The sequence below is a fragment of the Phaseolus vulgaris genome, unplaced genomic scaffold (assembly GCF_000499845.2).
Source record: "Phaseolus vulgaris cultivar G19833 unplaced genomic scaffold, P. vulgaris v2.0 scaffold_23, whole genome shotgun sequence".
NCBI lineage: Eukaryota > Viridiplantae > Streptophyta > Magnoliopsida > Fabales > Fabaceae > Phaseolus > Phaseolus vulgaris.
The window spans coordinates 250,461-394,639 of record NW_027174092.1 but is presented as its reverse complement, the minus strand read 5'-3'; the positions used below and the strand labels follow the sequence as shown (position 1 = coordinate 394,639).

General features: G+C 40.2%; 4 protein-coding genes across 12 annotated transcripts; 1 reads left to right on the top strand and 3 right to left on the bottom strand.

The window, feature by feature from the left end:
* The first annotated feature begins 43,673 nt into the window (after positions 1-43,673).
* On the top strand, positions 43,674-47,523 carry LOC137817240 (leucine-rich repeat receptor-like protein kinase PXL1). Its single transcript, XM_068620486.1, has 2 exons — positions 43,674-46,670; positions 46,908-47,523. The coding sequence occupies exons 1-2, from the start codon at positions 43,982-43,984 to the stop codon at positions 47,318-47,320; spliced, it is 3,102 nt and encodes a 1,033-aa protein (XP_068476587.1). The 5' UTR covers positions 43,674-43,981; the 3' UTR covers positions 47,321-47,523.
* Positions 47,524-47,959: 436 nt separating this feature from the next.
* On the bottom strand, positions 47,960-89,071 carry LOC137817239 (probable inactive ATP-dependent zinc metalloprotease FTSHI 5, chloroplastic). The gene is made up of 19 exons (XM_068620485.1): positions 87,996-89,071; positions 84,599-85,070; positions 82,368-82,568; positions 81,981-82,274; positions 81,608-81,889; positions 75,374-75,463; positions 75,153-75,284; positions 71,068-71,241; positions 69,995-70,116; positions 69,700-69,901; positions 68,731-68,859; positions 61,929-62,111; positions 61,622-61,741; positions 60,506-60,691; positions 60,300-60,374; positions 49,499-49,558; positions 49,320-49,427; positions 48,540-48,620; positions 47,960-48,265 (listed from the first exon to the last, which is right to left on the bottom strand). The coding sequence occupies exons 1-19, from the start codon at positions 88,874-88,876 to the stop codon at positions 48,203-48,205; spliced, it is 3,855 nt and encodes a 1,284-aa protein (XP_068476586.1). The 5' UTR covers positions 88,877-89,071; the 3' UTR covers positions 47,960-48,202.
* A 36,241-nt stretch (positions 89,072-125,312) lies between these two features.
* LOC137817241 (uncharacterized) lies at positions 125,313-129,725 on the bottom strand. 9 transcript variants are annotated; one of them, XR_011081945.1, is made up of 12 exons: positions 129,549-129,725; positions 129,128-129,456; positions 128,957-129,031; positions 128,336-128,441; positions 128,135-128,253; positions 127,197-127,520; positions 126,596-126,716; positions 126,090-126,187; positions 125,924-125,997; positions 125,746-125,839; positions 125,631-125,662; positions 125,313-125,524 (listed from the first exon to the last, which is right to left on the bottom strand). XR_011081945.1 is itself a non-coding variant. In XM_068620488.1 (12 exons), exons 2-5 carry the CDS (start codon positions 129,238-129,240, stop codon positions 128,171-128,173), a joined length of 399 nt encoding a protein of 132 aa, XP_068476589.1. In that variant the 5' UTR covers positions 129,241-129,456; positions 129,549-129,725; the 3' UTR covers positions 125,313-125,524; positions 125,631-125,662; positions 125,746-125,839; positions 125,924-125,997; positions 126,090-126,187; positions 126,596-126,716; positions 127,193-127,520; positions 128,135-128,170. The 9 variants fall into 9 exon arrangements, 8 of the variants coding, with proteins under 8 accessions (XP_068476589.1, XP_068476588.1, XP_068476591.1 ...); XM_068620488.1 differs by having other exon boundaries at positions 127,193-127,520; positions 129,106-129,456; XM_068620487.1 differs by having other exon boundaries at positions 129,106-129,456.
* Positions 129,726-138,977: 9,252 nt separating this feature from the next.
* Positions 138,978-141,034, bottom strand: LOC137817255 (uncharacterized). The gene is made up of 3 exons (XM_068620508.1): positions 140,796-141,034; positions 139,830-140,702; positions 138,978-139,071 (listed from the first exon to the last, which is right to left on the bottom strand). Exons 1-3 carry the CDS (start codon positions 141,032-141,034, stop codon positions 138,978-138,980), a joined length of 1,206 nt encoding a protein of 401 aa, XP_068476609.1.
* Between the last annotated feature and the right edge of the window lie 3,145 nt (positions 141,035-144,179).

The window sequence follows — 144,179 nt, the reverse complement described above, 5'->3', positions numbered from 1 at the left end:
ACCTCCCATTACATATTGGAATGACCTTAGGGGAGCCCTAAGACATCGCCACATACCTTCCTACTACCATAGGGAGTTAATGGACAAGCTCCAAAGACTCCAACAAAAGAACATGAGTGTGGAAGAGTATAGGCAGAAAATGGAGCTCTACATGATGAGAGCATCCATTAGGGAAGAGGAGGACACCACCATAGCTAGGTTCCTTAGTGGCCTATCACTTGAGATAAGAGATAGGGTAGAACTCCTTCCCTACAAAGACTTGAATGACTTGGTTCAACTTTGCATTAAAGTTGAACAACAAATCTTGCGCAAAACTTTAAGTCAAAGGGTGAGTTCCTACTCTAGCTTTTATCCCAAGAAAGAGTATAGAAGGGAGGGTAGCACATCAAAAGAAAAAAAAAAGAACCTACCAAACCCTTAACCAAAGAAACCTCCACCCCACCCATCCGAGCTAGAGATGTTAAGTGTTTTAAGTGCTATGGTAGAGGGCATGTGCAAGCACAATGCCCAAACCAAAGGACTTTGTTTCTAAAGGGTGTAGTTGAATACACTAGTGGCGAGGATGAGCCTAGTGAGAGAGAGGAAGGGGGAGAGGATGAGAGCGTAGCTCCACTAGAGGGAGAACTGCTTATGATTAGGAGAACCCTCAACAATCACCCTAGCACATCCATAGAAACACAAAGAGAGAACATATTCCATACAAGATGCAATGTTTTAGAAAACATATGTTCCCTCATTATGGATAGTGGATCTAGTTGTAATTGTTGTAGTGCTAGAATGGTGGAAAAGCTTAATCTACAAGTAGTTCCTCACCCAAAACCTTACAAACTACAATGGCTTAATGAAAATGGGGAACTAAGTGTAGATAAGCAAGTGGAAATCAAGTTTTCCATAGGGAACTACAAAGACAAAGTTTTATGTGATGTAGTGCCTATGGAAGCTTCCCAAATCTTATTAGGGAGACCATGGCAATTTGACAAGAAAACCTTGCATGATGGTCTCACTAACGAGATTTCCTTCACCCACAAGCATAAGAAATTTGTACTTAGTCCTTTACCAGATTCTCAAGTGGTGAAAGACCAAATACAAATGAAACATAAGAGGGATGAGGAAAAAAAAAAAAAAAAAGCGCTAGAAAAAGAGAAAATCCTTAGGGATAGGAAGGCGTGGGAGAAGAGTGTTCCTTCCCACAAGGTTGCTTAACAAGAAAAGCCTTTTGAAAATGTTTTGGAAAATTTGCTTCTTGTTGAACAACCAAGCCTAGTCTTTTGTAAAGGAACACTTACATGCACTGCCAGAAGTAATGAACTCGTGAATCTACCTCCTCAAATAGAAACACTTTTAAGTGAATTTGAAGATATATTCTCTAATGAGGGACCCATTGGACTCCCTCCCATTAGAGGTATAGAACATCAAATTGACTTTATTCCGGGGGCAAGCCTACCAAATAAGGCCGTTTATAGAACAAACCCCGAGGATACCAAGGAGATAGAATCACAAGTCAAGACTTGTTGGAGAAGGGTTGGGTTCAAAAGAGCCTAAGCCCTTGTGTTGTACCTGTCTTGTTGGTGCCCAAAAAGGATGGAAAATGGCGCATGTGTTGTGATTGTCGAGCAATCAACAACATCACCATCAAGTATAGGCATTCAATCCCAAGGCTTGATGATATGCTTGATGAACTACATGGGTCAATCATATTCTCTAAAATTGACCTTAAAAGTGGATATCACCAAATTAGAATCAAAGAGGGTGATTAATGGAAAACCGCTTTTAAGACCAAATTTGGATTATATGAGTGGTTGGTGATGCCCTTTGGGCTCACTAATGCCCCTAGTACATTCATGAGGCTCATGAATCATACCTTGAGAGATTGCATAGGTAAATATGTAGTAGTTTATTTTGATGATATCCTAGTGTATAGTAAAACCCTAGAAGACCATCTAAGTCACCTTAGGGAAGTTCTTCTAGTGCTTAGAAAAAATAGTCTTTTTGCCAATAGGGATAAGTGCACCTTTTGTGTAGATAGTGTAGTTTTCTTAGGGTTCATAGTCAACAAAAGGGGGGTGCATGTTGACCCCGAGAAAATCAAAGCCATCCGAGAGTGGCCCACTCCACAAAATGTAAGTGATGTAAGGAGTTTTCATGGGTTAGCTAGCTTCTATAGAAGGTTTGTGCCTAATTTTTCAAGTCTAGCTTCTCCTTTGAATGAACTTGTAAAAAAAGATGTTGCATTTTGTTGGAATGATAAGCATGAGAAAGCCTTCCAAAGGCTAAAGGCTCAACTCACCAATGCACCAATTCTAGCTCTCCCAAATTTTTCCAAAACTTTTGAGATAGAATGTGATGCATCGGGAGTAGGCATAGGTGCGGTATTGTTGCAAGGTGGACACCCCATTGCATATTTTAGTGAAAAACTCCATGGTGCCACCCTCAACTATCCCACCTATGACAAAGAGCTTTATGCTCTTGTGCGAGCCCTAAAGACTTGGGAACACTACCTTGTGTCCAAAGAATTTGTCATCCATAGTGATCACGAGTCTTTAAAATATTTAAAGGGCCAACACAAGCTCAACAAGAGACATGCTAAATGGATCGAGTTTCTTGAACAATTTTCTTATGTAATCACATACAAAAAAGGAAGCACTAATATAGTGGTCGATGCTCTTTCAAGACGGCATACACTCTTTTCAAAATTGGGTGCCCAAATTCTTGGATTTGATCACATAAGAGAGCTTTACCTAGAGGATCAAGAACTTTCATCCATCTATGCCCAATGTCAACATAGAGCGCAAGGAGGGTACTATGTGGCCGAGGGATATCTTTTTAAAGAAGGAAAACTTTGCATTCCCCAAGGTACACATAGGAAACTCCTTGTCAAGGAATCACATGAGGGGGGACTCATGGGCCATTTTGGAGTTGATAAAACTCTAGACCTTTTGAAAGCAATATTTTGTTGGTCACACATGAGAAAAGATGTCCAAAGACATTGTTCTAGATGCATATCATGTTTAAAAGCAAAGTCTAGAACAATGCCTCATGGACTTTACACCCCTTTGCCGATTGCAAATGCTCCTTGGGAAGACATTAGCATGGATTTCATTTTAGGACTCCCTAGTGTTGGGTTTAATAGTGCCAAAGTTCAAGAGGGGGGGTGAATTGACCTTTCAAAACTTTCTCGCAGAAACAGTGTTTAACACAGTTTTACAGAAAATAAATCGATTTATGTGAAAATGAACAGATTTATTTCAGCACTGTTTTTGTTTGAAACGCGTTTATACAGCAAGGTTAATCACAAGATTATGAAGATAGATTTTCCATATGCACACACACAGATATCAGATTAAAAACCAGTGAAACACAAAACAGCAAACTTCAATTTCAAGCAAGTGATTAAGGTTCAATTGATAGCATGCCAATTAATTGAGTAACCTTTACAATCAACCTGTTCCAGTGGCTTTTAACAAACTGTGAGTGTTCTTCTTGATATCAAACCGTTTTTCAGAAATTAAGAACAATGAATCACAGTACAGCAAGCTTCAATTTTTAAGCAATTGTTTAAGGTTCAATTAATAGCTTTGACAATTTCTTGAGCAACCTATAACAGTCAATCTGTTCCAGCGGCTTTTAGCAGATTTTATATGTTCTTATCAGAATCAAGCAACTTTTTCAGAAATTAAGAACAGTATGTACAGTGCCCAGAGAGAACAGATTTATTTTCAATTGAACAGATTTATTTCTTTGTTGTTTTATCAATTATGCAGAAACGAAATTGCAGAGAGTGAGAGAGAATGAACACAAGCAGTTATACTGGTTCACTCAACTGAGCTACATCCAGTCTTCACCAAAACCAGGTGGAAATCACTAAAACACAGTACAACCAAGTACAATTCCCACTGTTCTTGAAACCTACAAGAACTTAGGTACCCTTGCTGAAAAAACCTATTTCAGCACACACCCACTCTTCAAGAAAACCTATCAAGAAGAGTGTTCAACCAAACTATTACAGGAGATGAGAAGTGAAACGACTACACCTGATTGAGGATACAAAGATCTGCCTTAAACCAGTAGGCAAGATTGCTAGAACAGTAGCTGCACCTCGCACCAAGCTTTTGGAACCAAACCAAGAACAAGCACTTTTTGATTTTTGAAATCTTTGAAGAACAAATGCTAATCCTTTGTAAACTTTTCAATCCTCTGCTGTCAAAACTTGTTTTTGCAAATGTATGAATGATTATTAAACTCAGAAACAAGTTTTCATTTTATAGAAAACCAACTTATAACAGACTTTTGAAAAACAGTTAAAGCTGTTATAAAATGAACAGATTGAAAATAAAATGAACAGATTTATTTTCAAAAGCAGTTAGAGAATTTGTTAAGTGAGGAGACTTAGTCAACCATTCTGGTGCTGAGATAAAACTGAAAATTGTTTAAGCTTGACATGGCACCAGAGACAAAAGGAATCTATTCATTTACAGATGAACAAATTTATTTTTCAAAACGAAAACAGAGAAAGTTTAACTATTTAAAACTCAGTCGTTTTGAAAAGAAGAAGACTTAGTCAAAATACCTGATGCACAAAATCTAATTTCCACAAGACTTAGCCAAGGCATCAGTTTAAAAATGAATCTGTTTATTTAGAAAAGAACAGATTTATTTTTATGCAGTAAACGTGTTTTTTGTAAAACATGTGAAAAACAGTTTAAGAAAACTTATGCTTGTTCTTATCACATGGTCAGTGGTTATGAGGTGAGTTACTCAGCAAAAAGCCCACTCTTAGACAACCTCTAAGCACTCTAACCACTTGTGCTCCAAAGCGGTTAAGGTAGTCCTTCAGCGACTTACCTTGGTACTGTCGTACATCGAACAAATCGTATGACACCACCGCGGGTGCTTTGTTGACGATGTACTGCTCAGTGAAAAGCTTTGAAAACTGGGGGAAGGACGTGATATGTCCTTCTGGTAGGCTCACGAACCATTCCATGGCGATTCCGCTTAGTGTGCTCATGAACATTTTGCAGTACACAGCGTCTGAGCCCCCAGACAACATCATCTGGGTGTGGAACGCCGTCAGATACGCCTCCGGGTCTTCTACCCCTGTGAACGACGCCTTCACTCCCACCAGGTTGGGAGGCACCATGGTTCCCATGACTTCAGGGGAGAATGGCATGGGGAACGCTCTTGGAGGCGACGGTTGCCTCGACACCCTTTCGTCAACCGCGTGTTCCCTCTTTGCCTGCAACGTCCTCCTCAGCTCTTCATTGACGCGATTCAGCTCGTCGTTCCTACTCTGCGATGCAGCCAACTCCGTCTGCATCCTCTCTTGTTCAACTCTCGACGCTGCGGCGTTATCCTGCAGCGTGCGCACCATCTCCAGGACCTGCGCCATCGTCACAGCTCCTTCGTCAGCAGATGGCGCAGGTGATGGTTGTCTGTTTCTTGGCATCTTTCCCTAGCGAAGAACTTGGTAAAACTTTGGTAAGCTTAAAAAACTGTGGTGTATATGGGACCACGATTCACTCGAGCCCCACGGTGGGCGCCAAATGATCCTGCCGACAACTCGAACGTGGAGGAATCGCTTTGTAGCACTCTCTGTCCCGTCTACGCGACTGTGTTCTCTGCAAAATCACCCTCAGAACCTTCTCTTGGATCTCCAAACGCGACCTGCAAAACACACAGACGGCGCCTCTAGCGGCCATTTGCACTCCGACGATCAAGTTAGACCACAGAACCACCAAATGCGAAAAACTAGTAGTGTGTGTGAAAAACTCTTGCTCTCTCTCTGTTCTATGTCCTCGTGTGTCCCTCTTACTCTCACCCTGATTTTGTTTTATGCCACTCTCTGTATCTGGGCCTAACAGAATTCTGTTATGCTTTCTGGCATGTGTCAGAACCCTCTTATGCTTTTCTGCGACAACGTACCTCCAGAATCAGTAGAGTGTGAGTGTCTGTGCGTGTCTGCGCGTCTCTGCGCTTGGCTGCTGTACCTTTAGTGGTACGGAGTACACCTTTATCTGGGTCGCGCCCCTCTCAGATGGTGACACGTGGAGGTATGCAACTCACATCTAACCATACACGTGTCACTACTTGAAGGGCTCTAGCGCTTCTCTTTGTGCGCTAAGTTATTCCCTTGCGGAGTAACTTAGCATATTTCTTCCACCTGGGTAAATCGCCTACTCTCAGGAGAACACTAGGTGTGGCTAGTCTAGGCACACTCACCAAGCGTTGCTCTCTGCGTAGACGGCTTACCCTTCACGCTATCGCGCACGTAACGGGTTGAGGGAATCACCAATCACTGACTGGTTTACTAGTTCCCTCAGGCCACTCTCGTGCACGATTCCCTGAGATGTGCTCATGCGAGGTCCATGCGTAACGCTCTCGCCGGGAACCTCAGTCCCATTTTAACTGCGTGTAACACGAGACCCCGATGACCATGCACCCGATGACTGATCGGTGCTCTATTGCTTCCCGCGTTCTGCCCCCAGGCGTTCATTTGGGAAATGGTCTGTTGGTGGCCACTTGATTACTGACCACCGATCACCGTTCTGGGTGATCTATCCCCTGACTTTGCTGCCGCCTGATCTGTCGGTGGTCATTTGGTTAGTGACAACCGATCACGTTCACCCCGATCTACCTGTCACCTGGTCCGCGTGTCACCTCGCAAGTGGTCCACGTGGTTCTCTGCTGCTGACGTCATCGACTACCGATGACCGATCGGATCAGTTGCCATGCTATGATGTAGGCAACTAGGCGTGGAGTGAGGTTTAAGTGCCCTGCATGGAACCTGTTTATACTCTCTGTAGGATTCCTCGTGCAGCTTTTATAGTATTGCAGCTTGTTGAATTCTTGGATTCCACTGGTGTTTCCCTTTCCTACTTTCAATCCAGCATATTTTATTCCAGCCACAAAATTCCAACCCTCACTTTTGATCTTCATCTTGGTCCCTTTCACATAAGAGACAACATTCTTTCCATCCAATGTGAGGTTAGTGTAAAACACCTTAACCAAGTCAGGATATACATTACCCGTTAATTCCAACATCTTTTTCAGTTTTTGGTGCTTCAACACAACCCTTGTTTCTACCAGTTTTTCAGATTTCAGCCTGTTGAAATCCAGCACTTTGGGTATGTTGATCTGCTTTCTGCTTGTCTCGTGAATGTAGGCATTGATGCCTTCTTCATTTCCAGCGAACCATCCTTCTAGCACACCTTGAAAGGTGGTTTGCTTCCCCTTATTTTTCTGTTTCTTGGAAGAAGAAGCCATGGTTGAACCTGAATTCTTTTCTTGGTTTCAAATGGTGAGAACAGAAAAAGAATAGCCAATGTGGGTAGCAAGTATTCACACAGATTTATATAGAAATGAATGTGTTGATATGGTAGTTATGAGTGGATATGCATGAAGATTTTATGCTCTGAATTTGTGTAGAGAATCTTTGAAAATATGCAACAAATATTTAGGGTCACGATGCATATACTCATGCCTTTATTGAGCACCCAAACCATCAAATCGGTTACATAACCATGACCAAAACCGTCAAAGGTACAGAGGTTAATGCCCACTAGGTCAGTCAAGCAGTCAAAGATCAAAATTTCTCTTTCCTAGTCATCAATGCATATCAGTGCAGAAAATAAACACATTCAATTGCGAATAAACAGATTTAATTTTTCACTGCTAGGCACAATTGACATTTATAATACCCAATTCATTAAGCAGAAAATTAAACCTATCTTTGGCTAATGGTTTTGTGAACAAATCAGCAAGTTGTAAATCAATACCAATGAACTTAATATCACATGTTCCATTAGATATGTGTTCCCTTAGAAAATGATGCCTAATTTCAATGTGTTTGGTTCTTGAATGCATGACAGGATTTTTGGTTAAGTTGATTGCACTTGTATTATCACACAGCAGAGGTATATGGTTAAGTAAGATACCAAAATCATTCAATTGTTGTCTTAGCCATATAGTTTGAGCACAGCAACTCCCTGCTGCAATGTATTCTGCTTCAGCAGTGGAAAGAGCTACACAAGCCTGCTTTTTGCATTGCCATGAGATCAAGCTTGATCCAAGCAAATGACAGGTTCCACTTGTGCTCTTCCTATCAATTTTGCAACCTGCAAAATCTGAATCAGAATATCCAGTTAAACTTAATGAAATATGATCCTGCCTGTAGACCGGAACGCTAGAAACTGCCTCGTCAAAGGATCGACGTGTGCACCGCTTCACACCTCCGTTCCTCTTCGAGATCCACCTCAAGAACCTGCAAAGAAAACAGAGCGGCGCCGCTGCGGCCGATCGCACTCCAACGCCCAAGTCAGTGACGGTATCACCAAATACTAAGAGAACAAGAACCGTGCAAATCCTCTCTCACAGTAAGCTCTATAACTCGCAAGCGTAAAGAGTATAATCTGAACGTGTGTACCTCAGAAAGTTCGTTGAGAACTCTTATATACCTGGTTGTTTTCTCTCTCCTGGCAGTTACAGACCTGGACACGTGGCTCGCATCCAGTCGTACACGTGCCATCATCTGGAGCCTCCTTGACTTGGCGCTGCTTCTACTCTCATTTTGGCTAAGTTACTTATGCATGGTACTGCCCAGTGCATAGCTAACTTAGGAGTGCGATCTCTACTGGAACTGGCGAGTTAGGGGCCTTCATACACCTTCCCTGTGGTCTCGCCGGCCGCCTTCATAATCTGCTTCTCCTTCATCTTTGGCGATGTGCTTGCTCTGGCGATCTCCAATGACTAGGTCGCCTGAATCTACATCTGGCGACTTCATCTTTAACCTGGTGATCGCCGATTCTGGTAAGCTGGAGATCGGAACACGCCAATTTAACAACTGGTGACTACACGAGCCCCCCGACTTCCTTCCCTTCTGCCAACCTGGCGCCTTGTCAACACGCCTATACTGTAGCAGGATGCCACGTCATCACTCCCGACTACCAGGGCGGTACAAAATATTACCTGGATACCACAAGCCAACTTCTTTAGTTCCTTGTAAATACTTCAAAATCCTTTTGACGGCATTGTAGTGTGATTCTTTAGGAGCAGATTGAAACCTTGCACACATGCACACTGCAAACATTATATCTGGCCTGCTGGCAGTGAGATACAGTAATGATCCTATGAGTCCTCTGTATTTGGTTTCATCAACAGAAATTCCAGCTTCATCATGATCCAAATGACTGCTTGTTGAGAAGGGTGTGCTGATTGGTTTACACTTGTCCATTTCAAATTTCTTCAGCAGATCCTTGCAATACTTAGCTTGACTTAAGAAAATGCCATCCTTGAGTTGTTTGACCTGCAAGCCTAGAAAATAGTTCAACTCACCCATCATTGACATTTCAAACTCACTCTTCATGACTTGCACGAAAGCTTCACACAATTCTCCATTGTTTGATCCAAAAATGATGTCATCCACATATACTTATACTAGAATTGAGTCATCTCCTTTCTTTTTAATGAACAAGGTCTTATCTGATGTGCCTCTGTCATAGCCTTGTGAGGTGAGAAAATCACTTAGCCTCTCATACCATTGCCTATGAGCTTGCTTGAGTCCAAAGAGAGCCTTTTGGAGTTTGAACACATATTCTGGATGTTGATGGTCTTCAAAACCTGGTGGTTGTGAAACAAATACCTCTTCATTTATATAGCCATTTAGAAAGGCACTTTTCACATCCATTTGAAATAGCTTGAACCCTTTGATGCAGGAAAAGGCAAGCAGCAGTCTAACAGCTTCTAACCGAGCCACTGGTGCATATGTCTCATCATAGTCTATTCCTTCTTCTTGATTGTACCCTTTAGCTACAAGCCTAGCCTTGTTTCTGGTGATCACTCCATGCTCATCCATCTTGTTTCTAAATACCCATTTTGTTCCAATTACATTCCTCTCAAGTATTCAAGGAACAAGAGTCCAGACCTCATTAAAAGCAAACTGATTTAGTTCCTCTTGCATAGCTAAAATCCAGTTGCTGTCCTTGAGAGCTTCATTCAAATTCTTGGGTTCAACTTGAGATACAAAGGCCATTGCTTCACAGAAATTGTTCAAGGATTTTCTAGTTGACACTCCTTTCTCAATGTTCCCAATGACATTATCAAGTGTTAAATCTCTTGGGGTTTTCCACTCTTTTGGCAAACCTGCAGCTGCAGTAGATTCTTGTATAGCATGTGTATCAGCAGTATCAAAATGAATCGATTCATTTTGATTTAAAACAAATTTAAATTCATTACTGTCAAGGTCATCAGCATTTTTAGATAGGCTATGATCAGTTTCATCAAAAACAACATGCATTGATTCTTCTACTATAAGCAACCTTTTATTGAAGACTCTATATGCATGACCATTCAAAGCATAACCAATGTGCACACCTTCATCAGATTTAGCATCAAACTTACCAAGATTTTCTTTGCCATTATTCAGTACAAAACATTTACACCCAAATACTCTAAGGTGGCTCACACTAGGTTTTCTGCCCTTATACAATTCATATGGGGTTTTCTTAAGAATTGGTCTTATTAAGGTCCTATTTAAGACATAACCTGCAGTATAAACTGCATCAGCCCAAAAATACTTAGGAAGCTTAGATTCATTTAACATAGTTCTAGCTAGTTCCTCTAATGATCTATTTTTCCTTTCAACTACACCATTTTGTTGGAGTGTCCTAGGGGCTGAAAAGGTATGTGTTATCCCATGCTTCTCACAGAACCTGTCAAACTTAGCATTTTGAAACTCTCCCCCATGATCACTTCGAATTGATTTAATGCAGCAACCATTTTCATTTTGCAGAATTTTTGCTAATTTCTTAAAGGCAGTGTAAGCATCATGTTTATGTGCAAGAAATAAAGTCCATGTAAATCTAGAGTAATCATCCACAACAACTAAAGCATACAAATTTCCAGCCAAGCTAGCAACTCTAGATGGTCCAAATAAATCCATGTGCAGTACATCCAAAGGCTTTTTTGTAGAGACAATATCCTTTAACTTGAAAGAGGATTTGATTTGTTTACCTTTCGCACAAGCATCACAAAGCCTGTTGTCCTTAAATTTAATGTTAGGCAAACCAGAAACTAAATCTTTAGATTTCAATTTATTCAAGTGATTTGTGTGTATGTGAGCTAACCTCCTGTGCCACAGCCAAGACTCATCACTTCTGGACAGCAAACACTCATTTGAAGAGTTAGTTTCCATGATATTCAGTAGATATATGTTATTCACTCTCTTACCAGTAAACAATACCTTACTAGATGAATTACTTGAGATTGTGCAGCCATTTGACTCAAAATTCACTTTGTATCCTTTGTCACAAAGCTGACTTATGCTGAGAAGACTGTGCTTGAGTCCTTCTACATACAGCACGTTCTCAATGGTTGTTAAGTTCCCTGTTTCAACAGTGCCTCTGCCCAAGATCCTCCCTCGGTTATTATCACCATAGGTTACATGTCCTTCTGCTTTGAGCTTCAAGCTGGTAAACTTTGTAAGATCTCCAGTCATGTGCTTGGAACAGCCACTATCCAAGTACCACTGATTTTTCTTGCTGCCAATCTACAAAACAGAATAAAAATGATACAAATGGTACCCTTTTCAGTATAGGGTCCAGCACAGATTAAAACCTTCTCTTTGGTAGCCACTTTGCTAAGTTCTTAGGCACAAGATGTTTTCTAGCAATGCAAGACCTAGATGTATGACCAGATTTCATGCAGTAAAAACAGGTTACATGAGATGCCTTTTTGCCACTGTTAAAAGCTGAAAAAACTGATTTTGCTGGAACAAAAAAACTTGAAAGCTTTTTGACATTGGTTACATTTCCAGGGGTATAACCAAGTCCATTCTTATTGAAAACAGCATTCTGTGATCCAAGGAGAGACTCAAGATTTTCTCTTCCCTTGGTGAAATTGGAAAGGGTTTTCAGCAAATACTCCACTTGTTTTTCCAATTTTTTGCAGTTTTCACAGGTTTTAATAGAGGCATGCAAGCAAGATAGTTCAAGGCTAACCAAATTTGTTTTGGCCTTATGCAATTCTTCCTCAAGTGTTTTTACTTTAGGTGCCAACACATTATTTACCTTTTGCATATTACAGCTAGCCTATTTGCTTCATCATGTGTTTCCTTGAAGGCAGCAAGCAAATCATCATAGTTATCAGAATCAGCAGAAAAATTACTTACTGAATCAGAGCTTGACTCCTCATCCTTCATCATGAAGCATAGATTGCTTTCCTCATTCTCAGTTGAAGAGCTGCTGGTTGAAGACACTTCATTTTCCTCCCATGAGATGTAAGCTCTTCTTCCCTTGTTCCTTTCAAATTTCTTGCTGGCAGATTTGTCCTTTGTTTGATTGTCTGGACAATCTGTTTTGATATGCCCTGTTTTGCCACAGCCAAAGCAAGTATATTTAGAGGAATTTGAATCATTGGGTTTGGGATACCTTCTTTTCTGCTGGTTCCTATTTTTGCTTTTCTTCCTCAGGAATTTGCTGAATCTTTTTGTAAGAAGGCTGATTGTATCATCATCTTCAGCATCTTCTTTTTCTTCCTTGATCTCATCCAGTTCAGTAGCTTTCAGTGCAAGACCTTTGGGTTTTCTCTCTGTTGTTTCCTGCTCTTTGAGTCTTTTGAGCTCTAGCTCATGCTCCATCAGCTTTCCAAACAGTGCAGCAGTTCCCAACTTTGACAGATCACGGCTTTCAGATATGGCAGTCACCTTTGGTTGCCAGCTTCTGTCGAGGCACTTCAATATCTTTATGTTGAGTTCCTCTCTGTCAAATTCTTTTCCTAAGCCAGTGAGGTGATTCACAATGTGGGTGAATCTTTTCCGCACATCAGCAATGCTCTCCTCGGGTTGCATTCTGAACAGTTCATATTCTTGGATGAGAGCATGTTTCCTTGACCTCTTCACATCTTCAGTACCCTCATGAGTCACTTCTAAGACTTCCCACATCTCCTTAGCTGACTTACATTGGGATATCCTGAAGAACTCATCCATTGTCAATGCAGAGGTTATGATGTTCTTGGCCACAAGATCATGTTGAGCCTTCCTCCTTTCGGTCTCATTCCATTCTGATCTTGGCTTTACCACTTCTTCATCCTTGACAACCTGCATTGGCACATAAGGTCCATTGACCACAGCTTCCCAAATTAATGCATCAATGGTGATCCTGCCTGTTGACCGGAACGCTGGAGAATGCCTCGTCAAAGGATCGACGTGCGCACCGCTTCTCACCTCCGTTCCTCTTCGGGATCTATCTCAAGAACCTGCAAAGAAACGATACGACGCCGCTGCGGCCGATCGCACTCCGACGCTCAAGTCAATGACGGTATCACCAAATACTAAGAACGAGAACCGTGCAAATCCTCTCTCACTCGCAAGCGTAAAGTGTATGAACTGAACGTGCGTACCTCAGAAAGTTTGTTAAGAGCTCTTATATACCTGGTGACTTTCTCTCTCCTGGCAGTTGCAGACTTGGACACGTGGCCCGCATCCAACCATACACGTGCCATCATCTGGAGGCTCCCTGACTTGGCGCTGCTTCTACTCTCATTTTGGCTAAGTTACGTATGCATGGTACTGCCCAGTGCATAGCAAACTTAGGAGTGCGATCTCTACTGGAACTGGCGAGTTAGGGCCTTCATACACCCTCCCTGTGGTCTCGCCGGCCGCCTTCATAATCTGCTTCTCCTTCACCTTCGGCGATGTGCTTGTTCTGGCGATCTCCGACTGCTTGGTCGCCTGAGTCTACATCTGGCGACTTCATCTTCAACCTGGCGATCGCCTATTCTGGTAAGCAGGAAATCAGAACACGCCAACTTAACAACTGGCGACTACACGTACTTCCCGACTTCCTTCCTATCTGCCAACCTGGCGCCTTGTCAACACGCCTACACTGTAGCAGGATGCCACGTCATCACACCCGACCACCAGGGCGGTACACAAGCCCCCCAGTCTTAAGCGAAGACTTGTCTAGCGAAAAGACTGAAAGAGCCTTCGTTAACACCGATCTACGTGGCACTGACGCAGAATTCCAAGCGATTGTACTTTCTGCTGCTCTGACGCTCCACCAAACCCTTCACCCATCGTTCGACACGTGGCTTCATCAACTACTCTCTTCATCTGCCGTTAGCGCTTCCTAACTTATTTCGAAAACCCTTAAACCCATTACGCTCCACTGTTCCATCACCTTCCTTCGTGCTTGCAAACGCTCTTACTTCTTTCTGCGAAAGCTCTCGACGTTCCTCGACGCTCTAGATCACCATCTCCCTTCACCGTTTTCCTGATCATCGAAAGGTAACTACTTTCCTTCATCTGCTGGGTTTCTTTGCATTTTCACCGATTTGCATCATCCTGTAACTGCCTGGTGCATACGCTGTGGGTTGTTTTTCCATTTCTCCTTCTGCGTAACTTAGGGCTTTGTCGATCGTCGCGACGAACATACATTCGTTCGTTTTTTTCACCTTCCTTCTGTGATCGAGTCAGCCTCTGTAATCCCCTGATCGTTTTTTCTTTCTTCTTCCTTTGCAGTTGCTATCATGACTCGCACAAAGATCACCCCGAACCCCCCTCCTTCAGCACGAAACCCTTCTTCACAAGCACACGACCCAACACAAGTTCGTGGTGCTTCCTATTCGCAGGCTGAGAGGCCTGCATCTTCCCAAACTGCCCTGGCCCAGGCGACTCCATCTAACGCTGGAGGAGCCCCCGTCCCTCTGCCAGACTTCAAAACGCTATACCCCTGGGATAACCCAACCCTTCTGAAGGAGACCTCGTCGGTGAACACTGCGGGAGCAGTTTTGCGGTTGACTAAGGGGGACGAGGCCTATCAATCGTTTCACAAGGAGCACGACGAGAGGATGATGGTGCTGCCTTGCCCCGCCGCTCTGCCAGTGTGTGCCGATGACAAAGTAAGCGCCGACGTGCCCTTCTGCTTTGTCTACACAACTTTCTTCAAGAAGGTCAAACTCAGGTTCCCTCTCACCCGATTCGAGAGGGAACTCTTGACCGAGCTCAACATCGCTGCCGCCCAGCTTCACCCCAACAGCTGGGCGTTTGTTCGAGCCTTTGAAATAACGTGCGCCCACCTGGGGTTGCCCGCGTCGGTGGACGTGTTTTTGTTCTTGTTTGAGGCCAAACACCCAGGAGACCGCCTGTGGGTCAGCCTGAACGCCATTGCTGGGAGATCCATTTTTACCATCTTTCAGCAATCGTACAAAGACTGGAAGGGGAAGTTCATCCAAGTATGCGCAAACGATAAAGACACTTCCCTTCTCGACGGCTTCCCCTTGTACTGGGTGGACAAGGGGAAAAAGGAGTCCAAGAGCTGCTTCAGGAGGCCCAGAAGTCCTGATAGCATGGGAGCTTTGGACCGAGACCTCTGTCTATTCTGGAAGAGGGTGGCAGATGCCAACATAACATTCCTGACCCCCACCCTGATCTCCTTCGAATTCTTTGAGGACCAGTTAGAATTCCAAATAGGTTAGGACGCTACACTCTTGTTTTGATATTGCTTCTGATACTGCTTCTGGGCGTCTTGTGCGATACGCACAAGACTTTGGTTTTACCTTTTTTGCATATACCTGTTTTGCTGTTTCATTACCTCATACACTTATCCTTTTCTTCTCTGAGCTAACTCATGCACTTTCGTTTCATGCAGACACCATGTTGGGTAAAAACATGCTCGCCGACTTAAAGGCGCTCGCCCGAAACCACGGGTTGGCGACCGGTTCCCAGACGGTGCCCAACTCGGCGGTCGAGAAGGCTATCGTTCATGGGCGATCACCGCCCAAGGAACCCACCCAGCGCAAGAAACTGGTCCTTAAGAGGCCTAAGCGAAAAGCCCCCCAAATCGTCCAAGAGGAGGAAGAAGAGGACGACGAGGTCACAGAGGATGGCCTTGTCACGAAAAGGAAGAGGGTGGCACCATCTTCTCCACCTGCTCAACCTCCTCTTCCAACCTCACCACCACCATCAACGCCTGCTCCTCCTCCCTCATCGCCAACACCACAAGCCCCTTCATCACCAGTCCAAGCAGTTCCATTGGCCACTGCGCCACCTGCAGCTGAGGCCCAAGAGCCAAATTTCTTGGAGGACCCCCCAAGCGCCTCTACGCCACATATGTCAGCAGGAGGGGGCCCCCCTTCAAACACTTCAGCTGCAGGAAACGTTCCAATCGGGGATGAGGTTGCTCATACCTCTCCAATCCTAATTACCGAATCCCCGATTGCGTCGCCACGCCAGGAAGCAACCACTGAAAATATTGCTAAGGAAGGTGGCGGCGAGAACCCTCAGCAAGCCCCCCTGGCGCCTCTCCAAGCAGCAAACCTTTCCCTCGAAGTCACAAGGATGTGGGAACCTCTGACTGCCAAACTAAAAACCATAGCAGAGGATATCCCATCGATTATAACGAGGGCTGTGTTGAGCTCCACCAGGAGGCTTCAAGATGATCTCTTCAACCTCAGGACTGACAACAGCACCATGAGGCTCGAGGTGGAGAAATTGTCTGCCAATCTGACGCTCGCGGAGATGGAACACTCCCGAGTAGAAGACGCGATGAGCACCGAGCTCAGATTGGCGCGCCAAGAGGCCACTGACCTTCGCCGCAAAATTCATGATCTTGCCCAAGAGAAAGTCGAGCTAGAAAGCAAGATCGTGCCTCTTCGCGCCAAGACGATCGACCTGGAGGCTCACATTCAGGCTGACGCCGACAAGGTAAAAAAACTGGAGCAAAGGTCGATCGATCGCGAGAAGCTACTTGGGCAAGTAGAAAAAGCGAGGGACGACGCCATGGCTGATCTCACCGAGGCAAACAAGGAAAAAGGGAAGATGGCTGCCGAGTTGACCCAAGCTCAAACGGAATCCAAGAAGGTTGCTGACGACCTTCTCCATGCTTAAGAGACCAACGAACAACTCCGAAAACAGGTCGAAGAGCTGGAGCAGCAGAACAAGGAGCTCAAGAAACAGGTTGAAGAACTTCAAGGGCAAATTGAAGAACTTAAGCTAAGCTCTGCTCAGATTCTGGTTGCTGGATTCGAAGCCGCTCGGGAACAATTCGCATGCCTATTCCCTGATCTCGACCTCAGCATGGTGTCGTTAAACAACGAAGTGGTAGATGGAAAGGTCGTTCCCGCCGAAGACTCAACCAATTCCACCTCATCTGCTACTTTATAATTTTGCTTGTATATACCTTGTAACAAAAACTCGTGCATATGTGTTTTGAACAGATACTTATTTCAATCGCAAAACTTGGATATTCTCTCCCCTGACTCCTTTTGAGCGCTTTAGCCTTCTTTGTATGTTTAACTTTGTCGAGTTTAACTTAACAACTTTGCGAATACGACTTTTGACGTAACTGCCTCGAGCCAATTCAAACTTTAAGCAATAACCACTTTAAACAACTTGTACTCTTGAGGTACTAACCTTATCATAAGAATACCTCCCAAGCAACGAACTGTAACTCAATCATTGGCTCAAACAACGTCCCACTCGACCTGCTTTATCAAACAAGTCTTTCAATCTTCTCGCCGTGTTTGAACTTTTCCCGATCGCCAAGACCTCTTGGTTACCAGCTTTTCCTAGCCTCATGCTTTGGCAACCGTTTCTTTATCTGGGGTAGAAACGCCCTTTGGGATCTTCCTTTGCCCCCCTGAACTTCAGAGCAAAAGACCGGCTGACTAGGCGTTCTCTCCGAACCTACCTTAGCCACCTTTCAAGCTTCTTCCACCCTCTTCGCCATACCTGAACTCGTCCGAGACGAGAAGGATTTTATCTTGCCTATGCTCGCACATAAGCGAGAAGGTCTTTAAATGGCCTTAACTCGCTCGACGGCGAGAAGGACTTTAACTGGTGCCTCAACTTGCCCAGGGTGTACATCTCCTCCCCCCTGGATGCACTGAGGACCTTTCTCTTTTTCGCCTGCACTCGCTCGACGGCGAGGAGGTCTTTAACTGGCCTTAGCTCGCACAACGGCGATAAGGACTTTATCTGGTGCCTCAACTTGCCCAGGGTGTACATCTCCTCCCCCCTGGATGCACTCGCTCGACGGCGAGGAGGTCTTTAACTTGCCTCTACGTTGCCCCAGGAGTTACATCTTCTCACTCCCAGAAACACGGAGGACTTTTTCTCTTTCTCGCCTGCACTCGCTCGACGGCGAGGAGGTCTTTTACTTGCCTCAGGACGCGCGAGAGCGTTGAGGTCTTTCATCTGGTGCCTCCGATCGCCGAAAGACGATGAGGACTTTGAAAACTTAACTGGTGCCTCCAATCGCCGAAAAACGATGAGGACTTAAACTTAATTGGTGCCTCTAATCGCCGGAAAACGATGAGGACTTAAAACCTTTTAGAAAGCACGCGATATATCTTTTCTTGCCTTAAATCATGTACAAATGACAAGGTCTTTCTTCAAAACTTTTGAAAATAGCACACATGCAATCTGAAAACACCTTATACTTCGAAAACTCTTCTTTTATTGGGTGGCCTCATTAAAAACCCTCCTTAGGGAAAAAAGAGTGCCCCCTTCAAACCGTTTTAACAGAGACATCGTAATATAACATTGTGTTTGTCTTTACTTACAAAGCTCTTAACTATAGTACAACTTCAGGTGTGTGGCGTTCCAGGTGCGAGGAATCGCCCCTCCTTCCAGCGTCTCTAAGCGGTAGGCCCCGTTCCCGAGCGCCTCGGTTATTCTGAACGGTCCAGTCCACTTGGGTGATAGTTTATTCTCCATCTCGTACTGGTGGGCCTTCCTCATCACCAGATCGCCTTCTCTAAACTGTCTTGGCATCACCTTTGAGTTGTATCTTCGCTCGATCCTCCTCTTCACCGCCTCAGCCTTCAGCCTCGCCTCTTCCCTGACTTCATCCAGCAGATCCAGGTTCAGCCTTCTCTCTTCATTCGAGTCTTCCTCTACAAAGTTCTGGAATCTCGGCGAGCTTTCCTGGATCTCTACCGGAATCATGGCGTCACACCCATAGACCAAGCTAAACGGGGTCTCATGGGTTCCTGACTGCTCGGTGGTGTGGTACGCCCAGACTATGCGGGGCACCTCCTCAGCCCAACCTCCCTTGGCTTTCTCAAGCCTTCTCTTCAAACCTCTCAACAACACCCGATTAGCTGATTCCACCTGGCCATTTGTTTGAGGGTGCTCGACGGATGCAAACACTTGTTGAATTCCCACCCCTTCGCAAAGCTTCTTCAACAGGTGGCTTGCAAACTGCGTCCCATTGTCTGATACCAGGCGCTTAGGCACTCCAAACCGGCACACGATGTTCTTCCATACAAAACCTTCGATCTTGTGTGCGGTGATCTGGGCCACTGGTTCTGCTTCAATCCACTTGGTGAAATACTCAATCGCCACCACCAAGTACTTCATTTGCCTGATCGCCAGCGGGAAAGGTCCCAGGATGTCGATTCCCCAAGTATGAAACGGCCAAGGGCTATAGATCGACTTCAACTCCTCGGGAGGTGCCTTATGCCAATCGGCGTGCTGCTGGCATTGTTTACAACATTGGGCATATTTCTTGCAATCTTCTCTCATGGATGGCCAGTAGTAACCTGCACGGAGAGTCCTCGCGGCCAGAGCTCGACCCCCGACGTGGCTTCCACATATACCTTCGTGGAGCTCTGCCATAATTCTCGTGCACTTCTCGCCGTGTATACATTCTAGGAGTGGGTGAGTGAACCCAAACCTGTACAGATCGCCATCAATCAATGTATACTTGCTGGAATTTTTCTTTACCTTCCTAGCTTCTGTTGGATCTAGCGGGAGGAGGCCATCTGCCAAGCACCGCTTGTACTGTGTTATCCAAGTGTCTGGCTCATGGGCGGCGCAGACCTGCATCACGTCCACCTTCTCTCCTCGACATGCTCTAATTCTCGGCGATCTCAGAGTTTCTTGCGTCAAAGACTTATGGCTTCTCGCTGCTCTCTCCGTCGACCTGCTTATCTGAAGGACCAGGTGATCTGCTACAAATGCCCTCGGCGTCTTCAGAGTTTCTTGAATCACCGTCCTCTGCCTACCCCCCTTGCCTGAGCTGGCGAGCTTAGCAAGCAAGTCAGCTCGGGCATTCTGCTCTCGGGGCACATGCACTACTTCAAAAGAGGCAAAGGAACTCTTCAATTCCTGCACATACGCCAAGTAAGCCGCCATTTGTGGATCTTTAGCCTAGAACTCGCCTGTTACTTGCCCTGTGACTAGCAGCGAGTCACTCTTAGCCATCAGCACCCTAGCTCCCATTTCCTTGGCCAGCAAAATCCCGGCGATCAGCGCCTCATACTCTGCTTGATTGTTGCTGGCTTTAAAGGCAAACCTCAAGGATTGCTCAATCAGCACGCCGTTGGGCCCTTCCAATATGACTCCAGCACCGCTACCCTGCTGGTTCGACGATCCATGCACCGAGAGTACCCAACGGAAACCGTCTCCTTCAACCCGCGTCGCCTCTGATGAGAGCTCGACCACAAAATCCGCAAAGATTTGCCCTTTGATCGGGCCTCGGGGCTCATATTTAATGTCAAACTCTGACAACTCCACTGCCCACTTCACCATTCTTCCCGCAACGTCAGGTTTCTTCAAGACCTTCTGAATGGGCAGGTCAGTCATCACCAGTATTGTGAAACTGTGGAAGTAGTGGCGCAACCTCCTCGCCAAAAACACCACAGCCAGCGCAGCCTTCTCCAGGGCCTGATATCTCGTTTCTGGGCCCTGCAACACCTTGCTCACAAAATAAATAGGCTTCTGAGCCTGATCTTGATCCTGGGCGAGCACCGCACTCACCGCCCTCTCAGTCACAGCTAAATACAACCTGAGAGGGATTCCCGCCAGCGGTTTGCACAGAACCGGCGGGCTCGCCAGATACTCTTTTAGCTTGACGAAAGCTTCCTCGCATTCTTTCGTCCAAGCGAACTTGTTATTGCGCCGCAGACATTGAAAATAGGGATGCCCCTTTTCTCCGCTAGCTGACACGAAGCGAGATAGGGCTGCCATCCGACCTGTCAGCTGCTGAACCTCTTTCACTGTAGCCGGGCTTCTCATCGCCAAGATGGCGGCGCACTTGTCTGGGTTAGCTTCTATCCCCCTTTCAGTCAAGAGAAAACCCAAAAACTTTCCAGCCTCCACGCCGAAAATGCATTTCTCCGGGTTGAGCTTTAACTTGAACTTGGCGATCGTCGTGAACAATTCTTCCAAGTCCGCAACGTGCTTGCTTTTCTCCTGCGAGGTCACGACCATGTCATCGACGTAGGCTTGCACGTTCCTTCCCAGCATTGGTGCAAGTACTCGATCCATCAACCTCTGGTACGTGGCCCCCGCGTTCTTCAGCCCAAACGGCATCACCTTATAGCAGTAGCACGACCTCTCCGTCATGAAGGCTGTTTTTTCTTCATCCATGGGATGCATCTTGATCTGATTATAGCCCGAGAAGGCATCCAGGAAACTCAGCAGCTTGCACCCTGCAGCACTATCAACCAGGGCATCAATGCTTGGTAAAGGATACGAATCCTTTGGGCAAGCTTTGTTCAGATCGGTGAAATCGACGCACATGCGCCATTTCCCGTTACTCTTCTTCACCAGTACGACATTTGCCAACCATTCAGGGTACTGGACTTCCCTGATGTGGCCTGCAGCGAGGAGTTTCTGTGTTTCGTCCCTAATCGCCTGCCTCCTCTCTTCATTGAATTTTCTTCTCCTTTGTCGCACCGGTCTCACCATGTTGTCCATCGCCAGATGATGGCACAAGAAGTCGGGATCGATCCCGGGCATGTCCGAAGCGAACCAAGCAAACGCGTCCAGATGCCGCTCAATCACCTTGGCGATCTGGTCCTGGAGATCGACCTCCAGAGATCTTCCGAGCTTGAAAACTTTCCCTCCGATCTCCTTCTCGAGCCACTGCTCGACAGGTTTGGGCCTGGATTCTCTAGCGATCACCGCCTTGGCGATTCCCAGTTCCCTCGCTTCCTCGGGGCGATTCCGCGCCTCTTCCTCCTCCAGGCCAGCGTTTCTCTCCCCCAGCTCAGCGTCTATCATCTCTACATCCCTTCCGGCGGCCTCCTCTGATACCGGCGGTCTGGGCTTCACACCGGGAGGTGGGGTTGTTGTTACATAGCTCACTGATCTTTTGTTTTTCAGGCTATTCTCATAGCACCTTTTCGCTTCTTTCTGATCAGACTTGATCGTGATCACCACCCCTTCCATGGACGGCAACTTCACCTTCATGTGCCGTGTCGACGGAATGGCGCCTATCCTGTTAAGAGTGGGCCTTCCCAACAGGATGTTATATGCTGAAGGGGCGTTTACGATGAGGTACTTGATTTTCTCCGTCCTCGACCCAGCCTCATCTGTAAACGTGGTTCTCAGCTCAATGTACCCCCTGACCTCCACCTGGTCACCAGCGAACCCGTATAAGCACCCTCCATAGGGCCTTAGCTGGTCAAGGGGCAATTCCAGCTGCGTGAAAGTCGGCCAGAACATCACGTCTGCCGAGCTTCCTTGATCCACCAGGACTCGGTTGACCTTCCTCCCTGCTGTTATCAGCGAAATAACTATGGGATCGTTGTCATGAGGCACAACGTCCCGAAGATCCTGCTTTGTGAACGTAATGTCCACCTCCGACGAGTGATCTTCAAACATGTCCACTGCCATCACCGATCGCGCATACTTTTTCCTCTGCGATGCGGTGCATCCACCACCTGAGAAACCCCCTGCAATGGTGTGGATCTCCCCGAGGATTGGCATCTCGTGTTGCTGGGCTTCTCCACCTGCTGGCTGGGAACTCAATGCTCCCCCCGTCCTCCTGTCCAGCAGATAGTCATTTAGGAACCCGCTCTTAACCAGATCGTCGAGTTGGTATCCTAAAGACAAACACGAGTCCAGGTTGTGGCCAAAACACTGGTGGAACTCGCACCAGGCGTCCGGCTTTGACCCCAACACCTTGTCGCCCACCTTCTCAGGCGCCTTCAACCTAGCAGATATGTTAGGGATAGCGATCAGGTCCGCTAGTCCCATGACAAATTTGTGCTTAGGCGGGCGATTGTATTCCCGGCGTGCTGGTTGTTGGCGCACTTGGCTTCTTCCCTTATTTCTCCTATCGTAAGGATAGCGAGTCCTTTGGTCTTTTCTGGCCGCCGCCGCCGTTTCCAGCACCCTCTGCGGCTGGATCCTGGTATGGGCGCGTGGCCTGGCGGGAGCCACGCTGCCTCTCTTCTCGGCGACTTCACTCTCGTCGGCGATGTGGGCCACCGCAAGTCGCCTGCCTTCAGCAAACGTCGCTGGATGAGCCCTGATCAAGGCCTCGCAGAATGGCCCTGGCTGCACGCCCTTCTTGAAGGCATAGACCAGCATTTCTTCATCCTTGGCCGGCGATCTGACCATCTGCGCTCCGAAGCGATTGAGGTAGTCTCTGAGGGACTCCCCATGGTACTGCCTTATATCAAACAGATCATAGGACACCCTAGGTGGTGCCTTATTCACAATGTACTGCTCGACAAAGATTTTCGAGAATTGTTGAAAATTGGTTATGTGGCCATTAGGCAGGCTCACAAACCACTCCATCGCCGTTCCCTAGAGCGTGCTCACGAACATCTTGCAGTAGACAGCGTCTGACCCTCCCGACAGCATCATCTGCGTGTGGAACGTGGTCAGATGAGCCTCTGGATCCTCCACGCCGGTAAAAACAGCTTTAACCGGAACCACGCTCGTGGGAATAGGCGTGTCGGTAATCGCCTGAACAAAAGGCATTGGGAAAACACGAGGTGGCGTAGACGGCGCCACCTCTTCAGCAGAAGAACGTCCTTGCTGCTCCTGAAGAGCTCGACGCAGCTCCTCAGTCACCTTGCTGAGCTCCTCGTTCCTGGCGCGAGAGGCGACCAGGTCCTCATGTATCCTTGCCTGCTCTACGCGCGAGGCTTCCACAGTTGCCTGCAACGAGCGCATCATCTCTGCCATCTGCGCCATGGTCATGGCGGCGTCACCTTCAGCAGCGACAGGCGCCACGGGACTGAAGCGATTGCTTCTCATTTTTCTCATTAACTTCAGCGAACCACAGAAAAACAGCAAACAACACTTCAACCACGATCGAATCAGCGATCAATCGGAGAAAACTCAAGAAACTGCGCAAGAACCCAAGAACACCGCAAACCTTCGAAGAAAACCACAACTTCACCAAAAACCACCGTTTCCCCGCGAACAACCAAACAAACGAAAGAACTCGAATCCACCGAACAGATTGCGCGCAAGCAACAAAAGACCTCACTCCACCGATCGAAAAGCCAAGCGAACGGTTCAAAACGCAGATTCACCGAACGAAACTCAAAGAAACTACGAACGACGGTTGCACCAGCACACAACCACGCCAAAAACCTCGAAAACTTCCACGAACCCACGCTGTGGATGGGAGCAAGCTTTACACGGCCCCACAGTGGGCGCCTGATGATCCTGCCTGTTGACCGGAACGCTGGAGAATGCCTCGTCAAAGGATCGACGTGCGCACCGCTTCTCACCTCCGTTCCTCTTCGGGATCTATCTCAAGAACCTGCAAAGAAACGATACGGCGCCGCTGCGGCCGATCGCACTCCGACGCTCAAGTCAATGACGGTATCACCAAATACTAAGAACGAGAATCGTGCAAATCCTCTCTCACTCGCAAGCGTAAAGTGTATGAACTGAACGTGCGTACCTCAGAAAGTTTGTTAAGAGCTCTTATATACCTGGTGACTTTCTCTCTCCTGGCAATTGCAGACTTGGACACGTGGCCCGCATCCAACCATACACGTGCCATCATCTGGAGGCTCCCTGACTTGGCGCTGCTTCTACTCTCATTTTGGCTAAGTTACGTATGCATGGTACTGCCCAGTGCATAGCAAACTTTGGAGTGCGATCTCTACTGGAACTGGCGAGTTAGGGCCTTCATACACCCTCCCTGTGGTCTCGCCGGCCGCCTTCATAATCTGCTTCTCCTTCACCTTCGGCGATGTGCTTGTTCTGGCGATCTACGACTGCTTGGTCGCCTGAGTCTACATCTGGCGACTTCATCTTCAACCTGGCGATCGCCTATTCTGGTAAGCAGGAAATCGGAACATGCCAACTTAACAACTGGCGACTACACGTGCTTCCCGACTTCCTTCCTATCTGCCAACCTGGCGCCTTGTCAACACGCCTACACTGTAGCAGGATGCCACGTCATCACACCCGACCACCAGGGCGGTACAAATGGATTCCATGAAAATTCTCATTCTAACTTTCCAAAATGCATAATTCATTCCATTGAACATAGGTGGTCTATTAACAACAGATCCTTCAGCAAAAAGCACATTAAACTCAGACATTATTCCAAACAAACTTGATTAAAATACAAGTCCTAGCTCTTGATACCAATTTTTGGGTTTAATAGTGCCAAAGTTCAAGAGGGGGGGGGGGGTGAATTGACCTTTCAAAACTTTCTCGCAGTGTTTAACACAGTTTTACAGAAAATAAATCGATTTATGTGAAAATGAACAGATTTATTTCAGCACTGTTTTTGTTTGAAACGCGTTTATACAGCAAGGTTAATCACAAGATTATGCAGATAGATTTTCCAGATGCACACACATAGATATCAGATTAAAAACCAGTGAAACAAAAAACAGCAAACTTCAATTTCAAGCAAGTGATTAAGGTTCAATTGATAGCATGCCAATTAATTGAGTAACCTTTACAATCAACCTGTTCCAGTGGCTTTTAACAAACTGTGAGTGTTCTTTTTTATATCAAACCGTTTTTCAAAAATTAAGAACAATGAATCACAGAACAGCAAGCTTCAATTTTTAAGCAATTGTTTAAGGTTCAATTAATAGCTTTGACAATTTCTTGAGCAACCTATAATAGTCAATCTGTTCCAGTGGCTTTTAGCAGATTTTATATGTTCTTATCAGAATCAAGCAACTTTTTCAGAAATTAAGAACAGTATGTACAGTGCCCAGAGAGAACAGATTTATTTTCAATTGAATAGATTTATTTCTTTGCTGTTTTATCAATTATGCAGAAACGAAATTGCAGAGAGTGAGAGAGAATGAACACAAGCAGTTATACTGGTTCACTCAACTGAGCTACATCCAGTCTTCACCAAAACCAGGTGGAAATCACTAAAACACAGTACAACCAAGTACAATTCCCACTATTCTTGAAACCTACAAGAACTTAGGTACTCTTGCTGAAAAAACTTATTTCAGCACACACCCACTCATCAAGAAAACCTATCAAGAAGAGTGTTCAACCAAACTATTACAGGAGATGAGAAGTGAAACGACTACACCTGATTGAGGATACAAAGATATGCCTTAAACCAGTAGGCAAGATTGCTAGAACAGTAGCTGCACCTCCCACCAAGCTTTTGGAACCAAACCAAGAACAAGCACTTTTTGATTTTTGAAATCTTTGAAGAACAAATGCTAATCCTTTGTAAACTTTTCAATCCTCTGCTGTCAAAACTTGTTTTTGAAAATGTATGAACGATTATTAAAATCAGAAACAAGTTTTCATTTTATAGAAAACCAACTTATAACAGACTTTTGAAAAACAGTTAAAGCTGTTATAAAATGAACAGATTGAAAATAAAATGAACAAATTTATTTTCAAAAGCAGTTAGAGAATTTGTTAAGTGAGGAGACTTATTCAACCATTCTGGTGCTGAGATAAAACTGAAAATCGTTTAAGCTTGACATGGCACCAGAGACAAAAGGAATCTATTCATTTACAGATGAACAGATTTATTTTTCAAAACGAAAACAGAGAAAGTTTAACTTTTTAAAACTCAGTCGTTTTGAAAAGAAGAAGACTTAGTCAAAATACCTGATGCACAAAATCTAATTTCCACAAGACTTAGCCAAGGCATCAGTTTAAAAATGAATCTGTGTATTTAGAAAAGAACAGATTTATTTTTATGCAGTAAACGTGTTTTTGTAAAACATGTGAAAAACAGTTTAAGAAAACTTATGCTTGTTCTTATCACATGGTCAGTGGTTTTGAGGTGAGTTACTCAGCAAAAAGCCCACTCTTAGACAACCTCTAAGCACTACCTAAGACACACTTAAAGCAAAGCAAAAAACATATGAAATGTACATAGAAGTCTTCATCAAACACAATCTTCAAGGGGCAGCCACCATCTTCAACACCTAGGACTGCAAGAGGCCATGACTCTATCTTTGTGGTAGTGGACCGTTTTAGCAAAATGTCCCATTTTATTCCTTGCCACAAGGTAGATGATGCTCAAAATATTTCTAGACTCTTCTTTAGAGAAGTGGTGAGACTTCATGGTCTCCCTAGAAGTATAGTATCCGATAGAGATCCCAAGTTCATAAGCCACTTTTGGAAAACTCTTTGGGGCAAACTTGGAACAAGACTACAATTTTCAACTTCTTGCCATCCTCAAACAAATGGCCAAACTGAAGTAGTCAACCGATCTCTTGGGACTATGCTTAGGGCTATCATGAAGGGAAACCATAAATCTTGGGATGAGTATCTTCCCCACATCGGGTTTGCTTATAACCGAGTAGTCCACAAGACTACTAATGCTTCTCCTTTTGAAGTAGTATATGGTTTTAATCCTCTCACACCTATGGATTTGTTACCTCTCCCTAATCCACAAGAATTTGTGCATAAGGAAGGAGTAATCAAAGCCGATTTTATAAAGAAAATGCATGAGAAGATTAAAATCCAAATACAACAACAAAATGAGAAGCACACCAAATACAACAATAAAGGGAAGAAAGAAATAATTTTTGAGGAAGGAGACTTAGTTTGGCTTCACCTTCGCAAAGATAGATTTCCAACTCAAAGGAAGTCCAAACTAAGTCCCCGAGGTGATGGACCCTTTCAAGTCCTCAAGCGAGTCAATAACAATGCATACAAATTGGACCTACCTCTTGAATATGGAGTACATGACACTTTTAATGTAATTGACCGTTCTCCATTTGTAGGTACCAATGACGACGAGGACGAGCTGGATTTGAGGACAAATCCTTTCCAAGGGGGAGGGGATGATGGAGGAGGGCCAAGCTCACCACACTATGAAAGCCAAGTTCCAAGTCTAGACCGTCTAGAACCATGTGGGGAGTGTCTAGACTCAAGAGGAGAGCGTCTAGCACAAGATAAGGGGCAGCTACAAGAGCAGCGTCTAAGAGGAAGCCTATACCGTCTAGGACCTATCACTAGGTCCATGACCAAGCACCTTCACGCACAAATGGTTCAAGCCACGGATTGGAGGGAGAAGAACTTATACATGCTACATGGAGGCCCATTAGGGGTGGCTTAGTAGTTAGTGTAGTGGTAGAAAGCATAAACTTGTCTTACATGTGATTTACCCTAGATTTTGTGCACATTCTAGAACATTGCCTCACATGGCCGGCCATGTGCCCATGTGCTCCATGTGGAGGAATTTCCATTTCATTTGGGAAGCATTTCATCTTCTCTTAGCTTTGGATTTACGGCCTCCTTAGCTTATAAAAGGAGAAGCCCATCACTTGTATTTTCAAGATTAATGAGAGTAATGTTATGCTGCCAACATTGTGCCATACATTGCTTTTGCCTAGTTTCTAGGACCTAATCTTCATCTTCATCACCTATCATAGGGCTGGCCGAACCTCCCTTATTCCATACTAATCATGCACCTTCAAGATCACCACAACTCCTAGGAGGATCTTGCACATCTCAATCCATAGCTTCCGCACCATTGATCACAAATCCGAGAAGAGCTCCATGAGAATGCCATCATCCAAGGCTACCACAACTCTTAGGAGAGCCTTGTTCCACCTACAATCCATTGAAGCTTCCGCAAACCACCATAAAAACTGTAAAAGAGAAGAGCTCAATGCCATCAATTGCAATCCAAGGAAGAAATTCATTTCTCCCAACATTGACATCTCAAATTCACTTTTCATTGCTTCTACAAAAGCTTCACACATTTCTTCATTTGTGGATCCAAAGATGATATCATCCACATAGACTTGCACAAGTATAATATCTTCTTTTTTCTTCTTTATGAACAAGGTTTTATCAGAGGTGCCACGGTCATAACCTTGAGAAAAAAGAAACTCACTTAGCGTCTCATACAATTGTCTAGGTGCATACTTTAATCCATACATTGCCTTCTTGAGCTTGTACACATGCTCTGGATTTTTGTAGTCTTCAAATCCTGGAGGCTGAGAGACAAACACCTTATTCATTAATATATCCATTTAAGAATTCACTCTTAACATCATCCATTTGGAATAACCTGAATCCTTTTATGCTAGAAAATGCTAAGAGTAGTCTGACAGCTTCTAGTTGTGCTACTGGTGCATAGGTTTCACCAAAATCTATTCCCTCTTCTTGGTTGTAGCCTTTAGGAACCAGCCTTGCTTTATTTCTAGTGATAGCCCCATGTTCATCCATCTTGTTCTTGTACACCCATTTTGTTCCTATGATATACATCTCATGTGTTCTTGGAACTAAGGACCATACTTCATTGTATTCAAACTGATTTAGCTCTTCTTGCATAGCTGCTATCCAGTTGTTGTCTTGTAGTGCTTCCTCCAGAATTTTAGGCTCTACGTGTGAAACAAAGGCCATTTTCTTGCAAAAATTGTTAAGAGAATTCCTTGTTGAGACACCTTTCTCAATTTTCCCAATCACATTGTCAAGTGTGAGATCCTTGGGAGTTTTCCACTCTTTAGGCAATCCTGCATTCGCAACAAATTCTTTGACAACACTTGAATTAGTTGCATCAAGATCAATGGATTGATTCTTTTGAAGAATCGTTCTTAAATCATCCACACCAGGTTCATCCAGAACAGATTTAGGCACAATACAATCAGATTCATCAAACACCACATGCATAGATTCTTCCACAGTAAGCAATCTTTTGTTATACACCCTATAAGCATGACCATTAATAGCATAACCAATATGTATCCCTTCATCAGATTTAGGATCAAATTTACCTAGATTATCTTTGCCATTATTCAGAATAAAGCATTTGCAACCAAAGATCCTAAGATGACTAATACTAGGCTTCCTACCTTTATACAGTTCATAAGGATTTTTCTTAAGAATAGGTCTTATCAAAGTTCTATTAAGCACATAAGAAGCATTGTATACTGCATCTGCCCAGAAATACTTAGGTAGATTAGATTCATTTTGTTAGAATGTATGGCTTTAAACTAGAGGGGGGTGAATGGTTTAAAGAGGGTTTTCACAAACTTTTTAGTCTATAATGAAATTCCTTGCAGAAAACTTGATTCAGAATTCAGTTTGCCAAAAACACAAAGAAATTTAGCACAGCACCAGAAAAACAATCGGTTGTTTCGTAGAAACAATCGGTTGTTTATACCAATTAACAAATATAAACTGAAATTAAAGAGTTTAAGGAATAGAGAGATTGCACACACAGGTTTATACTGGTTCACTCTTAAACCAAGAGCTACATCCAGTCTTCCCGGAAAACACTTGGGAATCCACTAAGTAACCAAACCTAGATTACTTACAACACCACCAAAGAAGTGACCTTGATCCCCTCAAGACACACACTTCCTTTGTTTTTGGTGCCTTGACAACCTCAAGAGCACACAACACTTCTCGGCTTCACACACCAGAGTTTACACAAAGTACAAAAGGATTACACTTGTTACAAAATGATCTGAAATCAATACAAATTAAAATCCTATTCCACTCTCTCTTGATCAAAGCAATCTTCAACTCTTGAAAAGCAAAATTAGTGAAAAACTCAAATCTGTTTTTCTATTATTAAATCTCAGTTCTTGTTTGTTACATAATTTGAACAAACTATTTATTGCTTTCAAAGAATGGTCAAAGCATTTAAAACTGGGACGCATTCAGTTATAAAATCATTTAAAGCTTAGTCAAAGCACAAAACAGTTTTTTGTTATGGTTCCAAAACAAACAATCGATTGAATGCTCGAATCAATCGGTTGTTTTGGTTTGACAGCAAGTCAACCACCAAAAACAATTTTCAACTTTTCTTAAAACACCAAAGTATAAATTTGTACCGTCCCGTCCCCGGGCATTGACTAAAGTCAAAGTCAAAGTCAAAGATACGGTGGGACCCTGTGAGGGGCCCGAGGAAGGAGGACGAGGCGTCGCCAAGAGGAGCCGCCGCCAAGATGAGGTGTCGCCAGTATAAGGCACTGATGGCGTCGCCAGTATAAGGCACTGATGGCGTCGCCAGTATAAGGCGCTGATGGCGTCGCCCCCCAATACCCACAGGTAGGAAAGACTGTGGAGGGGCCGAAATCGCCAGAAGCCAAGTTAGGGAGAAGAGAAAGATGGCTTTAAGACCATAGTTATAATACTAATAAAGGTGGCTTCAAGGCCATAGTTCCAGTACCAGTGGGGAGTATCCTGACTCGTGAAGCCCATGCCACCTTAGGGTGATCCCTGGGATAGTTATGACCCAAGAGAGGGTCGTGCCCAGGGACGAACCAAGTGCGTGGTGCGAGAGGAAGGTAGATACACTCCCAGGGTGAGTGGCTGAAACCTGGGGAGCATGAGTTGGCACCCAAAATGTCACCCCCTACGCCAGCGGCACTTCGAGAAGGAGGGAACTCACGCGACAGAATGTCCCTAAGATTGGGATACAACGCCGTGAGGCCCTCCACATGTGATAGTAATCAAGTCAGCGAAAAGTTAGTGAGTCAGCGAAAAGTTAGCAAAGGCAGTAAATAAGGGAACATTAATATTTCCTCATCAGGTATGTTTTTATTCCAGTTAACGTTTCAAACGCTTTAAAAACACTTTAAATGCCTCCATTAAAGGTTTTAAGGAAACGTGTTAAATGCGCCTTAAATGCACTTTAAGACGTGTTTAATGCAGGGTGGCATTAAAAGGGTTTTGAACGTTCGAAGCAAGGATCGAACTTTTGGCAAATTTTCCCCAGAACACACTCTAGTTGCTTGCACGAGCCCTCAGGCTAAGGACAAGGGACTAGGGAAGGATTGTTTGCCAAAACCTGAAAACAGCACCCAATATACAGTTCTTTACCACCATCAGAATGCCTTTCACGGTGCTTCGATACGAAGGTGTAGAGTTTTGGTGTTTCTTGTTAGCTGACTTGAGTGTCGGAGTGCAAACGGCCGCTAGGGCGCCCATTTGTTCACTTCTTTGCAGGTGTTCGTGGATTACCAGAAAAAGGTGTCCCTAGCAGACGGGCAAGGTCGCACAGAAAGACGTACCCAGGTCAACCGGCACGAACAAAAACAATCGGTTGTTTCGACAAAACAACAGGTTGTTTTTCACTTAGTTTGAAAAACACTTTCAATTAAAAAGGTTTGACAATACTTAAGCTTTGGATTCAATCAAGAGTGGATTAACACAGATAATCTACCCCAGATCCTATTCTAAAACACCTCAGCAACAACAAGCACATACAGCCTTCCATCAAACTCAAAGGATTTGGATTCTTCAAAGCTTGAACACACTTGATTCAACAATCTCCCTCTATTTGATGAAGACAAATCCCTAGTTGCTTGTGTTGGATTTGATTGAATCTTATGCAATTCTTGTAAAAACAGTATATATACAATCCAGTGTTTCCTACAACAGCAGGTTAGTTTTTCATATGTTGAAAATAATGTTCCAAACAAACAATCAGTTGTTTACACGAAACAATCGGTTGTTTCTATCAGCAGAAGCAGAAACAATTATGATATCAGAGATTTCAGCAGTTTTAAACAATTCCAGAGAAAGATACACAAGAACCAATCAATTCTTCCCCTATTTGTCTTCACAAATAGACTATAATAGGTATAAAACAAATTTGAAGGTCAAGGATTCCTAACTCATTTCGCAAAAAGAAGAACCTCTCTTTTGGTAGTGGTTTTGTGAAGATATCAGCTAGCTGCAACTTTGTCTCAATAAACTTCACTTCACAGTCCCCATTGCTCACATGATCCTTGATGAAATGATGGCTGTACCGTCCCGTATCCGGGCGTTGACAAAGTCAAGGTCAAAGTCAACGTCGGGGGTCAAAGTCAACGTAAGGCGTCGCCTAGGTGAAGAGACGCCAAGTGCCAGCGTCGCCAAGAGGAAGCGCCGCCAAGGTAAGGCGTCGCCTAGGTGAAGGCATCGCCCAGTTAAGGCGTCGCCCAAATAGGGCGTCGCCAAGGTCAAATGTCACAAAGGCGAGGCGATCACAGTGTGGCTCCCCGATACCCATGGGTAGGAAAGACCATGGAGGGAGCGACGCCGTGGGAAGGCCTCAAATCTCGATAATCTGGGGTAGTAATAAAGAAAAGAGAAAGGTGGCTTCAAGGCCATAGTGATAGCGCCAGTGTAGGGCAGCCTGACTCGTGAAGTGCCCCTGTCGCCGCAGAGACGCCCTTGGGATAGATACGACTCAGGAGGAGGGTCACGCCCAGGGTAGCCAGGTGTAAGGTACGAGAAGAAGGCAGATACGCTCTCAAAGTGAGTGACTAGATGTTTGGGAGCGTGAGTTGGCACCCAAAAAGTCACCCCTTGCGCAGTTGCACTCCCAAGCAGGAGGACTCACACGAAGAAACGCCCCCAGATGGGGTCATGGCGCTGTGAGGCCCTCCACGTGTACAGCAGTCAGGTCAGAATAGAAACGCCATTTTGTCAGGTACAAGGTAATTAAGGTTATTTAATACAGTTTCCGTTTCGAGCGTTTAAGGTACTATAAATGCTCCCCAGCGGTTTAAACGTCTTAAATGCACTGAACGTTTCGTAATTCAATGTGCTTTAAGACGCTTTAAATGCTAGGGTAATTTAAATAGCGCCTCGAATGTTGGGAACGGGGTTCGGACTTTTGGCAAATTTTCCAGAAACTCTCTAGTTGCTTGCTCGAGCCTTGAGGTTACGCACAAGGGACTAGGGAAAGATCTTTGCCAGGAGGAGAAAGTATACACTAGACACAGTTCCTTTTTGCCACCTTCAGAGTGCCAATACACGGTACTCCGATACGGAGGTGCATAGTGTTGGTGTTTCTTGCTGGCTGACTTGAGCGTCGGAGTGCAAACGGCCGCTAGGGCGCCCTTTTGTCCTTCTTTGTAGGAATCCACAGGTAACCAGTGGGAAGGAGTACCTAGTTGACGGTCGAGGTCGCGCACGAAGACGTCTCAGGTCAACCGGACGGAACAATGGCGTATCTCAATATGCTTAGTTCTTGAGTGTTGAATCTGATTTTTGGTAAGATTGATAGCACTTGTATTGTCACACAATTGACTAATGCTCAGTAGATTGTGCTTTAAACCTTCTACATAGATAACATCATGGATGACCAAGATATGTTTGTCTCCTATGGATCCTCTTCCAAGAATCCTCCCCTTGTTGATGTCCCCATAGGTAACGTGCCATTCTTGCTTATAGGAGATGCATAGAAACTTTGATTTGTCCCCAGTCATGTGCTTTGAGCACCCACTGTCTAGGTACCATTGCTGCATGCTCTCCTTCAAGGTTTCCTACAAAGAAGATTTTCAAGTACAAAGATTTGGTCCCCTTATGAATGTGGGTCCATTTGGTTTACATCCATCATTTGAACCTTTACAACATTTGGGAATCCACTTCATAAAGCCTCTAGGAACAACATATTTTCTGATTTTATAGAATCTGACAGAATGGCCTCTTTTCATGCAATAGAAGCATGTAACAACCGATTGATTCGACATATCAATCGGTTGTTTCGACAGATCAATCGGTTGTTTTTCTAGCAGTTTCGAAAATGACTTTGAAAATCTATCTTGCTTGTTTTGTGGGTTAAAACCTAATCCAGCTTTTCCAAAAACACAGTTTTAAGATGCCAAGACATTCTCAAAGTTGGATTGACCTTTTGAAAGCTTATCCACAGTTTTAACAAGATAATGAACTTTCTTTTCAAGATTTTCACAATTTTCACAAATAAGAGTATCACACTTGCAATAAGAATTTTTGTAAACTATTTCAAGGTTTTCAAAATCTGTTTTTGAATTTTCCAATTCCTCTTCCAATTTTTTGACTATGTTTTCAAGCCAGCTATTCATTCCCTTTAACCGGTTGTTCAAGAGGGCCAGTCGGTTAGCTTCTTCATGTGTTTCTTGTAATGCTTGAAGCAATTGACTGTAATTTTTAGAATTTGAGGAGTTAGAGGAACTTACATTGCTTGAATCATCTTCCTTTTTGGCCATGAAGCAGAGGTTGAGGCTTTTTCTGTTTTGCCTTCTTTTCCTTCGTGCTTGATTTCTTGTCCTTACTTCCTTTGATTCATTCATGCTCCCATGAGTAGCTTTGAGTGTGTCCCACATCTCTTTGGCAGATTTGCATTTTGATATCCTGAAAAACTCATTAGTATCCAGTGCATAAGCTATTATTTTTTGAGTCGTACAATCAAGCTTGGCCATCTTACATTCTTCATTGGTCCATTGGGACCAAGGTTTTGCAATAAAAGATCAATTCTTTTTAAGCTTTGGAATGAAAGGGCCATTTTCGATTGAATCCCCAATTCCTTGATCAATGGATTCAACAAAGATTTTCATTCTAGCCTCCCAATACTTATAATTAAAACCACTGAATAAAGGTGGTTTGTTGATAGAAGCACCTTCCTCGAAAGATAGTTTTCCAGCCATTGAAAAAGATTTTCGGATCAAACTTGAGTATTTTTAAGTACCAAGCTCTGATACTAATTGTTAGAATGTATGGCTTTAAACTAGAGGGGGGTGAATGGTTTAAAGAGGGTTTTCGCAAACTTTTTAGTCTAGAATGAAATTCCTTGGAGAAAACTTGATTCAGAATTCAGTTTGCCAAAAACACAAAGCAATTTAGCACTGAACCAGAAAAACAATCGGTTGTTTCGTAGAAACAATCGGTTGTTTATACCAATTAACAAATATAAAATGAAATTAAAGAGTTTAAGGGATAGAGAGATTGCACACACAGGTTTATGCTGGTTCACTCTTAAACCAAAAGCTCCAGTCTTCCAAGAAAACACTGGGAAATCCACTAAGTAACCAAACCTAGATTACTTAAAACACCACCAAAGAAGTGACCTTGATCCCCTAAAGACACACACTTCCTTTGGCAAAGCAATCTCAAAGCAACCTTCAACTCTTGAAAAGCAGAATCGGTGAAAAACTCAAATCTGTTTTTCTATTATTAAATCTCAGTTCTTGTTTGTTACATAATCTGAACAAACTATTTATTGCTTTCAAAGACTGGTCAAAGCATTTAAAACTGGAGCGCACTCAGTTATAAAATCATTTAAAGCTCAGTCAAAGCACAAAACAGTTTTTTGTTATGGTCCCAAAACAAACAATCGGTTGTTTCCACGAATCAATCAGTTGTTTTGGTTTGACAACAAGTCAACCACCAAAAACAGTTTTCAACCTTTCTTAAAACACCTAAGTATAAAACAATCGGTTGTTTCGACAAAACAATAGGTTGTTTTTCACTTAGTTTGAAAAACACTTTCAATTAAAAAGGTTTGAGAATACTTAAGCTTTGGATTCAATCAAGAGTGGATTAACACAGATAATCTACCCCAGATCCTATTCTAAAACACCTCAGCAACAGCAAGCACATCCAGCCCTCCATCAAACTCAAAGGATTTGGAAAATTTAGAAGGAGAAATTTGTGCCTCCTTCCTAGAAGAGTTGTAGAAACCATGAGTATTTTTTAAAGTTGTTTTCAAAAGGTATGATTCCACCTTGATGGCTAGGTGAACCACTTTCTTTAAAGAAGAGTACTCATTTAATTCTACAAAATCTCTAATATCTCTTTTTAAACCACGTACAAACCATTTTATCTTTGACTCTTCATTAGCATGCATATTCATTTTAGTCAAAGTTGTTTCAAAATCTTTAAAGTATTCACCTACCATCCTATGTCCTTGAGGAAGCCTTTGGAACTTCAACAAATGTTCCTTCCTAGAAGGAGGAACAAACCTCGCGCGCATACACTCTTTCAAATCATTCCAAGAAACCACGGGAGGTCTTTCGTTACATAGCTATGCCACCATTTCATGGCATAATCAACAAATTGTAGGGCAGCTATCGTCACCTTTTGGTCCTCCTCAACCTCATAGGTGTTAAAAATTTGTTCACATTTAGCCTCCCAATCTAAATACACATTAGGATCACTATCCCCATTAAAGCTAGGGACCTTTACAAAAGAAACTTGAGGCTTGAACGCTTGGTGATGTCTTTGGTCACGGGTATAGCTCTCTCCGTGAGAATGATGGTGATGCCTCCTTCTTCTATAATTTTCTCCATGCCTGTGAGCATTGGAAGAATCCTTGGAAGAACGTCTAGGAGAATGATGTTTTCCATGGATGGAAGGTGAGGATCTTTCATGCTTCAATTCAAGTTTTGCTAATCTTTTCTCCATGTGTTTTACCTTTAAAATTTGAAGCCTTGCCTCCATTTGTCTCAATTCCTCATCTTGTTGTGCAGATATTGTTTTAACTTCTTGTAATTCATCAATGAAGTATGCTTTTGGAGGGGAATGACGTTTATAAGGTGCTGAACTTGATAAGGTATCCATTGCAAAAGCAAAACAGCAAACACAAAAGGAACAAACTAGTACAAGAAAAACAAGGTTAGAAAATGGAACAAATATAGTGCTGGAACGAAAATTAAAAGACACTCAAATCACTCCAAGAAAGAATACTTGATGGAGATCAAGCTCAAATGGACATGGAGGCCAATCATCAAGAACAAGAAGAGGTTGAGGCTCAAGTGGAGGACGCCCATGGAGGTCAAAGCCCACCTCAAAGTCTTACAAGAAGCATGTTCAAAGCTTTAGGAGCTAATGGACGTTTATTCTCTCTTTTTGTAATTTCTTTGTTTAAAGGTGCTTAGAGGGAAACATTAGAAACCTCTTTTGTTAAAGCATCTTTAAGTTTTTAGATTAGGAGTTTTAGGGGGGCTGCGTTAGTAGATAGGTGTAGGAGTAACTAGGGAGGTGCCAAAGTGAGAGAAAAGGTCACACCTTCTTCATGACCATAGTTTGGCGCCACTTGCTTTTGAATTTGGGGGGAATTTAAAATTCATTTAGCTTTGCATTTCAGCACCTCTAGGCTATAAATTAAGGTGTTGCCCTTGTACATTTCATATTTGAATTTTGATTAGAGAAACTATACTCAATTTTTGAGAGAGCATTGGAGAGCTTTGTGCCTTCTTCACTAGTCTTATCTTGATGGTTCAATGGTTACCTCAAGTGGTGGCTTGCACACTTATCTTGGAGTCTCCATCCTCCTAGTGGCGTGATCATCCAACCATACCTCTATCTTCATGAGCTTTCTCTTCTCCTTCCTTCCTTCTCTTTCAATTGTTCATGTCTTAGCTTGCTTCTCTTGAATTTTCTGTTCGGCATTTCCTTTTCTTATGTGTTTATCTTCGGTTATGTTGCTTCCTTGCTGTTCTACAATGTTTCTTCTTCATTTCTAGTCTTTATATTCGGTTCATTTCAGTTCTATGCCATTTTGTTCGGTGCAATTGCTTTTCCTTCCATTTTAATCGGTTCAATTTGACAATAATTGGAACTTCCATATGAGTTTGTGTTTTGGCACTAGTTTTGGTGAGTTCTTGTTCATAGAACCTTGATCCAATTCTATGATAAAGTGCCTATCTCATAACCAACTCAAGATGATTCCTAATCATTCAAAGTGTGCTAGTGGAATCACATCAATACTTCCCTCAACCAATCTGCTCTTGAGGCCTTAGTAACCTCAAATGAAAGATGTCAAAGCAAAAGCACTCAATCTCAAAGCCAAGCACCACAAAACCAAAGAACAACAAAGACAAACAAGAAAAGGTGTAAACAAGAAAAGGCTACACAAAAGGAATACAAGAATATATGACAAACTCAAAGAGTAATGAGGAAAAGACAAGCAAGAAAATAAGGTACTCAATGAAAAAGAAGGCACACATAAGAGACCTAGAGAAAAGCACTAGACTAGATGAAGAAAACAAAAAACAAAACTACTGGAAAATATTTTTGTACAAACTGTGCGTGATGTTTACAGATTTATCTGGAATGATATAAAGCGAACTGGATTATGAAATTGTAACCACAGAAAGTTCAAGATCTTATCTCAATAATGGCACTGGAATTACTCATAAATAGTAAGCCAATTAATGGTGATAAATTTTGCAAAATCACTCCCAGATTACCGTATTTTTTTTCGGCAGAATTACACACTGAACGTATTTCATTTATCATTTTTTTTTGTACTTTAAATTTTGATGTACTTCTTTTTTCTACTCTTTTATAACACTTTGAAGAACTCAAATCCAGAATTTCAGAAATTTCAAGTAAGCAAATCAATTGCAATAAATCGAAACAGTCAGCACGTTTTCAGAAAACAGAGGAAATCTAACAGGAATGAAAAACAGAATTAAGAACTAGTAAAGACATAATAGAAATGATGTTTAAGAACTTGTATAGGTCTAATACACAAGTATGAACTCAAGGCTAAAAAGAAAATGCACCAAAGGATCAAGAAACAAACACATAAAACTGTACTTAACACAAAATCAAGAAACAAAAATTACAACAAAAGGACCACAAAGAATTGATAACCTTTTTGGAGAAACATGACTTTTGACAAAACTTATAAGGATTCAAAAATTAAAATGACACAAACACAAAGTAATAACAACAAGAAAACAACAAGAAGTACTAAAAAATAACCTAAAACAGAAAGGTAACAACAAGAATGTAAAGTTCTTGAATTAAAAGTGCCAAAACAACTAAAAAACAAACAAGAACAAACCTAAGACTCATGATACCACATGATATGATTCCAATAACATGATAAGGATATTCTAAGGACATGTTATGGATTCATCTTGAGTTGGAATATGATTAGGCACTTTTTAAGAATTGGATCAATGTTCTTAACATTCAAGAACTCACCAAAACACAAGTAACCAAGCCAAACTCACATAGAAACCCATTTTGAACAACAAACCCTTGGATAGAAACTCAAGAACACAACATATAGCAATTATACCCATGGAGGACGTGACAAAAACAGCAAGAACAACCAATTTGCACCGATTAAAATTGAATATAAGTGCAGCAAATGAAAGAGGACATCATAAGGAAGAGATTGCACCGATTGAAAGTCAAAACAAACATGTAGAACAAAAATGGGTAATTTGGAATGAAAGGAAAATGGATGAAGAAGATGAAATGAAATAGGGAACTTATGTGGTTGGAGTTCTTGGAGATGAACACGCCACTTGAAGGATGTAAGGCTCCAAGATGAGTGTAGATGCCGCCACTTGAGGTTCCAAGATGCAATCAAGATGAGACTAGAAGAAGAGAAGACACAAGTCTCTCAATCACTCACCAATTTGGGAGTATTTCTTTACTCAAAATATCAAATCTTTTTTATGAAGACTCTAGCCCCTCCTTTTATAGAAGGATGACCGGTCATGAAAGTGTAAAGAAGCTTACAAAGGAAGCTACCTAAGGTCCCTTGCACATGTCTCACTTCTAGCGCCTATAGTGAGCTATGAAGGGTCAATCTACTATAATGTTCTAAAACTAATATCTAAAGATGCTTTACATAAGAGGTATCTTTAGGTTTCCCTCTTAGCACCTACCTAAACACTATTCTATATTATTTACAAAGTGAAAGCAACTATAAAGAGAGATATTAATTGAAGCCCATTCTTGAAAGCTTGTAGTCTTCTTTGGCTTTAAGCTTGGTCCTCTCTTTATTTAATTCTTCTTTAATATTTGAAAAGACTAGAAGGAAGAACTTCAAATGTGCGGGTGAATGACCTCTTCCTCCATTGGTAAAATCCTCTCTCATTTGTTCTTCATCATAATCCTCGAGTTGGACAGAATTCGACCGCGAATTCTGAACCCCTGCATATAACAAAGTCAGTTTATTTGTACAATTAAAAGTTGAATAAAAAGGAAAACATGACGTAGAAGTTGGAAGCAGTGGGAGTTCAGAAAAGGAGGTCCTATAAACACACCAAGTGGGAAAAATTTGTTTGGGAATGATTATATGTTTTGGAAAAAGTCCTCTTAAATGGTGTAAACCATTAGGAGGTATGAAAAATTCATCCCTAACATTTTTTTAACCAAGATGGTGGTGAAGTAAGAACCTTTGGTAATGAAAAAGATAAGGAAGGAAAACACCTTGGATGTGAAAGGATAAGACCCATGTCAACTTGGCCTTCTTTGTTTTTGTCATTTTTACTTGTGGTAAGTGGGTGAGTTAGGTCTTGTTTTTCCTTGTTTATCTTTAAAGTTTGTTTTTGTGGACAATGAAGAGCTATGTGCCCAAAACCTAAACATTTAAAACATTTTATTTTAGAAGCTTTGGTAGGTGACTTAGGAGATGTAGAAGAATTTGTAGAAACTTTTTTCGGAGAAGTGGTTTGTTTGGAAAATTTAGAAGGAGAAATTTGTGCCTCCTTCCTAGAAGAGTTGTAGAAACCATGAGTATTTTTGAAAGTTGTTTTCAAAAGGTATGACTCCACCTTGATGACTAGGTGAACCACTTTCTTTAAAGAAGAGTACTCATTTAATTCTACAAAATCTCTAATATCTCTTTTTAAACCACGTACAAACCATTTTATCTTTGACTCTTCATTAGCATGCATATTTATTTTAGTCAAAGTTGTTTCAAAATCTTTAAAGTATTCATCTACCATCCTATGTCCTTGAGGAAGCCTTTGGAACTTCAACAAGTGTTCCTTCCTAGAAGGAGGAACAAATCTCGTGCGCATACACTCTTTCAAATCATTCCAAGAAACCACGGGAGGTCTCTTGCTATAACAAACGTTCGTTACATAGCTATGCCACCATTTATACATATATAGAAAAATATATGCAAAACAAAATGTTAGTTATTTTTTATCAAACCTTCTAATAAGTTTCATACTTGAATTCGTATTTTTATCTTAATTAAATAAATTGAAACAATAAAATTTTAATTTTTCAACCGCAGAAATAATTTTTTTATAATTAATGAAATTTTTATTTTTTTAAAAAAAATATTTTCCTTATGCGAGCTAGTTCGCAAGCTTGCGGGCTGCCTCTTATGTGAAACGGACTAGTGAATAAGTCCGCACTCCTAATGCAGGACAAATCAGAATAACCCGCATTTCGCAAACCAAACGTGGGACGAACCTATGTAGGTCATTCCAGCCCACATTTTAACCCCTAATTGTAGAGATGAATTTGGTATTTCACATTTTAGATTTTTCTAAAGAATGTATTTGATCCCCTACTTCCTTTTATCTTTTACTAATAATATAAGGAATGTTGCATATAATTGATGTTATAGTGCTAATTTAGTTAGGATAATGATGCAATCTCATTTTCTTCTTGATTTAAAAAATATAGTAACAATTTATAAAACTTGTTACATGATAATATCATTGCATTTTTAAAATTGAGAAACTTAATTTAATCTTAAAAATATTTATTGTATTTTAAAAAAATGAGAGACTTTATTCAGCCTTTTATCACTTAGATACCAAATTAAATTAAATAAAAAAAATAAACTTTAGAAATATTAAATATTTTATTACAATTATGGCAATATATTGTTTGCACTCCTATGTGTAGCCCAAATTTGGAGTTGGCTGCCCATAAATAATAATTTCTTATCGTTTAAGGGTATGAATATGATTAATGGCGGTGGTGGGCCTCAGTTTTGGCTCTGGAGCCATGTGGGGAACCTAATCTTTCACCCTTTCAAGGATTCCAAACTGGGTAGAAAATAATAGTGTGGCGTAGTTGTAAGCATTAAGCAGCTTCTTTTCTCTTTTAGTGGAATCACTTCCAATAATGAGGAATCAACTACTGTTCATCTTCAGCCCAGGAACTTGCCCAATTCACATGCCTTCCAGCCCTTCACCTCTCATTGTTTATGGGTCCAATTATTAATCCTTCATTGGGAAAAAAAAATAATGTATGACCCTTTCATGTTATACCTTCATAAATTTTATACAATATATCTATTATAATCTATAATAATTAGCATAGAGCCAGATGTACCCATGTGGTGGCCATAGAATGGGACATAATTGCTTTATCAAAGGGAATGGGGTTTGGTAGATGCAGACAATCATTGTCATATAACACATTCCCTATTAAAATACACTTCTCTAGCTTCTTTACATACTCCACAACACAAACTTCCAAACTGTCTTGTTTCCACCCTGAATAGTAATCTAGATTATCTTCTTTTACACAAATAACTAATTTACTTTGTCAGTGCTTAATGGCACAATTGGGCACAATAAAGCAAAATGATTCTTAATTACTTGCATTTCTGGTATGTGTGACCACTTATAAGTGGTGAAAATATACTAAAATTGAACTCCTTTTACTTAAACTCTATCATATAATATTTGCTTAAAATTCAAAGTGGTGTTGTATCATTAACAATATTTTTCAATTCGCGTAGTCAATGCATAACAATACTCATTCATAATTTTATATTAAGAAGATAAAACATCTTTATCTCACAGTAATAATACTAATATAGGGAGCTGCATTTGAAGAATGGTTTAGAAGAATAAAGTAAGCCAATGGAACAGTTAAAATTCAACCTACATTTCTTTAATCGACTCACTGAAAAGAGAGCGTTCGGGATTTTAACTGATTAATCATTATTTCATTAGTGTGCTTACTATTGAACACTGTCTAGAAGTACGTTAAAAAATGAAGAGGAAAAGAAACAGAATATGCGAAAATGTGAAAATGTGAAATGCCGAAATAAAGAATACTTGGATCAGTTAAACTACTCGCTTGGGTTGACATTATAAGCAATTCTGGAACACATTCTGTGCATGTTATGATGTCTAGGGGATTTCAAATGAGTCCAAAGATTGACAGTGATCAGTTGCACATGATTAGGTGGTTCAGATCCCAAGTACCCACGTATATCCAATAAAAAAATTGCCTTTTGGCTTATCAGTTTATCTGTCACTCATTGGATTAACTATAAACTAATTTGTCTCCATGAACTTCCTATAACCTTCCCTTCCTTGACCTTCCCTTCACTGCTTGTTCCCTGCTATGCAAAATGCACCAAGCTTAAGAGTATCCAACACCAAGAGAGCAACCACCAAAATGCAAACCCACCTGCTGTTCTTCTATTGTTACATTGGTCTCTCACTTGCTTTTACTGAAGCTGCAGCAGATGATGAATTGTCAGCACTTCTCTCAATTAAATCCACTCTCATTGACCCAATGAGGCATCTGAAGGATTGGCAATTTCCAAGCAATGTGACACAACCAGGATCACCCCATTGTAACTGGACTGGAGTTGGTTGCAACTTTAAAGGCTTTGTAGAGAGTCTTGATCTCTCCAACATGAACCTCAGCGGTCGTGTTTCGGACCACATTCAATCTCTTTCAAGTCTGTCTTCTTTCAACATAAGCTGTAACAACTTTGCTTCATCACTGCCCAAATCACTGTCTAACCTCACCTCTCTCAAGAACTTTGATGTGAGCCAGAACTACTTCACTGGCAGCTTCCCCACTGGTCTTGGAAGAGCAGCAGGCTTGAGATTAATCAATGCATCGACCAATGATTTTTCAGGTTTTCTTCCTGAGGATATTGGAAATGCAACCTTACTTGAGAGCCTTGATTTTCGAGGGAGCTACTTTGTGAGTTCAATCCCAAGGAGTTTTAAGAATTTGCAGAAACTCAAGTTTCTGGGCCTTTCAGGCAATAACTTCACAGGGAAGATTCCAGGATATCTCGGTGAACTTACTTCTCTGGAGACACTGATTATTGGATACAATTTATTTGAAGGTGAGATCCCTGCAGAGTTTGGCAACCTGACCAGTCTTCAATACCTTGACTTGGCTGTAGGCAGTCTCAGTGGACAAATTCCAGCTGAATTGGGTAAGCTGACAAAACTCAACACAATTTACTTATACCATAACAACTTCACAGGAAAGATTCCTCCTCAACTTGGAGACATCACTTCACTGGCATTTTTGGACCTCTCTGACAATCAGATCTCCGGAGAGATTCCAGAAGAACTTGCTAAATTGGAAAACCTGAAGCTCCTAAATCTGATGACGAACAAACTAACTGGTCGAGTACCAGAGAAGCTTGGTGAACTGAAAAATTTACAGGTGCTTGAGCTCTGGAAAAATTCCTTACATGGTCCTTTGCCACCAAACCTTGGGCAGAACTCTCCTTTGCAGTGGTTGGATGTATCCTCTAACGTACTATCTGGGGATATCCCTCCAGGTTTGTGTACTACAGGAAATCTCACTAAACTAATCCTCTTCAATAATTCCTTCACTGGTTCCATTCCAAGTGGACTTGCAAATTGTTTGTCTTTGGTGCGTGTTCGGATTCAAAACAATCTTATTTCTGGAACTATTCCAGTTGGCTTTGGAAACCTCCTTGGCCTTCAACGGCTAGAATTGGCAAAGAACAACCTCACGGGGAAAATTCCCACTGATATTACCTCATCCACATCACTCTCTTTCATTGATGTATCTTGGAACCACTTTGAGTCATCTCTACCGTCAGATATTCTTTCTATTCCAACCCTTCAAACCTTCACTGCCTCTCATAACAATTTTGGAGGAGATATCCCAGATGAGTTCCAGGACTGTCCATCTCTCTCTGTATTGGACCTTTCAAACACCTATATTTCTGGCACAATCCCTGAAAGTATTGCTTCTTGTCAAAAATTAGTCAACCTTAACCTTCGAAATAACCACTTGACAGGAGAAATCCCTAAATCAATCATAAGGATGCCCACCTTATCTGTTCTTGATCTGTCCAACAATTCATTGACCGGTAGGATTCCTGAAAACATTGGCAATTGCCCTGCTCTGGAATTGCTGAACTTGTCCTATAACAAACTTGAGGGTCCAGTACCCTCCAATGGGATGTTGATGACCATAAATCCTAATGATCTTATTGGCAATGAAGGTCTCTGTGGAGGCATTCTCCCTCCATGTTCTCGAAGTATGGCTGTGACAAGCCATCGAAGGAGCTCACAAGTCAGACACATCATTATCGGTTTTGTGACTGGCATTTCAGTGATTTTAGCACTTGGTGCAGCATATTTTGGTGCTAGATGTTTATACAATAGATGGCACTTATATAACAACTTCTTCTATGATTGGTTCAAACAGAACAATGAAGATTGGCCCTGGAGACTAGTAGCATTCCAGAGGATCAGCTTCACTAGTAGTGACATCCTGACTTGCATGAAGGAATCTAATATCATAGGAATGGGGGGCACTGGTATCGTTTACAAAGCTGAAATCCATAGACCTCACGTAACCGTAGCAGTGAAGAAACTGTGGAGGTCACGGACAGATATAGAAGATGGCAATGATGTGTTGAGAGAAGTGGAACTCCTAGGGAGACTTAGGCACAGGAATATTGTAAGGCTGTTGGGGTATGTGCACAACGAAAGGAATGTGATGATGGTTTACGAGTACATGCCTAACGGGAATCTTGGAACAGCAGTGCATGGTGAACAATCTGCAAGGTTGCTTGTTGACTGGGTGTCAAGGTACAACATAGCTCTAGGAGTTGCGCAAGGGCTTAACTACCTCCACCATGATTGCCACCCACCAGTTATTCACAGGGATATCAAGTCGAACAACATACTCCTTGACGCAAATCTAGAGGCCAGAATAGCAGACTTCGGGTTGGCAAGGATGATGATTCAAAAGAATGAGACAGTTTCCGTGGTGGCTGGATCATATGGATACATCGCACCAGGTTAGTACTTAGTTCTCGTTATTTGGTTAATAATTTACTCACGCATTATGTAGTGCAAATGGAAACACGCTTATATTAATAACATCGAAAGTAAGAAATCTGATCTAGCGTCGCAGATGGAAGCCTATTGCTATGCAGTTTATGCCCCAATTTCTCGTTTTCGTAACTTCTGTCTCAAACAAGTGAAAGTGAGACAATAAATGATTACCTCAATGATTATATGTCTTCTGGTTTTAGAATATGGATACACTCTGAAGGTTGACGAGAAGATTGACGTATACAGCTATGGGGTGGTGCTTTTGGAGCTCCTAACTGGCAAAATGCCTTTAGACCCTTCAATTGAAGAATCAACTGACATAGTCGAATGGATACGGAAGAAGAAAAGCAACAGATCCTTGTTAGAAGCACTGGATCCTGCTATAGCTAGTCAGTGCAAACATGTTCAAGAAGAAATGTTGCTTGTACTCCGGATTGCACTTCTATGTACCGCAAAGCTTCCCAAGGAAAGACCACACATGAGAGACGTCATCACAATGCTGGGTGAGGCAAAGCCAAGAAGGAAAAGTGTTTGCCATAATGGGGGTCAAGAAAGCAGTAGCATGGAAAAGTCCACTGTCTTTACCACCTCCCCAATAGTAAGTCTTTTGTAGCAACTCTAGAAATTAGTATAATATTTTTATCTGTTTTTTCCTGCGTCGACCAAATTTCTCTCATAGTAAAGATATTGTTTCTTTTACTCCTTTTCAATTGAGGAAGAAACGGTGAACAATAAACATAGTTAATATGTGCTTAAAGGGTGTACAGAGTCGTTGACTCTGACACCATTTTAATTACAGTTCACCATTTCATGCAAGACATGTATAGCATTTGCAAACTTTTTATGGTCATTTTCCACTATTAACTCGAGATTTCTTTCACAATTGTCGTAATGCGCGCCGATCGTTTTTCAACTCAAAATTCTTTCACCGGTTCTTTCCAGTTATGCCTTCATTTTAACTAGTTCAGCAGTCGCACATTTTAAGAGCTTCGGTGCCTCTAATGTAAATGTCGCACGGTGACGAGTTAGAACACTATTCCGTAAAATTTATGCTGCACTCAAATTATAAGAAAATTCTAAATTAAAAAAAGTGAAAAGTTATCCACTTCGTTTTCCCCAATTATGAATGTCATCATTCCGAGTTAATCCAAGCAATTTTGAAAGAAAATGCAATCACGACCAGTACATACAGTTCCGCTGATTCGTTATAGTCTTCGAAGAAATAAAGAAATGTTAATAAAGCAGAAGTGAATTGGATAGGAAGTCCAATAACATTAATATAAACAATTCACGTTACAATGGTAAAGAAAAAATATTGGGATCCGTTTGACATCAAGAAACGAAGGCCGAGAAGGAAAACTGTTATCTATTTTGTATCCTAAACTATGTACATTTATCCAAGTACAAAATGACAGATTGCCCTCCAACAAAATCATTCATAAAAAGCACAATAGCCTCACCTCTAACTGTCCCGTACCCTACACTTCCCACTAATCTAGGATGCTATTAGAGCACTTCCTGGCGCATTTCCTCTTTCAAGGAAGCTGACAGATGTTGGCTGGAAAACATTGATGGAAACAATAGTGAGATTAGTCCACATGTACACGGCAATTCGGATATTGACTAAATTATACACGTAGTACCACTCTTTAGAAAGAATATTACATGTTGCATACAAAACATTAAAACATCTTTGACATGCAATTCAATCCATAAGACTACAATACATCCTAAGAACCATAGGCTAAAGCCAATCAAGAGTATCCGGAATAAGTTTTCCAAAATGAGTTTTATATCTTTTCAAGAGATGATAATAATAATAATAAATATACCTCACTAGCTTGGATTTCACCAAGCGTAAATGGCTCTTTCTCCCTGATTACACCATTATCTTTAGTAATTCTTTCTAAATCCTGCTAGAGGGAAGATTAACGGTGTTATGAGCATGAAATAAAAGATTGCAAAAGGAAAATTGTTTGGGGGGGCAGTCGAGGCCGGGGCACTAGAGGCCATATAACCATAGACACTTCAATACAAAACTGGAATTTTGATGTGATATGTTACTTTCAGTATTTCGAGCACAACATGATACTAAATGAATTTTTAAAATCAAGATATGCACACAAATTTTGATAATTACCACAAAAATGGAACCAGGTGAGTTTACTAAACAAAAAATTTAATATCTTCTCTACTTAATGAAAAGAATGTCTCTAATGAGTAACACAGGTTGGTAACACTCCCACCAAATATAAAAGATTGCAGTCAGCAAAAAGAAACAAATAAAAGCAGGCTTAAAATACATTAATAGATTTTAAAAGGGGTTAGAGAATGCAAAAAAACCACGTAAGATGAAATTAGGCTTTCAGATGGGTATTTTTCCTAAATTCACAAAAATTGACCTTCATAGAAATCACAATTTGTGGTAAATTATTCAGCTGCACTGTATTCTCTGTATTTGGAATCACATACGGAATTTACAAAAAAAATGTGCACTTTAATCAAAATTTAGAAAATATATAATCAGGTTAGTTTAGGTATTAAAAGATACTGTATGAGAGGCAAGTAGACAAAATACTAGATACAGCATCTCAAACACTGCCAATCATTACCTTCCCAGTCAAAATTTCAAACTCAAGTAATTCCTCCACTATCTTTTCTAGTACTGGGCGATTTTTCAGCAGCATTTCTCTTGCTTTGAGATATGCCAAATCGAACATCTAGAAATATCACAAAAGATCATATTAGATATTTTTTTTATATAAGTTAAACTTCTGCTAATACATGATACCTTTTCAACTTTAGCTGCCATCACATATTCATGGTCATCCCCCATGCTTAATGCCGTGACCTATGTCAGTAAAAAAGTATAAGAAAAAGTCTATAATATACTAATATTAAAAAACAAAGGTCAATAAACATGTAATCCTTTGTTATGCAGTTGCCACAGAAATCTTCCATTTGTTCATTTGATCATAGCCACCTCAATGGTTTTGTTTATCAGATTCAAATGGCAGTGCTTTCCATTCATGAAGGACAGACCGAATCACAACTTCCACCAGGAGTCTTAAAACAGCATTTCACAGATAATGGCTAAATACAGTTAAATATGTGTTTGAGGTATCGGGTAACACTCAATTAATTATCAAAAATGTGTACCATCCAATAGTTCTTTATAAAAAAGTGCTTTTCATTAATAGAACCATTTAGTTATAATGGGTAAGAAAATAAAGTAAAAAGATGTATAGGATTAATCTCTTGTGTATAATGAACACATAGGGTTATGTATTTAAAGATAAAAAAAATACAAAACATATGGACCAAGCCCGTTACATCTAACACTCCCCCCAAGCTGGTGCATATAAATGTAATCAATTCTAGATTCTCGTAAAGATTTAATGAAAGTACATGTTAATTGATCATTCAAATTAACAAACTCAATCTTGATGTCTCAAAATATAATATTTTCTCGAATAAAATGGCAATCAATTTCAATATGTTTGGTACTTCCATGAAAGACGAGATTTGATCTAATATGAAGAGCAATCTAATTCTCACATATAAGTGTCATTTGAGTGAACTCTCCAAAATTCTTTAATTATCTATTTAAGCCAAATAAGCTCACAATTAGCTGATGTCATAGATCTATATTCTGCTTCTGCACTAGATCTTGCCATAACATTTTGTTTCATGCTCTTCCAAGAGATCAAGTTATCACCAATGCAGTCTGGATGGTTCATCTATTAGATGGAGATCATGCCCAATCAGCATATGAATAACAAACAACTTATGGTTATTGCAACCATTTAACAAACCTTTTCGAGAAAAACCTTTAAAGAATGCATTCCAATGATCTACACATGGGGATTAAGAAATTGACTCACCACACTGACTGTAAAGGAAACATCAGAACGAGTAAAAGTAAGGTAGTTCAATTTTTCAACTAATCTTGTGTACTCCTCAGGACTTGAGAGAAGCTCCCCTATTAGGTAGGAGTTAAACATTACGATCCATGGGTGTGTCAACAAATTTTGAATTCATTAACCAAATTTCTTCCAAAGTATCCACAACATAGTATTTTTAGAGATAATAATACCATTGTTGGATTGTGCTACCCAATCCCCAAGAAATATCAGAGTTTGCTAAGATCTTTGGTTTGAAAGTGGTGACAAAGGTGTTGTTTTACCTATGAGATGCCATGGTGATAACTGCCTATAAGAATAATGCCCCCATCAACATATACCACTAGATAGATATACCTAACACTCAAGTGATGGTCCTGTTGTGCAAAAATATAGAGGCTTCTAAGCTTGATTTCTAGTGAATATAAATTTGTTGTCAAATCTACCTAACCAAATCTTAGTTGAAAGACCTGGATTTTCCTTTATTGTAGATGTAACTGCCTCCCTTTTGTTCTTTCTGCAAAATGATAGGCTACAATCTGTCCAAGTGTAGGAATTGCCCTGTGCGAGATTCATCAAACACTGGTTAGTCCATAAAAGCTAGTAGTCACAACCAATCAGTGTCTGCTCCTAATAGAGAAATCCTGCATGTTTACCGTCGCAAGCGAACACAAAATCAAACCCTGCGTAAGACCTCTTTGTAGGTACATAACACTAATAATATCCCTGTAGAGCCTGCAAATGCTGATTTGCAAGAAAATCCTTTTGTTGCTTGTTCCACATGAGAAAGATGGAGTTAATAAAAAATGATTCGATATTGCAGTTAATCATGAAGGGAGGATGATGTCTTCATTGATATGCCTTCTTTGGAAAGCGTCCAGGAATCAGGAGAAAATCACTTGCAAAATTTAGGACAACATCAAAAGGAAGTGATGAATGGGACTTCTGCTATTGCAAACTCTGTTGTAGAAGTCCTTTTAGCAAATGCCAATCAGGTTCTTTCTAAATCTAACATTAATTACATGCCTCTGCAAAACAATTTTGCTTCTCTTGTAAGGATGGAAAATGGAGAATTGATTGTTCTCTTAGAAGAGGATCCTAAAGTCTCTTGTTGTAGTCAAATTTAAAAACAAAAGTGAGACTATCTCCAAGTTCTGAGATGATTGGGGGCAAAAGGAAGATTCATTGAGTGAGATTGACGAAGATACAGTACAAACTACAAGAAATCCAGGGTGACCTTCTAAGGCTAGCAACAAGATTATCAGACTCGAGAGTCTACTCAGACTCGTGGGAGGCCTGTAAAACCGACTCATAGACTCGTAAGAGTTTACTTCAAATTAAAAATTTAACAAAAAAATTCATGATACCAATTCCATAATATTAAAATAAACAACTTCATACACGAACAAAATAACTAAACAAGACAAATGTTATCAAGTTTAAAAGTCTCTTTCATCTAATCCTCTAAGGCAATCATCTCCAAGATCTTCATGATCATCTCTATTATTACAAAGTGGACTTTAAGCCTAACTCAACCCCTTAAAACCGGCTCATGAGATGAGGCTTGCACCCACTTATATATAATGAAATGTTCTAATCTCTAGTCAATGTGGGATCTCCAACACACCCTCCTCCCGCCGAGATTGACAGCTCGTGCGTGGGATAACATATTATGGGTGGTCCGATAACGGCCCGATAGCGGGTGGCCTGATAAGCCCAACAAACATTCGCTAGGATAGGCTCGAAAATGGCTCTGATACCATATTACAAAGTGGACTTTACGCCTAACTCAACCCCATAAAACCGGCTCATGAGGTGAGGTTTGCACCCACTTATATATAATGAAATGTCTTAATCTCTAGTCGATGTGGGATCTCCAACATACCCCCCTCACGCCGAGAGTGACAGCTCATGCGTAGGATAACATATTATGGGTGGTTCGATAACGGCCACATAGCGGGTGACCTGATAAGCCTAACAAACATTCGCTAGGATAGGCTCGAAAATGGCTATGATACCATATTACAAAGTGTACTTTACGCCTAACTCAACCCCATAAAACCGGCTCATGAGGTGAGGTTTGCACCCACTTATATATAATGAAATGTCTTAATCTCTAGTCGATGTGGGATCTCCAACATACCCCCCTCACGCCGAGAGTGACAGCTCGTGCGTACGATAACATATTATGGGTGGTTCAATAAGAGCCGGATAGCGGGTGACCTGATAAGCCCAACAAACATTCGCTAGGATAGGCTCGAAAATGACTATGATACCATATTACAAAGTGTACTTTAAGCCTAACTCAACCCCATAAAACCGGCTCATGAGGTGAGGTTTGCACCCACCTATATATAATGAAATGTCTTAATCTCTAGTCGATGTGGGATCTCCAACATCTATCATCATCTCCATAACCATCTTCATCTTCATCTGCCAAAAATCTTACAAAAATAATTCAATCCCCAATCTGCCCAAAAATCCACAATCTATCCAAAAATTTCCAAACCCTAAAACCTAAAAATAACCCTAATTAAAAAATCTCTAACCCTAAACCCAATTTAAAATATCCTAAATCCAATTTAAAATAACCATAAACCCAATTTAAAATAACCCTAAACCTAACCTAGAACACCACCAACAAATACTTTCGCGGTGATTTGCGAGTGGGACGCGGCGCAGTGCGACAACGACGATGCACGGCGCAGTGTGATGACGAGGTTGTGCAGTGCAACGACGAGGCTGCGCGATGCGACGACGACAGTCAGGAAGATGGCACCGCGAAATTGAGGTATGGGAACCAAAGAAACCCTAAAATCTATCCTAATGTTAATGAAACACATTGTTTTTTAGCCTTTTTATCTAAACTCGGTGACTCGACCTTGAACTCGCGACTGCACAGAGTCCGACCGAGTCTGTTCGGGTCTGTTCCGAGTCCACTCAAAAACGGGTTTGGTACCGAGTTGACTCGTGAGGCCTCAGCAGACCCTTAAACTCGTAAGGGTTTAAGGGTTAACCCTGGGGTTTGATAACCTTGGCTGGCAACGAAGGAAGCAAGAAACCTGCAAAGGTTGAACAAAAGAGAAAATGGTGGAGGTAAAGTTTCGTTTTTGGAATATCAGAGGTTTAGCCAACCAAAAATCTGCAAATATGTTGACTAGATTGATTAAACAACAACACCCTCAAATTGTCTTCATTGTTGAACCCATGTTGGCTTTCTCTAGTTCTATTGAAGCCTTCCTCAAGGGTCTTAATCCTTCCCTAATTGCCAAGACTAATGGAAATCAAAAGCACGCTAGACTTTGGTGTTTGGCTCCTCCTAATACTATCATTATGGTTTTTATTCATACTCAATTTATTACTGTTTTTGGTAGTATGCAAGGAAATTTTCATTTTGCAGGTGTCTATGGAGCCAATTCTCACACTGAAAGAACTTTTATGGGATGAGTTGAATTCTATGCAAGGTCCCTAGTGTGTTCTTGGGGACTTTAATGTTATCCTTTCAGCAGTTGATTGTAAATGGGGTGTTGCTCCTAATCAAGTTTTATGTTCTGAGTTTCTAGATTGTATTCATGCTAATAATCTATTGGAGATGCCTTATTCTGGTCCTACTTTTACTTGGAGCAATGAAAGTAAAGGGCAAAATAGAATTGACAAAACATTAGATAGAGCCTTTTGCAATCTCGAATGCATGGATGTTTGGTCCTCCTGCAAGTATTAGGTTTTGGTTAAAAGTTGTTTTGACCATACTCCTATTCTTGCTAATCTCTAATTCTACTATGAGTCATAGATATGCCTACTTCAAGTTTCTTAAGATGTGGTTGCAGAATCTTAATTGCATGGATGTTATTAAAAGTTCCTGGGTTGAGCTAACTAGTGGCTACCCTATGCTTATTCTTAAGCAAAAACTTAAGCAATTGTCTTACTTCTGAAGTCATGAATCTCTTGTCGAAATAATCCAAAGGAGGTAATGTGGCTTAGAAAATTGATATCCAAAAACCCTTTGATACCTTGCATACTACCAAGTAATCCAAAGGAGGTAATGCTGCAGGTTTTAAAAAAGTTTGGATTCCATCCGGTTTTCATTGGCCGAATCCATAACATTCTGAAATCTGCTATGCTTTTTATCAAAATCAATGGTAGGATGGTTGATTTCTTCCCCTTTAGTAGAGGGGTTAGATAAGGTCATTTTCTTTTTTGTCGTGCTAAAGAAGTCCTGAGTAGAGGCTTTTTTGTTCCTTGCTAAAGCAAGTTGATCAATGGGTCAAAAATTTTATTTGGACAGTTGACATTTTAAAACAAGGTTTGGCCACTGTCAACTGGTCTAAAATTTGTGCTTCCAATAATGAAGGTAGCCTTAAGGTTACCAATCTCCATATTGAGAATAATGCTTACCTCTTGAAACTTGCCTGGAATTTTGCTTATAGCAAAGAACCTTGGACTCTTCTTAAGGCTAGATTTCACATATATAAATATCATATGATTATCATATATAGCTCTTTTTCTATTTGTTCTGAGATTAAAGACTTATCTGATCTGGTTCTTGAGCATACTTCTTGGATAGTTGGTTCAAGTATTGATATCATATTTTGGAATGATTTGTGGTGTTCCTCCAGGTGGATCTCTCTTATTGCAAGTGTTCCTTATATTGATAGACTCAAACTCTCTTCTAAAGTTTCTTAGGCTTGGAGTGGTTCCTTTTAGTCTTTACCTTATGATTTATCTTATCTACCTGATTCTCATGTTATGAAGGAAATTTTTATCTCTAATGAGATATTCTGAATTGGACTCCTGAGGATTCTGGAATTCATAGTCTGAAAGATGCCTAAAGGTTTTCTTCCCTGCCTAGGGAGTTTTGTAATTGCGATAAACTTATTTGGTCTTCTGATATTCCTCTTGCCAAGACTCTTGTTTTATGGAAGATTTTGCATGGTAGGTTGCCCACTAACATTGAGGTTCAGCGTAGAGGTGTGACTCTTTGCACTATGTGCATGTTATGTAATAAGGAGCAAGAGTCTATTTCTCATCTTTTCTTTGGCTGCTCTACTGTTGTTTACTTCTGATATTCCTCTTGCCAAGACTCTTGTTTTATGGAAGATTTTGCATGGTAGGTTGCCCACTAACAGTGAGGTTCAGCGTAGAGGTGTGACTCTTTGCACTATGTGCATGTTATGTAATAAGGAGCAAGAGTCTATTTCTCATCTTTTCTTTGGCTGCTCTACTGCTGTTTACTTCTGGTCCTTAAACAAGTTTTCCCAAGGAACTCTTTCTCTTCTTCTGATGATCTTATTGATTTTCTTAAGTCTCCTGGGAGTCCTTTAACTAAACACATTAGGCTTGTTGTCATCATCTTCACGGTCTGGATTCCAACAAAATTTTACCATTAAAGGTTTTATACGAAGTTCATGGGAGCTATTATCCCTCAAGAGGAGGAGCAAAAGCTGGCTATAGACATCTCTGGATGGAATGTGATTCTACCTTAATTTGCTTGACTTTCTCTTCTAAATCTCGTGTGCCATGGTCTTTAGGCAATAGATGGAATAAATGCTTGTCTTTTTGTTCAGGGATTGATTTTAAAATTTCTCATATTTTTTAGAGAAGGCAATCATTGTGCTGATAAAATTGCCTCTTCAGGTTTACTTAATAGGCTGGAGTTTGTTTGGTATGCCTCCCAACATTTCTTTAGACTATTTTCATAACAGGTTGAAACTCCCATGGTTGAGATAATCTATGGTAACTCAATAGTATAATGCGGAGAGAAATTACGGGTAAAGCGCATACCTTTACGGATGACAATGGAAGAGCAGATTCAACTGTAGGAGTCAAAGGATATGGAGGAACTTCCACTAAAAGAGAGTCATCGAGCGGACAATGGGAAGTTTGTCGACGATTGTACATTAGAAGGGTTGTTGGGAGCGGGGGAACTTCAAGTGCATTAGATACAACAGGAGGATCACATACAATTGGGATACTGACATAATCAGATGGAGACACAAGAGGAGAAGGAGGAGACTTAAAGTAAAGAGAAGACTCAATAAAGGTGACATGTTAAAATTAAATAACGGTTAAGAGAAGTAAAGGAATATTTATATTCTTTAAGTGATATAGTGAATCCTAAAAAGACATTTGTGTGACCTAGAAGACAATTTATCAAAACTAGGACTAAAATTATGAACAAAACATGTGGACCCAAAATCTTTAAGAGGTAAGCAATGGAGAGGAAATAAAAAAGAATGAGATATTTTATTATCTAAAATCAAAAGATGACACGCAATTAATTAGATAACTCACACTAAGAACAACACCCCAAAAGCGTTAGGAACCTCGCCATGGATTAAAATTGTGCAAGTTGTTTTAACAAGATGTCTATTCTTGCGCTTCGCCGCCCCATTTTGTGGAGGTGCATAAGCACATAAGGTTAGAAGCAGAATGCCATTAGAATACAATTTTTTTAAAAATGAGAAGGATACAAGCATTATTAGTGCACAAGGTTCATACAGAAATGCCAAATTGAGTTTTAATTTTATTGTAAAACAATTGAAATAGATTTTTCAATAAAAACAACCATCTACATCTTGAATAATCATAATATAAGTAGCAAAATAGTAAAATCCTAAATTGGACATAACATGACTTGTTCCTAAAAGTCAGAGTAAAATAAGGAAAAAGGAAACAAAGCATTGTGTGAGACACTTCTAGAAAAAGACCTACGATTGTGATTTCCAAATTGACACGACTCACAAGAAACACTTGATAACTTGGACAGCAATCAAAGTTATTGCATCTTGCCAAGACTGAAATGACCCAAATGAGAGATGGAAAATTCATTATTGTGTCAACATGTGCAAATGTCTACAGGTGATAAAGACCATGGAACTCACATCCAGTGTCAATCATCCGTCCCAAATTTCAGTCCTGTAAACAAGCAGAATCTTTGATAAAAGAAATAACATAGTCAAGGAAGCGAGTGAGACGACTAATGGATAATAAGTTAAATGGAGACTCAGAGACATAAAAAATTGGATCAATAGATAAAGAAGGAAAAAGATCAATAATACCAACACCATGTGATGAAATCACAGAACCAATGTCTTTGGTAACAAAAGGTAAATAACTCGAAGTAGACAAAGAGAAAAAAAAAATTGTTACCAGTAATGTAATTTGTGGCACCTGAGTCTAGAACCCAAGGACCAAAAGAATTGAAGTAAGGCCACCAAAAGATGTACATGTACCTGTGTGTGCAACAAAAGCAATGGAACCCAAGTTCTAACGATCCTCATATCACTTGAGAAATTCATTGAAAATAGTAGGTTGTCTTGAGGTATAAGACTAAATAGGATCCAAAGTAGATTGTTACGAAGGAGCAGTTTAGACAACTACAACAGATCGAGGAGGACGACCATGTAAGGCAAACAACTCTCAACTATCATTTATGTGGCCTAGCTTGTGACAATGTTCACACTTGTGACAATCATGACGTCGGGGTACCAAAGCGTAAGAATCATCAATGGTTAGCTAGCCTGACACACGCAAAGGGTGGAACAAGTGGATGTAAAATTAGGCACAACTGGGAATCCCAAAATCTAATCAAACATGTGAATAGTCATCAGGAAGTCCATGTAAAGCCAATAATGTGAATAACTTTGACCTCTGCACAAGTTCTTGAGAAAGGGTGTAGGAAAGAGGTAACAACTAATTGAACCCGTGAATACGAGAGTGAACTTTACCCAAATGTTCAGCCATTATACCATCAACACGTTTGAGGGCAACAATATTGAGGAGATTTTGACAAACAACATAAAGACGTTGAGTATCATTGGTGTACAAGATCTTGGCCTGTTCCCAAACCTCTGAACATGTCTCATAAGCACAAAATATTTGTTTTAAAGATGAGTGAAGAGTAGACTTGAGAACTGTTAGATATAATTAGATATTATTAGATATAATTAGATATTATTAGATATAATTAGATATTATGAGATATTATAGATATTGTTAGATATTTCATATTTATGTAATGGGCTTAGCCCATATGTTTCTTTTCCTATATAAACATAACCCTATGTGTTCAATATACACAAGGGATTTATTCTATTCTTTCTTTTTCTTTAATAAGAACAATGAATACTTAAGAATCAACTTTCAACATAAGGGAAACCTCATTTTCAAGAATAGTGGTCACACTCTAGGTAAGATGATCAAGATAATTGTGACTCTTAAGCCATAGTTTATGTTTTATGCCCAAGTACCATAATTAGTTCAATCCAATTTGTCAATGGATATATGTACATTGACATAATTAGTATGCATGGACAGATCTGGCATAGTGATAGCTGAAGAAGCAAAGATGAAGAGAGAGCAAAACCCTAAAAAATCAAACAACACTGATATGGATGACAAGGACAAATTTAGCACGAGGAGGACAGAGCGATCCCGACGCTAGTCATTGCCGCCATAAAAAATGTCTGACACGCCACCATGCGAAGCCAAAAGCGGTGGCAATGATGCGGCTTGGAGGCGTGTGATGGCACGTCAGAGCTCCATTCGCCACAATCTTTGCGGCATGGTGGTCGCCTGGATGAGACGATGTGAACAGAGGTGTTGTCAATCCAAACCATAGCGGTAACAGAAGAAAAAAAATCACCGATGAACAATGGGTTCACCAAGAAGCCAAGGATTTTACCCAAGCTTTAGATACCATGAGACAAAAAAGTGAAAAAGAGGTATAGAATTAATCCCTTGTTTATAATGAACACATTGGGTTATGTATTTATGGATAAGAAAAATACAAAACATATGAGCTAAGCCCACATCTGACAAGAAACTATCATTATTCATGTCCAAATTATCGAAAATATAAATGAAAAGAATATGCAATTTGAAAAGACATCTTGATGACCCATGAAAATATATTTGATTAATATGAGAAATTTGATGGGGAAGTAATGCCTGACATATACATGTGCCCATTAAATCATGGATCCATAACTTGAACCATTCAAAATTTGTGGACTGCATTAGTTCAACTATGCTTCCATTATATTATATTTAGAAAAATATTCTCGTTGAAATTATATCAATAACATAGTTCACATCTTGTAAGTTATGCAGATCAAATCTGCTATAAGCAAGGAAAATAAATCACACATTAACTGCAAACAAAATAAGAGAGATATTGCTAAAAAAATAAATCTGATCTGATTCAGACATTCCCCTTAATTTGATCCTACAAAAATGGACAGATACAACATTCCTCATTTACTCATATCTCCATAATTTATTCTGAATCATAAAATCCTAATGTTCGTAACTGATCCACATTCTATATCTCAGATTCCACATCACGTAGCTCTTTTGGGAGATTGCCTATCTAACATTACGTTATTGTCCTCTTTTATAAAGTCGGGCAGTGCTTGCTCTATTAGCAGTTTAATACTTATTTTCACTAAAGATATAATAATCTTCCTAACCATATTGAATAATTTTTATGCTGTTTGAGAAAGAAAGGAAGACATATCTGTGACCATATTGAATATTATTAACCCCATTTGAGAAATAAAGACATTAATGATGTGCTATGTTAAAAGTAAGCTTAAACCTATCAAATAAATCAATCAAACTTTTCAATGATCACACAATCAACATCAAGAAAAAAAATAAGTAGTTGAAATGCACATGAGGTCTATATACCGCATTACTACGGTAGTAAATTGCAGGACTGTCATCAGGTCCCCACCCATACTGAATGACCATTCGAGTAGCTATCTGTTGTAAAGAACAGAATGGTCAGAGTTTAGACTTACATCCTTTGGTTAATATTATCATTTTCCAAGAAAGTATAATATAAAAAATAATCGGATATTTAGCTGACTGAGTTAAGTCAAATATAAACCAACCTCTTGCGCCTGCTGTATTTCAGAAATAGAAAGTAAGTTTTCTTCCCCAAAGGGAAGTAACATTTGCGATGCAACATATGAACCAAAACAAAACACAAGCTTCTTTTCAATATATGATCTGGATTCTGAATTCCCATTGATGGAACCCTCATTTCTTGCTTTTGTGATTTTTGTACATCCAATTCCCTGTACAATTGTCAAGAATCTATCTTAAACAAATAAATATGACAAGTCAGTTTTTTTAGTAATAAAATAAATTAGCTATATTTTCCGCTATTGGCCTTAACTAACAGAAATGTAACTACAACAATGACTAGGAAGCATGTTTGGAGAATACAGGCTAGCAATAGTTGGTTTCCTATAAGCTACTTTGTAAGCCATTTCTTTATCAGAAATACAAATAAAGAAATTTAGTAGTATATAAGTGGGTGCAAACCTCAACTTATAAGTCGGTTTTATAAGGTTGAGTTGGGCTTAAAGTTCACTTCTTAATATGGTATCAGAACTATTTAGAATTTATCCTAACGAGAGTTTGTTGGGCTTATCGGGTCATCCGCTATCAGACCACCCATAATATATAATCTCACACACGAATTGGAAGGTTTCGGCATGAGGGGGGTGTTGGATATTCCACATCAACTAGAGAGACATCTTAATACTTAACTTCATTAATATTCTACCTAGAAATTTAGTCTTCCAAAATCAGTTACATATATTTATTGTGAACATTTACTTTCAAAGCATTGGCTAGTCAAGGAATGCTACCAAACATTCTTTTATACATTCTTACTATTGTGTGAAATTCATGCTGCCCCTCTAAATAAAAAAATACTAAAATAGAGAGTGGCTCACAGATTAGCAAACCTCACATGAATTTTACCCAATAATCAGTGTGTTTGGCAGTTCTTCTCTTGGCTAGTTGTCCAGATTAATTTATAAATCCAGTCGTCATACTTAGCAAATAACAGAAGCCAACAATATATAACTAGAAAGCCTTGCTACAACAGCAGTAGAAATGGCCTTTGAAGCACAGACTAGAAAGTTTGATAACTAAAAAGCATTGCTATCATATTGACAGGTAATATATTTAGCAGTCTAATAATAAGTGAGACTAACCTGCCATGATAGAGGTTCAAGCCAAAGATTATCAACAACATCAAAATTTGGTAATAAAAGAGCAGTAAGACCACGACCAGCTGCCCAGACAGCATGTGGAAACTTGGTTTCCCTTGTCCACTGAATGACAAAGAAACATCATTTAGTTATATTTGTAGCAAGTCAATTATTTTTCATCTTCTAAAATAGAAAAATAAGCAAATAAGTGTAAGAAGAAACTCAGTAATAATACATATGAAAATAAGTAGAAGGCAAAACCGTGCTTTGAAAAAATAATAGGTATTATGAGGAGATGACAGTTTCTTACGTCAAGTGGAGGGCTCAAAAGCTCTATCCCATTGCTTATTTGGCTATATGGTTCCATCAAATCAACAACATTCTGCAGATCTTCTTTTCTCAATGTCAGTCCAAGATGATTCACCATTGCTTTGCTAAACTTATTGAAACTTTTGGTCTTCCGCAACCATGAGGGAATCATAGAGCTGAAAGTCTAAGAAAAAATAGTAAATATATTTCACTTCATACAGGAAAAACTATCTACACACTATGACTATAAAAAGAAAGTGATTTCTATATAGCGGTTATGCAATAATGTTTTCAATTTGCTTTTTTCGCTCTATTTCTTGATAAAAATGAATTATATGAAAATTTGCAACAAAAAAAGGGACAATAAGATGTAAAATGAATCATATTATTCATTATCTTATTGTATTATTAAGTTTGAATTCATCATGTTTAAAACAGATCACACACCTCTGTATAGTATTTTTAGAAAAAATATAAATAGATGTGACTGCAAAATTGATAATCAACAACTAATTAGGGATTGTTCAGATAAATATTATGGTAATATGACTAATTCTAATAGCTAAAAACAAATTTAAGATTCATCTCCTCTTTGCTGCCAGTAAGTTATTCTGACAGCTGTCAGTTAGTTAGACTGCCCTGCTTGTTACATTTCCCTTGAGCATGAATGAATGATATTCCGGCCACTTTTTCTCTTTGAATTCTTTCCATATTATAGTATCTAGAGCTTGAGAGAGTCTCACATGGCTTTCAATCCTATACCTCCAAGCTCGCTGTGGCCACAGTAAACAAGCCAACTCTTTTACCACCATCACCTCTATTGGCAGAGCCATATCTTTGAATAATCCTCAAGAACCTTTTAAGACTCATGCATTGACTTTAGGCTACCCTCAGAGCCTAACACCAAGATCTAACAATTTATTAGGATCGCCAAATCCTGTTATAACTTAATCACTCCCAATTCACTTTTATCCAATTACAAAAGCATTGGATGACTAGAACTATCCTGTGTGAAAGCAGCAGAACAAACATGTGCTTCATGGTGACAAACTTCATCAGTTTCTTCTAAACCTAGAAGTGCCACCAACGTATCTCAAGCAAACTGTAATGCTTATTGGACATGGCATATTGATGATAAACGTTTCACATCTAGTGTCTGTCTCTTTCTAGGGCCAACCCTTATTTCATAGTGGTCCAAAAAGCAATTTCATAGCTTCTGCTGAACTCTTATGGTGCAATCTCTTCTTAGGAAGCTCCAAGTTTCGGCTGGGCCCCGTTTTCAGGTTTTTTTTTAATGGGCTGAGTCACGAATCGAAGAGACTCAGAGATCCTCTGATCCGGCCCATGACTCGCCGGATCACTCTGACCCGGCCAATTTCCGATCCCCCCTACAATCCAGCACGTTTTGCTCCCAAAAAATCAAAAGATCGACAATCCTACGATCTAGATTTCGATAACATTGGTATAAAAAGCATAATCTATGATATAATTAATAAACAAAACAATATTTCAAGTTTAGCATATAATATAATAACTATATAATTAACTAAAAGCATAATATGTGATATAAACTAAATAATATTAATAAAAACTAAATAATGTAATAATAAGAAATATATAAATAATAAGTAAAAAAGAATATAAAAATCTATTGAAATATATATATATATATATATATTAAAAGATTATAATAGGTACCACAAAAATCTAAATAATGGTCATCTTCCCCTGCAATCCCACTCTAGCATTTATGGAGGGGTGGCTGCTATGTGCTGTTGACTACTAAGCTACCAATTATGTTAGTTGGATAAGATTCTCAGTTTGTTATTCTGAATAGTTAGACTGTCCAATTTGTTACACAAGACATCTGTACTCTATAAATACTGTCCTATTGCTCTTGAAAAATATGGATAAATAATATTCAGATCACATTTGCTCTCAATTCTCTTTGCATAGTGTTAGATATTATTAGATATAATTAGATATTATTTGATATTATGAGATATTATAGATATTGTTAGATATCTCATATTTATGTAATGGGCTTAGCCCATATGTTTCTTTTTTCTATATAAACATAACCCTATGTGTTCAATATACACAAGGGATTTACCCTATTCTTTCTTTTTCTTTAATATGGTATCTAGAGCATAAGGTTAGAGTTTAGGGTTTAGGGTTAAATTTTTATTGGTGAATCCACTATTCACTGGAATTTTCCAGCCACCACCCCACTGTCTCGCCGGACCCGTCGCCGGACCTTCGCCGGACCTTCGCCGGACCTTCACCGGACCTTCACCGGACCTTCGCCGGAGACGCCGCCGGAATCGCTGTCGGAGCCTTCATCTTTGTTGCTCCCGCCAATTAACCGGTGACTGGATTTGTCCTTATCTTTTATGGCTTCTTCCGCTTCCGCTGCCACTATGGCTTCTTCTTCAGTCATTATGCCGGATTCATCTATTTATACTAATTACGTCAATGTTCATCTTTCCATTGACAAATTGGATGGAACCAATTATGACACTTGGGCATCAGATATTAAATTATGGCTTAAGAGTCAAGGTTATGTTGATCATCTTACTCATCCTACTCTTGCTGAAAATGAGGTTGGTCGTTGGTCGAAAATTGATGCTCAATTATGCATTGTTATCAAATCGACCATTCACTCATCTTTAAAACAAATTTTTCGTACCTATGAAACATGTTCAGAAGTTTGGGAACAAGCAAAATTATTATACACAAATGATACTCAACGTCTTTATGGTGTGTGTCAAAATCTTCTCACAATTGTTGCTCCCAAACGTCTTGATGGTACAATGGCAGAATATCTAGGTAAACTTCATGCTCTTCTTCATGATTTTAACGAGTTATTACCTCCTGCCTCTACTCCTTCTCAAGAACTAGAACAAAGATCCAAGTTCTTCATGTTATTGGGTTTACATGGTCTTCCTGATGATTATTCTCACGTTCGTGATCAAATTTTGGGATCTCCTATTGTGCCCAATTTTACTTCCACTTGTTATACCCTTTTGCGCGTGCCACGTAAACACACCGCTGATATAACGTCTCATGTTGATGACTCTTCTGCTTTAGTATCTCAGCATAATGATCGTACTCGCTCTCACAAGCCGGGCAAAGGGCGTCACAAGTGTGACCATTGTGGCAAACTTGGCCACAAAATTGACAGATCTTATGCCTTACATGGTCGTCCTCCTAGATCTGTTGCGGTTGCTCAAATTGCCCCTGTGCAACCTTCTACCATGGACCATACTTCAATTGATACCCCAAGCCAGCCTGCTATTTTCAATGAATTTCTTAAATGGTATGAGGATCGTCAGAACCCTAGTTCCACGGCTTCTGTTGCACATTCAGGTACATCTTTTGTTGGCCTCACTCACTCCACTTCCCATGGCCCTTGGGTTCTAGATTCAGGTGCCACTGATCACATTACTGGTAATAAATCTTTTTTCTCTTCCCTATCTACTACGGGTTATTTACCTTCAGTTACCATGGCCAATGGATATAGGGTACCATCACATGGTGTTGGTACTATTAATCTTTTTTCATCTTTATCTATTGATAATGTTCTTTATGTCCCTGGGTCTCCATTTAACTTATTATCCATTAGTCGTCTCACTCGTTCCCTTGACTGTGTTATTTCTTTTACCAAAGATTCTGTTACTTTACAGGACCGGAGTTCGGGACGGATGATTGGCACCGGATGTGAGTCTCATGGACTTTATCAACTACAGATCTATGCACATGTTGGCGCAATTATGGATTCTCCATCTCTCATTCATGCTCGGTTGGGTCATCCTAGTCTTGCCAAGATGCGACAGCTTGTTCCAAGTTTGTCTAATGTGTCTACTTTATCGTGTGAGTCGTGTCAGTTAGGGAAACACATTCGTAGTTCTTTTCCTCGTAGTGTCTCACAACGTGCTTCATCTCCTTTTGCCTTAGTTCACTCTGACATTTGGGGACCAAGTCGTATTAAGTCTAATTTAGGATTTCAGTATTTTGTTACTTTTATTGATGATTATTCAAGATGTACTTGGGTATTTTTAATGAAAAACCGTTCTGAGTTGTTTTCTATATTTCAAATATTTTACAATGAAATTAAAAATCAATTTGGAATTTCCATCCGAATTTTGCGCAGTGATAATGGACGTGAGTATCTTTCTCATTCTTTTAAAAATTTTATGGCTTCTCATGGTATTCTTCATCAAACTTCATGTGCTTATACACCTCAACAAAATGGGGTAGCTGAGCGCAAGAATAGACATCTTGTTGAAACAACTCGTACTATTTTAATCCATGGTGATGTTCCTCAGCGTTTTTGGGGTGATGCTGTTCTTAGTGCATGTTATCTCATTAATCGCATGCCATCTTCAGTTTTAGATAACAAAATTCCTCATTCTATTTTATTTCCACATGACCCTCTCCACTCTTTACCTCCCAAAGTTTTTGGGTCCACATGTTTTGTTCATAATTTTAGTCCTGGTCTAGATAAATTATCTCCTAAGTCACACAAATGTGTCTTTTTAGGGTTCACTAGATCACAAAAAGGGTATAAATGTTTCTCACCGTCTTTAAACCGTTATTTCATTTCAGCAGATGTCACCTTCAGTGAATCCTCCCTTTACTTTAAGTCTTGTCCTTCTCCTTCAATTTCTTCATCTAATCAAGTTAATATTCCTCTTGTTGTGCCTAGTGCTCCTAACAATTCACCACCGCCGCCAACTCTTCAGGTGTATAGTCGTCGTCAACCGTCTCATCGTCCATCAGCAGACTCTATTCTGGTGCCAACACCTCATCCCCCTCCGGCTCCTATAGTTGAACCTCCGACTGTTGAACCTGATCTTCGTATTGCTATCCGTAAAGGTATACGTTCTACTCGTAATCCCTCTCCACATTATACTGCTTTGAGTTACCATAGACTATCTCAACCCTTTTATACCTGCCTTTCGTCTATTTCTTCTGTATCCATTCCAAAATCTGTAGGTGATGCCTTAGCCCATCCTGGTTGGCGTCGGGCCATGCTTGATGAAATGAATGCGCTTCAGAATAATGGAACTTGGGAACTTGTTCCTTTACCATCTAGGAAATCTGTTGTTGGTTGCAGGTGGATTTTTGCTATCAAAGTTGGTCCTGATGGTACTATTGATCGTCTCAAAGCTCGTCTTGTGGCTAAGGGTTATACCCAAATTTTTGGTTTAGACTATGGTGATACTTTTTCTCCAGTAGCAAAGATGGCCTCTGTTCGCTTATTCATAGCTATGGCTGCTCTTCAACAATGGCCTCTTTATCAACTGGATGTTAAAAATGCTTTTCTTAATGGGGATTTGCAGGAAGAAATTTATATGGAGCAACCTCCCGTTTTGTTGCTCAGGGGGAGTCTTCTGGATTGGTATGTCGTCTTCGCAAATCCTTATATGGCCTCAAGCAGTCTCCTAGGGCTTGGTTTGGAAAATTTAGCAATGTTGTTCAACAATTTGGTATGACTCGCAGTGAAGGCGATCATTCAGTTTTTTATCGTCACTCGAGTGCTGGGTGTATCTATCTTGTAGTATATGTTGATGACATTGTTCTTACAGGCAGTGATCACCATGGCATCTCACGAGTAAAACAACACCTTTGTCAACACTTTCAGACCAAAGATCTTGGCAAACTCAGATATTTCTTGGGGATTGAGGTAGCACAATCCAATACTGGTATTGTTATCTCTCAAAGAAAATACGCATTAGATATTTTGGAGGAAATTGGGTTGATGAATTCGAAATCTGTTGATACTCCCATGGATCCCAACGTCAAGCTTCTACCCAATCAGGGGAAGCCTCTTTCAGATCCTGAGAAGTATAGGAGATTAGTTGGAAGATTGAACTATCTCACTGTTACTCGTCCTGATATTTCCTTTGCAGTCAGTGTGGTGAGTCAATTTCTTAATTCTCCATGTGAAGATCATTGGAATGCAGTCATTCGTATAGTGAAGTACATTAAAGGCTCTCCTGGAAAAGGTTTGTTATATGGTCATAATAACCATACTAAAGTCGTTTGTTATTCAGATGCTGATTGGGCAGGATCTCCATCTGATAGAAGGTCAACTTCTGGTTATTGTGTCTCCATTGGTGATAACTTGATCTCTTGGAAGAGCAAGAAACAAAGTGTTGTGGCAAGATCTAGTGCAGAAGCAGAATATAGAGCTATGGCCTCGACTACTTGTGAGCTTATTTGGCTTAAACAGTTACTTAAAGAATTGCAATTTGGAGAGGTTACTCAAATGACACTGATATGTGATAATCAGGCTGCTCTCCATATTAGCTCAAATCCAGTTTTTCATGAAAGGACAAAACATATTGAGATTGATTGTCATTTCATTCGAGAAAAGATTATATCAGGAGATATCAAGACTGAGTTTGTTAATTCAAATAATCAATTAGCAGATATTTTTACTAAACCCTTACGAGGACCTAGGATTGATTACATTTGTAACAAGCTGGGTACATATGATCTATATGCACCAGCTTGAGGGGGAGTGTTAGATATTATTAGATATAATTATATATTATTTGATATTATGAGATATTATAGATATTGTTAGATATCTCATATTTATGTAATGGGCTTAGCCCATATGTTTCTTTTTCCTATATAAACATAACCCTATGTGTTCAATATACACAAGGGATTTACCCTATTCTTTCTTTTTCTTTAATACATAGAAACTCTGTTAAGACGAGACAAAGGTAAGTTAACTTTTTCCTATTTAAGTTTGTGAAAATTAAGTACCCCAATAAGCAAATACTTACTGCAAAAAAACCACAGTAGCCCATCAATTCATCTGTGTCAAGAACTTTGCTCCGGAAGGCACTTCCTTCTAAAGCCATTGGAACAATTTTTAATTCTATAGGCCGTAAAAGAGCTGTCTTCTCAGCAACCTGAAAATTTAATGAACAGTTTTTTAAGTCCAAAGGTAGGAACAAACATTAGTTATAACATAAGACTTTTGATAAACTAGTTATCAGTTATGAACCTAGTGAAGTTATTTGTTTTTGTTACTCTTGGTATCTTCTGTTTCCCTTGTCATTGTCCATTTGCATTCAAATTATGTAGTTTCCCTTTTAGGCTCACACGTAAACTATCATCATTCAATAAGCTATCACCAAATCCCCACATCCCCACCTGCCTTTCTGCATGCCATTTATTTGCTTTATCATTAATCCTCTATATTTTAAGGGGGACAACCAACCACTTAAATACTCCACCAAGCATCCCATACCCAAGTCCCTATCAATTATAAATGACAGTTGTTGTAGATTCAATGGCATCATACACACTCTCCCAAAATATATAAGTACTTCTAGTTCAGAGACAGAAGACTACTTATTTCAATAATGTAAGGCAGTTACTTTCTTATTTCAAAATATTTCGGTTTCTTGGTAGGCACAATGAGAATAAAATCTTTTGGTGGTGTAAATTTGTGGTTATTTGGTGTATTTAGTTGGAGCAAAATGTTAAACCCTCCAACACTGTCCTTGTTCCCTTACACTTATTTATTACTTAAATGGTTTTTTGTGCTGTATTCATGGTTGTTCAGTAGAATCACCATTTCCTTCACAGAGACTGGGTACTCAGCCTTGCAGATTAAACATGTTTCTTATTCTTTGTTGTACCTTTCTTTCATCCTTTGTGGGATTCTTACCATCACCCTAGTTGAAACTTTCACCATATTCTTGGTGGAGCACTGTTCTATTTGAAAAAGAGAAGGTAGGAAAAACCTTTTTCCAGTCAACATAATCAATAAGCTGATTATCCATGGTTTCCTTTGCTGCCAAGTATAATATTTTTTCTCTCTCGGCTTGTGTCGGTCTTTGAAGATGAAATATTCTATCCATGCGACCAGGCCTCTGCAAGGCCTCATCAATTTGCTTGAGATTTCTTGTAGTAGCCATCAAAACAACCCCATCCTGTTTCTCAAATCTGCATTGAATATCAACCAGTTATAACTTACTCCTGCACATATGGCATATTTTCATTCTCTGACTGTCAAAACAAGCAAAGACTACAGGTTACCCATCAAGTTCCACGAGGAGTTGATTGATGAAAGTTTCATGATCTTGATTTTTGGTATGAATATATGTACCACGTACACCAGCAAACAGATCAAAATCCTCCACAAATATTATCACAGGAGCCTACAAAAAGCAACAAACAAATCAGGAAATGAGGAGACATAATGTAGGTTAAAAAATCAACAAACTCATTCAACCAGACAACATACAATATATAGCATGCATAAATAGAAAATAAGTTACAAAAATTGGACACCAAACAGGGAGAAAAAATGGATGAGAAGGATAGGTAAATGTGTTTGATAACAAAACATTATCTACATTGTCTACATTAGAAAGATAGGTAAATGTGTTTGATAACAATGTTAATTTTTTAGCATGTATTAAAAGAAAAGAAAGAATAGGGTAAATTCCTTGTGAATATTGAAGACATAGGTTATGTTTATATTGAAAAAAAAAACATATGGGTTAAATTCATTACATAAATAGAAATATCTATAATAAGTCATAATATCTAACAATATCTATAATAACTCATAATATCTAACAATATCTAATCATATCTAACAATATATAAAAAGAAACATATAGAAAATATGGGCTAAGTCCATTACATAGATAAAAATATCTAACAATATCTATAATATCTCATAATATCTAACAGAAAATAAAGATTACATGCATCATTTGAGAGAGTTGAAAATATAAATATATTTACTATTATTTCCAATTTAACCTATCTTTGAAAAGGTTTTGACTCACCTCCAATTTGGAGGAAACCGTACCAGAAGTGGGGCCAGTTGATGTTTGGCCACCCATTCCAGTCCAGTTCCAAGATTGTCGGAATGAACATATTAACATAAAGGCCAAATGAACAAATGTATGATGCATAAACTGACTGAATCAAGTGTATCAAGGTACAGTAGCAATAAAGGCCAAATGAAACTAAACCATGAGAAGTTCATATAGATTTACTTATATAATTGATAACGTATTAGACTCATAATTAGGCATAAAAATGGTGAAAGATAAGAACATAAGAAATAAATATTAAGCTGGTTTAAAGAGGATAACCAGATCTCTTGCTGTCTGAAACAATTCACGGACATTGGAGGCACTTTGTCCAACCCACAGCCCAGCCTCCAATTGCTGGGCCTTAATTTCAACAACAGGAACCTTAGCCTCAGCAGCAATAGCCAATGCTAGAGAAGTCTTACCAGTACCTCTCTCACCTACAATAAGAACACCCTGCAATACAGAAAACAGTTCCCAAGAGTTGCTATTGGTGTTTCAAACCAAAGAGTATGAGATATTAGTTATTTGATGACTGGGTCACCAAAATGTTGGAAAGGCAATCAACTACAAGTTTATATTGCTAAGAAATATCATCATTAGAATAGAGAACAAAATATGTTTAATTCAACCCAAAGACTAGAGGATGGCCAAAGACTGGACATCAAGAGTGAGGTTTGAAGGATTAAACAACTATATATGGCCCAACAGCAAGACCAAGGTGAGCTAAGATAGTGTGTCAAAGTTGAATTGAAAACAAAACGACTTAATTAAATGCCAAAAGCTATAGACCAAGGGAGGGGAGTAAATACCAATATTTTAAAACCAAACAGATCAATAAAAAAATTCAAAGTTCAATGGTTTGATTATAGTTGAACTTGAATAGGTATTAATAAAACAATATCAAAAAATATAATAGCATAAATTAATAAGCTAAAAACTAGAAATCAAAGATAATTTATAGGTTCTTAATATTCAAAGAATGCATAAAACTTCAAATCAAATATATCATAATATTTATGTCTAAGTTTCAACAATACACTAGTAATAATATCTATTAAGAAGGACTAGTTTACATTTAGAAAAAAAAAGAAAATCAGAAATTTCTTTAGGTTGAATTTTGACTTTTTTAAGAAAAAATTAAAATAATGTTGTATTGGGTGTTTTTTGTTGACCCTTTAGGTACCATTTCTTTTGTCAATTTTAACTTATTTTTACTACTTTTACCAATTCTTTTACCTTTTTATCCAGACCAGCCATGTCATTCATTGAACAGTTGAATTGCTCATCGGCTTCCTAATATGATAGATTAGTGTGGTCCGATTTTCAAAGTCAAAGGTAAATATTAAAGCTCTCATGGAAACGTTATTTATTGGAGTCTTGTAAATTTTACATCAACTAGTCAAACTTATGGAAATGTTATAAGTAATGACAATTCTCACCCCATAAGTTAGCTTTCCGGTTGAGTTTTGCTCAAGTATGGAAATGTTGTTTGCCTATTGGATCATCATTATTCAATTGCTATCAAACCCTTCAAATATATGCAATCCTGCAACCTTTATGTTGGAGATATCTAGTCCTCAAGTGATCAATTGTGTTTTAAGATCTCACAGGGATTTTTCCTCAAACATCATGTGCCCATAGACCACAATAAAACAAAGTTGTTGAACTCAACAATCATCATGTAGTGGAAACGGCTCATACCCCTTTCATTAAAATGTCCCACAACATTTTCAGGAGTATGCCATTCTTACTACATGAGATCTAATTAATGACATGCTCTCATCAATCCTAAACAATCAGATTCCTTAATTTATCTTGAATAGTAAATAGGACCTTCAACCCATTCCTTTACGTGTCTTTGGGAGTACATGTTTCAACCATGACCTCACTATAAATAAAAATACATTGTCAACAAAATTCCTAAAATATATTTTTCTTATTACTTTTGTCTCTAGAAAGGCTGCATATGTTTCTATAAGAACTTTGATTTTACTTTCTTAAAAATACTCCTTTCTTTTCTTCCATCATTGAAGATATTCCTCAAGAGGTTCCACCTATACTTCCAACCCCACTTCTTGCTCCTGTTCTAGCACCAATTTATATTCCTTAATCAACTCCATTACTCAAATATCATGACACATACTCACTTGGCACCCCCTCTAGCAAATACTACATCGTAATCTCTTGCTCCAAATGTCATTCCACTATTGTCTCATGCACCCAAACTCTCTTTAACACTTAACAAATGTATTATGTACACTTGTAATTTTAATCCTAAACATCACTCTAATTGTCTATGTCCCTCCTATTACTCTTTTATCTCTTCTTTGGATTTTGTCTCCCTAGTCTATAGGTGATGTCATGGTTGACCACAATTGGAACAAAGTTTATGCAAGTAGAAATGGTTGCTTTATAAGCTAGCAACACAAGGAAGCTTGTCCCCTTGCCTGCGAACAAATCCACTTTTGGGTGTCAATGGCATTATACAATCAAGATAGCATTAGATGACACTATTGACCGCTACAAAGTTCGCGATAACTAAGGGTTATGTTCTAATTCTTAGACTTGATTATGGTGATACTTCTTTACTTTTGTTCGTCATTTCCTCACTATTGGTTGTCATTCATCATTTGCCATTTCGTTATTGGACATACAAAAGTTTTTTTTCATGGAGCATAGCAAGAAGATGTGCATATGGAACAACCCGATTTTACATTCTCCAAAATCTAACGCCTTATATGTAGGTTGCACCATTCCTTGTATGATTTAAAGCAATCTCCTTGGGCATGATTTGGTGGAAATCTCCTTTGCTCTGCTTCACTTTGGTATGACTAATGAAGTTGATCCCTTAGTCTTTCACCTTCATTCTATATCTAGACTTTGCATCTATCTTATTGTATATGTTAATGATATTGTCATCATCGGTTATGATTCTAACGGGATCATGCATCTCTCAAGTCTAATCTCCATAGTCAATCTCAAACATAGGACTTTGGTCTACTCAAGTACTTCCTTGGCATTGAAGTTCCCAATAATTTACTGCTGTTTTAATTTCTTAGAAAAATATGCCATTGACATCCTCATAAAATTTGGCATACTTGGTTGTCGCCCAAGTGACAATTCTATAGATCCTAATGTGAAGCTTCTTTGGAGTAGGGGGAGTAAATTTGGCAGGAATTGAAAAATAAGGGAGCCAAACTCTATCCACGCCTATTCCCCTGGAAAGGTAGGGGAAGTGTTTCGAATTTCAGAATTGTTCTAAGATAATTACATTGAAATATTATCATACCTCTAAGTCTCCTTCAATAGCATTTACAAGGATATATAACAGTATTATATTGCTCATATTTCCCTTCCCTCCCATTGCAAACGAAGCAACAAGACCTCACTTCTCCTTAGAACCAAATGCAATAGGTGCCATTCAAGCAAGTTAACATATATAAACACAGCTGACAATAAGACAATGAAGAGCATAATAGAATTAAAGTGAAGTAAGGAACTTGTCAACAAATAGACATCAATTTGACCAGGTTTTAATTTGTTAGATATTATTAGATATTATTAGATATTATTAGATATTGTTTGATATTGTTAGATATTTCTATCTTTATAATAGACTTAGCCCATATTTTCTGTTTGTTTGTTTTTTTCTATATAAACATAACCCTATGTGTTCACAAGGGATTTATCCTATTTTTCCTTCTCCTTTATTTTAATATAATTTTTTTCAGTTGATCTATTATGAATAATAAATGATAAACTTGTGAAATTCATTGGAAAACACAAGAAACTGACTCGGTGAATGAAGCACACAACAAAGGATGGAAGACATGGGCTTAGCCCATATTTCCTGTATTTTTTTTTCTCCATATAAACATAACCCCTATGTGTTCAATATACACAAGTGATTTATCCTATTTTTCCTTCTCTTTTATTTTAATATAATATTTTTCAGTTGATCTATTATGAATATTAAATGATAAACTTGTGAAATTCATTGGAACACAAGAAACTGACTCGATGAATGAAGCACACAGCAAAGGATGGAAGACGGTGACTTCAATTTATTTTTTTGTCCACTTTTTTTAATCAGAGAAGAGGAAGGGGTGAGTGAAAGAAAATTAACAAGAATTATTAACTTAAAATCTCATAGCCTTTCTCACCCTTAACTGAACTAAATAAATAGGCTTAACTTAAGCAGGTTTGAGTAATTTCAAGGTTTCTTTAATTGAAAACAAATATTTTTGTGCATCAATTTACAAGGGTGCAGGAAAAACCTAAAAATTGATAAAGAAAGTTATCACATCCCAATTTTGCAAGAATATATAGAATAACAAAAAAAGAATCTTCATGCAATATCATACCCGAGGCGCCTGTGCACCCATTTCCTGGAATGCGCTTGGATTCTGCAAAAATGCCACAACTTCATTGATTTCCTCTTTCATAGACTCAACACTAGCAAAGTTCTTCAATGGTATTGGTGGTTTCTTCACCCGCTGCAGAACAGCTATAAGTCTCAGTTGTTTCCTAGATGAGAGTATTATCCAGTATTAAAACATAGAATAAAAAGTTCTCAAGCTTTAACCTTCATCTGTTCAAATGCGGTCTTTATGGGATCAATGCCATCCTTTCTCCTCTGCTTGATTTTTTTCAATTTTTGAGAAATGTAATACTTCTGCAAGATAGCCAAAAAGAGAGAATTAATACTCAATTAAATCTTGCACCATGGTAACATAAATCTGTGCACTGGTCCTCATTCCATTTAATACAGGTACAGACCGACAAATACAAACTATACTGGCTTAGGACCACCCAATTTTTATTTTTTAGGTGTGTCTGCAACAAGATAAATTAGTATCATATCTGATGATATAACAACCACATACATTAGAGAAAGCACTAAAAATGAGAGTGTCAAGAACCAACCCACCTAAAAGCTTAACCTGTAACATGCCCAGTCACACAAGAGTTATAAGGACTAAAGCACGGACAAACTAAGCCCAATTTACCTTCTGAAACTTTAATTTAATAGATAGGGGTAATCTAGATCAAACTCACTTGGTGTGTGTTCTGAGCAAAAATACAAAAAGAGGGGTAAAAACCCACACCCCACGGGAACCTATGGACTGAGATACAACAAAATATCAGATTTTATAAAGCTGTACAATAGATAAAAAAAAGAACTTTTCTGAAAATTCCCCCTCAAGTTAGATCATACAAATTGTATGCACCAATATATATATATTCTAATAAGTAAATAAAAACACCTAAACTTTAAAACATGTTCTGATTAGATTTAATAACCAAGAGGTCCAAAACTCAGAAGCAAAAGCTGCAACAAAACAACCAATAAACAATCCCAAAATAGCAAACAAGCCAATCATCATGCCAAAAAACAACAAAGGAATCAAACCAAATAAGTTTTTAACTGTTAGATATAATTAGATATTATGAGATATTATAGATATCGTTAGATATTTCATATTTATATAATGGACTTAGCCCATATGTTTCTTTTCCTATATAAACATAACCCTATGTGTATACATAAGGGATTTATCCTATTCTTTCTTTTCCTTTAATATGGTATCTAGAGCATAGGGTTAGAGTTCAATTTTTATTGGTAAACCCACGGTTCACTGGAATTTTCCAGCCACCGCCGGACCCTCGCAGGAGCGAGCACCGGTGCTGGAATAGCTGTTGGAGCCTTCATCTTTGTTGCTGCAACCAATTGACCGATGACTGGATTTGTCCTTATCCTCTATGGCTTCTTCCGCTCCCGCTGTCACTGTGGCTTCTTCCGCTGTCATTATGTCGAATCCGTCTATTTATACTAATTATGTCAATGTTCATCTCTCCATTGACAAATTGGATGGAACCAATTATGACACTTGGGCATCAGATATTAAATTATGGCTTAAGAGTCAAGGTTATGTTGATCATTTACCCATCCTAATGTTGCTGAAAATGAGGTTTCCCGTTGGTTGAAAATTGATGTACTCATCTTTAAAACAAATTTTTCGTACCTATGAGACATGTTCAGAAGTTTGGGAACAAGCAAAATTATTATACACCAATGATACTGAACGTCTTTATGGTGTGTCAAAATCTTCTCACAGTTTTAGATGACAAAATTCTTTATTCTATTTTATTTCTACATGACCCTCTCCACTCTTTATCTCCCAAAGCTTTTGGGTCCACATGCTTTGTTCATAATTTTAGTCCTGATGTTGATAAATTATCTCCTAAGTCACACAAATGTGTCTTTTTAGGGTTCACTAGATCACAAAAAGGATATAAATGTTTCTCACGTTCTTTAAACCGTTATTTTATTTCAGCAGATGTCACCTTCAGTGAATCTTCCCTTTACTTTAAGTCTTGTCCTTCTCCTTCTATGTCTTCATCTAATCAAGTTACTATTCCTCTTGATGTGCCTAGTGCACCTAACGATTTACCACCGCCACCAACTCTTCAGGTGTATAGTCGCCGTCAAACGTCTCATCGTCCATCTGCTAACTCCCTTCTGCCAACACCTCATCCCCCTCCAGCTCCCACAGTTGAACCTTTGACAGTTGAACTTGATCTTCCTATTGCTATCCGTAAAGGTATATGTTCTACCTGTAATCCCTCTCCACATTATACTGCTTTGAGTTATTGTTGCATAATCAAGAGAATTATTTTGTAATTAAGTGCAGATTTTATCAGAATCCCTACATCAGTACAAGAACCCTTAAAAGTTGAGAATTGGGTTCGAGCCACGAATGAAGAAATGGATGCATTAGAACGAAATGAGACTTGGGAGATTGTAGAGAGACCAAAGGATAAGAAGGAAGTGAGTTGTAGGTGGATATACAAAGTTAAGTATCAGTCTAACGGCACATTGGATCAATATAAGACAAGCTTCGTTGCAAAAGGGTACACCCAAACCTATGAGATCGATTATGAGGAGACTTTTACTCCAATGGCAAAAATGAATACAATTAGGATTATTCTATCCTTGGTTGAGCGCTCCTTGGTTGGGAGATGCATCAATTTGATGTTAAAAATAATTTCTTGGATGGAAGCTTGGAGTTAGGAGTGTACATGAAGATTCTACCTGGTTATGGTGCAGTTAATGAAGAAAATAAGGTGTGCAGACTTAATAAGGTTTTGTATGGTCTTAAACAATTACCTCTTGCCAGGTTTAGAAGGTTTACCCAAGCTATGTGAACCAAAATCATTCCAAGTTCCTTAAGGAAAATGGAGTTGTTCATGAATTAACCTTTGTGAATACCCCTTCAACAAAATGGGGTTGCAAAAAGGAAAAATTGTCATCTTCTTGAGGTTACTAGAGCTCTACTCTTCCAAACGTCTGTTCCTATATCTTACTGAGGGGAAGCGGTCTTGATTGTCACTTTATTGCTTATGACCACATTCTATCCTTCTGATCCGGCCAGTTGATTAAACGCAAGAATGCTGCCTCGTCACGATATTTACTCACCAGCTACAACGCCACGTGTACCTCAAATCCTTGCTCCAGAATTCCTCTGCTAGAACCTGAAATGACAGAATGGCGCCACTACGGCCGGTGGCACTCCGACGCTCAAGTCAACAACAAGAACACCAAAAACTCAGAGAAACTAGACTCTGTAGAACCGCGTTCAAGTGCTCTCTGTGAGAAAATGAATCGTAATGAAATGTGTACCCTGTAATTCTGTTAAGTTCAATTTTTATACCTGGATTTTCTCTCTCCAGACAGTTACACTTTGGACACGTGACTCGCATCCAACTCTACACGTGTCATCATCTGGGCGGAGGTAACTTAAGCGTCATTTCTATGTATCTCGTTACACGACTAAGTTGCCCATACAAGAAAATAACCTAGCGCGTAACACACCCTGGAGTGCACACTGGGATGCAACAAAGTACACCATCTCTGTAGTATTGCCAAGTGCCACCTTCTTTACTGACACGCCATGCACGTTCTAGCTAAGGAAACCTCGTCATCAATGAATGTCCATTCTGGGCAACCCCATCACCGATGAGCAAGCTGCTTCCTCCAACTCACCTCTCATGCTAGGACATGAGCATCTTGTATCTCAACTTTCTATGTTTTGTGTTGATGCTAATAAACATATCCACCGAACTTATACACCCGAACTTCCCAACAGCTTTTAAGTAAGCTTTACCGAAACACCCGGCGATGTGCTTCTTACGGCGATCTCTGACCACCTGATCTTCCATTACCTAACACGGCGATGATATGAAAATCTGGTGACAACCGCCTATGTACGCTGAAGAACGCCGCTTCCACAAAACGGCGACTATGTTAACTTCTTAGCCACTCATCTTTTTCTTGACCACGTATCCCGCCAAGTACGCCCCACATAGTCACTTGATGTCCACGTCATCACACCCGATGACCTGATCGGTACACATTCTATTCTCATTTTGACTAGTCTTCAGAATCATGTCTTTGGTTGTCCTGCTTTTGTCCATGTCCATAGTCCTTATCGGGGTATGTTAGATCCTCGTGCCATCAAATGTGTCTTCATCGGTTATGCCCCCAACAAAAAAGGGTACAAATGTTATCACCCTCAAAGTCAAAGTTTATGTTTCCAAGGATGTCACCTTCCATGAAACAGAGTCTTTCTTTCCTAGTTCTCAGCATCAGGAGGAGAGTATTCAAGCAGCTAAGGTCCTTGAGTTGTCACATTTTCCTTTGTTGTAGGATTCATTCTTAGGGAGAATAACAAAGACCCTGTGCCAGCATCATTACTAGGGAAGAATAATGAGGACAAATACTTTGGGAAACAATATCAACGAATGAAAAAGAACATGTCCTCGTCGAACAACAACTTCAATTTTTCGAACCGGAGGTAAGAACTTATACTCGTGAGACTCTTGAGGACACCTTAAATGAACCTAACCTAGATGATTTACCTATTACCTTGAGAAAAGAAAAAAGATCTTATGCCAAATATCCTATATCCCAATTTGTGTCTACAACAAACTTTCTATGTACCACCAGAGTTTTCTTTCAGTTATTGATTCTATCAGAATCCCTACATAAGTACAAGAAGCCTTAAAAGATGAGAACTAGGTTTGAGCCATGAATGAAGAAATGGGTGCATTAGATAAGAATGAGACTTGGGAGATTGTAGAGACCAAAGGATAAGAAGGCAGTGGGTTTTCGGTGGATATACACAGTTAAGTATCAGTCTAATGGCACATTGGATCGATATAAGGCAAGGTTGGTTGCAAAAGGGTACACTCAAACCTATGGGATCGATTATAAGGAGACTTTTGCCCCAGTGGCAAAAATGAATACAGACAGAATTATTCTCTCCTTAGCAGGGCACTTTGGTTGGGAGATGCATCAATTTGATGTTAAAAATGCCTTCTTGCATGGACGCTTGGAAGAAGAAGTATACATGGAGATTCCACCTTATTAGGGTGCAATTAATGAAGGAATATGAAGTGTGCAGACTTAAGAAGGCCTAATATGGTCCTAAACAATCACCTCGTGCTTGGTTCAGAAGGTTTACTCCAGTTATGGTATACATTCACCAGCTTGAGGGGGAGTGTTGCATAATCAAGAGAATTATTCTGTAATTAAGTGCAGATTTCATCCTCTATTTATTAGGACAGATTTCATATTTTTTAGTGATTTAATTTATATAGTTTTAATTATCAATTTTTTTTCCTTAATAAGGTCGTAAATAGTCTATAAATTTAGACTGTAATCACAATTGTAAACACATCTCAGAAATACAATCCATCTATTTCGTTCAACTAAATATTCTACAAAAAGATTGTGGCATCTCTAGTACCTTGAAATTTTTCTTTTCAACCAGAAGCAATTCGTCTAACTTGAGTATAACACAATATTATACAACCATCAAAAAATTAGGAAAAATTTTAAAAATATAGTATACACCAGATGTAAGGTTTTAATATTATTGATGAGAATAAACAAAAACTAAAATGGGAAGCAGATGCTGCTCTACTTGGTAAGAAATCAAGATTGTGGCATCTGTAGTACCTTGACATTTCTCTTTTCAACCACAAGAAATCCATCTAACTTGAGTATAACACAATATAATATCACAATACAACCATCATAATATTAGGAAAAAAAATTAAAAAAGTTAGCATACACCATATGCAAAGTTATTATTGAAGAGAATAAACAAAAACTAAAATGGCAAGCAGATGCTGCTCTACTTGGTAAGAACTCATGATCATTGAAGGGCACTAAGTAAGGCAATATGTCAAGGATGTTGAAGCAGTAGCAATAGTGATTCTGAAGTGTGTTCAGGGTGGCATATGATGTGACCTGTGAGTGCGACCAAGCTACCTGAAGTCGTTGTGAACTAGTGATAACATAACCCAAGACTTATTGAACATTTTCAGAATTTAAATTAAGCAATAAAATGTGTCACCACCACCAGAAGTAAAACCTACATTCTTATCAACATTAGTCAGTAGACCTTATATATTGCAACTTATAAGTCTTTGTTTAAAACCTAAATCCGGTAAATTCAAGTAAATAATTTTTTTATCAGTCCACTCAGCAAAATTGAAATAAACTCCAAAATGATAGTGGCTTCTGCAGTACTTTTAAGACTTTCATTTTCAACAGAAAGTGATCGGTTTAAATAGAGCATAATATTAGTGCAACATAATATGAATCCACAATACAACATGAACTTGGTATTAATGGTAGCCATATAAACTAGGAGCAGGGTTTTAGGAATTCTCGAAACAGTGATAAGATAACCACCAGAAAATTATGCAGAAATCTAAAAAATAACAAAATGCAAGAACAAACTTATACCACTCGCCGCAACTTCTGCCTATTTGGATCTCTTCGCAAAGGCCCAAAACCAAGAAGGCTAGGAAGTCTTCTCCTCATAAATTTGATCACATGAAACAAAACAAATCCATATATAGCAGCTCTCACCAAAAACCAAAAAGACCATGAAGTTTCTTCATCCTCATCAGCTGATTGTCTGGATTTAAAATTTGATTCTGCCTCTGATTGCCATTTCAAGTACCATGTAGTGTCAACTGTCTGGTATATTTCCTCTGGCCAAGCCATCCCCAATTGTATTCTCACCTGTATCATAATGACAACAAAGGCTTAACAAATTTATTAGTTAAAATTAATAACCTCAATTGCAAATGGAAAGCACTGAGTTCAACAATACCGGGTATGGGACCAAAAATTCCACAATGGGAAACCCCATCACCACCATTATGTCATCAGTTGTATCCTTAATTTGGGTAAAGATCCAATTTTTCGCATATGTGACAACTCTAGAATTCCACAAGCCACTACAAATCCCATGAGATACTCTTAATACCAAGAGAAACTGTTGGCGGATATTCAATTCAGAGAAAGGAATCCACATTAGATGAACCGCTGTTGGAATACCACATGCAAGCATTTTCATATAAAGTTCATCAAATCCCCCCAAATCTTCAAAAAGCATCTCAAATTCCTGAAAAAAGAAAGCATATTGAATAATCACCAAACAAGAAATAAAGCCAAAAAAGAATTTATCAATAAGAAATAGCATATATACAACTACAACCTTTATGTCTACATAAAATTCTTTGTCCTCCCCTTTTAATACGATATACATGGCACCCCAATCATGCCTAATGCGAACATACTCTATTAACTTTTTCGAGACAGCATAAGGAACAGCCACTGGATCCATTTCCCATCTCTTCTTCCCTTCATTATACCAAGTCCTTGAAACTACTCTGTCGCGGTCCAAAAGAATCCGTTCCTGCAATGGAGAAGTAGTAAGTAGGAACAAATGAAAAGAAAACTGTAATGCCTGATGACAAACAACAAGAAGCAAGCATTCTCCGGCTTAAAGCCTAATAATAAAAGGCAAAAAAAAGTTCAAATCCAACATCTTGCACAAAAATGTGTTGAACAATAATATATCCATCATTAACACCTCACAAAAATACATAAACTTCTGATCTATGTCACTCCATTGATATGACTAGAGAAAAGTCACATGAAAAGAACCACTACAACATACAACATAATTATTAAACAAGACGATCTTCAAACTGCAAATCATCTATTTTTTAACTTGCCCTTTTGAAATTAGATTATGGTCTTGGCTTCAAAGCATCACGGATCAGCAGCTGGACACTTCAACAATTAAGACAAGTATACTCCCCAATAAGAATAGGAGTAATTTGGTGGCAGCAGTGATGTTATTTGTTGTTGTTACTCGTACAGTGGCAGAAAAAATGGAATAGTGTAATGGTGGGATGGAGTGCCTCCTTATTTTGTCTTTGATTTTTGTAGTGATAGTGGTCTCCCACATTACAAATTTTTTAGTTGGTTTTGGTTGGGTCCCCCACTTTTGTATTTCTTTTTTCTTTTAATAGTATTAACAATGTTACATATGATCGGTTCAAGTTGTAGTACTAACCTAGTTAGGGTTGTATAGTGTTACAATAACATTCTTTCCTTTTTATTTAAGAGAAAAGATATTGACTACTGATAACTAACAAACAAGTGAATGAATCCCATCTGAATTTGACATGTTCCATCCCATTCTATTGAATTAGAAGTATTTATCGATGTTTTGAAAACTGGATCGGCCAATTAGAACGGTGAACAATTCTTAGGTAACCAGTTCAAAGAAACCACAAAATCAAATTGAAGAAGAACCCCAAACCAATAAAAAACCGGTCTAAAGAAATTCAATTAAAAAATTTCAATAATAAATTATTTTAACTTTTTTAAAAATAAGAAACAACCTAAATATTTGTCCTCGTCTTTTTATTCTACATATAACTTATTTTTGTTGATAAACATTGATGACTACTATTGAAATTTTAATTTAAGAATGACAATATATTTTATTTTAATTTTTATATTTCTTAAATGTTGAGAACCTATAAATTTATGTTTTATTTTAGCTTTTAGCATCATTATGATGTTATATTTATTAATGTTATTTTATATATTATTTAATTATGATAATAATTTCATTAATATTGATCCGACTCCAATTCAACCTTGGTTGAACCATTGAACCTTGATTCAGTGCCTTGACTGGTTCAATGACTTGTCTGATTTTAAAAACATTGGTATTTATGATACATTTGTGTTCCAACAATTCCAGTGAATAATTCACAGAAGATAAAAAATGAAACCCTTAGCATTATCAACATTTTGAATGAACTTTTACATATAGTTATCCTAAAATAATGTATGCCAATAATATTACTCAAAATGTCCTTGAAGAGATATCAAATCTTACAATAACTGACTCGATGATTTAAAGTTTGAATCCATGATAAGCTCCATTTGACTATCTAAATTATCAGATAAAAAAACTTAATTTGGCAAGCATGCATAATAACATATTCATGGGATTAGAGAGTCTAATAGTCCACCTATATGGAAGATATACTCTATGAGGACGCATAGGATGTAGAAATCAGATCATGTGGTTGTTATGTAGGACAGTTATGCCTTTAGTTATGCAGGATGGTAGTGTAATAGCTGTATTTAACTCTGGCAGACAGTTATCCAGAAGTTGGGTCTAATGCAGTGTAGTTATGTAGCAGTTATGCATCCTAATATAGAGTGTGAGGAGGATGACGAGGCAGTTATTAGGTAATTTGGACAGGGTGAATTTTTGTAGAAGTTTCTCAACCCTGGGACATAATTCCTGCTGTAACTTTTGTAGGGCTCGGTGTTCAATCATAATAAACATTACTTTAATTGGTATTATATCACATCAATAAAGAAATACAACGAAAAAGTGAAATGGAACTTCCGAACCTGTCTTTCAGCCACATATTGTCTGCAAAACTCAGCATCTTTTATTAAATTTTGTTTTAAATTTGCCTTAGCTTCTTCACGCCATTTCTTCCAACCATGGTACAGATGGAGACCAACAGCTTTGGGAAGCACAACCTCCTTATTTCCAAACATCCATTTTAACTCAACTTCAGGAAAGCCCTTAACCACATCTTCATCTGGTGAGTAAATAATACTGCGTTTTTCCTTGCCAAACTTCTTCATTTTTTTCCTTATCTGAGCCTCTAAATTCCTCTGCTTCTCCCTGGAATCTTTAAGAACTCTTTTTAAACGATGGGCAAAATTAATAGAGTCTTGGTGAAAGAATGGCCCAAGATCTTCAACATCCAAAATGCTAGGAAGAATTATTTGTTCTGCATATTTTCTATGCACAGTTTCCAAATCTTTTTGAATGACAGATTTTGAGAGCCTGGTAACCGAGCCAGTAGGCAAACTGCAACCACATGACAAGATGTTTGCATAATGACATACAAATTCAATAGTATTATGCTAAAACTAACTCACATGACAGAACAATTGATAATACTTGCCAATGAGAAGAAGAAAATGTATTCAATTGAATAGATATTAAACCAGCACAAGAGAGTGTATTCTATAAAACTCTACCACCTTAGAAATAATAACAGTAATTAATAAAAACTCTTTGTATCCTTATAGTAATTAATAATTGATAACATCTCTCATAACTCAACACTCCCCCTCATGCAGGTGAATGGATATTTATCATAGCATTTTGCATGTAACATCATGAAACCGTTTTGTGGGAAGCCTTTTTGTAAACAAATATGCCTGGGACATAGGAAGTCGTTATGAGACTATTATCCAAATTTTATTTTAAGAAGAGCCAGTATATCTCTATGTGCTTAGTCCACTGATGTTAAACTGCATTGTAAGCAATACTCATAGTTGATTTATTATCACAAAAGAGAGTCATAGGTTCTTCACAATTCACTTTAAGATCACTCAACAATCTTCAACCATAACAATTCATTCACACACCCCTTGTGTCATAGCTCAAAATTCAGCCTCCACACCAGACTTTGCAACTACATTTTGTTTCTTACTTCTCCAAGTCACCAAGTTTCCTCCTAAGAATATGCTATACCTTGAGATGCACCTCCTATTTGTGACAAACCCAGCATAGTCTGCATCAATATACATTTCCATATTTAATTTTCCATCCTTTTTGAACAACAACCCCCTTCTAGGCTTTGACTTCAAATATTGAAATATGATACTCAAAGCCTATAAATGTCACTCTCTTGGATCATGCATGAATTGTTTGACCACACTCACAACATAAGCTATGTAAAGTCTAGTGTAGACTAAGCAAATAAGCTTCCCTAAAAGAATCTAGTTTTGTTCTATAGGAGATTTGATGGCCTTACAATCAATCTTACCAAATTTCTCCGAGGTCTAGATCATATTTCCTTAAAGAGGTAAAGATGTCCCTTTTTGAGTAGGTAACTTCTATCTCAAGTAATTACTTCAATTTTCCTAGATCATTCATCTCAAACTTTCAAGACCAATTTTTCATGTCCATCATCCCCTACAACAACCATGTCACCTACATAGACCAATAGAAGAGTAAGTTTCCCTCTTAAGGAATGTTTGATAAACAGAGGAAGGTCACCTTTTCTTTGTCAGTATCCCAAGGAAATCATAGCCTAAGTCCCCCAAACCAAGCACGAGTGACTGTTTGAGTCCATACAATGTTTTCTTCAACTTGCGCACTTCATTCCTTTCTTCAATAGACTCAAAGCTAGGTGGAATCTCCATGTAGACTTCTTCCTTTTGATGCCCATACCAAAAGGCCATTTTTGAAATCAAATTGTTGTAGCACCCAACCAAAATGCGTTGTAGCTCCCAACCAAAATGTGTTGCTAATGAAAGGATGATTCTAGATGTATTCATCTTTGCTACTGGAGCAAACGTCTCCTTATAATCAACATCATAAGTTTGATTATATCCTTATGCACCTAACCTTACTTTGCAATAATCCAATGTGTAATCAAATTGATACTTCACAATGTAGATTCACCTGCATCCTACACCCATTTTATCATGTGGCCAGTAATCAATCTCTCAAGTATGATTCTTTTTTAACACATCCCTCCCTTCACTCATGGCTTGACCCGAATTCTTAACATTCAATGCCTCTTGAATGGATGTATGGACTACAATTGCATTGATAGCAAAGAGAAAATTAGAGTGTTGCACAAAAAGGTGTTTAGTGAACACAAATTGAGAAAGAGAAAATGTGGTACAAAACCATTTTCCTTTTCTCAAGGCAATAAGTTACCAAGGTTAGGCTCACAGTTATTATTCAAGGAATTTTCTAAAAGTTATGAACACTTACCTTCAACTTAGATGATCAGAGTTGTTCTCGAACCAAGTTAGATTCCTTTTGTTTCCTCTGGTATTGAATACAGAAAAGACTCTCTACCATTAATATTTGATGTTAATCCTAACACAAGAACATATTTGTCCTTATCAGAAGCATCCATGTGAGGTGTATAGGGGTAGTATCAATATGACTTTTGTACCAAAGAGACAAAAGACGACCCACACGACTTGGCTTCTATAGATATCTTTAAGCTCAACATCACATATAAAAATATTTGTTTCTTCAAAAGCAACATCCATATAGGTATAAACTTTTCGACTTAGAGGATGGTAAAAATGATATCTTTTTTAAGGACATAAAATGACAAGTGTCCAAGATGTTGATGGAGAAACCAAATTTGAAAGGGTTAGAAGTAGTGGAAGACTAACAAAAGACATTCATTTCTTTACTGAGACTAGTTCCCAACCCTTGGAGATAGTATAACCTTCCTTGTTCCTTCCAATCATCCCCCATGTGCAAGATTGAAAAAAACCCAATGAGAGGGAAAGAATGTTACTTGATAGTCTAGGTCATGAGAGAGTTTGTAAACAAAAATAAGGTTATGAGAAAGTTTTGGAACATGAAGGACATATTAAGGGTTAGATGGTAGATGAGACATAGTGTCATGTCCAATTATTGGAACATAAATCCCATAGCAATAGTAATGTGGTTGTGGTTACCAGAAAGACAAACATGATGATAAGGAAAATAAGGAGTCATATGGCAGGAGTATGAAGAGGCGGCAAGCAACCCAAAATCTTCAAACGTACAGAAGTTACACCCTGGAAATTCTAATATTCGTCCTTGACACAAGTAACACAAAAAAACTCACCCGCATCCTACCCTGATCTCCTCGTTCATCTTGCTATGAAAACTAAACGATAACATAAAATTGCTCTCAGAATTAAGGAATACACGTACAAACACATCACAATAAAAAACGCATTCATTCAAGTTATCAAGACATGTGACCTTTCGAAGTCCTTGCGCCTAATTTCCTGTTTCAACCTCTCCACTAGCTGTTCACACTCCCTCTCTATGAAATTGATTTCCCTCACTCCATAACTCAACGCCAGCGTCTCCTCCCTCGAAATCTGGTCCTCGATTTCCCCAACTCTCTCCCACACCCCATTGTACTCATTCTCCATCTCTCCCACAGTCTCCTCCAACTCCTTCATCCTTACCTTCTCCTTCTCATTTGCCACCGCCTTCGCCTTCAATCCATCGTACTCCGCCGTCGCCTTCAATATAGCGCGGAGAATCTCCCCGGACCGTTTCCACAACGCCTTCTTTTCGTTCCTCAGCTTCTTCAACGCGGGGTAGAGCCTCCCGTCAATCTCTTTCCGCATCTCTTGTTTCTTCGATTTCACGGCCTTCAACGCCGCCTCCACCTCGCTCGCGTCACCATTCCCCTTCCTAGCTTCATCTACGGCTCCCAACAAAAATGACACCGTCTCCAACAACTTATCGGTACAGTCCGAATACTGATGACTCTTCGCTTTCTCTTTCTCTTTCTCGGCGCCTATCTTTCCTAATAGACTCCACGGAACTGCAATTGCGAGTGCGGGAGGAGGAGCGCGGAATGCGCCGAGCGCGGAGAAACCAACGGCAAAGCAGAAGAGCGCGCGAACGAAGTGTTTCAAGAAAACATCGTCGCTAGGAGAGGGTGCGAGTGTGGTGGACTTGGCAGCGGAAGTGAATGGTGGAGTAAGGGTGATGGGAGCGAGTGAGAGTGGGGTTCGTGGTGTTCGGCGGTGATTGGCGATGAATGTTCGGATAGGAATGGGGCGAACAGAAGTGAAGAGAGGGCGGTGGGGAAATTGAAGTGGCGAAGAAGCGATGATGGAGTCCATGAATGTGGTTGTTGGGCTTAAAGAAGAGGAATGAGAGAGGAGGATATAGACATTGAATTGAATGAAGTGAAAAATGCGCTATCCTGCCACAACTGCAGGAACAAGAAAGGGGGAGGCATTTGCCAAGGGGGGATAGACAAATGGGTCATTGGGTTTTATTTTAGCCGATAATACTGCTTCGAGGCTTAAGACAAAAATATGCTGCTTCTTCCTCCACTTCCATACCTTCTTGTGTCACCCCCATAAATTTTTCTTATTCCAAAAATACCCTTTTCAATATTCCGGATTACATAATTCGGAAGTCTTTTTCTAGATTCAGAATTAGCTTCCAGATTATGTAATCCGGAAGTCTTTTGTGATTAGCTTCCGGATTACATAATCCGGAAGTCTTTTCTATACATAAGATTAGTTTTCGGATTATGTAATCCAGAAGTCTTTTTTTCATATGTGTTATTAGCTTCCGGATTACATAATCTGGAAGTCTTTTCTAAATATGAAATTGACTTTCGGATTATGTAATCGGAATCCGGATTACATAATCCATAGACTTATTATTTCAAATCCAAGGGGGTGAAAAAGAAAAGGATAAAATGTTATTTTCATATTTAATATGGGGGTGGTACAAGAAGGTATGGAGGTGTAGGAAGAAAGAGTCCAAAAATATAAGTAGCTAGTGCGTAGCGAGTAAAACTACACTTGTTTGTGAGCTTCATTTGCTAAAAAAATATTTAGGATCGCCACATCCTTCCCGGACATAGATATTGTTTAGCATTAGGTATGCATTGTATGGAGTCATTTATCATTCATGGATTTGATTTCTTAATGACAACTATGTGTGTGGTAAGATGAGAAGAAAATGGGAGGTTTTGTGAATTGTTAGTAAATTACATTTTTACTTTCAATAATACATTCATGTGAAAAATGGAAGTTCACCGAGTTATTCCTGTCAATAAAAACAAAGACATTCTCATAGTGATAATCTGTTATAAAACTATATGTTTAAAGTATAATGACTTTGGTTTTTATAATTGATTATAGTTAGTTATGATGATGTTGCTTAATTCATTTGAATTTGTGTTCGGATACCATTCATATATGAAATTTTAGTTCTACAATGAGATAAATATTAATTACGTATTTATTGTTATAATTCATTATTTTAATATTTATAGGTTTATATTTGTTTTTTAATGGACTTGAGATCAAGAGAACTATTGAATCTTTTTTTGGTCAGTTAGTCTGCCCCTCACTCCTTCTTCTTGAATGAACTCCTGCAACGTTCTTCCACTCCTCGTCTTGGTGAAGTTTGGGCTCGGATGGTACCTGCAAAAGGCACTTTAACGCTCAAGTTAGACTTCGACACTCGGCCCTCAGTATTTAGTACTAAATGATTGCGTATCTGATCCTTTGGAATTTGTTCTTATTTATATAATTATTATGGACCTTTCATTGTTAGGTTTGATCAAAGAATTAATTTGTAATTAAGAATGCATTATTTAATGCTTAACCTTTGATTAGTTTGTTAGTCTTCTGCGTGATGGTCTCGGTCAGACTCGACGGAACCCTAAACTTGACTCGGTCTTACAGGCTGACTGGTACACCTGCCCCCAAGTTCGAAGATGTTGAATTTGAAGAGTCTTTGTGAGGGTTGAACTTTCCTAGACGAGATGTGACGTTGGTGGCCCCAAACGCGTGATGTCACACATAATGATTACTAGAATTTTTGGTGCCATTTAATGTGGGTGATTGGATTATATAATTTTGTAATAAATCAATTATATAGCTATTCTTTGTATTGTCTCATGCTATTAGATAAGGCTTGAGACCAAGTTTACTATCTAGTAACCTAACAACATATATACATTTGGGTTCATATAAAGCACTGACAACACTGCAACTTTAAAATTTCTCATTCTCTCTCTTAGTTTCGTCTCTGTGCAGTAAACCAGTTAGCACCAACTAATTTAACTATTTTAACTATGTATCTATTGGAAATGATTTTATTGTTTGAAAAGTGTTATTTTCTCCCTTTAAATATGAAAATGTAGTGTTATATCTATTATATGTGTGTATAAGATTGCTACAAAAGGTTTTGTATATGAAGGTCTGTTATTTCTTTAAATAATTGAAAAAATCTAAATTTTAACTTATTTCAGGCTGCCAAGGAAGGGGCAGAAAACAAGAATTAACTTCATGTTTAGAAGAAGAAAAGACAATGAGGGTGATTTATTTTCCGTAAATGAAAATGTAGAAGCATGACAAAGTTTCTTCATGCCTACTATTTCTAACTTGGTTATTTTACCTATAATGTACTATTTTAATTGTATTGTTTCACCAACATTCTAAATGTTTCGGTTCATTGTGATATTGAGGAAGCCAAGACACGGGAAAATGAAAAGCTTCACTTTATTACATTATTTATTTTTTTATTGACATGTATAATGTGTTTAAGAATATAGACGTGTTTTTAACATGGACAATGCAAAATAATATCTAAGATACTTAGGTAATTATGAGGTAGTGAAATTGAGAAAGTAGAGTGACAGAGAGATTAGGCAAATGATATCTTTTTTATCAAAAAAGTATTTTTCATATAATTACCTATGTATATATATTTTTTAATTGTATAATAAAAAAAATATACTTATTTTATTCAAAAATTATTTTTTATTAATTTTTTAAAATTAGTATTTTTTTTGTATAATAGAAAATATACTTTGTATTGAGAATTTTCTAAAAAAATAAAATTAAATAAAATGGCATGCAAAGAGAATATAACTCAATATTTTCCTCTTTTATCTAGATTAAAATTTGGATGAATATATGACGTGTAAAACATTATTTAAATTTTTTAAAAAATAATACTTTTCTAAGACGATCATTATTAAATCTATGATAAAAAATATTGTTTGTCATAAAAAATAGCATATTTTATGACGGTTAAAATATTATCTATCATAAAAAATGATGATTTAATGTGTTTTTATGATGGTTATATAACCGTTATAGAAAATACATATTTTCTATGTCTCGTGTATCTATGACGGGTATAAAATCCTCATAAAAATGTATGTTTTAACCGTCATAAAATGTCATTTTTTTATTTGTGGACTTACATAACTGTGAAGAGTCTGTGGTATCCTTAGTCATTTGTTTTTCAAATTGGGTTGTATCAAACATTAAATATTTATCTCATCTTCAAGCAGCATATCCATAGTTTGTTTGACTTATCAAGCTTAAGTTAAAGAGTTTTTACTCAAATTAGAGTAAACCAAAGGATCATAGGTAGATAGTATTTCCAAAGTTAACATAGAGGAGTTTCAGAATGGTTATTGGCGCGTGTCAACAATTTTTTTTTTTTTTGTCTAGATAGTAAAAAATGATAGATAAATGAAATGGAATTAATTTAAGAAAAAAACAAAAAATTGGTAAAATTTTAAAATATAGTAAAGTATTAAAAAAGGATTAAATTAAAAATAAGAAAATGTGTTTTACCTAGTTTAACAAAACTCTAAAACACGTTAAATAAAACATTATAATATTTTTGTCTACCTAAAAAAATATATAGTTTCAAATAAAATTTTATAAATATAAAATAAATAAAATATACTAATTCATTTTCTCCTCCTCTATTTTTTCTCTCTCTTAACACCCACTTTCTCCCCTCTAACTCACCACTATCTCATGTTGATACGACCCAAATCCACAAGAAGATGACCAAGGATACCAACTATGAAGGATCATCTCAACAATCAAGGGAAGACCTCGTAAGTAGGAGGAATGGACAAGGACTGGAGCACCTAAAGTTCTTCCTACTAGTCTTCTTAAATATTTAGAAAAATGTTGTAAATAAGTTGGGCTCATTTGTAGGGGTCAAAATAGTATAAATAAGCTAGAATAAAGTGTCTTTAGCATAGTAGGGGGTGTGGGTAGCATTCTAGCTTGTTCCTAGCCCATTTGAAGGCATTTTGACCTAGTTTCTAGAAGAATAAGCCTAGAATACGGGATTGACTTAGTCAAACCCTATGACTGCCCACTTTTTCCTGTTTCCCATTCTACCATTTTTTCTTCTTTTCCAAGGCTCCTAAATCTATAAATAGGGAAGCCTACCTCATGTATTGACATGTTGAATGAAGAGCAAAGTTACTATACACAAATTGTGTTAGAATTGTGAGTGAGAGATTTTCCTCCTAAATTGGTCTTATCTTGTGAGTGTTGTGAGCTCTCAAGTGGTGGCACATACACTTATCTTGGATTCAATTCACCATCCAAGTGGTGTGCTCATTCACAATTCTACCACTCCTAAGTTTCCTTTCACTCATCTTTTTCCATTCCATTTCCATTCCTATTTTCAATTTCAAAATATGTCTTGTTCTTGTTTTTGTTCTTGGTTCTTGATTTCAATTCGGTCATTATGTTTCTGTTGCTCATCTTGTGTTTGATAAATTGCAGCACCTTAATTTGTCATTCATCTTCACCATTAATTGTGTTTTTCCTTTGGCCTTATGGAAATGAACCTTCACATCTACTCAACACTTGTTAAGTTAATGTCCAATGGGAATTTTCCTTAGGTTTCTCACCTTTATCTGTCTATGAATCTTAATCTAAGTAAAATGTCACTAATCAAATGAACAATCCTAAAATCAACTCACATCACATGTTCTCATTCTTTTCCCATTCATAGTTCAATTAAGTAAATGTTTCTTTCACATCCACAAGGGAAATAACTCTTACTTGACAACTCTGATGTGGCATGGGTTGATTATGTGGTCAAGCATAGTTTCATCCTTTTCTAAAAATTAAATTTTGAAATATTGGAAACAAGAAATTCAGGAAAGAGAGGTGCGTACAATTTATTCATTGCGCAATGATTGAGGGAAAGGATTGAGAGTTGAAATTGCAAAGGAGAGTAAAACCCCAAACTGGAAAACCGCCCCACAACGATAGGACTGAAGGAGAGGAGTGAGTTGAGAAATTGTATCCCAAAAGCGAAAAACCACACCACACTCGAAGGACTAGAGATGACAAGTCAATGTAGAAAAGCAAAAAACCACCCCACAACGAAAGTATTGAAGGAGACGAGTGTCGAGTGAGTGCAAAAAAGCAGTGGAGGGTTTGCTTTATATGGTGTGTTGGTAAGAGTTTAGGAGTGGCTAGTTTGGTTTGTGTGTTGTTTGGGTTTGATTTTTGGGTTTTTTAGGGTAGCACTTTGCATTTGTGATTTTCTCTTCCCATTTAAGATTTGGTGATTTTTTTTTCGTGTTGGTGGCATTATGGTGGTTTCGTTTTGGACGTGGTACATTCTTGGTGGTCTCGAGATTATTTCGTTCCAACAAAGGTAATGCATTTTTCCCTATTGGTTTATTTTTGAAAGATTTTGTTCAATTTTTTTAGGGGAAACATCTAACGTGAGCAGTGGTGAAACATCTAACCCTAAGTATTCACGTGTCATGAATGTAGTCTTTCCCTAGAAACCCTAACCCTAACGGGCCTTAACGCCTCCATGGAACACTTGCTTGTGCCGTACCCGAATGTACTATACACACCCCATGCATGATCTTCTCATGACTTAGGTATTTCTGATATATGGGTGTTAACTCACGTTATTTGTGGGGCCCAGCTTACGTGGCCCATTATTACTGTCGAATCACCAAGGTCCGATGTCGACCTCTTCTTCAACCGAGGTCTGAGGTCTAGCCTGTACAAAAGCCCTTCAGGCTTGAGCTATAACTTGTTTTAGCGAAGAGGCTAAGTGATCATTTGTAGCGACCTACGTGGCACTGGGGTGACCGGATGTGAAGAGTGCACCGAAGTGACGTCTCACCATAATTTTTAATCAGTGTACACGTGGCAAGATCAACGGCTAAGACTCGTTGCCGCTTGCGCTTCTTTGTATACGTTTAAACCCTTCAAACCCCTACGCCCCTTCACTGTTTCAATACTTCTCTTTATCATTTCTCAAGCATTTTCTTACTCTCGAAACACTCTCTCTTCTTCCTCAACCACTTCAACCCTCGAACCTTGATTGTTAAAAGATATGCTTTTTACTTTATGATCGCCCTTGCCCTATGATTCTAATGCTCATTGTTGATCAAGAGTGATCAAGTTCTTTGAAGAATCCAAACTCTTTGTGCTTGATGCAAGGTTGTGTTGCTGTTGTGTTTTCGGAGGGATCTGGGTAGTTTTATATGTAATCCACTCCTTTGTTGAATCTAAAGCTGATGTGTTTTAAATCCTTTTTAAAATAAAGTGTTTTTCAAACTAAGTGAAAAATAACCTGTTGTTTTTTCGAATCAACCGGTTGTTTTACTCGTAGGAGTTTTTGAAAAGGTTGAAAACTGTTTAAGTTTGGTTGACTTAACTACCAAACCAAACAATCGGTTGTTTCGTGGTTTCAACCGATTGTTTCTTTGAAAATCCTAACAAAATTCTGTTTTGATGGTTGAATGAGATTTAAATGATTTCCAATTGAATACGCTCCTTCATTAAATGCTTTGACCAATCTTTGGAAAATATAAATAGTTTGTTTATGTTTCCAAACAGGTAAGAAAACATATTTGAGTTTTTCAGTTGTGAAAGAGTTGATTCAAGATTTGAACATTTACATCAAAGCTTTGGGTTTTCTAAGAGAGTGGAATAAGATTGCATTTGTATTGATTTCAGATTGTTCTGTAAACGAGTGTAATCTCTTCTCAACCTTCTGTATTTCTGGTGTTGTGTTGCCAAGGAGTGTTGTGTGCTCTTGAGGTGGTCAAGATCAATACTCTTGGTGTGTGAATTGCCAAAATGAGTGTGTTTCTTGAAGGTTTCAAGGTCACTGCTTTGGTGGATTGTGTGCTGTAATTTTGTTTGATTACTTAGTGGATTACCCAGTTGTTTTCTGGGGACTGGATGTAGCTCTTGGTTTAAGAGTGAACTAGTATAAACTGTTGGTGTATCTTTCTCTTACCCTTAAACTCCTTTACATTATGTTTTTAGTTTTTACTGGTATAAACAACCGATTGTTTTTCTGCTGCTTTGCTGTTTTATTGATCTTGCTCTTGGCTAACTAGATTTCTGTTCTGGATTCATACAAAGAATTTTGTTAAAGCTTAAAAAGTTTCAAAAACCCCTGTTAAGCAATTCACCCCCCTCTTGTTTAAGGCCATATATTCTAACAATTGGCATCAAGAGTTTGGTACTTGAAAAATATTCAAGTTTGATCCTAAAATATTTTTTCTATGGCTAAAAATCTACCTTTTGGGGAGGGTGCCTCAATTAACAATTATCAATTTTGAAAAGTTAGAATGAAAATCTTTGTTGAATCTCTTGATAAAGGAATTTGGGATGCAATTGAAAATGACCCTTTTATTCCTAAATTTGAAAAGGATGGATATTCTTTTGAAAAACCTGGGTCCCAATGGACTGATGCTGATAAAAAAAAAGGCCAAGTTTGATTGCATTGCTAAGAATATCATAACCTCTACTTTGAATTCGGATGAATTTTTCAGGATCTCTCAATGTGCATCGGCTAAGGAAATGTGGGATACTCTAGAAGTCACCCATGAAGGAACAAATGATGTGAAGAGAGCTAGGAAACATACTCTAATTCAAGAGTATGAGATGTTTAGAATGCTCAAGGGAGAATCAATTGTTGAAGTACAAAAGAGATTCACTCACATCATCAACCATCTAATGAGTCTTGGAAAAACCTTTGATAAAGAGGAGCTAAACATCAAGATTCTCAATTGTCTTGATAGATCTTGGCAACCAAAGGTAACTGCAATCTCTGAATCAAAAGACTTGACATCCTTGACCACGACTTCCTTGTTTGGTAAGCTTATAGAACATGAGTTGGAGATGAATAAACTCAATGTTCAAGAAAGTGAGGATAAACATGTAAGGAACATTGCATTGAAAGCTGCCAATTACAAGAAGAAGCTAGATTCATGTGATGAAAGTGAGGAAGAAAATCTAAGCTTGTTGTCCAAAAATTTCAGCAAATTCTTGAAGAGAAAGTGCAACAAAGAAGCCAACAAAGAAAGGTATGGAAACAAGAAAACTAGTGATTTCAATTCTAACAATTATACTTGCTTTGGTTATGGTGAACAAGGGCATATAAAAGATGATTGCCCAAATAAAGAAAGCAATGAAAAGAAGTCAAGCAATAAGGAAAAGAGAGGGAAATAAAAAAGAGAATATATTGCTTGGGATGAAAATGAAGTCTCCTCATCAACCTCCTCATCAAGTGAAGATGAAAAAGCTAATCTTTTTTTAATAGCAGAAGGAGATGATGATTCAAGAAGCTCAAGCAGTGTAAGTTCTTGTGCTTCCTTAATTGCTGAAAATTATAGCCAACTTCTTCAAGCTTTTAAAGAAACTCATGAAGAAGCTAACCGATTGGCTCTCTCAAACAATCGATTGAAAGGGTTGAATAACTGGCTTGAAAATAGAGTCGAGATACTTGAAGAAGAACTGGAAAAATCAAAAAATGATTTTGAAAACCTTGAAATGCATTGCAAAAAATCTTCTTGCAAGTGTGACTCTTTTTTTTGTGAAAATTGTTAAAACCTTGAAAATAAAGTTCATTATCTTATTAGAACTGTGGATAAGCTTTCAAAGGGTAAATCCAACTTTGAGAATGCTTGGCATCTCAAAATTGTGTTTTTGGAAAAGCAGGATTAGGTTTTAATCCACAGAACAAGCAAGATAAGTTTTCAAAGTCTTTTTCAAAACTGTCAGGAAAACAACCGATTGTTAAGTCGAAACAAATGGTTGTTACATGCTTTTATTGCATGAAAAGAGGCCACTCAGTTAGATTCTGTAAAATCAGGAAATATTCAGTTCCTAAAGGTATTTTACAATGTAATCCCAAGGGTTGTGAGGTTTCAAATGATAAAGATAAATCAAAAGGACCCACATTTGTAAGGGGACCAAATTTTGTTGCTTGAATTCATTTTGATGCAGGGATACTAGAGAAACATGAAGTCCTAAGTTATCTAATCAAGTCCTTGGAAGAAAAGAAATGTGACTGGAGTTGAATTAAGGATGTGTACTAATCCAAGATTTCTTGAAAGGCAAAAAGAAGCATTCTTGATCACAAACAATGACTCATTGAAGGAACTTCATAAAAGGATAAGACCTTCCTTATCTCTGTTTTTCAATTTATAAATTCATATCAAATTCTTCATCTACATAAGAGAAATTACATCTATTTTAAACTTTTTTCAGTTTCTGTTTAAAATACAAATACTATTGTTGCTGCAGAAAAACAACCGATTGTTTCCTCGAAACAACCGATTGTTTCTTCTCTGACAACACTGTGAAGAATTGATTTAATTTCTTCATGCATTCTATCTTTTGCAAATTCAAAAATTAATGAGTCTTTAAGTCAATAAAGCAGTCTTGAAAGCCTGATTTGGTTCTAAAGGAAGTTACATCTTGTCATAAAGGAATATATTCCATATCTTGGAAATTCAAGAGCCTTTATATCTAGTCAAAAGTCACATGTGCTGACAATGTATTTTGCTTCTCTACGCTGACGTTTTCTGTGCAAGGCTTGGACCAGTTTTCTACCTTGAAGACTAAAACCCACTACCACCAAAGGATCAAAGAGGGATTCTGCTTTGCTATAAAATCTGTTGCACCTGTTTTCCTTCACAAAAACAACCCATTGGCTCATCTCTTGCTACATCTCTTTCTCTCCTTGTGTGTGTGCCTTTTTCTCATTCTGCTTCCATGGATTCCACTCCACCTACATCAAAGAGGATTAAAACCAGGGTTGTGAGATCAGGAGGACGTCTTGAGGTCTGGTTTTCGGGGATAATGTACTGATTGAGAAGTATCGCTTTGAAACAAGTAGAAAAGTGATAAACAACCCAAACGCTGTCTCCTTTGATTGGTTGAAAAGCCAAAAGCTGGACAATGTGAGAAGGCTTTTCAAAGAACAACTGTTGAAGAGGTTCTTGGAGATGAAGGGGAACATATATTCGGATCTAATTCGGGTTTTCTACACAAATTTGAAGTTTGAAGGTAACAATCTTGTTTCTCATGTTAAGGGGGTAGATATGGAGATTACCCATGATGTATGGGCTGTTGTAATTGGTTTGAAATATGTTGGGCTGAGAATCAATAAAGGAAATATTGGTGTAATGGAAAACTTCAACAAAGTTCAGTACTATAGAAGCTGTTTGAAAAATCCTTAAACTCGAATAAGAACTTCTTCTGTTGGAGGTTTGAAGTTAAATGAAAGGTTGCTAGCTCTCATTGTTATATGGATTTTAACACCTAGAGGAAGCAACCATTATGTTTTAACTGAGGAAGATCTTGTCTATATCTATTGCATCATGAACAAAGTCAAGATAAATTGGATTCATATCATCAAGGAGCATATGCAAAAGTCATTGAGGTTAAGTGATTACCATTGTCCTTATGCTGTCTTGATTTCTAAGTTTTTACTCTATTTTGAAGTGAATCTTGAGGATGAAACATTTGAGTTGGTGAAATCAACACTTGAAGTGAACAATGGTTCACTAAGCAAGATGGGTTTTACTAAGATCAATGGAAGATGGGTAAGCAAGGATGGTGAACATGATGGTTCCTCAAGTGCTGCTCAAGCTGAAAATGATGACGAAGATCAAGAAGGTGCTGATATGAATGTTCAAGATGCATAACAACCTGCAACTGACTTTGGTGCTGGGACAAGTGTTGGACATCAAGGAGAAGGGACTTCTTCAATGACTTCCTTTGAAAGATACATGGTGGATAGGCTTAATGGCTTTGTTGAAAATCAAAGGAATCTTCATGATCTTTGTGTCTCAAACTTTCAGAACTTTGACAACAGATTCCAGAATATGGACACTCGCTTTCAGACTCTTGATGAACAGATTGAAGCTGTTCAGAATCATATTTTTTAGCTACAGTATGGAAAGGAAGACTGAAGAAAAACAACTGGTTGATCTCTCGAAACAACTGATTGTTTTGTCAATCTGTCACGGCTTTGTTGTTCTTTCTTTCTATAATTTGTTTTCTCTCTTCGTAAAGTCTATTTGTGAAGACAAATAGGGGGAGATTATTTGGTTTTTGTGTTGTTCTTCTTAAACTCTGCCAAACTCTATTTGCTTGAATGTTTACTTGAATGTTTATTATTCTGCTGTTGCTGCTGATGTTTAGAGTTTGTTTTTGGCTTGCTATTTATGTTGTTTTTTCTGCTCTAAGGTTTATGTAGAAAACTAGTTAATGTGCTATTCTAACCTGTTATTAATGATGCTCTGGTTTGCATAAGTTTTGCTTTGCAGGTGCTGCTTCAGATTTAATCAAAGTCCAACACAAGCAACTAGGGATTTGTCTTCATCAAATAGGGGGAGATTGTTGATCAAGAGTGATCAAGTGCTTTGAAGAATGCAAATTGTGCTTTGAAGAATCCAAACCCTTTGCGCTTGATGCAAGGTTGTGTTGCTGCTGTGTTTTGGGAGGGATCTGGGTAGTTTTATATGTAATCCACTCCTTTGTTGAATCTAAAACTGATGTGTTTTAAATCCTTTTTAAAATAAAGTGTTTTTCAAACTAAGTGAAAAACAACCTATTGTTTTGTCGAATCAACCGGTTGTTTTACTCTTAGGAGTTTTTGAAAAGGTTGAAAATTGTTTAAGTTTGGTTGACTTAACTGCCAAACCAAACAATCAGTTGTTTCGTGGTTTCAACCGATTGTTTCTTTGAAAATCCTAATAGAATTCTATTTTGATGGTTGAATGAGATTTAAATGATTTCCAATTGAATACGCTCCTTCATTAAATGCTTTGACCAATCTTTGGAAAATATAAATAGTTTGTTTATGTTTTCAAACAGGTAATAAAACATATTTGAGTTTTTCAGTTGTGAAAGAGTTGATTCAAGATTTGAACATTCACATCAAAGCTTTGGGTTTTCTAAGAAAGTGGAATAGGATTGCATTTGCATTGATTTCAGATTGTTCTGTAAACGAGTGTAATCTCTTCTCAACCTTCTGTATTTCTAGTGTTGTGTTGCCAAAGAGTGTTGTGTGCTCTTGAGGTGGTCAAGATCAATACTCTTGGTGTGTGAATTTCCAAAGTGAGTGTGTTTCTTGAAGGGTTCAAGGTCACTGCTTTGGTGGATTGTTTGTTGTAATCTGGTTTGATTACTTAGTGGATTACCCAGTTGTTTTCTGGGGACTGGATGTAGCTCTTGGTTTATGAGTGAACCAGTATAAACTATTGGTGTATCTTTCTCTTACCCTTAAACTCATTTACATTATGTTTTTAGTTTTTACTGGTATAAACAACCGATTGTTTCGCAAAAACAACCGAGTGTTTCGCAAAAACAACCGAGTGTTTCGCAAAAACAACCGATTGTTTTTCTGCTGCTTTGCTGTTTTATTGATCTTGTTCTTGGCTAACCTGATTTCTGTTTTGGATTCATACAAAGAATTTTGTTAAAGCTTAAAAAGTTTCAAAACCCCCTCGTAAACAATTCACCCCCCTCTCGTTTAAGGCTATATATTCTAACACTCATAACATGCTATAATTATTCTGGGACTGTTTATGTTTTCTGCATTTTATGATTCACGCTCTTCGTTTTCGCGTCTGTGTTTTCTGGATTACTGAATCGCACCATCGTCTTCCTTTAAAACCCTTTTTCTTTTTTTTCTTCTTCTCTCCTTCCTTAGCTTTTCCTTTCGAGATGGCTCGAACTAAAACTACACCAAACCCGTCTCCCTCCATCGACTACAAGTCACTATACCGTTGGGCTTCTAATAGCCTTCTAGCAGAAACCTCTCAAATTACCTCTTTTAAGGACATAGAGGCGTACAAAGAAGGCGAGTCCGACGAGAAGTACCGCGTCTTCGGGAGGGAGCATGATGTGTATGTGAAGGTTCTACCTTGTAGGGAAGGCGAACCCGTGTTCGTCGATGACCGCGTAGACCCCGGAGACCCCTTTTTCTTCATGTACTCCACCACCTTTAAATGGCTCAAGCTTCGCCTTCCATTCACGGGGTTCGAGCGTGCACTTCTAACTAAGGTAAATGTGGCCCCTGCCTAGCTGCATCCCAACAGCTGGGCCTTTGTACGGGCCTTTGCCATCCTCTGCAACCACTTTGGCCATACGCCATTAGTGGACGTCTTCCTCTACTTCTTCGAAGCAAAGAATCCTGGAAAGAAGTTATGGATGAGCTTCAATGGAGTTGTTGGGAGAGTTCTTCTAACTCTCTTTCAACAGTCTTACAAGGGCTTCAAAGGGAAGTTCTTTAAGATATGTTGTAGCAAACATGATCCTACCTTGTTGGATGGGTTCCCACTCTATTGGGTGGAGAAACCAGGGCTCAAGAAGCCTAGAAGCCTTGAGGACTTGACCCCGCCCGATCGTGAGGTGTGTGAGTTCCTTTCCAGCTTGGGGGTGGTGTTCAACACCACTGAATTGATCAAGCTTGAGTACAACCCCAAGGTTCTCAAGGCTTCGGTAGTTGTTTCCCCTTTCTTCTGCCTTTACCTGTCTTTACTTGTATGTTGTGTTGGTTTAGCCTCTCATGCAATATTGTTTTCTTGTGCAGATATAGTGCTCAATGCCGAGAAGAGGAGACAACTTGCTGAAGTGGCCCTTCAACGCAAGGTTGCTCCTAGTCCTTCTGATGCCAATGCCTCGGCCCCTGCTGATGCCCCTACTACGACCATTTCTGCCCCAAGTCCTTCTGCTCCAGCCCCCATAGATCATAGGCAAAAGGGGGTTGTTGAGGCCACTGCCTCTGAGGAAAAAGGACACCTGTTCAGGCCTCGACTTCAAGAGGAAGAGAACAACTGATGTCGCGGTTCCAACAAACTCCGCCTCAGACGACCGCGCCCCCTCCTTTAGGGAAAATCCTCTAAGTGCATCTTCTCCTCGTTGCATCGTGGTACATGAAGGCGGGGGGGGGGGGGGGGGAGAGCGCCTCTGGGGTGATTATGGCACGCCTTCTGCTGCTGACTTGCCTGCCTTCCTCCAACAGACCCTTCAATCCTTCCAAGATCGAGAGAGGATGAAGAGCTTGGGGGAAGACCCCCTGCAAGAGCATGTAGCCAAATGCCTTGGGGACTTTCTCGTTGCATCTAGTCTTGCCATGACCAAAGTGCAGGAACTGAGGACTGAGATGCAGAAGCTGAGGGAGACTACAAGCTAAGACGCCCTCTAGATCAAGAAACTCACACAACGCGAAACCACACTTTATCTGGAGGTGTCAGATCTTCGCCAAACTGACAAGGAGACCAAGAAGCTTCTGTTTGAGAAGTCCCAGGAAACCCTGAGCGCTCACTTGAAGATCTTGACTCTCTGAACTGAGGTCGTCGACCTGCAGGAGAAGGCAAAAGAGTCGCTGGCAAAGATGGCCAGGCTTGAGGAAAGGGCCACTCAGCAAGAGGTACGACTTGGTCAGCTGGAAGAAGAGCTAGTCCGCAAGGATGAACTCTTCAATCAGACCAAGACGGAGCTCACCAACGATGTTGCTAACGCCTATGCTGTTGGGTTTGAGGATGCCATGGCCCAGGTTGCCTGCGCACACCCTGGGGTGGATCTTTCTCAAATCGACTTGTCAAGGAAGATCGTTGATGGGCAGCTGGTCAATGCCAAGGAGTGACTTCCTCTTGTTGTAACTATTTGGTTGTTTGATGCATATTCTGATAACTTGTACATATACCTTGTATTTATAAAATATGCTTTCTGTTTGATGTTGTTCCCTTTTTGTTGTTAGCTGCTTTGCCTGACTTGCTTAGTTTAACAACGGTTTACGACCTTTCTGACTTAGGTAGCACGCTTCCTTACCGCTCGCTTGACTTTAATCTTTCTTCGTCATCTTAGGATAGATGCAGTGTTTACCCAAGCTCCTTCTTCGTTCTATCCTTTGCCAAACAGAGGTAAGGGAGATGCTGCTCTCAACCTTGACTCAAAAGGTCAAGGGAGATCTTTAACTAGGTACCGCGCTGTTCTCGACCTTGTCTTACAAGACAAGGGAGACCTTTACCTAGGAACCATACTGTTCTCGACCTTGGCGTTCCCACGCAAAGGGGAGGCTCACTTAGGAACCATACTATTCTCAATCTTTGTGTTTCTAACCCAAGGGAGAGGTTCATTAACTAACCTCGTCCTCATCGCATAGAGGCAAGGGAGGATTTTAACCGGGGGAACCTTTTGTCTCAACCTTGGCGTTCCCACGCAAGAGGGAGGCTCAATTAGCAACCATACTATTCCCAATCTTGGTGTTTCTAACCCAAGGGAGAGGTTCATTAACTGACCTCGTCCTTGTCGTATAAAGGCAAGGGAGGATTTTAACTAAGGGAACCTTCTGTCTCGACCTTGGTGTTCCCACGCAAAAGGGAGGCTCAATTAGCAACCATACTTTTCCCAATCTTGATGTTTCTAACCCAAGGGAGAGGTTCATTAACTGACCTCGTCCTTGCCGCATAAAGGCAAGGGAGGATTTTAACTGGGGGAACCTTCTGTCTCGACCTTGGCGTTCCCACGCAAGAGGGAGGCTCACTTAGGAACCATAATATTCTCAATCTTGGTGTTTCTAACCCAAGGGAAAGGTTCATTAACTGACCTTGTCCTCGCCGCATAAAGGCAAGGGAGGATTTTAACTGGGGGAACCTTCTGTCTCGACCTTGGCGTTCCCACGCAAGAGGGAGGCTCACTTAGGAACCATACTATTTCCAATCTTGGTGTTTCTAACCCAAGGGAGAGGTTCATTAACTGCACTGTACAAAGTACTTACAAGTATATCTCTTTGACTGAATAACTGAAATTTTACTGGGTGACCTCGTTAAAAAACCCTTATAAGGGAAAAAGAGTGTCCCCTAAAACTGTGTACAATGCAATAACTTAACTGAAATAAAACTTAAGGTTGGTCGCGTTCCACGTGCGAGGGATTGCTCCACCTTCTAAAGTCTCGAGCCTGTATGCTCCATTCCCAAGGGCCTCTATCACACGAAATGGACTAGTCCACTTGGAAGACAACTTGTTTTCTAACTGGTATGGGTGGGCTTTTCGCATCACCAGGTCGGCGACCTGGAACTACCGAGGTCTCAGCTTGGAGTTGCACATGTACTCCACATTTCTCTTCAAGGCTTCAGCCTTGATCATTGCTTCTTCCCTGACTTCTTCCAGTAGATCCAGGTTCACCTTTCTTTCTCCGTTGGACTCTTCCGCCACGAAGTTTTGGAAACGCGGTGAGTTCTCCTAGATCTCTACGGGAATCATCACGTCCGAACCATACACTAAGCTAAAGGGTGTTTCCTTGGTAGTGGACTGGGGAGTGGTGTGGTAAGCCCACACAATTCTAGGAACCTCTTCTGCCCAGGTCCCCTTGGCTTTCTCTAGCCTTCTCTTCAGACCTCTGAGCAGAAATCGGTTGGAAGACTCGACCTGCCTGTTCGTCTGGGGTGTTCGACTGATGCGAACATCTGCTTTATACCCAGTTCTGTGCACAACTTGCCCAATTGTTGCCTTTCAAACTGGGTGCCATTATCGGACACCAGCTGTTTTGGGACTCCAAAGCGGCTATTATATTCTCCCACACAAAGTTTTGGACCTTGTGGGTTGTGATATGCGCTATCGGCTCAGCCACTATCCACTTTGTGAAGTACTAAATGGCAACCACAAGGTACTTCATATGCCGCACTACTAAAGGAAATGGCCCCAGAATGTCAATTCCCCAAGTATGAAACGACCATGGGCTATAAATCGATCTCAACTCTTCTAGGGGCGCCTTGTGCCAATCAACATGTTGCTGGCATTGCTTGCACTGCTGTGCATACCTCGTGCAATCATCCTTCATAGTTGGCCAGTAATATCCTGCGCGAACAACCTTCGATGAGAGAGCTCGACCACCGATGTGACTCCCGCATATCCCCTCATGAAGTTCTGCCATAATGTGCGTGCACTACTCACCATGTACACATATTAGGGTAGGGTGAGTATACCCGTGTTTGAACAAATTCCTGTCGATCAGGGTGTATTTGCTCGAATTCTTCTTGGCTACTCTGGCCTCTGTGGGTTCCAGTGGGAGTATCCCATAAGCTAAGTAGCGTTGGTAAGGTGTTTTCCAGGTTTTGCCTCCTTCAACTAGGCAAAATTGCATTGACTCTTCCTCTGGTAATGCGTATGTGCTTATTTTGGGCGTTTTCAGGGTTTCTTGAGTCAACGACCGGTGACTTCTCTTAACACCTTCTACGATTCTTATCTGCTGGACTTCCACTGTGACGACTGTGGTGGTTTGAGGTGTCCTCAGGGTCTCTTGTATGATTGTCCTCTGCCTGCCCCCCTTGCTTGAATTGGCGAGCTTTGTTAGCAAGTCAGCTCGGGCATTCTGTTCTTGAGGGACATGTACTAACTCAAACACTGCGAAAGTCTCCTTTAGGACCTGGACATACTGTAGGTGATGGAAGAGGCCCAAGCACAAGCCCACATGCAAGCCCACCAAATGGTAGATTTGGGCTAACCACTAGAGTTATGGCCAAAAGGATCCAAGAAGACTAGGATATGGCTACGGATGGCAGAGAAACTTCCCATTACATGATCAAAGATGCTATAACTCTAGTGTAGAGTAGACTTTAATTTCTTGTCAAAATTAGCATAGGAACTTTATTTGTAATTTTTCTTAGAATTAATTTTGGCACCTAAAACACCAACCTAGGTAAACTTAGAGTTTCTAAAAACCTCTAAATTTACCATGGCCGGTCTAGAAAGCCCATAGAGGGGTGAGCATGCAAACTAGCCACACCCTTCCCATGTGCTTCTTTGGGCGCCATTTTTTAGGAGGGAATTCATTTAAATTTCCCTCCACTTTCATTTGAATTTCCAGCCCTCTAAACACTATAAATAAGAGGGTTTGGCTCATGTAATTGCAAGATTAATATAATAGTGAATTGCTTCCAAATTTTAGCCAATATCACTACTTGTAAAAAACCTCTCAAGGTTAGACTATTGATCTTCAACTTTCATTCTACCAAAAAGAGATGGCCTCACCACTCTCATTTCATACCTGACATGCACCTCCAAGGCAGCCACATCTCCTAGGAGAGCCTTGATCGTGAACCTCCATTAAGCTTTCGCTAATTCCACCAAAAATTCTACAAGAATGAAGATACTCTTCCATCAGTAGGTATGCGATCATCTGGGGGTTCTTGGCTTGGTACTCTCCCGTAACCTTCCCTATTTCTAATAGGGAGTCACTCTTCGCCATCAAACTCTTGGCCCCCATGTCTTTAGCTAGGAGCATTCCAGCTATCAGGGCCCCATGGCTTTGAAAGAAAACCGCAGGGCCTGCTTGATCAACAACCCATTTGGTCCTTCCAAGATGACACCAACCCCACTCCCCTGTTATTAGAGTACCCATCTACGGAGAGGACCCACCTGTAATCTGCTCATTTTTGGTGCGTGGCTGCTGAGGAGAGTTCTACCACGAAGTCAGCATAAACTTGGCCTTTGATAGGGCCTCTAAGTTCGTAATGCACATCAAACTCTGATAATTCCACCGCCCAATGCACCATTCGTCCTACCATATCAGGCTTTTGTAAGACCTTGCGAATGGGCAGGTCTGTCATCAGGATCACTGTAAAGCTCTGGAAATAGTGGTGAAGTCTTCGTGCTGAAAACACTACCGTCAATGTTGCCTTCTCTATGGCCTGATACCTCACCTCAGGCCCTTGCAAAACTTTGCTCACGAAATATATCGGCCTTTATACCTGATCCCTCTCCTGGACTAGGACCGAATTGATCGCCCGATCTGTGACAGCGAAGAACAAGCGAAGCGGGGTGCCTGGCTGTGGCTTGCACAATACTGGTTGGCTGGCCAAGTACCCCTTCAACTTGAGGAAGGATTCCTCGCACTCCTTGGTCCAGATGAACCAGCTATTTCTTTTCAGGCACTGGAAATAGGGATGCCCCTAATCTCCTCCTGCTGACATAAATCTGGACAGAGCGGCCATCCGCCCTGTCAACTGCTGCACCTCCTTCACTGAGATCGGGTTGCGCATAGCTATGATTGCAGCACACTTCTCGGGGTTTGCCTCTATCCCACGCTCAGTGAGTAGGAACCCTAAGAACTTGCCTGCCTCTACCCTGAACACACACTTTTCAGGGTTCAACTTCAACCTGTACTTAGCTATTGTGGTAAATAGCTCTTCCAAATCAACGACGTGCTGGTCCTTCACCTGGGAGGTGACCACCATGTCATCCACATACACCTGGACATTTCGCCCTATCATGGGCGCAAGTACTCTGTCCATCAACCGCTGGTAGGTCGCCCCTGCGTTCTTGAGCCCAAAGGGCATGACTTTGTAGCAGTAACAGGAGAGCTCTGTCATGAACGCCGTCTTGCATTCGTCCCTGGGATGCATGCAAATCTGATTGTACCCCAAGAAGGCATCCAGGAAACTAAGGAGTTTGCACCCTAAGGCGTTGTCTACCAGGGCGTCGATACTGGGCAGCGGGTAGGAGTCCTTTGGAAAGGCTTTATTGAGATCTGTGAAGTCCACATACATCCTCCACTTCCCATTGGCCTTCCTGAACAACATTACGTTCGCCAGCTACTCTAGGTATTGGATCTCCCTGACGTGGCCAGCGCTCAACAGCTTCTGTGTCTCTTCTCCGATGACCTGGCGCCTATCATCATTGAACTTTTTCCTTCTCTGGCGGACAGGTCGGACCTTAGGGTCCATGGTGAGGTGATGACACAGGAAATTGGGGTCGATGCCAGGCATGTCTGAGGCTGACCATACGAATGCATCTATGTGTCGTGCTATGACCTCGACAATCTAGTCTTGTGCTTCTTGGCCCAAAGACTAGCCAAGCTTGAACTTCTTACCCACGATCTCTCTCTCCAACACTTCTTTTGCAGGCTTGGGTCGTCTCTCCCAGGCGATCTCGATACGGGTGACCCCTTCTTCCCTTGGAGGTTGGGTGGTGACTACGCACACTCCTATATTTGTTTTGAGGTTGTTCTCGTAGCACCTCTTAGCCTCCTTCTGATCAAGTTTCAGGGTGATCACGACTCCTTCAAGGGAAGAAAACTTCATCTTCATTCCTCGAAGAGACCACTGCTCCAACCCTATTCAAAGCAGGCTTGCCCAAAAGTATATTATAGGCTAAGGGGACGTTAACAACAAGATACCTGATGTTGGCAGTGTGGGACGCTGTACCTGGTCTCCCGCGAATCCATACAGGCAACCATCGTAAGGCCTCAACTGGTCGGGAGACAACTGTAGCTTGTTGAAGGTTGACCAGAACATCGCATCGGCTGAGCTTCCTTGGTCGACGAGGACACAAATTACCTTTCTGCCGACTGTTACCACTAAGATCACCATTGGGTCATTATCGTGTGGGACCACATCCTACAAGCCGGTTTTGGTGAAGACAAGGTCGAGCTCGGGCGTCTGATCCAACTTCTACGTCTCTACTGTCATCACTACTAATGGTAGAGGCCCAAGCACCAACTCAAATGCAGGCCCGTCAAAGTGTAGAATTGGGCCAACCCTTAGAGCCATGGCTAAGAAGCTTCAAGAAGATTGGGATACTGCCACTGATGGCAGTGAAACCTTCTTATACATGTTCAAGATGCCATAAACTGTAGTGTAAAGTAGAATTTGTTTTTGTCAAAAGTTAAATAGGAATTTTACTTGTATTTTTGCTTAATTGTAATTAGGTTGAGTTTAGGCATCTAAAAACCAACCTAGGTTAGATTAGGGTTTCTAAAAACACCTAATCTAACCATGGTCGGTCATTCAGACCTAATTGAAGCACATGGAGCACACCTAGTCACACTTTCCATGTGAACTACAATTAGGCGCCAAGTGATGGATTTGTGTCTTCCTTCTTTCGGTTTTGTAGATGATTTGCGGATGCTTCATGGATTGGAGATGGAACAAGGTCCTCCTAAGAGTGGTGGTGACCTTGAAGGTGCATGAGAGGTAGGATTTGAGAGTGGTGAGGCCAACTCTACTTGGAAGGTGGCGGTTTAGGAAGATTAAGAGCCTAACCTAGGAGGTTTTGGGCAAAGAGTGATATTGGAAAATTTTTGGCACTCTATATATAACAAGAGTGGGCTGAATATGAAAAGAGAATTGGAGGGAAATTCAAATGTTGGCACATCAGAAGGTGGCTCCTAAATTCAGCACATGTGAGGTAGGTTCTAGAATTCTTCCATGTGCTAGGAGTTCTAGAACCTTACGCTCCACTTAGGCTAAATGTGGGCAGGACCTAAGTTTAATTAGGAGTAGGAAACTCTAATTAAACTTAGATTATCATTTTAGGTAACACTTTGCATGCTTAAACAAAAATACAAAAGAATTAAACTATGCTACTTTTGACAAAAATGTAAAAACTATTCTACACTAGAGTTTATGACATGTAGAATGCGTCCTCTTGACCCCTCTTTGACCATAACTCTAGTGGTTGCCTCAATTTGACATTTTGGTGGCCTTTCAATGGATTGGTGTTGGGGCCTCTTCCATCATCCCCTCCCTCTTGAAAAGTATTTGTCCTAATCCAAGGCTTTGTCCTCGTCATTAGTAGGGGGATGTATGTGGCTGGATGGTGTCCATCATCTCTTCCTTCTCTAGAGGATCTATCCTCAGATCTACATGGTCGATCTCGAATAGTAGCCTTATTCTTGAGTTGACACTATGCTCGTTGATGGAGATCAAGATCAAGACAAAATGGAGGCCAATAATAAAGGACAAGAAGAGGTAGAGGCTCAAGTGATAGACGCTCAAGGAGTTCTTAGCCCACCTCAAAGGCTTACAAGAAGCCAATTCAAGGCATTAGGAAATAATGGAAGGTTGTTTTCTCTTTTTATAGTTTCTTGTGTAATAAAAAGTGCTTAGAGGGAAACATGAGACACCTCTTTTGTAAAAGCATTTTTAGGCTTTAGTTTAGGAGCTTGGGGGGTGTGAGCTTAGTAGTAAGCGTGAGCTTAGGTGTGAGCTTAGAAGTAAGCGTGAGCTTAAGAGTGAGCTTAGTAAGGGGGTGTGTTATAGGAGTAGGTAGCTTCTAGAATAAGCTTGTATTTGGCCGACCCTTGCTCCTATAAAAGGAGAGCTTGGGTCCTTCACAATTCAGAATTGAAATTGGTAATAGAGAAACTCTACTCAATTTGAGAGAGAATTGTGAGAACTTTGTCTTCTCCTTCACCTTGTCTTATCTTGAGTGCATTTGGTTCTCTCAAGTGGTGGCACTAGCTCACTTATCTTGGAGCCTTCACCATCCAAGTGGTGTGATCACCAAACCAAGTCCTTCATCTCCATAAGTTTTTCTTTCTTCCATCTCCATGTTCATATGAAGCTAAAACATGTCTTAGTTTACTTTTCTAGCATTTTCATTCGGTATTTTAGCTTGTTTTTTAATATGCTTCGGTTCATCTTCTCCTTGGCTGTTTCTATTTGATTCTTCTTCATTTCTTTTGTTTTGTTCGGTTCAATTTCAGTATTGTAGCTTTCTATTCGGTCCTTTTGCTTTTATACACAATTTAATCGGTTCAATTGGCAATAGATGGATCTTCCATATGAGTTTGGTGTTTGGTGCAAGTTTTGGTGAGTTCTTGAAACATAGAACATTGATCCAATTGTATTAAAAGTGCCTAAGCTATCTCCAACTCAAGTTGATTCCATAGAATGTCAAAGAATCATCTCTATTTGGCTAGTGGAATCATATCATGTGGTATCTAGAGTTTAGGTTTGTTCTTGTTTAATTTTGAGTTGTGTTGCACTTTTAATTCAAGAGCTCTATATTTCTTGCTGTTTACCTTTCTGTTTTTAGGCTTATTGTGAGTTTTATTGCTGTTTTCTTAATTGTGCCTATCATGTGTTTGTGTCTTTTCCTTTTTGAATCCATACAAGTTTTGTCATAGTCATGTTTTTCCAAGAATGTGATAACTTCTTGTAGTACTTTTATTGAATTTTGTTGTTTCTTGCTTTGGTGTAATACAGTTTTCTGAGTTTGATACTTGATCCTTTGTGCATTTTCTGTTTTAGTATTGAGTTCATACTTGTATTTTAGATCTATACAAGTTCCTATACATCATTTCCATTATGTCTTTGCTAGTTCTTAATTCTGTTTTTCATTCCTGTTAGGATTCCTCTGTTTTTCTGAAAATGTGCTCACTGTTTCCATTTATTGGAATTGATTTACTCACTGAAATTATGGATTTGTGTTCTTCAAAGTGTTATAAAACAGTAGAAAAAAAGAAGTACTTCAAAATTCAAAGTACAAAAAAAATGATAAATCAAAAACAAAAAGTGTGCACTTCTGCCGAAATAAATACGATAATCTGGCAGTGATTTTGAAAAATTTATCTCAATTAATTGGCTTACTGTTTTTAAGTAATTCTAGTGCCATTGTTGAGCTAAGATCTTGAACTTTATGTGGTTAAAATTTCATAATCCAGTTCGCTTTATATCGTTCCAGTTAAATCAGTGAACATCACTCACAGTTTCCATAAATTTTTTTTTCCAGTAGCTCTGTTTTTGTTTTCTTCATCTACTCTAGTGCTTTTCTTTAGGTCTCTTTTGTGTGCCTTCTTTTTCATTGAGTACCTTATTTTCTTGCTTGTCTTTTATTCATTACTCTTTGAGTTTGTCATACATCTAGTATTCCTTTTGTTATAGCCTTTTATTGCTTATACCTTTTCTTGCTTGTCTTTCATTATTCATTGGTTTTGTGGTGAAGTGCTTTGAAGATTGTGCGCTCTTGCTTTGACATATTTCATTTGAGGTTACTCAAGGCCTCAAGATCAGCTTGGTCAAGGGAGTATTCTTTCTTTGGAGTGATTTAAGTGACACTTCACTTTGGCAGTTTGGTTCCAATTTCTTTTGGCTAACTTTGTTTTCTTAACTTTGTTTGCTGTTTTGTTGTTTGCTGTTTTCTTTTACCAATGGCTTCATATTCCAGTGATGCGTCTTATAACCAGCATTCTCCTAGCAAAGCTTCTGTTCTTGGTGAATTAAAAGAGGCCAAGCGAGCCCTTACACTCAAAGATGAAGCCATTAGACGGTTGGAGGAAAAATTGCAAAGCATTGAAATGAAGCAAGCTAGGTTCTCTCATTCTATCCATGGAGAGCGTCATCATCATAGACCTTCATCTAGAGGCTCTTCCAATGATCATGGCCGTGAAGAGGAACATAGAAGAAGGAGACCTCAACAACACTTTCATGGATATAGACCTCATGAAGATAGACGCCACCTTGAAGATGGCTACTACCAAGACGCAAAGGCTAAGCTCCCTTCGGTCAAAATTCCTAGTTTCAATGGGGATAGTGATCCTAATGTGTACCTAGATTCGGAGGCTAAATGTGAACAAATTTTTGAGATCCATGGGATCCAAGATGAGCACAAATATAAGCTAGCTACCTTAGAGTTTAGTGATTATGCCATGAAATGGTGGCATGGTGTTGTAAAGGACATTATCTATCACAAGGGTCCTACCGTGGACTCTTGGAACTCTTTAAAGGATCAAATGCGCCTTAGGTTTGTGCCACCACACTTTAGGAAAGACCTCATGTTGAAACTCCAACGGTTTCAACAAGGCACGCTAAGTGTGGATGCTTATTACAAAGAATTAGAAATGCTATTGCTTAAGGTAGATAGACGTGAGAGTGAGGAAGCTTTGATAGCTAGGTTTGTGAGTGGTTTAAGGAAGGATATTCAAGATATTGTTGAACTTCAAGAGTATTCATCATTGGGTTCTTTGGGTCATCTTGCAATGAAGGTGGAAGCCCAACTTGCTAAGAAAAATTCTTTCAAAAATGCTCCCAATGATGGTTACTACAACAATTCTTGGAAGAACAAAAAATCTTTTTCTAAATTTCCTTATAAAGATTCTTCTTTCAAACCAAGGGAATCTAAGCCTTCTACTTCTATGCCTAAATCACCAACTAAATCGTCTAGTAAGAAATGCTTTAAGTGTATGGGTTATGGTCACATTGCGGCTAATTGTCCTTCTAAAAGGAATATGTTTGTGCATAATGGCATTGTCATGAGTGAGCATGATTCGGATTCACCTAGGAATTCTTGACATTCTAGGGCATCTAGTGAGAATGAGACTGAAAGTCCACTTGAAGGGGATTTGTTAGTTGTGAGAAGACTTCCTGGACAAGTTTCACAACCTTTTGATGAAAGTCAAAGGGAAAATATTTTCCATACAAGATGTCTTATTCAAAACAACATTTGTTCCTTAATAGTGGATGGGGGTAGTTGTGCTAATGTGGCTAGTACAAGAGTAGTAGATAAACTTGGATTGCCTACTATCTCTCATACAAAGCCCTACAAATTGCAATGGCTTAGTGAAGGAGGAGAAATAGTTGTGAATAAACAAGTCCTCATCCATTTCTCTATTGGAAAATACAAAGATGAGGTATTATGTGATGTTGTGCCCATGGAAGCAACCCATGTTCTTTTGGGAAGGCCTTGGCAATATGGTAGAAAAGTTTTTCATGATGGCTTTACCAACAAACTTTCTTTTGAGTTCTATAGTCACAAGGTTACTTTGAAATCTCTCTCTCCAAGAGAAGTCCATGAGGACCAAATTCTAATGAAGAAAAAGAGGGAGAGTGAAAAAGAAAAAAGTCCTAAGCCTACACTTCTTGTGTCTAGGCATGAGGTTCAAAGGGAAATAGTGGCTCACAATTCTATTTTCTTAGCTATCCCTAGACCTCTTAAGTTAGAACCACTTGTTGATAGTTCTCATGGTTTGGATAATTTGGTAAAGGAGTTTCAAGATGTGTTTCAAGATCCTCCAAAAGGCCTTCCACCTTTGAGAGGGATTGAGCACCAAATTGATTTGATTTCGGGATCTTCCTTACCCAATCGTCCGGCCTATAGGACCAATCCAAGTGAAACTAAGGAAATTCGCCAACAAATAGAGGCTTTGATTGAATAAGGTTGGGTCCAAGATAGCATGAGCCTTTGTGCTATGCCTATTATCCTTGTCCCTAAGAAAGATGGCACATGGAGGATGTGTTCGAATTGTAGGGCTATCAATAACATTACAATCAAGTATAGGCATCCCATACCTAGGCTTGATGATTTGTTGGATGAATTGCATGGTTCTCAAATCTTTACAAAGATTGATCTTAAAAGCGGCTACAATCAAATCCGTATCAAACCGAGTGATGAATGGAAGACGGCTTTTAAGACCAACTTTGGCTTATATGAGTGGTTAGTTATGCCCTTTGGTTTAACTAATGCTCCAAGTACTTTCATGCGCCTCATGCACCATGTTTTGAGACATTTCATTGGTAAGTTTGTTGTTGTTTATTTTAATGATATCCTCATTTATAGCTTATCTTTGAATGACCATAGGTTGCATGTTAGGCAAGTTTTAGAAACCCTTAGGAAGGAACATTTGTATGCTAACCTTGCTAAATGTATGTTTGCACTTGATCATATAGAATTCCTAGGGTTTGTTGTGAGTAGCAAAGGGGTCCATGTGGATCAAGCTAAGGTGGTGGCCATTCAAAATTGGCCTACACCTACATCTATGAATGAAGTCCGAAGTTTTCATGGACTTTCTTCTTTTTATAGAAGATTTGTACCCAACTTTGGTACAATAGCCGCACCACTCAATGATATAGTGAAAAAGGATGTGGTTTTTCAATGGGGAGAAGCACAACAAAAAGCTTTTGAGATTTTAAAAGAAAAATTGACTAATGCTCCCATTTTAGCCCTTCCTAATTTTGCTAAAACCTTTGAGATTGAGTGTGATGCTTCAAGTATAGGCATTGGGGCTGTTCTCCTTCAAGAGGGCCACCCTATAGCTTACTTTAGTGAGAAATTGAAGGGGAGTCATCTCAACTATTCCACTTATGATAAAGAATTATATGCCCTTGTTAGAGCTTTGTTTACTTGGCAACATTATCTTTTTCCTAAAGAGTTTGTGATTCATAGTGATCATGAGTCTCTTAAATATTTGAAAAGCCAAAACAAACATAACAAGAGGCATGCTAAGTGGGAGGAATTCCTTGAGCAATTTCCTTATGTGATCAAACATAAGCAAGGTAAAATAAATGTTGTGGCCGATGTGCTTTCTAGAAGATATGCCTTGCTCACTCTTTAGGGTTCTCAATTTCTTGGCTTTGATCACATTAAGGATCTTTATCATGATGACCTTGATTTTTCTTTTATCTATCAAGAGTGTCTTAAAGGAGGGCACAAAGATTTTTTTATACAAGATGACTTTCTTTTCAAAGGAAAACGTCTTTGTGTTCCTCAATGCTCTATTAGATTATCTCTTGTTAGAGAAGCACATGAGGGAGGTTTAATGGGTCACTTTGGGGTTGCTAAAACTTTGGATGTGTTGCATGAACATTTCTATTGGCCTCATATGCATAAACATGTTCATAGTTTGTGTGATAAATGCATAGCTTGCCGCAAAGCTAAATCTAGGATGCATCCCCATGGTTTATATACTCCTCTCCCTATCCCTTCAATGCCTTGGGTTGACATATCTATGGATTTCATCTTAGGATTACCCAAGACATCAAAGGGAAAGGATTCCATTTTTGTGGTAGTGGATCGTTTTTCAAAGATGGCTCACTTTATTCCTTGCCACAAAGTGGATGATGCATGTCATATTGCAAACCTCTTCTTTCAAGAAGTGGTACGTTTGCTTGGGATTCCTAGAACTATTGTGTCCGATAGAGATCCCAAATTCTTGAGTCACTTTTGGAAGACCTTGTGGGGTAAGCTTTGTACTAAGCTTTTATTTTCTACCACTTGTCACCCACAAACAGATGGTCAAACCGAAGTGGTAAATAGAACTTTGGGACAACTATTGAGATGCTTCATTTCCGGGAATCCTAGAGTGTGGGAGAATTTACTACCCCATGTTGAATTTGCCTATAACCGTGTAGTAAATTCTACCACCTCACATTCTCCTTTTGAGGTTGTCTATGGGTTTAATCCCTTAACACCTCTTGATCTTCTTCCTATTCCCATACTTGAGGATGTCTTGTCCAAAGATGGGGATGAAAAGGCTTCTTTTGTGAAAACTTTGCATAAAGACATCAAGATGAGAATTGAGAAGAAGGTTGGCAAGTATGCTGAACTTGCCAATAAGAGGAGAAAAGCATTGTTGTTTGATGAGGGTGATTGGGTTTGGCTTCACTTGAGGAAAGATCGTTTTCCTACTAAAAGGAAGTCCAAACTAATGCCTCGTGGTGATGGACCTTTCCAAGTCCTAAAGAGGATTAATGACAATGCTTATGAGTTAGATATGCCTGATACATACCTAGGTAGTCATACATTTAATATCAGTGATCTAACTCCTTTTTCTGTAGGTCTCCAGAATTCGTGGTCGAATTCTCTCCAACTCGGGGAGTATGATGGAGATCAAGATCTAGACAAAATGGAGGCCAATAATCAAGGATAAAAAGAAGTAGAGGCTCAAGTGATAGACGCTCAAGGTGTTCTTAGCCCACCTCAAAGGCTTATAAGAAGCCAATTCAAGGCATTAGGAAATAATGGAAGGTTGTTTTCTCTTTTTATAGTTTCTTGTGTAATAAAAAGTGCTTAGAGGGAAACATGAGACACCTCTTTTGTAAAAGCATTTTTAGGCTTTAGTTTAGGAGCTTGGGGGATGTGAGCTTAGTAGTAAGCGTGAGCTTAGGTGTGAGCTTAGAAGTAAGCGTGAGCTTAGGAGTGAGCTTACCAGGGGGGTGTGTTGTAGGAGTAGGTAGCTTCTAGAATAAGCTTGTATTTGGCCGACCCTTGCTCCTATAAAAGGAGAGCTTGGGTCCTTCACAATTCAGAATTGAAATTGGTAATAGAGAAATTCTACTCAATTTGAGAGAGAATTGTGAGAACTTTGTCTTCTCCTTCACCTTGTCTTATCTTGAGTGCATTTGGTTCTCTCGAGTGGCGGCATTAGCTCACTTATCTTGGAGCCTTCACCATCCAAGTGGCGTGATCACCAAACCAAGTCCTTCATCTCCATAAGTTTTTCTTTCTTTCATCTCCATGTTCATATGAAGCTAAAACATGTCTTAGTTTACTTTTCTAGCATTTTCATTCGGTATTTTAGCTTGTTTTTTAATATGCTTCGGTTCATCTTCTCCTTAGCTGTTTCTATTTGATTCTTCTTCATTTCTTTTGTTTTGTTCGGTTCAATTTCAGTATTGTAGCTTTCTATTCGGTCCTTTTGCTTTTATACACAATTTAATCGGTTCAATTGGCAATAGATGGATCTTCCATATGAGTTTGGTGTTTGGTGCAAGTTTTGGTGAGTTCTTGAAACATAGAACATTGATCCAATTGTATTAAAAGTGCCTAAGCTATCTCCAACTCAAGTTGATTCCATAGAATGTCAAAGAATCATCTCTATTTGGCTAGTGGAATCATATCACTCGTCCTCCTGGATCAAATGTCCATCTATGAGAGTCATCAAACAAAGCAAATGAGTTAGTTTGAGCAGTTGTATAAAAATCAATTCTATTAAGTTGCCATGCCTTTTGTTTTCTTATTGTTTTAGGCAACTTAGCATAATATTTCTTTAGGGAGGAGTTCATAATTTTCTTTTCTTTCAAAAGCTCAAGAGTTTTATCAACTCCAAAATGACTTATGAATCCTCCTTCATGTGACTCATTTACAAGGAGTTTTCTATGTGTTATTTGGGGTATGCAAAGTTTTTCTTCTTTAAATAAGTACCCCTCATAAACATAAAACCCTCCATGTGCTCTATGTTGGTATTTAGCAAAAGTGGGTGCAAAATCTTGATCTTCTTTATAAAGTTTAGGTATGTTATCAAATCCAAGAATTTGGGCTCCAAGTTTTAAAAATAGGGCATGTCTCCTTGATAGAGCATCCACCACAATATTTGTATTTTCCTTCTTGTATTTGATAACATATGAAATTTGCTCAAGAAATCTCATCCACTTTGCATGTATTTTTAACTTGTGTTGACTCTTTAAAGATTTTAAAGACTCATGCAGGGCCCTCACAAGTGTATAGAGCTCTTTGTTATAGATGGAGTAGTTGAGGGTTGCACCATGAAGTTTTTCAATAAAATATGCAATTGGGTGCCCATCTTGCAACAACCCAACACCTATTCCTACTCCCAATGCATCACACTCTAGCTCAAAAGTTTTTTCAAAGTTTGGTAAAGCTAGAATGGGTGCATTGGTGAGTTGAGCTTTCAATCTTTGAAAGGCTGGCTCATGCTTCTCCATCCAACAAAATGGAGTGTCTTTCTTCACTAACTCATTGAGTGGTGAAGCTAGACTTGAGAAGTTAGGATCAATTCTCCTATAAAAACTTGTTAAACCATGAAAACTCCTAACATCTCCTACATTTTGTTGTGTTGTCCATTCTTAGATGGCTTGGATTTTCTCAGGGTCAACATGTACCCCATTTTCATTAGCTATACAACCCAAAGACACTACACTATCAACATAGAAAGTACATTTATCACTATTAGCAAACAAACTATTAGCCTTAAACACTAAGAAAACTTCCCTAAGGTGGCTTAGGTAATCATAAACTACTACATATTTACCTATGCAATCCCTCTTTAAAGATTCTATTTTTACTATGCTTGTAAGGGGTGTTGTAAGATATTTCTCATTCTTTGTAGATCCCACTTCTTCTTTTTCAAACAACCCCTCACTGACTTTTCTATTTCTTTCTTTTTTTCTCATTTTCTTCACTCTCACTAGTTTCTTTTTCTTGGCCAATATTATTAGCATTGTTCCTTAAGATCATAGATCTTTCATTGGAACAATGAGATGCTAAATGATCATTGCCAAAACATGGAATTTCTCTAGTTTGAGTGTGTGAGATATGCTCGTATTTGGGTAGATTTTGGGAAGGTTCGAGAGATGTTTCTTTTATATGCTCTTCCCCTCTTCTATACTCCTCTTTGGGATAAGAGTTAGAGTATGAGATTTCCCTATGACTTGAAGTTTTCCTCAAAATTTGTTGTTCCACTTTGATACATAGTTGAATCAAATCATTCAAGTCTTGGTAAGGTGAAAGTTCAACTCTATCTCTAATCTCAAGGTTAAGCCCACCTAAAAATCTTGCTATGGTAATGTATTCAGATTCCCTAATAGAAGCTTTCATCATGTATAGTTCCATTTTATGCCTATATTCCTCTACACTCATGGTCTTTTGTTGGAGTCTTTGGAGCTTGTCCATCAACTCCCTATTGTAATATGAAGGCATATGGCGGCCTCTTAAGGCACCCCTAAGATCATTCCAATATTCTATGGGAGGATCCTTATGAAGACGCCTATCTCTCTCAAGGGCCGTCCACCAATGCATAGCGTTGCCTTGGAAACTTAGGGTGGCTAAGGATACTTTGTTTTCTTCACTCACATGGTGACATGCAAACAATTGTTCTACCTTCATTTCCCAATCTAGATAGGCTTCTACATTCTCCTTACCATGGAAATGAGGTAGGTCTATCCTAACCTCCCTAGGGCTTTCTTTCTTTTCTCTTCTACCCCTTCTTGGGCGTGGTTGATAATATTCATTGATCCTAAGGCTTTGTTCCCCATAGGATTCATTACCCGTAGAGTTAGATGGATGTGAACTCTTTTTAGATTTTGTGAATTCATCTTTAACCACTTTCAATTCATCTCGTATTAGAGCAAATTGAGCATCCTTTTCTTTAAGTCGGGCCTCATGATGCAATTGTGTAAATGAAAGTGCTTGAACATCTTGGGCAACTTTTTCCGCAAGGTTTTTAACAATTGTCATATCACTTTCACTAGAATTGCGAGATGGAGAAGACATGGTTAAGGACTTGTGGCCTAGGTATTTTACCTCAAAAAAGATAAGGATAGTAGTGAAGGTAGCTTTCCAGGAAAGAGAGGTGAGTCATTAGGACTTCTTAAGTACCAAGTCTTTCCTTGCCAAAAACTATCCCTCAAAACTTGTCTCACACCTTTTTCTAAGTAAACTACGTGAGTCACAAGTCGAATGAAGACACAATTTTATGCAAAGAAAACAATGCAAAGCAATTTAAAAATACTAGACAAGTAATTAAAGCAAAACAATTACTAAGCACAAATTAAAGATTGCTAACTAAAAAGCTTTAAACTAGACGATTCCTAAGGTGAGGCTTCTAGACAGTTGGAGCCATTGAAGACACACTCACCGTCTACACGTAATTAATCCACTAATTAATCAAAATTAAATTTAATTACAACTCAAAGGAAATACAAAAGAAATTGAATTACACAAAATAAAATGCACTCCTTGGCTTGTGATTGATCTTCCTTGTTGTGTTCTACAAAGTGTATGTATTTGTATTTATATTTGTTACAACTCCTTGCCTTAACCTCTTATGGTTAGCCAAATAAAATCTTCAAAAAAGTACCTACTAAGTAGGGATGGACTCACCACAAGGTTAATTCCAACTTAACAAGCACCAATTTGAATTTTGTTCATCAACAATTTAGAGGTCAAGAAATGAAAGCAAAGAACAATTCAAATTTAAAATTAGGACAACAGCAAATGGATTTGATTTATAGGACACAACTAGAAGGAGTATTGAATAATATTGGATAAGCAATAAAAATAGGTACTCAACAAAGGTAGCACACAAATTGAACCTAGAGAATGACACTAGAATTGATTAGAAAAACCAAAACAGTACTACTGGAAATTTTAGGTCCAAAAAGCATGACTTATAAAATTTATACTGAGCTGGCTATTTGAAATTTGATTCTGAAATTTGAACCACAAACAATTCAAGGACTTAGAAAACTTTTGGCGCTGGAATCACACCAAAATTATGCACCAAATAATTGTGATAAATTTTTCAAAATTCTTGTCCAATTACCGTTTCTTTTGGCGCCAGGATGCACACCTTTTTTGTTTGATTTATCATTTTTTCTCTGTTTTGTCTTTTGATCTGATTCTTTTTTTCTTGATTTTCTAATACATAAATCTGTATAGATACAGATTTTCATAATTTTTCTTCAACGTATTTCAATTTCATAACAAAAAACAGCCAGCACAGAATTTGAAAAACAGAGTAATCCTAATTCTGGAATTAAAAAGAGAATGAAGAACTTCAAAAACACAATGGAGTGAATGTATATGAATTTGTATGGATCTAACATTATATGAACTCAAACTAAAAAGAAAAATGCACTAAAGGATTAACAAAAATAGAATTATAGATCTGGACTCAAATCAAATCAAGAAACCAAAATTATCAACAAAATCAGCACTACATGGAATTGATGACAAATTAGGAGAAACATGACTTAGACAAAACACAAATGGATTCAAAAATTAAAATGACTCAAGAAACACAATATGAACCTGATCCGATCGGTCATCGGTAGTCGATGACGTCAACAGTGGAGAACCACGTGGTTCACTCGCAGGGTGACACGTGGACCAGGTGACAGAGAGATCAGGGAGACGATCGCCAAGAGCGGTGATCGGGGGGTCCGTAACCAAGTGACCACCGACAGATCAGGCGGCAGAGAGGTCAGGGGACAGATCACCCAGAACGGTGATCGGTGGTCAGTAACCAGGTGGCCACCAACAGACCAGTTCCCATACGAACGCCTGGGGGCAGAACGCGAGAAGCAATAGAGCACCGATCAGTCATCGGTGTGCATGGTCATCGGGGTCTCGTGTTACACGCAGTTAAACTGGGACTGAGGTTCCCAGCGAGAGCGTTACACATGGACCTCGCATGAGCACATCTCAGGGAATCGCGCACGAGAGTGGCCTGAGGGAGCTAGTAAACCGATCAGTGATTGGTGACTCCCTCAACCCATTACGTGCGTGAAGGGTAAGCCGTCTACGCAGAGAGCAACGCTTGGTGAGTGTGCCTAGACCAGCCACACCTGGCGTTCTCTTGAGAGCATGCGATTTGCCCAGATGGAAGAAATATGCTAAGTTACTCCGCAAGGGAATAACTTAGTACACAAAGAGAAGTGCTAGAGCCCTTCAAGTAGTTACACGTGTAGGGTCAGATGTGAGTCGCATGCCTCCACGTGTCATCATCTGAGAAGGGCGCGGTCCAGACAAAGGTGCACTCCGTACCGCTAAAGGTACAGACAAGCGCAGCCAAGCGCAGAGACGCGCGGACACGCACAGACACCCACACTCTACTGATTCTGGAGGTACATTGTCTCAGAAAAGCATAACAGGGTTCTGACACATGCCAGAAAAGCATAACAGAATTCTGTTAGGCCCAGAAACAGAGAGAGAGAGATAAAATAGAATCAGGGAGAGATTGAGGGGGATACGAGAAAAAAGAGAGCAAGAGTTTTTCACACACACTACTAGTTTTTCTCATTTGGTGGTTCTGTGGTCTAACTTGATCGTCGGAGTGCAAACGGCCGCTAGAGGTGTCGTCTGTGTGTTTTGCAGGTCACGTTTGGAGATCCAAGAGAAGGTTCTGAGGGTGATTTTGCAGAGAACACAGTCGCGTAGGTGGGACAGAGAGTGCTACAAAGCGATTCCTCCACGTTCGAGTTATCGGCAGGATCAGAACCGATTAAAATTGCAAAAAAGACTCAAATAAACCAAAAATAGAACAACAACACAAACTATATGGAATTCTACACAAAATTGCACAAGGATTGCTCAAGAATAATTGAACAAGATGCACCGATTGAAATTTCCAAAGAGCACACCAATTCAAAACGAAAATTAAAAAACAGCAAGACAATATGGAAGTGATGAACAACAAGGAATCCAGAATCAAACAAAAAAATTAAAATGAAAAGATGAAGGCACACTTAGCTCTTGAAGAACCATAGCTCATGATACCAAATGATGGATTTGTGTCTTCCTTCTTTCGGTTTTGTAGATGATTTGCGGATGCTTCAAGGATTGGAGATGGAACAAGGTCCTCCTAAGAGTGGTGGTGACCTTGAAGGTGCATGAGAGGTAGGATTTGAGAGTGGTGAGGCCAACTCTACTTGGAAGGTGACAGTTTAGGAAGATTAAGAGCCTAACCTAGGAGGTTTTGGGCAAAGAGTGATATTGGCACAATTTTTGCAGCAATTCACTCATGTATTAATCTTGCATTTACATGACCCAAGATCCTCTATATATAGCAAGAGTGGGCTGAATATGAAAAGAGAATTGGAGGGAAATTCAAATGTTGGCACATCGGAAGGTGGCTCCTAAATTCAGCACATGTGAGGTAGGTTCTAGAATTCTTCCATGTGCTAGGAGTTCTAGAACCTTACGCTCCACTTAGGCTAAATGTGGGCTGGACCTAAGTTTAATTAGGAGTAGGAAAATCTAATTAAACTTAGGTTAGCATTTTAGGTACCACTTTGCATGTTTCAACAAAAATACAAAAGAATTAAACTATGCTACTTTTGACAAAAATGTAAAAACTATTCTACACTAGAGTTTATGACATGTAGAATGCGTCCTCTTGAGCCCTCTTTGACCATAACTCTAGTGGTTGCCTCAATTTGACATTTTGGTGGCCTTTCAATGGATTGGTTCTGGGGCCTCTTCCATAACCAAGATTCAAACCTTTAGCTTGCAAATTTCCCTCCATTTGTTTTGGCCAAATCCGGTCCTCCTGTGCTCTAAAGGAGGAGCCTACCTCATGTATTTGCAAGATTAATCTAATAGTGAATTGCTGCCAATTTTGTGCCAGTCTCACTACATGTCTCCTACCTCTCTAGGATAGACAATTGATCTTCAAAACTTTCATTCTACCAAAGTGAGATGGCCTCACCACTCACACTTCATACCTAACCTTCACCTCCGAGGCAACCATCATCTCCTAGGAGAGCCTTATCCGTGCACATCCATTGAGCTTTTACAAACTTCACCAACACTTCTCCAAAGAATGAAGGCACTCTTCCATCAACTCCCTTGATGTATTTCTTACGTTGGGAGGCGGTACACCCTCCTCCTGAGAATCCCTCGGCGATCACTACAAAAAAAAAGTGTATATTGTGGCGGTTATTTTCGTATAAACTGGCGTTTATAACCGCCACAATATACGCTTGTGGCGGTTTTCCCAACCGCCATAGAACTGGCCGCCACAAAGTTTAATGTGGCGGTTTTACTCTACCCGCCGCAACACCCGCCACTTTAAACATAGTGTAAATAGTGGCGGTTTTTATATGTAAGTAGTGTCAGTTATAACTGTCGCAATTTACATTCATTGAAGAAGATTCTGGCGCTATAATATAAGTAAGTAGTGACGTTTTTAACTGACGTAATTTTAATTCTGAATAAATAAAATTTAACCACCACTTTTTATAATCTTTTTTATAATCTGTTTTATACAATTATAAAATTTAACCACCATTTTTTTAATCTTTTTATAATCTGTTTTATACAATTATAAAATTTAACTACATTTATAATCTGTTTCATACAATTATAAAAATTAACCACCACTTTTTCATAATAAAATAAAATAATGTATAAAGTTATAATCATCCATTTATTTCATTGAATATTAAAGCACACATAATAATGTTCAAAAGTTTATATGTAAATGAAAATTAAAACACATAAAAAGTTCATACATCCCTAATCAAGTTTAAAATTACACACATAATTGTTCAAAAGTTCATACATCCCTAATCAAGTTTAAAATTAAAATACATATTCTTAATCTTTTTTGCTTCCACCACTTGATTCTATTATTTGATTAGGTGATGGAACACCACTTCTAGTGTCTGATACCTGAAATAAATAATTTTAAGTAAATGAATTTGAATATTACAGTAATGAATATATGTAAAAGTAACATTAAGAGTCCATTAAACAAGACATAAGAAGGGGAACTCACCAATGGAAACAAATCGAGTGCATCCAGCGTATCTAACAAAACAAAAACATCAAATTTAGTATCCTGTCTAAAAATGGGAACACGGGAATTTGAAAAGCAACGCAAACGAACTTACGTGTAGCAAAGGTTGTTAGTAAGAGTTTGCAAAGCATTTGCAGTAAAATTGTTTTCACCCACAACACGTGATAGTGAGCAGGACGGCTTGTACCCTGTGTAACACATGGTTTACATCAGTGAGGATGTAATTTAACATAAAATTACAAGTTATGAGCAAAAAGAGTAAAAGATCTCACCTGTATTCTAGCATGGCTATGAAGATAAAAGTCAAACTCTGTTGGATGGCAGATTTTAAAATCAACAATTGTGTCTGCAATATTTTATAAGTAAAATTATTTACCACCATAGTTAAACAAGTTTCTTTAAAGGATATGGCACCAAATAGTGAACTAAAGTAAATACCAGGCAATATGTTGCCACTCTTGTCAACACACTCTTGTCAACAGAACTCTTGTCATGATGGTTGCTAGCAAAGAGTCTTGGGTGATGACGCTTTTGAACTACAACAAATGTCATAGGAGGTTGATAGTTGGGTTCAAGGGATGCACATGCATGGGGTTAGAACAAAGAAAAGATGAACAATTTAGCATTAACAACATTAAGTTCTCACATTGATGCTAAGAAAAATATTAAACCATTTCACCCTTCTGAATAACATTAATTGACTAATTTATAAAATCATTGGAAGTCTTAAGGCATATCTTGATAAGATCTGTCAAATGAAAACCCAAACAAATCAAACAAAGAAACTCAATTTTGAAAAAATTAATGTTTACAAAACAAATTCTTTTATAAATCGAATAAATAACAATGTACGGAAAAAGAAGTAGAGTAGAATTCACATACAATTAATGATGCAATGAAAAAATATAAAGAAAATCTAAACAAGATCGCCTTGATATTCGCACCTTCGCAGCATAGTCTCCAGAATCATGAGACATGTTGATTCATCATCAAAAGCAATAACACGCATTCCTATGGGAAACTCGTCTCTGGGTCATCCATTTTATCCTCCACCACAGTCATTTTCTGCAAAAGGGTCTTCACCTATTAATTAACTTGAAACTTAAGAGGTTTTTCTCTTTTATATATATATATATATATATATATGTTTTTCCAAATTTTTCATGACACCTATGTCCTTTTATTACCTACTAACAAATTTCCTTAATTATCTCACATACATTATATCTTTTATGGCATTATTTTGTTGTCTGAGAAAAATATTACGCCAAAAGTAAATATTGTCGTAACTTACTCTAAATTTTAAATTATTATTAAGTTACTATTATAAATTATAAATTGTATTATTTATGGCAAGTTATTACTTTTTATAGTAATGATGTTTTGAAAGATTATAATAATATTTAAACCATTATATGAAGTCACAACCCCATTAAGTCACAACTAGTTGTTACAGCAAAAGATAAAAAAAGTGTGAATAAATAATCAAAACTAATAATAATAACTATAATAAAACGAAAAGCTCTGGAGTTTAGATTAACCTGCCTTCCCCCACTTTCCAATTCCATACTAGCAACTCCATTTGCATGAGGTATATTACATCATACACATGTGCCCACAAAAAATATCCATACAAAGAAGAAATGAAGGATTTAACTAAATAAGGAATTTAAAATATCTTTGCCTTAAAAAAATTGCAATATCAATTCATGCTAACTTGGTAAGGTGATAAAGGCATCTGAATGTTTGGCCATCTCTGCCTTTGCCTTCCTTTGATGCATTGTATTTTCCCAAAATCATGGCTCCAAATCTCAGCAACTAACTTCATATCAGCTCAACCTTTACTTCTCCTACTGTTTCATCAATTAGCTGCAAAAGGAACAAGTGCATAGGGGATGGAGCAGATAATAAGATCAACAAAGTAAAGAGAAAAGGAGCAGCTAAGCAATTATGAGAGTTGAACGGTTGTTTATTTCATGCTTTACCTAGCTATACAGACATCAATAATTTATAATCCAAGGGATTGAAACTAAAAACCAAAAAACAAAACCAACAGAAAAAAAAAATTCTAGCCAATGAAAGAAAACCTACAGAGGGAAAAAGGTTGAACTTAAAAAGATATCTCTAGCAAACTAGTCTCTAAAATATCTAGTTATCCTGATATATTTACCATTGATTTATTTCCACAATCAAGTTAGATATAAACATTAAGAATTTTCTAAAACAAAAAGTATGACTCTTAATAGCCATAAAATCAACAAGAATATGCATATAAAATAAAGGATTCCAGGAAACACAAGCTTCACCGATGCTCACAACAAATAACATCTCTTTTAGCCAAATCTTCATTTACTTTGAAACAAAATCGAGACTTCAAAAAAAGAAAAGAAGTTAGTCCAAATGTATTGAATAAATTAAAGTTATTTCAATGTAAGTTATTGAATAAACATGTCCTGTTTTTCATAAAAAAAAAAAATATTTACCATTGCAGTATTCCTGCAAATTAGCAACTGCAACTTCTAAGCCTCTGCTAGCAGTTGCATTTCCCATAGCTGATGGAACAGGTATTCCATGTCTTCCAATATCTTCTTCAGCAAATGACCTTGAAAATAAACAATATTAGCATAGTGTTGACATAATTAGGTTAAAGCATTATATAAATTAAAAGGCATATCAATTCTTACGTAATTTCTGGGCAACCGAAGCAGCCTCAGCAACACGGCTATCATAAGAAAAAAGAGGTGAAAGCTCCATCAAATCACATAGGTTGCTATTGAACTCCATTAAATACTGCAGAAATAACCAACCATTGGTAAACTTTCCTAACATGAATAATGGTAAAAACCACACGAATAAACTGAAATACTTTTATCAACTCAATTGTTTGACTAGTTGTTTCTCGCTGGGATTATATTTCAAAGACAAAGGAGGAATTGATCTACCAATAAAACATAAAACATAATAATAAAGCTCATTATTATTCTGACCTAGTTAGATAGTAAGGTATAAAAGATCTTCATTATGAAAAAAGCAAAATAATAAAGCACAAAAGAAGGAGCTTAGAACTAACAAATGTAATTTTTAAAAGAAATAATTACTATATTGCAATTTATTTTGGTTTGAGACCATGTTTAATATGACTACAGTGAACGATAAAGTTCTTCCTCTGCAACCAAAATATACCTAAGGCTCAAACTCTAGAAGACCAATTAACCTACAACAACCTCACACCCATTGATCCAAATGCTCAGCAAGAACAATTGCAAATTTTAGCATAACACAAACCAAGTAGATTCGAGACTCACCTCAGAAAGTGTCTTTCGATGCTTAGAGTCTTGAACTGAGACATCTTTCTTAAGATTGTAGAGTCTCCCATCAATCTTCCAACCAAAACACAACAACAATAAAATCAAGACCTTAAACAAATTAAATTCCCAAAAAAATTTAAAATTACCAATCGGTAGAGGAAGGAAAACCTCTTTCCGAAGCTCAAGCAGCTCCTTGCAAGAATCCTTGAACAACGACAAGAGCTTCTCAACCCCGGGGAACAACGGACTCGCAACTGCCTGCGAGGAGTACTTGGCTGCATCGGACGGCACTCGGATATGCCCGTTCGGCTCGCCGTCGTCCGCTTCCGCTTCCTCCAATTTGAAGGACGGAAGAAGCTCGCCCACGAGGTTCCCGAACAACGCGTCAAACGAGAAGTCTCCCTAACACATAAAAAGCAGAGAGCGCGGGTTCGTGTGGAGGCAGAGAGCGCGGGTTCGTGTGGAGGAAGAGAGTGTTAGGGTTCATTGCATAAAACCTAAAATGTAAAGGACAAAGCAGCATATGAAAAACTAGATTTAACAATGACAAACTACCATAAGTATAAGGAATGCACAGCAGGTTAATTACCTTCAAATCGGTTCCGTGTAGAGGCAGAGAGTGCTAGGGTTCGTGTTGAGGCGAAGAGCGCTAGGTTCATGTTGAGGCGAAGAGCGCGGGTTCGTGAGAGCGTTAGGGTTAGGGTTCATCTGAGGCAGAGAGAGGGACGAGAGTGATGAGTGTTAGGAGTTAGGGTTTTTCCAAACTGAAATTAAAAAAAAAATTATTTTCTTAAGTTTTCAAAAAGAAAATTAATTTTCAAGTGAAAATCTGAAGGATTTTTAAATCAAGTTAAAAATGTAAATATAAGAATAAAGGAATAAAAAGTTTTCTCTGAAAGAAAATTATGACAGTTAAAAATGACATAATTTGAAAGCTAATTGTGGCAGTTAATGAAATGACGTATTATGCTGAAATTTGTGGCGGTTATTAATAATCACCATATTAAAACCACCATTTTTTACACATTTTTTTTGTAGTGGATGGTGTTGATCTCTCCATGAACGGGTACCTCGTGCCCTTGATCTCCTGTTGGGGCCGCTGTCGTCAAGGCCCTCTGCAGATCTTGTAGGTATTTGATCCTGCCGGTTGACTCGGCGCAAGAGCGTTGCCTCGTCACGATCTTCCTCACCAGTTTGACACCACGTGCCCTCCAAGTCCGCTCCACAGATAGCCTCTCTGAAAACCTGAAAAGTACACAGTGGCGCCTCTGCGGCCGGTGGCGCTCTAACGCTCAAGTCAGATTACAGAATCACTAGAAAAACAATGTGTAAAAAAACTCTCCCCTGAATCTCACTCTGATCCTCTTTTATGCCTCCCTCTGTACCTGCGCCTAACAGAATTCTGTTATGCCTTTCTGGCATGTGTCAGGACCCTGTTGTGCTTTTCTGTGGCAACGTACCACCAGAATCAGTAGAACGTGAGTATTTGCGCGTGTCTGCAATTGTCTGTACCTTTGGCGGCACGGAGTGCACCTTTGTCTGGACCGCGTCCCTCTTAGATGATGACACGTGGAGGCATGCAACTAACCACACACGTGTCATTACTTGAAGGCTCTAGCGTTTCTCACTGCGTGTCTAAGTTATCCCCTGGCGGAGTAACTTAGCGCATTCCCTTCGTCTGGGTAAATCGCATACTCTCAGGAGGACGCCAGGTGTGGCTGGTCTAAGCACACTCACCAGGCATTGCTCTCTGTGCGAACGATTCCCCCTTCGTGATGTCATGCACGTGATGGGTTGAGGGAGTCACCAATCACTGACCGGTTTACTAGCCCCCCTCAGGCCATTCTCATGCACGATTCTCTGAGACATGTTCATGCGAGGTCCGTGCGTAACGCTCTTGCTGGGAATCTCAGTCCCAGCTTAACTGCGTGTGACACGAGCCCCCGATGACCATGCATCCTATGACTGATCGGTGCTCTATTGCTTCTCGCGTTCTGCCCCCAGGTGTTCATCCGGGAACTGATCTATCGATGACTGCTTGGTTACCGGCCACCGATCACCGTTCTGGGTGATCTGCCCCTGACTTCTCTGCCAACTGGTCTGTCGGTGCCCACTTGACTACTGACCACCGATCACTTCTTTGGATGATCTGCTCCCTGATCTCTCTGCCAACTGGCCCACGTGTCACCCTACGAGTGGTCCACGTGATTGTCTTCTGCTGACGTCATCTACCACCGATGACCGACCGGATCACAAGCCCCTCAGTCTCGAGCTGTGAACTCGTTCTCAGTGAAAAGACTAAGTGGTTGCGACCTTGGTCCACGTGGCAAGTGGGCCCACGTCACGTGCTACCTCACGTGCTGCCCTTTAACGTTACGACTACCTCCCTTAATCTCGCGACACGTGGGTGCATCAACGGTCAGCGTGGAGTGTCGCTAGCGCTTCTCTTCTTTTCAAATAGGCGCGCACCTTTACTGTTTCTTCATCTTCTTCAATCAACTCCCAGACTCTCTGTGAATTCCCTTTTGCGCTTCCATCTTTCTCCCAGCTTTCCATCTTCAGAACCTTCGCGATCATTCAAAGGTATGGTTTTTCTTCTTTCTTGGTCCATTTAGGTTCTTTTCATCGATTGCATTCGTCCCTTTCATCATCATGCATCCATCTTCTCCGTTTTTCCTCTTCTCGACCCAGGCTAGGGTTTTCGCACTTCTTCACTCTGCTCTCTGCTTCTCCCTCTTCCTCTTTCCACCTGGACCTTTCTCTCCTTTCCTTCCTTTGTTTTTCACTGAACCATTCATCATTCCCTCTCCTTCCATTCATTCTGACTTTTCGCTTTTCCCCCACTGCAGCTATCTATCAATGACTCGCTTGAAACAGACCGCTCGAACCATCGCCTCGTCTTCTGGTGCACAGCCTTCCGCAAGTGCTCCAGCTTCACCACCACCCGTTGCAACCTCCTACCACGACAACGCCAGGGTCTATAACTGGGCTCCCCTGGCGTTGCTCGCTGAAACCTCTACCTTGCTGCCGCAAGGGCACCTAAAGTCCCTCCTGAGCAGCGACCCGGATGAGCCCTCTTGCGCCATCGATCGGGAGAACGACTTCAACATTCGCGTCTGCATTCCTCCTCGAGGGATGCCCATCTGTGCGGACGATAGGGCCACCAATGGGGTGCCCTTCGTCTTCATCTACTCTGCCTTCTTCAAAAGGTTGAAGCTACGCCTGCCCTTCACCTTTTTCGAGAAGGAGTTGATGATGGAGCTGAACGTCGCACCCTGCCAACTCCATCCAAATGCTTGGGCTTTCATCCGGGCATTTGAAATTCTCGGCAATTACTTCGGGCATACCGCCTCCGTGGACGTGTTCCTCTACTTCTTCGAGGCGAAGAACCCTGGGGACAGGTCTTGGGTGAGTCTGAATGGGGTTGCTGAACGGGTGCTCTTAGGCCTGTATCAACAATCCTTCAAAGACTGGAAAGGCAGGTTCTACATGATATCTGCCACCCCACAAAGTCCAACATTGCTCGAGGGGTACCCCCTCTACTGGGTTCCCGTGGTTGAGTTCAAGAAACCCCGGGATCTCGAAACCATGGCCCCTTATGAGCGCGAGCTATGTGGGCTGTTCCTGGGGGCCAAGTACAACTCTGCACTCCTCATCAAACATGAGTTTGATGTGTTGGCTCTGAAAAAATATATAGGTAGCTCTTCTTTTTCACCTCTTAGGATACTTGCATATTCTCATGCATGCTTGCATACATTTTGACTTACTTGCGTAACTAAGCTATCTAACTCTTCTTTTTCCCTTCGATGTAGATACAATGTCAGGGAAGGACAGGAGGAAAGCTTTGCTGGAGCTCGCCAAACTCCGGGGGGCCAAAGGGACTGGCTCCTCCTCTTCCACCACCGATCCTATTGCAGCCCCTCCTCTCTCGGTCGCGCCAGCTGAAGGCCCCGAACCAGGGAGGAAAAGAAGGAAGCTGGTGAAGGCCTTTCCTTCATCTGCTGCTGCTGCCCCTGCTCCCTCAACCGAAGAGGAGAGCTCTGGCTCTCCTCTCATACACCGCAAGAGGAAACTTCCAGCGGTTGGGGGGGCTTCATCTCTTCAACCTGGGGAAGTCGAGGTGGTGGAGATAGAGGAAGGTTCAGCCTTGCCTCCCTCTGCTCAACAACTGCCCTCTCCAACCCCCCGACTGTCCTCTCCAACTCCCCGACTGTCCTCTCCAACTCCCCGACTGCCCTCTCCAACTCCACTTCCACTTCCATCACCTCCCCCAGCAGGCCAAGTTCTTGGCCAATCTACCTCACCTGCTGGGGGTGATTCTGCTCCCTCGGGGGGTCTCCCAGGGCCCCTTGCATCACCACCGCCACCGCCAACCTCCGCTGCTACCGCCGAAGGTGGGGGCAGCTCGCGACCAAGCGGCTCTGGAGCCAGCAACGAAAACTTCAGCCGAGTCATAGCCTTGGTCCGACAGCTCCTTCGCAGCCGGGAGCTTGTTGAGTGGAATGGGGACGAGGTGGACATGCACCTGGCGAAGCAGATTGTGCTTTCCTTGGAGTTTTCCACCCAGCACCGCAAGCAAATAGCCCTGGAGAAGAGGGTAAAGGAGCTTGAGCACGACAAGTGGTCACTGCAGAGTGACTTCGAAGCTGCCCAAGAGTCCGTAGCCCTGCTGAGGGGTATGGTGGAAAAATCCAGGGGTGAGCACTTCGCGCAAGTCCAAGAGACCATCAAGACTGAGATCTTGATGGGGCAAGCTGTCAACTCCCTGGACTGCGAGGTGGCGCAATTGCGGGACGAGACCTCCTCCCTACGCCAACTGAACTCACAACTAGTGGGGGAGCTCGAGTCCACCAGGGAAGCGGCCGCTACTGGGGAGAAGAAACTTGAGGAGGTGGTGGGCCAGCTATCTGAAGCAAGGGGCCAATTGGAAAAAGCTGCCTCTTCCCTTGCTGCCCTTACCACCGAGAAAAATGCTGCGGAGGCCTCAAAGCAAAAATTAGAGGCTGAGAACGCCGACCTTATGAATGTGGGTGCTGACGCCCTTACTGACGGATTCGAGCTGGCACTCGAGCAGATCCGATGCGTTCTCCCAGATTTGGACCTCTCGCAGTTCAGCATTTATCACGAAGTGGTAGATGGAAAGCTCACCCCTCCTCCTTGAGCTCTTTCTCTCTTTTTTTTTCTTTGTAATTTTACACTTCTGCACAATTCGTTGTGCTTGAACTTGTACAAACTTTTTCGCTTAATATATACTAGTTTCAGACGCATGTCTTTTTCTCCGCATTTTCTTAAACTTTGTCTTTCTCTTTGCACACGACTAAATGTTAACCAACCTAGGCTTAGCGCGATCTGCCTTCTTTGATCTTGGCCTCTACTTTGATCACGACTAACAACTCCCTTAGCTTCGTCCTTAACAGCTCTTGTGCACTGCTTTGTACTGGATGACTGACAAGGCGTAGCCTGTCTGCTAGCTTGCTGTGTAGGAACTTGTTTGGAAAAGTTTCCTCCGACAAGGCAAAACTGATCAGACATCGTTCTTTGTACTTCACTTCGCTTGTCTGTCGCTCTAGTGCTAAGTGCGTAGAGGGCACAGATCGTCAGAGGTGGCACCTTGTTTGGCGAAACTTGCTCAACCGTGTGAACTCAGCAATACTTGAACTTGACCCTCCGTGCACCGCTTTTAACTCGAGCAAGTTGTTTAACCTTATAACAAACTTGGCAAACTTGTTAACTCAAAGTAAATTTGAGCAACTATCAACTCTTCGGCGATGACGTTCAATAAAACTTGTGAACTCAAGGCAACAAACCTTAACATAAAATCACTTACTAGGCAGCAGGTTTTGACTCAAACTAGTATCAAAATACAGTTTACCTGATCTGCCAAGCGTAGTGCCCCCTACTTCTGTCATCGCCCGGAACTCTTCTGATCTGGCACTCGCCGCATAACTCCTTCACTGTCTCAACCTTCATGCCACAGGGTTTTGGCGACGTTATCTTTCTTCTTTGCATAACTTGATCATTGTTCCCTCATCTGGGGGTAGAGGCGCCTTTCGGATCCTTCTCTACCTCCCTGAGTTTCAGAACAATGATCTCGATAGTGAGGTGTTCTCTTCGAACCTACCTCAGTTATCCTTTATCTTCTTCCACCCTTCACGCCATTCCTGAACCTGTTCAAGGCGAGAAGGATTTTATCTTGCCTGAACTCGCTCGACGGCGAGAAGGACTTTATCTGGTGCCTCATCTTGCCCAGGGTGTACATCTCCTTCCCCCTGGATGCACTGAGGACCTTTTCTCGCCTGAACTCGCTCGACGGCGAGAAAGACTTTATCTGGTGCCTCAACTTGCCCAGGGTATACATCTCCTCCCCCCGGATGCACTAAGGACTTTTTCTCGCCTGAACTCGCTCAAGGGCGAGGAGGACTTCTTCTCTTGCCTCAAAATGCACGAGAGCGTTGAGGGCTTTTTGCACTACTGGTACCTCTGATCGCCAAAAGACGATGAGGTCTCTAAAACTTTAACTACTGACATCGATCGCCGTAAAACGACAAGGACTTTAAAACTTTAACTATTGCCCCCGATCGCCGAAAACGATGGGGACTTAAAAACTTTTACTATTGCCACCGATCGCCGAAAAACGATGGGGACTTTAAAACTTTAACTATTGCCACCGATCGCCGAAAAACGATGGGGACTTTAAAACTTTTACTATTGCCACCGATCGCCGAAAAACGATGGGGACTTTAAAACTTTTACTATTGCCACCGATCGCCGAAATAAGCGTGCAAACTTAGAAGCTTTAAACTTTGAAAAACTCTTCTTTATTGGGTGGCCTCATTAAAAACCCTCCTTAGGGAAAAAAGAGTGCCCCCTTGAAATTGTTTTAACAGAAACTATTCGAATCTCATCCTATTCGTCTTTACTTACAAGGCTTTAACTGTAATACGACTTGAGATGTGTTGCGTTCCAAGTGCGGGGAATCGCCCCTCCTTCTAATGTCTCCAAGCGGTAGGCGCCATTCCCGAGCGCCTCGGTTATTCTGAACGGTCCCGTCCACTTGGGCGATAACTTGTTCTGCATCTCATACTGATGGGCCTTCCTCATCACCAGATCGCCGCTTCTAAACTGCCTTGACGTTACCTTAGAGTTGTACCTTCGCTCAACTCTTCTCTTCACCGCTTCGGCTTTCACTCTCGCCTCCTCCCTGACCTCATCCAGCAAATCCAGATTCATCCTTCTTTCTTTGTTCGAGTCTTCCGCCATGAAATTCTGGAATCTCGGTGAGCTTTCCTAGATTTCGACTAGAATCATCGCATCACATCCATAAACCAAACTAAAGGGGGTCTCGTGGGTTCCTGACTGCTCAGTTGTATGGTATGCCCAAACTATGCGGGGTACCTCTTCAGCCCACGATCCCTTAGCTTTCTCCAATCTTCTCTTTAAACCTCTCAGCAACACCCGATTGGCAGACTCCACTTGGCCATTCGTCTGTGGGTGTTCGACAGATGCAAACACCTGTTGTATCCCCACCTCTTCGCACAGCTTTTTCAAGAGGTGGCTTGCAAACTGCGTCCCATTGTCTGACACCAAGCGTTTAGGCACACCAAACCGACACACTATGTTCTTCCATACAAAGCTCTCGATCTTGTCTGCGGTGATCTGGGCCACCGGCTCCGCTTCGATCCACTTGGTGAAGTATTCGATCGCCACCACCAAGTACTTCATCTGCCTGATTGCCAATGGGAAGGGTCCCAGAATGTCAATTCCCTAAGTATGGAACGGCCAGGGGCTGTAAATCGACTTCAGCTCTTCTGGGGGTGCCTTGTGCCAATCAGCGTGCTGCTGGCATTGCTTGCAACGCTGGGCGTATCTCTTGCAATCTTCTCTCATCGTGGGCCAGTAATAGCCTGCACGGATAGTCCTTGTCGCTAGCGATCGACCTCCAATGTGGCTCCCGCAAATTCCCTCATGGAGCTCAGCCATAATCCTCGTGCACTTCTCTCCGTGTACGCATTCAAGAAGGGGGTGCGTGAATCCAAACCTGTACAGCTCGCCGTCAATGAGGGTAAACTTGCTGGAGCTCTTCTTTATCTTCCTGGCCTCGATTGAGTCAATTGGAAGCACACCATCTGCTAAATAACGTTGGTAAGGCGTTATCCACGTGTCTGGCTCGTGGACAGCGCAAATCTGCATCGATCTTGCCCCTTCTTCTACTGGGCGCGCTCTGACCCTCGGCGCCCTCAGAGTTTCCTGCGTTAGGGATCTATGACTTCTCGCCGGTCTTCCTATAGATCTGCAAACATGGAGAACTTGGTGGTCTGCCACGAATGCTCGAGGCGCTTTCAAAGTTTCTTGAATGACAATCCTCTGCCTACCCCCCTTGCCCGAACTGGCGAGCTTGGCTAGCAAGTCAGCTCGGGCATTCTGTTCTCTTGGCACGTGCACCACCTCAAATGAAGCGAAAGATCTTCTCAGCTCCTGCACGTACTCCAAGTAGGCTGCCATCTGCAGGTCCTTGGCTTGGAACTCGCCAGTTACTTGTCCCGTGACCAACAGCGAGTCGCTCTTGGCCATCAGCACTCTCGCCCCCATTTCCTTAGCCAGCAAGATTCCAGCGATCAAAGCCTCATACTCTGCCTGGTTGTTGCTTGCTTTGAAAGCGAACCTCAATGATTGCTCTATCAACACTCCGTTGGGCCCCTCCAAGATGACCCCAGCCCCGCTGCCCAGCTAGTTGGACGACCCATCAACAGAGAGTACCCAGCGAAAGTCACCCTCGGAGTTTTGTGCCACCTCGGAGGACAACTCGACCACGAAATCGGCGAAGACTTGCCCTTTGATCGATCCCCGGGGTTCATACTTGATGTCGAACTCGGAAAGCTCGACCGCCCACTTTACCATCCTTCCAGCCACATCGGGCTTCTTGAGAACCTTCTGGATCGGCAGATCAGTCATCACCAGTACCCTGAAGCTCTGGAAGTAATGGCGCAATCTCCTCGCCGAGAATACAACCGCTAATGCCGCCTTTTCTAGGGCCTGGTACCTTACCTCCGGGCCTTGCAGCACCTTGCTAACGAAATATATAGGCCTTTGGGTCTGGTCCTGATCCTGCACTAGCACTGCGCTGATCGCCCTCTCAGTTATGGCAAAGTACAGCCTGAGGGGTGTTATGTCTTGAGGCTTGCACAGAACTGGAGGGCTCGCCAAATATTCCTTGAGCTTTACGAAGGCCTCCTCACACTCCTTTGTCCAAACAAATCTGTTGTTTCTCTTCAAACATTGGAAGTATGGGGGGCCCTTCTCTCCGCTTGCCGATACGAATCGGGATAGGGCGACCATCCGCCCCGTGAGTTGCTGCACCTCCTTCACATTGGCAGGACTCGTCATTGCCAAGATGGCGGCGCACTTCTCAGGGTTAGCCTCAATTCCCCTCTCTGACAGAAGAAACCCCAGAAATTTCCCTGCTTCTACACCAAAAACACACTTTTCAGGATTCAGTTTTAGCTTGTACCTGGCTATTGTGGTGAACAACTCTTCCAAGTCTGCGACGTGCTTGTCTTTTTCCAGGGACGTCACGACCATGTCGTCGACGTATGCCTGCACATTCCTTCCGAGCATGGGCGCGAGCACCTTGTCCATCAGCCTTTGGTACGTGGCCCCTGCATTTTTCAACCCGAAGGGCATCACCCTGTAGCAATAACACGACCTCTCCGTCATGAAGGCGGTCTTCTCTTCATCCATGGGGTGCATTTTGATTTGGTTGTACCCCGAGAAGGCATCCAGGAAACTGAGCAGCTTGCACCCTGATGCACTGTCTACCAGGGCGTCAATGCTTGGCAAGGGGTAAGAGTCCTTCGGGCAGGCCTTGTTCAAGTCTGTAAAGTCAACGCACATCCACCATTTCCCGCTGCTCTTCTTGACCAGGACGACGTTAGCGAGCCATTCTGGATATTGGATTTCCCTGATGTGGCCCGCCGCAAGTAGTTTCCGTGTCTCTTCCTTGACCGCCTGTCTCTTCTCCTCATTGAATTTTCTTCTTCTTTGGCGGATGGGCCTGACTTGGGGGTCCATTGCCAAACGATGGCACAAGAAATCGGGGTCGATCCCTGGCATATCTGAAGCAGCCCACGCAAACGCATTCAAGTGCCTACTGATCACTTCGGCGATCTGGTCTTGCGTCTTGCTATCCAGGGTTCTTCCCAACTTAAACACCTTACCACTGATCTCCTTCTCGAGCCAATCTTCTACCGGCTGAGGTTTCCCCTCGCTGGTGATCAGCGTCCTCGCGATTCCGGTTTCTTTGGCGGTCTCCGAGCAGTTTCTCTCCGATCTCGCCTCTACATTTCCCATCGGCACATTGTCCTCGGTGACCACCTCTAACGCCGCATCCGAAACTCGTCAGGGTTCCGGTTCCACGCCAGGGGGAGGCGTGGTGGTTACGTGGCACACAGACCTCTTGTTCTTGAGGCTGTTTTCGTAACACTTCTTTGCCTCCTTCTGGTCGGAGCAAATAGTGATGATCATACCCTCCATAGACGGCAACTTGACCTTCATGTGCCTTGTCGAAGGCATAGCTCCCGTTCTGTTGAGCGTTGGCCTCCCCAGCAGTATGTTGTATGCTGATGGGGCGTTTACAACAAGGTACCTGACCTTCTCCGTTCGCGAGGCCAAGCCGTCGGTGAAGGTCGTCCTCAGCTCGATATACCCCCTCACTTCCACTTGGTCGCCGATGAAACCGTACAAGCAGCCCCCATATGGTCTTAGCTGATCAGGGGACAGCTGTAACTTCTCAAAGGTTGGCCAAAACATCACGTCTGCTGAGCTTCCTTGGTCGATCAGCACCCGGTGGACGGTCCTTCCCGCTGTGACCAACGAGATCACAATAGGGTCGTTGTCATGTGGCACCACATCCCTGCGGTCCTCCTTGGTGAACGTGATGTCCACGTCGGGCGAGTGATCCTCGAAGGCTTCAACCGACATTATCAACCTCGCATACCTCTTTCGTTGCGACGCTGTGCACCCTCCGCCGGAGAATCCGCCAGCTATGGTGTGGATCTCGCCGTGGATAGGCACCTTGTGCTGTTGCCCTCCGCTGCTCGCCGGTTGAGACCCTGATGCCTGGTCCACTTGCTTCTCTAGCAAGTAATCCTTCAGGAAACCACATTTGACCAGCTCGGCGAGCTGGTGCCCCAGGGCCAAACACGAATTGATAGAGTGGCCAAAGCTCTTGTGGAACTCGCACCAGGCGTCTGGCTTTGGCCCAAAAATCTTCTCCGTCGTTTTCTCAGGCACTTTGAGCCTAGCAGCTATGTTTGGGATGGCGATCAAATCAGCCAAACCCATCACAAACTCATACCTCAGGGGGCGATTACCCTCCCTGGGGCGATTACTCTCCCTTGGGCGATTACTCTCCCTGGGGCGCCCTGGCCCCTTGCTCTTATTTTTCTTAGGGTCGTAAGGGTGACGCGCCCTTTGATCCCTCTTTCCCGCCGCCGCCTCCATTACCCTCTGAGGTCGTACCCTTGCTTGGGTGCGCGGTTTAGCTGGGGCCACATTTCCTCTCTTCTCTGTGACCTCGCTCTCAGCAGTGATGTGAGCCACAGCACGTCGCCGGATTTCGGCGAACGTGGCGGGGTGGCTCCTGATGAGCGACTCACTAAAGGGCCCAGGCAATACACCCTTTTTGAAGGCGTGCACGAACATTTCCTCGTCCTTTCCTGGCAAACGGACTATCCGAGCCTCGAATCTGTTCAGGAAATCCTTCAAGGACTCCCCTTGGTACTGCCTTATATCAAACAAGTCATAAGACACCAGAGGTGGTGCCTTGTTCACTATGTACTGCTCAACAAACATCTTTGAAAATTGTTGGAACGTGGTGATATGACCAGTGGGTATACTGACGAACCAGTCCAACGCCGTTCCGCTCAAGGTGCTCATGAACACCTTACAATACACCGCGTCTGAGCCCCCCGAGAGCATCATCTGAGTATGAAACGCCGTGAGATGGGCTTCAGGGTCCTCCACCCCAGTGAAAGATGCTTTCACTGCCACAGTGCTAGCCGGGACAACTGAGTCCATGATCTCTTGGGAAAATGGCATAGGGAAACTGCACGGTGGGGATGGGGGTGCGGATTTGTCCCTTGTCGCACGCTCCTCCCGCTCCTGAGGGTTTTTCGCAGCTCTTCGTTGATCCTGTTGAGCTCTTCGTTCCTTGCTTGTGAGGCCACCAACGCCTTGTGCATCCTTTCCTGCTCAGAACGCGATGCGGCCACGTTCTCCTGCAGCGTCCTCATCATGTCCATCACCTGCGTCATGGACACAACATCTTCGTCGGTTGATGGTGCAACTGAACTGGAACGCGTTGTCCTCATCCTTCCGCAGCAAACACAGCAGCTCAAAGAACTCCAAACAAGCGGTGAAAACTCCAGGAGTCGACTGAGATAGCGAGCAACTGAACAGAAAACACTCAAAGCACCACCAACACAAACTATGGTTGGGAATCAGGTTTTATACGTGCCCCACGGTGGGCGCCAAATGATCCTGCCGGTTGACTCGGCGCAAGAGCGTTGCCTCGTCACGATCTTCCTCACCAGCTTGATACCACGTGCCCTCCAAGTCCGCTCCACAGATAGCCTCTCTGAAAACCTGAAAAGTACACAGTGGCACCTCTGCGGCCGGTGGCGCTCCGACGCTCAAGTCAGATTACAGAATCACTAGAAAAACAATGTGTGTAAAAACAGCGTGTAAAAAAACTCTCCCCTGAATCTCACTCTGATCCTCTTTTATGCCTCCCTCTGTACCTGCGCCTAACAGAATTCTGTTATGCCTTTCTGGCATGTGTCAGGACCCTGTTGTGCTTTTCTGTGGCAACGTACCACCAAAATCAGTAGAACGTGAGTATCTGCGCGTGTCTACAATTGTCTGTACCTTCGGCGGCACGGATTGCACCTTTATCTGGACCGCGTCCCTCTTAGATGATGACACGTGGAGGCATGCAACTAACCACACACGTGTCATTACTTGAAGGCTCTAGCGCTTCTCACTGCGTGTCTAAGTTATCCCCTGGCGGAGTAACTTAGCGCATTCCCTTCGTCTGGGTAAATCGCATACTCTCAGGAGGACGCCAGGTGTGGCTGGTCTAAGCACACTCACCAGGCATTGCTCTCTGTGCGAACGATTCCCCCTTCGCGATGTCATGCACGTGATGGGTTGAGGGAGTCACCAATCACTGACCGGTTTACTAGCCCCCCTCAGGCCACTCTCATGCACGATTCTCTGAGACATGTTCATGCGAGGTCCGTGCGTAACGCTCTTGCTGGGAATCTCAGTCCCAACTTAACTGCGTGTGACACGAGACCCCGATGACCATGCATCCGATGACTGATCGGTGCTCTATTGCTTCTCGCGTTCTGCCCCCAGGTGTTCATCCAGGAACTGATCTATCGATGACTGCTTGGTTACCGGCCACCGATCACCGTTCTGGGTGATCTGCCCCTGACTTCTCTGCCAATTGGTCTGTCGGTGGCCACTTGACTACTGACCACCAATCACTTCTTTGGATGATCTGCTCCCTGATCTCTCTGCCAACTGGCCCACGTGTCACCCTACGAGTGGTCCACGTGATTGTCTTCTGCTGACGTCATCTACCACCGATGACCGACCGGATCAGTATTCTTTCAAGAAACCGCTCCTTACTAGTTCATCTAAACGCCAGACAGTTGCGCAAGTTGTGGCCAAAGGCTTGGTAGAATTCGCACCAAGCGTTCTTACTAGGCCCTAACCTCTTATCGGTCTTTGGTGGAGCCTTTAATCTGTCAGCCACGTTGGGGATGTGATGACTTTTTACGACAAGTGCACCGCTTTGTCAGAAGTAATAATTGTCCCTAAGGACGGATGTCGATCCCACAAGGAACAATGAATTATCAAGTACAATAATCGCTAAATATATAACAAAACAATTAAAAGTGTATTGAAAGTGGTTGTGTTGACGATGATCAATAAGAAAACAAACAAAGAATTAGTTGTTTCAATTGGAAAAATAGGGATTAGGTTTCATCTATCTCACTCTCATGTATTTTGATTAGCATGTCAATATTAAGTTCTTTGATTGAAATTGATGCCCGTATAAAAATCATTTATATCGATTCCTCGCATATAAAATCCTTAAGAATGTCCCCTAACTATCGATCCGTCGTATAATTATAAGAACAACTTAGTGTTGAAGATGGTTGCTGCCCCTTCAAGATTGTGTTTGATGAAGACTTATATGTAGTGTTTGATGAAGACTTTTATGTACATTTCATGTGTATTTTTGCTTTGCTTTAAGTATGTCTTAGTTAGTGCTTAGAGGTTGTCTAAGAGTGGCTTTTTGCTGAGTAACTCACCTCATTACCACTGGCCATGTGATAAGAACAAGCATAAGTTTTCTTAAACTGTTTTTCACATGTTTTACACAAAAACACGTTTACTGCATAAAAATAAATCTGTTCTTTTCTAAATAAACAGATTCATTTTTTTCACTGATGTCTTGGCTAAAGTCTTGTAAAAATTAGATTTTGTGCATCAGGTATTTTGACTAAGTCTTCTTCTTTTCAAAACGACTGAGTTTTAAATTGTTAAACTTACTCTGTTTTCGTTTTGAAAAATAAATCTGTTCATCTGTAAATGAATAGATTCTTTTTGTCTCTGGTGCCATGTCAGGCTTAAACATTTTTCAGTTTTATCTCAACACCAGAATGGTTGACTAAGTCTCCTCACTTAACAAATTCTCTAACTGCTTTTGAAAATAAATCAGTTCATTTTATTTTCAATCTGTTCATTTTATAACAGCTTTAACTGTTTTTCAAAATTCTGTTATAAGCTGGCTTTCTATAAAATGCAAACTTGTTTCTGAGTTTAATAACAATTCATACATTTGCAAAAACAAGTTTTGACAGCAGAGAGTTAAGTGTTTTCAAAGGATTAGCATTTGTTCTTCAAAGATTTCAAAAATCACAAAGTGCTTGTTCTTGGTTTGGTTCCAAAAGCTTGATGTGAGGTGCAGCTACTGTTCTAGCAATCTTGCCTACTGGTTTAAGGCAGATCTGTGTATCCTCAATCAGGTGTAGTCGTTTCACATCTCTTTCTTGTAATAGTTTGGTTGAACACTCTTCTTGATAGGTGTTCTTGAAGAGTGGGTGTGTGTGTATGCTGGAATAGGTTTTTTCAGCAAGAGTACCTAAGT

Bases quoted from the DNA above. Each gene is read 5' to 3' on its own strand.
- LOC137817240 (XM_068620486.1), top strand. From the start codon at position 43,982: ATGCAAAATGCACCAAGCTTAAGAGTATCCAACACCAAGAGAGCAACC. The intron at 46,671-46,907 runs GTTAGTACTTAG...TTCTGGTTTTAG, and splicing joins ATATGGATACATCGCACCAG to AATATGGATACACTCTGAAG.
- LOC137817239 (XM_068620485.1), bottom strand. From the start codon at position 88,876: ATGGACTCCATCATCGCTTCTTCGCCACTTCAATTTCCCCACCGCCCT. The intron at 70,117-71,067 runs GTTATCCTCTTT...TGCTTTTTGTAG, and splicing joins TTCAGACAGCAAGAGATCTG to GCTCCTGTGATAATATTTGT. The intron at 68,860-69,699 runs GTTTTTCCTACC...TTAAATTTTCAG, and splicing joins ATTATGTTGACTGGAAAAAG to GTTGCTGAGAAGACAGCTCT.
- LOC137817241 (XM_068620488.1), bottom strand. From the start codon at position 129,240: ATGCAGCCAAGTACTCCTCGCAGGCAGTTGCGAGTCCGTTGTTCCCCG. The intron at 129,032-129,105 runs GTAATTTTAAAT...TTTGGTTGGAAG, and splicing joins TTTCCTTCCTCTACCGATTG to ATTGATGGGAGACTCTACAA. The intron at 128,254-128,335 runs GTAAGAATTGAT...TTTATTTTCAAG, and splicing joins TTCGGTTGCCCAGAAATTAC to GTCATTTGCTGAAGAAGATA.
- LOC137817255 (XM_068620508.1), bottom strand. From the start codon at position 141,034: ATGGACTCAGTTGTCCCGGCTAGCACTGTGGCAGTGAAAGCATCTTTC. The intron at 140,703-140,795 runs GTACATAGTGAA...TTTCCTGAACAG, and splicing joins TCAAAGATGTTTGTTGAGCA to ATTCGAGGCTCGGATAGTCC. The intron at 139,072-139,829 runs GTTGGTCACAGC...GGGCTGCTTCAG, and splicing joins AACGACCCTATTGTGATCTC to ATATGCCAGGGATCGACCCC.